This window comes from Oncorhynchus masou, chromosome 27 (genome assembly GCF_036934945.1).
Source record: "Oncorhynchus masou masou isolate Uvic2021 chromosome 27, UVic_Omas_1.1, whole genome shotgun sequence".
Classification (NCBI taxonomy): Eukaryota; Metazoa; Chordata; class Actinopteri; order Salmoniformes; family Salmonidae; genus Oncorhynchus; species Oncorhynchus masou.
The window spans coordinates 36,749,861-36,880,057 of record NC_088238.1 but is presented as its reverse complement, the minus strand read 5'-3'; the positions used below and the strand labels follow the sequence as shown (position 1 = coordinate 36,880,057).

The 130,197-nt window shown below is 43.4% G+C and overlaps 1 protein-coding gene across 3 annotated transcripts; it reads left to right on the top strand.

The window, feature by feature from the left end:
* The first annotated feature begins 15,209 nt into the window (after nucleotides 1–15,209).
* LOC135516080 (1-phosphatidylinositol 4,5-bisphosphate phosphodiesterase beta-3-like) lies at nucleotides 15,210–128,883 on the top strand. 3 transcript variants are annotated; one of them, XM_064940095.1, is made up of 33 exons: nucleotides 15,210–15,924; nucleotides 42,275–42,361; nucleotides 80,454–80,522; nucleotides 87,906–88,055; nucleotides 88,967–89,046; nucleotides 89,147–89,200; nucleotides 89,691–89,763; nucleotides 91,813–91,913; nucleotides 92,044–92,210; nucleotides 92,363–92,509; nucleotides 93,006–93,163; nucleotides 94,580–94,662; nucleotides 94,804–94,888; nucleotides 95,762–95,918; nucleotides 101,301–101,402; nucleotides 101,547–101,620; nucleotides 101,729–101,825; nucleotides 102,075–102,284; nucleotides 102,457–102,611; nucleotides 102,730–102,891; nucleotides 103,690–103,789; nucleotides 103,893–103,997; nucleotides 104,491–104,585; nucleotides 105,192–105,327; nucleotides 106,075–106,110; nucleotides 106,230–106,339; nucleotides 106,624–106,673; nucleotides 106,889–107,048; nucleotides 107,183–107,259; nucleotides 109,849–109,938; nucleotides 116,335–116,392; nucleotides 116,640–116,726; nucleotides 121,586–128,883. In XM_064940095.1, exons 1-33 carry the CDS (start codon nucleotides 15,826–15,828, stop codon nucleotides 121,877–121,879), a joined length of 3,708 nt encoding a protein of 1,235 aa, XP_064796167.1. In that variant the 5' UTR covers nucleotides 15,210–15,825; the 3' UTR covers nucleotides 121,880–128,883. The 3 variants fall into 3 exon arrangements, with proteins under 3 accessions (XP_064796167.1, XP_064796168.1, XP_064796166.1); XM_064940096.1 differs by having other exon boundaries at nucleotides 106,564–106,673; nucleotides 116,640–116,751; nucleotides 121,586–121,780; XM_064940094.1 differs by having other exon boundaries at nucleotides 15,211–15,924; nucleotides 106,564–106,673.
* Nucleotides 128,884–130,197: the final 1,314 nt, after the last annotated feature.

Here is a 130,197-nt window from a genome sequence, read left to right as displayed (position 1 = left end):
GCTCTGTCAGGTTAGATGGGGAGCTTTGCTGCACAGCTATTTTCAGTTCTCTCCAGAGATGTTCAATAGGTTTCAAGTCTGGGCTCTGGCTGGGCCACTCAAGAACATTCTGAGACTTGTCCCAAAGCCAGTCCTGCGTTGTCTTGGATGTGTGCTTAGGGTCGTTGTCCTCCTGGAAGGTGAACCTTCCAGTCTGAGGTCTGAGGCCAGTCTGAAGTCCTGAGCGCTCTGGAGCAGGTTTTCATCAAGGATCTCTCTGTACTTTGCTTAATCTTTGGCTTGAAACTGACAAGTCTCCCAGTCCCTGCCGCTGAAAAACATCCCCACAGTATAATGCTGCTACCACCATGCTTCTCCATAAGTTTCCTCCAGATGTGACGCTTGGCATTCAGGCCAAAGAGTTCAATCTTGGTTTCATCAGACCAGAGAACCTTGTTTCTCATGTTCTGAGAGTCTTTAGGTGCCTTTTGGCAAACTCCAAGCGGGCTGTCATGTACCTTTTTACTGAGGAGTGGCTTCCATTTGGCCACTCTACCATAAAAGCCTGATTGGTGGAGTGCCGCAGAGGAACTCTAGAGCTCTGTCAGAGTTGCCATCGGGTTCTTGGTCACCTCCCTGACCAAGGCCCTCCCCTGATTGCTCAGTTTGGTAGGGGGCCAGCTCTAGGAAGAGTCTTGGTGGTTCCAAATTTCTCCCATTTAAGAATGATGGAGACCAATGTGTTCTTGGGCACATTCAATGCTACAGACATTGTTTCGTACCCTTCCCCAGATCTGTGCCTCGAACAATCCTGTCTTGGAACTCTACGGACAATTCCTTTGACCTCATGGCTTGGTTTTTGCTCTGACCTACACTTGTCAACTGTGGGACCTTATAGACAGGTGTGTGCCTTTCCAAATCATGTCCAATCAATTGAATTTATCACAGGTGGACTCCAATCAAGTTGTAAATACATCTCAAGGATGATCAATGGAAACAGGATGCACTTGATCTCAAATTTGAGTCTCATAGCAAAGGGTCTGAATACTTATGTAAATAAGGTAGTTCTGTTTTTGTTTTTTTATACATTTGCAAACATCTAAAAACCTGTTTTCGCTTTGTCATTATGGGGTATTGTGTGCAGATTTCAGAGATTTTGAATTATTTAATCCATTTTAGAATAAGGCTGTAACATAACGAAATGTGGAAAGAGTCAAGGGGTCTGAATACTTTCTGAAAGCACGATATACATTTATATTTTAGTAATTTAGCAGACACTCTTATTCAGAGTGACTTGCTCAACTAAGGTAGATAAACAATAACATGTCACAGTCATTTTTGTAACCGTTACTGGGAATGTTGTTGCTGTTTGGGCTGGCTACTTGCAAATGTATTTTGTAATGTATTTAATTAAAGTACTGTATATGTATATTATGTTTTAAAATGCAAAAACACAATATTTTCAAGTTTATTTTGATACAAAATAACATAAATATCAATGTATCTGTATTTGGTAATTGTATTTTGTGATTTTTGCATAACCCTGCACCCATTGAAATCAGGCCAAGGGTCCACAACTGCAGTCGGAACAGCAGCATGACCATGTGCTCAGGTCCTCCAGGAGGGAGACAGACAGAGAAAGAGGGGAGGATTAGTGGGCGCATGCCTAAGATCACACAATACTCAAGGGCCCATATTCATAAGGCATCCAAGAGTAGGAGTGCTGATTTAAGGAGCTTACACAACCACTCAGTGACCTAAGATAGTGTTTGAAAATATATATATATATATATATATACACTATGAGTACATTCACACTAATAATTCAATATTAAACTGATTATGGCAGCAGGCAGATTATGCAATAGTCATGTAAACATCTTACTCTGCTTATCTTAATCGGCGTAAGGCCAAAATCGAAGTAAGCATATGCTGATTAAAACACCTGGGCAATCTTTACAATTATTAGGACATGTAGAGTACTAGGGGGTAACTAGCCCCACCCCTAAGAACAATGTCTAATTGTGTTTGTGAAACAATTGGTTTGTGGAGGAAGGTCATTCTTAGATGAATAAACTATAAAGGTAAATAAATGGCTACAGTGTCAGGATTTGGCCAGGGTTGTTCCGGGTTTTGGTCACTAGATGCCCCCATTGTGCTTTTTGACCTTATGTTTTTTCCCTTGTTCCCCATTATTATTTGCACCTGTACCTCGTTTCTCCTGATTGTATTTAAACCCTTAGTTTCCCTCAGTTCTGTGCTCTGTGTTTGTATGTTAGCACCCAGCCCTAGTGTTCTGTGTTTTCCTGTCGATTCCGGTGGATGCTCTTGTGGAATTCTGTTTTTGAGTGTCTCTTGAGGCTTTTTTGTGCTATTCCTACCACCTTTTGGATTTTCCATTTTTGTATTGAAGGACTTCTCCTTTTTACTTTATTAAATACACCGTCTTAAGTACTGCTGTGTCTGCCTCATCTTCTGGGTTCTGCTGACTATTCGTGGCTCAGTTGGTTAAGTGACTGTTTCTCACTCCGGAGACCCAGGTTCGTAACCGGGTCCTGACAGAAACACAGAGCCAAAAATGAACCCAGAGGCAGCCAGTTCCCAGGACCTTTTTGCCATGCTGTCCCACCACCAGGAGACTGTCCAACGCCACGAAGCCGCCCTGGTTCAGCAAGAGGCCTTAATGGCTAGACATTCTCATCTTCTGTCGGAGATGCTGACTTCCATTAAGCAAATATCTGATCGTCTTACCCCGGCAACAGTTCCCGTCCCAGTACCTCAGATTCACGTACCCATGGCAGTTAACCCCCTGGCTGAACCTCGTCTTCCACCTCCCCAACGGTTCTCAGGTGATCCAAGTGCTTGTAAAGGGTTTCTCACCCAATGTTCTCTCTCCTTTGAGCTACAACCCTCGTCGTTTCCCACCGACCGGTCTAAGATCGCTTATATCATCACCCTGCTGTCGGAAAAAGCCCTGGCCTGGGCTACTGCTGTGTGGGATGCCCATAGTTCCTGCTGTGCCAGCTACTCTGCCTTTGCTGAGGAATTCAAACGAGTGTTTCAAGGCCCAAGCAGTGGTTCTGACTCAGCCAAACAGCTCCTGACTCTCCACCAAGGTTGGCGCAGCGTGACGGACTATGCCATCCAGTTCCGCACGGTGGCAGCAGCAAGTGGCTGGAACAACGAGGCGCTCACGGTGTGCTTTCTGAAAGGCCTTTCCGACACTATCCAAGATGAACTGGCCACTCGGGAACCACCGGACAATCTCGAGTCCCTGATCAAGTTGGCCTCACGCATTGACCAGCGTCTGAGAGAGAGAGAACTCAACCGTAGACCTCTAGCCCCTATCAGTCCCAGCTCCGAGTCCCCACCTTTATCCTCGCTGGCTCCATCGGAACCCATGCAGATTGGACGCATCTCCCAGGCTGAGAGAGACCGCCGGATGAGGGAGCGACGCTGTCTATATTGCGGCAAACCGGGCCATTTCCATTCCACGTGTCCCGGGCTCCAGGGAAACGCTCTGTCCCTTACAGACCGGGGGGAACTGTAACGGGAAACACGTGGGAAACACCTCCTCCCATCCGTCCAACTCCCATCTGCTCATTCCAGTCACCCTCTCCTGGGACAACCACAAGCTTCACCTTCAAGCCTTGGTAGACTCTGGAGCCGCAGGTAACTTCATGGATGGTGTCTGGGCGAAGGAGAATGGCGTTCGCTCTGAACCTCTAAGTGAACCCATGAGGGTCACTACATTGGATGGAAGCCCTTTGGGATCTGGACTTGTCACTCATGTCACTACCTCCTTGCGACTTTCAGTTTCACAACACCAGGAATTGATGAACTTTCATTTGATCTCCTGTTCCGAGTTCCCTCTCGTCCTTGGATACCCCTGGCTTCACAGCCATAACCCTCACATCGACTGGTCTGTGGGCACTATCAAGCAGTGGGGTCCTACGTGCCAAGCTACTTGTATTTTCCAGAATTCCCGAGTTCTACTCCCGAGTCTTTAGAATCCATCGACCTGACCCGAGTTCCCGAGTGTTACCATGACCTCAAACGGGTGTTTAGCAAACAGAGGGCCACCATGCTACCACCCCATAGACCTTACGATTGCCCCATCGACCTGTTTCCGGGCACTTGCCCCCCAGGGGTCGGATCTTTTCCCTATCTCCACCCGAACGAGCTGCTATGGATACCTACATCAAGGACGCTCTGGAAGCAGGCCTCATGCGTCCATCCACCTCCCCGGCGGGAGCAGGGTTTTTCTTTGTGGCCAAGAAAGACGGTGGATTACGTCCTTGCATCGACTACCGGGGACTCAATGCCATAACCGTCCGTAACCGTTACCCGCTACCCCTTATGGCCACAGCCTTCGAGCTGCTCCAGGAAGCAGTTGTTTTCACTAAGCTTGACCTGCGGAACGCATACCATCTTGTGCGGATCAGACCTGGTGACGAGTGGAAGACCGCTTTCAACACGCCTACTGGTCACTATGAATACTTGGTGATGCCCTTCGGCCTGACCAACGCCCCAGCGGTGTTCCAAGCGCTCATAAACGATGTGCTTAGGGATATGCTTAACATATTTGTGTTTGTTTACTTGGATGACATCCTCATCTTTTCGAGCTCCCTTCAAGAACACACTAAGCATGTCAGACAAGTACTCAAATGCCTCCTGGACAGCCATCTGTACGTTAAGCCGGAAAAATGTGAATTCCATTCATCCCGAGTACAATTCCTGGGATTTGTAGTGGAACCCGGTCGAGTCCAAATGGACCCCAGGAAGGTAGGGGCGGTAGCGGATTGGCCCACCCCCAAATCCGTTAAGGAAGTTCAGCGTTTCCTGGGCTTCACAACCTTTACCGCAAGTTCATCAAGAACTTCAGCTTGGTGGCAGCCCCTCTCTCAGCTTTAACCAAGGGTGGCAATGCAAGGTTTTTGTGGGGAAGAGAAGCTGAGACGGCCTTCCAAGGACTCAAGCAGCGCGTTCTCTCTGCTCCCATCCTGATACTACCGACTACGGATGAACCATTTGTGGTGGAGGTAGACGCATCAGAGGTTGGTGTTGGAGCTGTCCTGTCTCAGAGGGGTAAAGACAAGAAGCTTCATCCGTGCGCTTTCTTCTCACACCGGCTTACCCCGACTGAGAGGAACTACGATGTGGGGGATCGTGAACTCCTAGCGGTTAAGATGGCATTGAAGGAATGGAGACACTGGCTCGAGGGGGCTTCTCACCCGTTTCAAGTGCTTACGGACCACAAAAATCTGGAGTATATCCAGCAGGCGAAGCGGTTGAACTCTAGACAAGCTAGATGGTCTCTTTTCTTCAATCGATTCCAGTTTATCCTCACCTATCGGCCCGGGTCGAAGAATCTCAAACCGGATGCCCTGTCCCGAGTCTAAGCTCCTGCCATTCGAGATGACACGGACATGCCTGTCCTTCCTGCTGCTAAGATTGGGGCTCCGATCTCGTGGCAAGTTGAGGATACCGTGAGACGTGCTCAAGCTAGCGAACCGGACCCGAAAGGAGGTCCTGCCAATCGGTTGTTTGTCCCCAAGGCAGTGAGGACTCAGGTCCTTCTGTGGGGGCACTCCTCTCGCCTCACCTGTCATCCGGGCGTAGGTCGCACCTTGGAGTTCATCCAGCGTAAGTTCTGGTGGCCTACCATAAGAGAAGACGTTGCCACTTTCGTCAATGCCTGTCCCGTGTGCTGCCAGGGCAAATCTTCTCACCTCCGCCCTCAAGGACTCCTTCACCCTTTACCTGTTCCCCACAGACCCTGGTCCCATATCTCATTGGACTTTATTACTGGACTTCCTCCATCCCATGGCAATACTACTATCCTAGTCATAATCGACAGGTTTTCAAAGGCGGCCAGGTTCGTCCCTCTGACTAAGTTACCTTCTGCCAAGGAAACGGCTGAGTTGGTAATTAATCATGTGTTCCGAGTCTTCGGCATTCCTCAAGATATGGTTTCTGACAGAGGTCCCCAGTTCGCCTCAAGGTTTTGGAAGGCCTTCTGCCAACTCATGGGGGCTTCTGCCAGTCTATCTTCAGGGTACCATCCGGAGTCCAACGGCCAAACAGAGAGGATGAATCAAGAGCTGGAAACCACCCTCCGATGTATGACTCGTGACAACCCGTCCACATGGTCATCCTTTATTGTTTGGGCCGAATACGCGCACAACACCTTGCGCTCCTCCTCCACTGGTATGTCCCCGCACGAGTGTCAGTTTGGCTATGCTCCTCCATTGTTCCCGGACCAGGAGGCAGAAGTCAGAGTGCCTTCAGCCTTGAAGTTCGTCAGACGCTGTCGGCTTATGTGGAGGAAGACCCGTCTTAATCTTATGCGTTCCTCACAGAGGTACCAACAACAAGCCAACAGACGTCGCCGTCCCGGGCCTACCCTGCGCCCCGGCCAGAGTCTGGCTCTCCACAAGAAACTTACCTCTACGGGTGGAGTCTCGCAAGCTGTCCCAAAAATACATCGGTCCCTTCAAGGTTGCCAGGAGAGTTAACCCAGTTTCTTATCGCCTACACTTACCCAGAGCCCTTAAGATTAATCCCACATTTCACATTTCATTGTTAAAACCTGTTGTTTTTTCTCCCCTTGTTCCGGCAGACAGACCTCCCCCTCCGCCTCGTGTCATTGGAGGCCAGCCGGCTTATACCGTCCATCGGATACTGGATTCCCGCCGGGTGCAGCGGTCCTGGCAGTATCTGGTGGACTGGGAAGGCTATGGTCCCGAGGAGCGCTCCTGGGTTCCTGCCAAAGACATCCTGGATCCTGACCTCATTCGTCAGTTCAGGGCCCTCCACCCTGAGAGAGCTGGTAGGAACGTCAGGAGCCGTTCCTAGGGGGGGGATTCTGTCAGGATTTGGCCAGGGTTGTTCCGGGTTTTGGTCACTAAATGCCCCCATTGTGCTTTTTGACCTTATGTTTTTTCCCTTGTTCCCCATTATTATTTGCACCTGTACCTCGTTTTCCCCTGATTGTATTTAAACCCTTAGTTTCCCTCAGTTCTGTGCTCTGTGTTTGTATGTTAGCACCCAGCCCTAGTGTTCTGTGGTTTCCTGTCGATTCCGGTGGATGCTCTTGTGGAATTCTGTTTTTGTTTTTGAGTGTCTCTTGAGGCTTTTTTGTGCTATTCCTACCACCTTTTGGATTTGCCATTTTTGTATTTAAGGACTTCTCCTTTTTACTTTATTAAATACACCGTCTTAAGTACTGCTGTGTCTGCCTCATCTTCTGGGTTCTGCTGACTATTCGTGGCTCAGTTGGTTAAGTGACTGTTTCTCACTCCGGAGACCCAGGTTTGTAACCGGGTCCTGACATACAGTTTAAACTTTTTTTAAATTATTTTATGAAATGCTGTTTTTAGAAAAGGGGCATTGTTTTTTTAAGTACTGGGGTAACTGCCAAAATAAATACAGCTATCCCCAGTAATATTGGAGCATAACTCATGAGCCCACCTCCTGCACTGCTCACACCTATTCCAGTCCCCACCTGTGACTGAAAATTGCCAATTGAAAAGCTCTCTCTTAACAATGTAGCTAGCTATCTGGTAATATAACATAAAATGCTGTGTAAAATAGCTAAAAGGCCATAAAGTAACATGAACTGTAACGCTATCAGTCACTAGCGGAAACATTTACAACTGCAATTATGCTACGTTATCTTTTTAATGTATTTTACCTCAGAATATCTGGTAGTAAGGTTGCTAGCTAGCATTCCTAGCAGCTTATGCTAACTAGCTAGCTGGCTAGCATTTACTGCTAGTTGCTAGCTAGCAAGTTAGCATAAACTAGCGCTAACTGGACTCGTCATTGTCTAAATGACAGAAAGAAACAGAATTGCCCCAACCCACTCCAACGTATTGCAGGAATGTGCACTAGAGCTGTTACCAGATAATTTTATGTTCATTCCTCTACCATAAACTGCCTCCAATGTCGTTTTAGAGAATTTGTCAGTATGTCCAACCAAACTCACGACCACAGATAACATGTAACCATGCCAGCCCAGGACCTCCACATCTGGCTTCCTCACCTGAAGGATCGTCTGAGACCAGCCACCTGGACAGCTGATGAAACTGTGGGTTTGCACAATTGAAGAATGTCTGCACAAACTGTCAGAGACCATCTCAGGGAATCTCATCTGCATGCTCTTCGTCCTCACTAAGGTCTTGACCTGACTGCAGTTCGGTGTCGTAACCGACTTCAGTGGGCAAATGCTCACCTTCGATGGCCACTGGCACACTGGAGAAGGGTGCTCTTCACAGATGAATCCCTGTTTCAACTGTACTGGGCAGATGGCACAGGATGTGTATGGCATTGTGTGGGAGAGCGGTTTGCTGATGTCAAACTTTGTGAACAGAGTGCCCCATGGTGGCGGTGAGGTTATGGTATGGGCAGGCATAAGCTACAAACATGAAAAAAATATAATTTTATCAATGGCAATTTGAATGCACAGAGATACCGTGACGAGAGACTGAGGCCCATTGACGTGCCATTCATCTGCCGCCATCACCTCATGTTTCTGCATGATAATGCATGGCCCCATGTTGCAAGGATCTGTATGCAATTCCTGGAAGCTGAAAATGTCCCAGTTCTTCCAAGGTCTGCATAGTCACCAGACATGCCACCCATTGAGCATGTTTGGGATGCTCTGGTTCGACGTGTACGACAGCGTGTTCCAGTTCCCGCCATTATCCAGCAATTTTGAACAGACATTGAATAGGAGTGGGGTAACATTCCACAGGCCACAATCAACAGCCTGATCAACTCTATAAAATGAGATGTGTCACGCTGCATGTGGCAAATGGTGGTCACACCAGATACTGAATGGTTTTCTGATCCACGCCCCTACATTTTTTAAGGTATCTGTGATCAACAGATGCAAATGTAGCTTTTTAAAGCAGAAATTTGCATCCTGTAGCACAAACTCAAAAAAGTTCTGGGACACAGTAAATTCCATGGAGAATAAGAGCACCTCCTCCCAGCTGCCCACTGCGCTAAGCGAGGAAACACTGTCACCACTGATAAATCCACAATAATTGAGAATTTCAATAAACATTTTTTCTACGGCTGGCCATGCTTTCCACCTGGCTAATCCTACCCCGATCAACAGCCCCCCCCCCCCCCACAGCAACTCGCCCATGCCTCCCCCATATCTCCTTCACCTAAATCCAGATAACTGACGTTCTGAAAGAGCTGCACAATTATCTGCCAAAATTGTTGCAACCCCTATTACTAGCCTGTTCAACCTCTCTTTTGTATCGTCTGAGATTCCCAAAGATTAGAAAGTTACCACAGTCATCCCCCTGTTCAAAGGGGGAGACACTCTAAACCCAAACTGCTACAGACCTATATCTATCCTACCCTGCCTTTCTATAATCCTCGAAAGCCAAGTTAACAAACAGAATATTGACCATTTCCAATTCCACCGTCCCTCCTCTGCTATGCAATCTGGTTTCGGAGCTGGTCATGGGTGCCCCACAGCCACGCTCAAGGTCCTAAACAATATCATAACCGCCATCTGTAAGAGACATTACTGTGCAGCCGTATTCATCGACCTGGCCAAGGCTTTCGACTCTGTCGATCACTACATTCTTATCGGCAGACTCAACAGCCTTGGTTTCTCAAATGATTCCCTTGCCTGGTTCATCAACTACTTCTCTGATGGAGTTCAGTGTGTCAAATCGGAGAGCCTGTTGTCCAGACCTCTGGCAGTCTCTATGGGGGTGTCACAGGGTTCAAATCTCGGGCCGACTCTCTTCTCTGTATACATCAATGATGCCACTCTTGCTGCTGGTGAGTCTCTGATCCACCTCTACGCAGACGACACCATTCTGTATACCTCTGGCCCTTCTTTGGACACTGTGTTAACTAACCTCCAGACGAGCTTCAATGCCATACAACTCTCCTTCCGTGGCCTCCAACTGCTCTTAAATGCAAGTAAAACTAAAAGCATGCTCCTCAACCGATCGCTGCCCACACCTGCCTGCCCGTCCAGCATCACTACTCTGAATAGTTCTGACTTAGAATATGTGGACAACTACAAATACCTAGGTGTCTGGTTAGACTGTAAACTCTCCTTCCAAACTCACATTAAGCATCTCCAATCCAAAATTAAATCAAGAATAATTTTCCTATTTCGCAACAAAGCATCCTTCACTCATGCTGCCAAAACATACCCTCGTAAAACTGGCCATCCTACCGATCCTGGACTTCGGCGATGTCATTTACAAAATAGCCTCCAACACTCTATTCAACAAATTGGATGCAGCCTATCACAGTGCCATCCGTTTTGTCGCCAAGGCCCCATATATTACCTCCACTGCGACCTGTATGCTCTTGTTGGCTGGCCCGTGCTTCATACTCGTCGCCAAACCCACTGGCTCCAGTTCATCTACAAGACTCTGCCAGGTAAAGCTCTGCCTTATCTCAGCTCACTGGTCACCATAGCAGCACCCACCCGTAGCATGGAAACGAGGCGGTCTTCTGGTCAGACTACGGAGAGGGGCACATCGTGCCCCACTTCCTAGCATTCTTCTCGCCAATGTCCAGTCTCTTGACAACAAGGTTGATGAAATCCGAGCAAGGGTAGCATTCCAGAGGGACATCAGAGACTGTAACGTTCTTTGCTTCACGGAAACATGGCTCACTGGAGAGACGCTTTCGGAGGCGGTGCAGCCAGCGGGTTTCTCCACGCATCGCGCCGACAGAAACAAACATCTTTCTGGTAAGAAGAGGGGCGGGGGCGTATGCCTTATGGCTAACGAGACGTGGTGTGATCACAGAAACATACAGGAACTCAAATCCTTCTGTTCACCTGATTTAGAATTCCTCACAACCAAATGTAGACCGCATTATCTACCAAGAGAATTCTCTTCGATTATAATCACAGCCGTATATATTCCCCCCCAAGCAGACACATCGATGGCTCTGAACGAACTTTATTTGACTCTTTGCAAACTGGAATCCATACATCCTGAGGCTGCATTCATTGTATCTGCGGATCTTAACAAGGCTAATCTGAAAACAAGACTCCCTAAAATGTATCAGCATATCGATTTTGACACCAGGGCTGGCAAAACCTTGGATCACTGTTATTATAACTTCCGTGACGCATATAAGGCCCTGCCCCGCCCCCCTTTCGGAAAAGCTGACCTCGACTCCATTTTGCTGATCCCTGCCTACAGACAGAAACTAAAACAAGAAGCTCCCACGCTCCCACGCTGAGTTCTGTCTAACGCTGGTCCGACCAAGCTGATTCCACACTCCAAGACTGCTTCCATCACGTGGACTGGGACATGTTTCGTATTGCGTCAGGCAACAACATTGACGAATACGCTGATTCGGTGTGCGAGTTCATTAGAACGTGCGTTGAAGATGTCGTTCCCATAGCAACGATTAAAACATTCCCTATCCAGAAACTGTGGATTGATGGCAGCATTCGCGTGAAACTGAAAGCGCGAACCACTGCTTTTAATCAGGGCAAGGTGACTGGTAATATGACCGAATACAAACAGTGCAGCTATTTCCTCGGTAAGGCTATCAAACAATCTAAGCGTCAGTATAGAGACAAAGTAGAATCTCAATTCAACGGCTCAGACACAAGAGGTATGTGGCAGGGTCTACAGTCAATCACAGACTACAAGAAGAAAACCAGCTCAGTCACGGACCAGGATGTCTTGCTCCCAGGCAGACTAAATAACTTTTTTGCCCGCTTTGAGGACAATACAGTGCCACTGACACGGCCTGCAACGGAAACATGCGGTCTCTCCTTCACTGCAGCCGAGTTGAGTAAAACATTTTAACGTGTTAACCCTCGCAAGGCTGCAGGCCCAGAGGGCATCCCCAGCCGCGCCCTCAGAGCATGCGCAGTCCAGCTGGCTGGTGTATTTACGGACATATTCAATCAATCCCTATAACAGTCTGCTGTTCCCACATGCTTCAAGAGGGCCACCATTGTTCCTGTTCCCAAGAAAGCTAAGGTAACTGAGCTAAAAGACTACCGCCCCGTAGCACTCACTTCCATCATCATGAAGTGCTTTGAGAGACTAGTCAAGGGCCATATCACCTCCACCCTACCTGACACCCTAGACCCACTCCAATTTGCTTACCCCCCTTTTAGGTCCACAGACGACGCAATCTCAACCACACTGCACACAGCCCTAACCCATCTGGACAAGAGGAATACCTATGTGAGAATGCTGTTCATCGACTACAGCTCGGCATTTAACACCATAGTACCCTCCAAGCTCGTCATCAAGCTCGAGACCCTGGGTCTCGACCCCGCCCTGTGCAACTGGGTACTGGACTTCCTGACGGGCCGCCCCCAGGTGGTGAGGGTAGGCAACAACATCTCCACCCCGCTGATCCTCAACACTGGGGCCCCACAAGGGTGCGTTCTGAGCCCTCTCCTGTACTCCCTGTTCACCCACGACTGCGCGGCAACGCACGCCTCCAACTCAATCATCAAGTTTGCGGACGACACAACAGTGGTAGGCTTGATTACCAACAACGACGAGACAGCCTACAGGGAGGAGGTGAGGGCCCTCGGAGTGTGGTGTCAGGAAAATAACCTCACACTCAACGTCAACAAAACTAAGGAGATGATTGTGGACTTCAGGAAACAGCAGAGGGAACACCCCCCTATCCACATCGATGGAACAGTAGTGGAGAGGGTAGTAAGTTTTATGTTCCTCGGCTTACACATCACAGACAAACTGAATTGGTCCACTCACACAGACAGCATCGTGAAGAAGGCGCAGCAGCGCCTCTTCAACCTCAGGAGGCTGAAGAAATTTGGCTTGTCACCAAAAGCACTCACAAACTTCTACAGATGCACAATCGAGAGCATCCTGGCGGGCTGTATCACCGCCTGGTACGGCAACTGCTCCGCCCACAACCGTAAGGCTCTCCAGAGGGTAGTGAGGTCTGCACAACGTATCACCGGGGGCAAACTACCTGCCCTCCAGGACACCTACACCACCCGATGTTGCAGGAAGGCCATAAAGATCATCAAGGACAACACCCACCCGAGCCACTGCCTGTTCACCCCGCTATCATCCAGAAGGCGAGGTCAGTACAGGTGCATCAAAGCTGGGACCGAGAGACTGAAAAACAGCTTCCATCTCAAGGCCATCAGACTGTTAAACAGCAACCACTAACATTGAGTGGCTGCTGCCAACACACTGACTCAACTCCAGCCACTTCAATAATGGGAATTGATGGGAAAGGATTTAAAATATATCACTAGCCACTTTAAACAATGCTACCTAATTTAATGTTTACATACCCTACATTATTCATCTAATATGTATACGTATATACTGTACTCTATCATCTACTGCATCCTTATGTAATACATGTATCACTAGCCACTTTAACTATGCCACTTTGTTTACATACTCATCTCATATGTATATACTGTACTCGATACCATCTACTGTATCTTGCCTATGCTGCTCTGCACCATCACTCATTCATATCTTTATGTACATACTCTTTATCCCCTTACACTGTGTATAAGAAATTAGTTTTGGAATTGTTAGTTAGATTACTTGTTGGTTATTACTGCATTGTCGGAACTGGAAGCACAAGCATTTTGCTACACTCGCATTAACATCTGCTAGCCATGTGTATGTGACAAATAAAAATTTGATTTGATTTCACTGGTCACCCCCAAAGCCAATTCCCCCTTTGGCCGCCTTTCCTTCCAGTTCTCTGCTGCCAATGACTGGAACGAACTGCGAAAATCACTGAAGCTGGGGACTCATATCTCCCTCACTAGCTTTAAGCACCAGCTGTCAGAGCAGCTCACAGATCACTGCAACTGTACATAGCCCATCCAACTGCCTCATCCCCTACTGTATTTATTTATGTTGCTCCTTTGCACCCCAGTATCTCTACTTGCACATCTACCATTCCAGTGTTTAATTGCTATATTGCAATTACTTCCCTTATCCTACCTCATTTGCACATATTGTATATATACTTTTTCTACTGTATTATTGACTGTATGTTTGTTTATTCCATGTGTAACTCTGTGTTGTTGTATGTGTCGAACTGCTCTGCTTTATCTTGGCCAGGTCGCAGTTGCAAATGAGAACTTGTTCTCAATTAGCCTACCGGGTTAAATAAAGGTTAAATAAAATAAAAATATTTAAAAAATCTGTATTCCCAGTCATGTGAAATCCATAGATTAGGGCTTAATTAATTTATTTCAATTGACTGATTTTCTTATATGAACTATCTCAGTAAAATATTTGAAATTGTTGCACGTTGCGTTTATATTTGTGATCAATGTAGTAATGACATTATGCTGTGGCAGAGCCAGGGTGATGTAAGGAGTGCGTGCTGGCGACAGGGAAGTCAGGCGCAGGAGAGCAAAACTGTTTTACAACGGCACAGTTTAATAAATAAAATCACCGTAAACAGAACAATCAATACAATGCATGCGAAACCCGTCGCACACCAGAAATACGTGCACACGCACAATAAACAGTTCCGGACAAGGACATTGGGGGAACAGAGTGTGAAATACACAAGATGTCATTATGGAGTTGAAACCAGGTGTGTGGGAAGACAAGACAAATGGAAAATGAAAAGTGGATCGATGATGGCTTGAAGACCGGCGACGCCGACCGCCGCCCGAACAAGGACAGGAACCAACTTCGGCGGAAGTCGTGACAGGTGAAATTTCCCTTTAAGGGGAAACTCATCAGCAAAACAAATCAACATGATGATGTGGCCAGTGACAATATCCAATAAGGTCCAATATCTGGAAGACCTGACTGCTGAAATGCAAAACATTTTTGGGACTGTATCAACAGCGGACTAATTAAAAAAATACCAGTTGTTGAGTGGATATTCCCTTTTATACCAGATCGTACAAATGCCAACACACACATTGCAAGTCAAGCTGTAACCCTTTAAAACTAAACCAAACAGGATAATTTAACAAAGGAAGTCATGCACGTCTTTTATTTCTATTAAATTGTTTTCTGATTTTCTTTTGCTGTTTGAAGTGTGTGAGGTTTCAGAAGCGCGCACACACAACCTTCTCTGTTCTGTATAGTCTGAACCTAGAACATGCTACAGCACATAGCTGACCTTCTTTAAAGGTGTTGTAGGAGGCTGCATGCATGAGAAAATAACTTTGCTCAACAACAAAAATGTGGGTTAGCTGGCAGTTTGAGAGCGTTACAAACTCCAACGTTCTTGTCACACTTCTGCATTAAGTCCCCAACGCATAGAACATGCCTCTAGAAATACCAAATGGAATGACCGCGTCGAATGTCTGACTGAAAAGGAGAGAAGATAGAAGAGAGAGAACACTCCCCGTCCGTTTTTCCCTATCTTCCGCCTCTCGCTCTGTCTGTCCTCTGCTCTCCCCTTTCTAGAAAACATGAAGGAAGAAAGAGAAGATAAGAATCCGGGGGGGGACGAGTGTGAACAAGAGAAAGTTCGAGGAAAGCAAGAGAGGGGGACATTAATAGGCGGATGGAAGGAAGGAAGAAATTAAGGAAGGGATCTATCCAGCCATACAACGCGATTAAACGAGACATGAACAAACTATATATTGACCTATATTAAACGTAGCTACTCGACTCTTCTCAACTTGTGACGTTTAAAACTATTTTAGGATTAGTTGAATACGCAAACTTAAGCTATTAGGAACCAAGTTATCGTATTTTCTAATTCATACAGCAACTTCCAGCGTTGCAAGTCACAGCTCACCCCGGAAAAGGATTTAGCCCCAAGGACCAAGGGGCACCGACGAGGGCAGGTCACCGCAGCCGGAGTTTAGGCGTTGCCACACGGCTTTGACCCGGAGCCATGGCCGGGGCGAAGCCAGGAGTCCACGCTCTGCAGCTCAAACCGGTGTCGGTTCACGACATACTAAAACGGGGGAGCAAGTTTATCAAATGGGATGAGGTTAGTAATATAGCCTAGTGGCTCTAAACGTGTTTTGTTTGTTTGTTTGTGAGTGAGAGAGAGTTACTGCCTACATTTAGTTTTCTCGTTTTCCCCCCACCACACGTGTTCAAGTTGCATTCATTATAAAATAATAGTAGCATAGTTGATTTTATTGATAAATCCTTACTTTGTGGACTTTAGAGTTTACTATTATAGACACTGCAGGCCAGAGGCTGTAAGTAGGTATGTCCCTACAGGACTGGTATAGGCTAGGCTACATGTCAACCCTATTCCCTGTACCAGGGATCAACTGCAGGACAATTCTTTTTTTTGTTGAGCGGGGGGGTCAGTAGACTGGAACATAATTACAAGCAATTTGTAGACCGCCCAAACATAATATTAATATTTGCCTAAAACAATCATTTCAAACCTTGCTTACATTTATATATGGTCACATATCTCTTGATGGGCCAAATAAAATCACCCGCCGACCGCAAGTTGGGGACCCCTGCCCTATACTTTTGACCTATCCCTTTGACCTATCCCTATTGGCTCTGGTCAAAAGTAGTGCACGATATAGGGAATGGGTTGCCATTTGGCATGTACGCATTGGACTGTCCTGCATTCCTATACCCATCCTGCAATAGATCAGCCTAGCTCTGCTCTCCTTTGAATTCTTGTTAAGCAAGTTTTTCCACCACTCAGTTTTTTAGACAACCCGACTATCCACCAAAGCCATTTTTCTTTCACACTTTTGGCCTACTCTCTCTTTCTGTTCTAGCACCATTTTGTCACTGCTTTCCCAAGGGATTTCGATAGACAGTGGGAGTCAATGGAATGACACATGGCAAATTATAATTTTTATCTCAACATAGGAGAGAAAGACTTTGTGAATTGAGTTTCTGAATGAACATTCCATAGGCCTACTCTTCCAAACCATGTCGACATGTAGCCTAGGCTGAAACACCCACATTTGTATGTCCCTAACTCTAAGACATTTTAGGACTATTTTAGTAATTCCTGTTTCAGGTAGACGGTTGTTAATCTTGAAAAAATATTTTTTGTATTTTAATAAAGCAAGACAACCCAAATATGTTTACGGGAAATTCAAAGATCTCCCCACTGGATTGGCCCTACTCTCTTCCATGTATTTTCACCCCTCCTTGCCTGGCAACTGTGGACTGTGTGTGTGAGAGAGAGAGCTATATTACGTTTCATTGTCAGTATTTGTGCCTGAAGCATTTTACTGCTTTAAGGGTGTCAATAGGAAAACATATTTTTGCAAGCAGACAGAAAGAATGAATAGACTACAAATAAAATAAAAATATATTTGTCACATGCGCCGAAGGTGTAGACCCTACCGTGAAATGCTTACAAGCCCTTAACCAACCAATGTTGAAGAAATAGAGTTAAGAAAATATTTACTAAATAAACTAAAGTAAAAAAATGAAACAAAAAGTAATACAATAAAATAATGAGGCTATATACAGGGGGTACCGGTACAGGTTAGTATAGTTAATTTGTACATGTATGTAGGGGTAAAATGATTATGCATAGATAATAAACAGTAACAACAGTGTAAAAACAAAGGGGGGAGGTCAATGTAAATAGTCCATGTGGCCATTTGATTGTATGTTCATCAGTCTTATGGTTTGGGGGTAGAAGCTGTTGAGAAGCCTTTTGGACCTAGACTTGGCGCACTGGTACCCCTTTCTGGAGAGAACATTCTATGACTAGGGTGGCTGGAGTCTTTGGCAATTCTTAGGGCCTTCCTCTGACACCGCTTGGTATAGAGGTCCTGGATGGCATTTACATTCCTTCTCTCACTCTCCCACTCTCTTTCTTCTCTCTCTGTTTCTTTCTTCCTCCTCAGTCTCACTACTTCGATCTTTCTTGCTTTCTCTCCTTTCTCTCTCTTTAATTTATCTATTTCACTCTTCCTCTCTCTCCCCTCCCTCCTCTTTCTCTCTTCCTCCTTTCTCTGAGGGAATTCCCAGGAAGTTATTAGGTCTGTGATTAACTTTGCGAACTGCAAGGGACAATGTTCACATCTCTCTTTCTCCACTCCCTCTTTTGCCTCCTATATCGCTTCCTCATTTGCTTTCCCTCTGCAGAGAGAAACATAACTGATATGAGGAGACTAACTTGTAGGAGAAGGAAAAAGAGAAAAAAAAGTGTCAGAGAAAGAGGAGGAGTGTGGGAGAGGAAAGAGAGGGAATGTGAGAGAGCAACATTTCACGTTGTTCAGACCCCAAATAAGGACATCTGATTTGAGAAAATGGGAAAGAGCCGAGAATCTAGTCTCAAGTTAATACCAGGCCCACACACACACACACACACACACACACACACACATTGTAGAAAGACATGCAGCACATTTCTCCACCTACAGTGAGTCAATGTGTGTGTGTGTGTGGTGTGTGTTTCACTCTGAATTACTTCCTGTCTCAGCTTGTTGTGCTCTCTGGAGCCAAAACTACTTTCCCAGCCCTCCCTACCTTCTCCCTCCATCCCGCTTCCTCCCTCCCTCCCACCCTTCCTATACCCCTTTCCCTCCTCTCTCTCCCTCCTTCCCTCCCACCCTTCTTCCATCTCTCGGTCCTTCCCCTCTTCTCAACCATATCCATTCTGCTCCTCAATTTAGATAAATCACAGTTGAATTCAGTAAAAATTATTCTGTGTAACAGAGAGAGAGAGAGAACCTCTACATACCGTTGCACCAAATACCTTTGTGAGTTCAACCCTGAACCCTTGTCTCTCGTCTCTCTCTGTCACTCACTCACACACACACACACACACATCCTGGACAGTACAGTTTAGTGTACTCCGGACTCAAGTACCTCACTAGAATGCGACTCTGGTGGTACCATATTCTAGTGTTACGATACCAGAATTTTTACTTCGAAACCAAACCTTACCGCCATGATACTCGATACCATCACAATACTCGATACCAAAACTATACCATAGCAAAAAAAATAAGGCATATTAGCCTAGTCACAAAATGGCACTTGATCCAGACAAATAAATTCAGGTACTGCTCTGTTCAATCGTTGGTCATCTTTTGAGTTCAATATCATTACATTTGAAATGTTTTATGTCTACATTTTTCAGAGACAGCTATGTGTGCATTCATAAATCAATTATGCAATCATACAATCAATTTGACTTTGGTAAAAACAATCTAACTACATTGAACAAAAAATATAAATGCAGCTACTTCAAAGATTTTACTGAATTACAGTTCTTATAAGGAAACCAGCCAATTAAAATAAATTTAATTAGTCCATAATCTATGGATTTCACATGACTGGGAATATAGATATGCATATTGGTCAAAGATACCTTAAAAAAATTGTGACATGAATCAGAAAACCAGGCAGTGTCGGGTGTGACCACCATTTGCCTCATGCAGCCCGACACATCGCCCTCGCATAGAGTTGATCAGGCCGTTGATTGTGGAATGTTGTCCCACTTCTCTTCAATGACTGTGTGAAGTTGCTGGATATTGGCAGGAACTGGAACGCGCTGTCGTACACGTCAATCCAGAGCATCCCAAACATGCTGAATGGGTGACATGTCTAGTGAGTATGCAGGCCATGTAAAAACTGGGACATTTTCAAATTCCTGGAATTGTATACAGATCATTGCAACATGGGGCCGTACATTATCATGCTGAAACATGAGGTGATGGTGTCAGATTAATGGCACAACAATGGGCCTCAGGATCTCCTCACGGTATCTCTGTGCATTCAAATTGACATTGAAAAAATGTAATTGTGTCTGCTTTCCGTAGCTTATGCCTGCCCATACCATAACCCCACTGCCACCAATGTTGTCATCAGCAAACCGCTCACCCACACAATGCCATACTCTGCGATCTGGCCGGTACAGTTGAAACCGGGATTCATCTGTGAAGAAGACACTTCCCCAGCATACCAGTGGCCATCGGAGGTGAGCATTAGCCCAATGAAGTTGCTCACGATGCCGAACCACAGTCAGGTCAAGATCCTGGTGAGGCTATACACAGCCAAAACAGAAAGATAAATGCGATCAAAGCAGCACCACCCCCCCAAGAGTCTGAGCCTGCCTGGCAGGGTTGGTCCAACAAAGTCAAAGCCCCCAAATGTTTGAGCATAATATACATAGAATTTCTCAATGCTGCTAATGTGAGAACCATGAAGACCTTGTATGTATAGATGGTTGGAATTCCAATTCCACCTAGGTAGTGGCAGTGCTGGCAACACTAGGCTGCAGTAACCCATGGGGAATCGGTCACACTCTGACAATCAGAGTGGGGGCAAATTATTGTGGCCCTGGTGGCACAAAATGATCAGATGGTCTGACTGCACAGAGATGCTTGGGAAATGGTCACAGCGGGAGACCAGCATGTGTGTGTTTCAGGGGAAGGGGTTGTATCTGAGCTCCATCAGCTAGGACTTGACATTGGTTAATCAAATCTCCCCATTCTTGCTCAATGTTGCATGCCTTCTCAAACAGCTACAACTGTATATGCATTTGCACATCAAGTCTTCTCTTGAGTTGGGCTCGGAACAACTGTTGAACATCTGAGCTTGTGGTTGTTTGTGGGGGAAGGGTGGGGAGTGTATGTATCCCACATCTGTTGCTATGGGTTAATGATGTTAGGGACAATATAGGATGAATCACAAGAATTGCTTGCCAAAATAATAATTGCTTTTATTTCACCTTTATTTAACCAGGTAGGCAAGTTGAGAACAAGTTCTCATTTACAATTGCGACCTGGCCAAGATAAAGCAAAGCAGTTCGACACATACAACGACACAGAGTTACACATGGAGTAAAACAAACATACAGTGTAAACAAGTCTATATACGATGTGAGCAAATGAGGTGAGATAAGGGAGGTAAAGGCAAAAAAAGGCCATGGTGTCAAAGTAAATACAATATAGCAAGTAAAACACTGGAATGGTAGATTTGCAGTGGAAGAATGTGCAAAGTAGAAATAAAAATAATGGGGTGCAAAGGAGCAAAATAAATAAAATAAATACAGTAGGGAAAGAGGTAGTTGTTTGGGCTAAAATATAGGTGGGCTATGTACAGGTGCAGTAATCTGTGAGCTGCTCTGACAGTTGGTGCTTAAAGCTAGTGAGGGAGATAAGTGTTTCCAGTTTCAGTGCGTTTTGTAGTTTGTTCCAGTCATTGGCAGCAGAGAACTGGAAGGAGAGGCGGCCAAAGAAAGAATTGGTTTTGGGGGTGACCAGAGAGATAGATATACCTGCTGGAGCGCGTGCTACAGGTGGGTGATGCTATGGTGACCAGCGAGCTAAGGGGGGACTTTACCTAGCAGGGTCTTGTAGATGACATGGAACCAGTGGGTTTGGAGACGAGTATGAAGCGAGGGCCAGCCAACGAGAGCGTACAAGTCGCAATGGTGGGTAGTATATGGGGCTTTGGTGACAAAACGGATTGCACTGTGATAGACTGCATCCAATTTGTTGAGTAGGATATTGGAGGCTATTTTGTAAATGACATCGCCGAAGTCGAGGATTGGTAGGATGGTCAGTTTAACAAGGGTATATTTGGCAGCATGAGTGAAGGATGCTTTGTTGCGAAATAGGAAGCCAAATCTAGATTTAACTTTGGATTGGAGATGTTAGATGTGGGTCTGGAAGGAGAGTTTACAGTCTAACCAGACACCTAGGTATTTGCAGTTGTCCACGTATTCTAAGTCAGAGCCGTCCAGAGTAGTGATGTTGGACAGGCGGGCAGGTGCAGGCAGCGATCGGTTGAAGAGCATGCATTTACTTTTACTTGTATTTAAGAGCAATTGGAGGCCACTGAAGGAGAGTTGTATGGCATTGAAGCTTTCCTGGAGGGTTGTTATTAACACAGTGTCCAAAGAAGGGCCAGAAGTTTACAGAATGGTGTCGTCTGCGTAGAGGTGGATCAGAGACTCACCAGCAGCAAGAGCGACATCATTGATGTATACAGAGAAGAGTCTGTCCAAGAATTAAACCCTGTGGCACCCCCATAGAGACTGCCAGAGGTCCGGACAGCAGACCCTCCAATTTGACACACTGAACTCTATCAGAGAAGTAGTTGGTGAACCAGGCAAGGCAATCATTTGAGAAACCAAGGCTGTCGAGTCTGCCGATGAGGATGAGGTGAATGACAGAGTCGAAAGCCTTGGCCAGATCAATGAATACGGCTGCACAGTAATGTTTCTTATCGATGGCGGTTAAGATATCGTTTAGGACCTTGAGCGTGGCTGAGGTGCACCCATGACCAGCTCTGAAACCAGATTGCATAGCATAGAAGGTATGGTGAGATTCGAAATGGTCGGTAATCTGTTTGTTGACTTGGCTTTCGAAGACCTTAGAAAGGCAGGGTAGAATAGATATAGGTCTGTAGCAGTTTGGGTCAAGAGTGTCCCCCCCTTTGAAGAGGGGGATGACCGCAGCTGCTTTCCAATCTTTGGGAATCTCAGACGACACAAAAGAGAGGTTGAACAGGCTAGTATTAGGGGTGGCAATAATTTTGGCAGATAACTGTGGAAAGAAAGGGTCCATATTGATTTGTAGGGGTCCAGATTTTGCAGCTCTTTCAGAACATCAGCTGACTGGATTTGGGAGAAGGAGAAATGGAGAAGGCTTGGGCGAGTTGCTGTGGGGGGTGCAGTGCTGTTGACCGGGGTAGGAGTAGCCAGGTGGAAAGTATGGCCAGCCGTAGAAAAATGCTTTTTGAAATTCTCAATTATAGTGGATTTATCAGTGGTGACAGTGCAGTGGGCAGCTGGGAGGAGGTGTTCTTATTCTCAATGGACTTTACAGTGTCCCATAACTTTTGAGTTAGTGTTGCAGGAAGCAAATTTCGGCTTGAAAAAGCTAGCCTTGGCTTTTCTAACTGCCTGTGTTTAATGGTTTCTAGCTTCCCTGAACAGCTGCATATCACGGGGGCTGTTCGACGCAAATGCAGACCGCCATAGGATGTTTTTGTGTTGGTTAAGGGCAGTCAGGTCTGGGGAGAACCAAGGGCTATATCTGTTCCTGGTTCTACATTTCTTGAATGGGGCATGTTTATTTAAAATGGTTAGGAAGGTATTTAAAAAAAAACAGGCATCCTCTACTGACGGGATGAGCTCAATATCCTTCCAGGATACCCTGGCCAGGTCGATTAGAAAGGCCTTCTCGCTGAAGTGTTTCAGGGAGCGTTTGACAGTGGTTAGGATGATATCTATGAGGGTGCCCGTGTTTAAGGCTTTGGGGAGGTACCTGGTAGGTTCATTGATAATTTGTGTGAGATTGAGGACATCAAGCTTAGATTGTAGAAGGCGGTCTATAGCAGGCGGCAATGGTGAGAGACTTGTTTTTAGAGTGGTGGATTTTTAAAAGTAGAAGTTCAAATTGTTTGGGTACAGACCTGGATAGTAGGACAGAACTCTGCAGGCTATCTTTGCAGTAGATTGCTAAACCGCCCCCTTTGGCAGTTCTATCTTGTCTGAAAATGTTGTAGTTTGGGATGAAAATTTCAGAATTTTTGGTGGTCTTCCTAAACCAGGATTCAGACACAGCTAGAACATCTGGGTTGGCAGAATGTGCTAAAGCAGTGAATAAAACAAACTTAGGGAGGAGGCTTCTAATGTTAACATGCATGAAACCAAGGCTATTACCGTTACAGAAGTCGTCAAAAGAGAGCGCCTGGGGAATAGGAGTGGAGCTAGGCACTGCAGGGCCTGGATTCACCACTACATCGCCAGATGAACAAAGGAGGAGTAGGATAAGGGTACAGCTAAAAGCAATGAGAATTGGTCGTCTAGAACGTCTGTAACAGAGAGTAAAAGGAGGTTTCTGGGGGCGATAAAATAGCTTCAAGGTATAATGTACAGACAAAGGTATGGTAGGATGTGAATACAGTAGAGGTAAACCTTGGTATTGAGTGATGATGAGAGAGATATTGTCTCCAGAAACATCATTGAAACCAGGAGATGTCATCGCATGTGTGGGTGGTGGAACTAATAGGTTGGATAAGGTATAATGAGCAGGGCTGGAGGCTCTACAGTGAAATAAGCCAATAAACACTAACCAGAACAGCAATGGACAAGGCATATTGACATTAAGGAGAGGCATGCTTAGTCGAGTGATCAAAAGGGTCCAGTGAGTAGTGAGGTTGGTTGGGGTCACGGCGATTTAGACAGCTAGCCGGGCCATCGGTAGCAAGCTAGCATAGGATGGAGGTCTGTTATTAGCCACGTCGTGCGTTTCCGTCGGTAGGATTAGTGGGGTTCCGTGTGGTAGAGGGGATGAATCCAATTCGCAAAAAAAACAAAAAACAAACAATAGATATAGTTATAGAGGCCCAAGAAAAATACAAAATAAAATAAATAAATAAATAAATTATCCGATAGATCTATTCAGATAGCAGCCGATAAGACAGCTAACGGTTTGCGGACCGCAAATGGGCGTTCAGGTAACGCCGTGACGGAGGAGCCAGCCAGACAACTCCCTCGGGCAGACAACGTCGGCAGTCCAGCTGTGAAGGCCCGGTGGGGCTCCGCGTTGGCAGTAAAACGGGTCCGGATAGGTGATTGTAGGCCAGGAGTGACTGATGGTACTCTTCAGCTGGCTAGCTCCGAAATAATTTGTTTGCTCCGGAATCAACGAAAGCCGATGGTCACACGGATAGCAGCTAGTTAGCTGCAAGATCCAGGTATAAATGTCCAGAGTTAGCAGTTGAAATCCGGGGACATGGAGAGAAAAATAGGTCCGGTATGTTCCGGTCCGAGCCGTGCCGTACAAAACTGGCTATAGATTTTTGAGCTGAAGGATAGCTGATGCCCACAAACCGTGGTGAGCTGAATACTAACGATTAGCCAGTAAAGAAGCTAACTAGCTTCTGATTAGCTTCAGGCTAAACATGTAATTGTTGTAATGCCAATCCTGGTTATAGGTAAAAATCCTTTGTATGAACTGCTGACATTGTTACACATATTAGTTAATTGTGGAAATAAATTAAGATATCCAAGATTTTTTAAGTTACATTACCAGTCAAAAGTTTGGACACCTTCTCATTCCCAGGATTTTTCTTTCTTTTGACTACTTTCTACATTGTAAAATATTAGTGAAGACATCAAAACTACGAAATACCACGTATGGAATCATGTAGTAACCAATTTTTTTAATACTTTTTTTATATTATTTATTTATAGATTCTTCAAAGTAGCCATCCTTTGCCTTGATGACGGCTTTGCACACTTTTGGCATTCTCTCAACCAGCTTCATGAGTTATGCATTTCAATTAACAGGTGTGCCTTGTTAATTTGTGGAATTTATTTCCTTAATGCGTTTGAGCCAATCAGGCCTATCTTGTCACAATACATCTATCTTCTGTATACAACCCCTATTTGGTAAAATACCATATTAGTCCATATTATGGGAAGAACGGCTCAAAATAAGCAAAGAGAAATGTCAGTCCATCATTACTTTAAGACATGGTCAGTCATCTGGAACATTTCAAGAACTTTGAAAGTGTCTTAAAGTGCAGTCGCAAAAATCATCAAGCGCTATGATGAAACTGGCTCTGATGAGGACCGCCACAGGAAAGGTCGACCAAGAGTTACCTTTGCTGCAGAGGGCAAGTTCATTAGAGTTAATTGCACCTCAGATTTCAGCCCAAATAAATGCTTCACAGAGTTCAAGTAACAGACACATCTCAACATCAACTGTTCAGAGGAGACTGTGAATCTGGTATTCATGATCAAATTGCTGCAAAGAAACCACTACTAAAGGACACCAAAAGAAATACACTTGCTTGGGCCAAGAAACACGAGCAATTGTTATGGTGGAAATCTGTCCTTTGCTTTGAGTCAAAATTTTAAGATTTTTGGTTCCAACCACTGTGTCTGTGAGACGCAGAGTAGGTGAACAGATGATCTGTGTGGTTCCCACCGTGATGCATGGAAGGAAGAGGTGTGATTGTGTGGGGGTGCTTTGCTCATGACACTGTCAGTGATTTATTTAGAATTCAAGGCACACTTAACCAGCATTGCTACCACAGCATTCTGCAGTGATACGCCATCCCATCTGGTTTGTGCTTAGTGGGACTATCATTTGTTTTTCAACAGAACAATGACCCAAAACACACCTCCAGGCTGTGTAAGTGCTTTTTGACCAACCAGGAGAGTGATGGACCTGGCCTCCACAATCACCCAACCTCAACCCAATTGAGAAGGATTGGGATGAGTTGGACTGCAGAGTGAAGGAAAAGCAGCCAACAAGTGCCCAGCATATGTGGGAACTCCTTCAAGACTGTTGGAAAAGCATTCCTCATGAAGCTGGTTTTGAGAATGCCAAGTGTGTGCAAAGCTGTCATCAAGGCCATGCATGGGTGGTGACTTTGAAGAATCTAAAATCTATTTTGATTTAACACTTTTTTTTGTTACTACATGATTCCATATGTGTTATTTCATAGTTTTGATATCTTCACTATTATTCTAAAATGTAGAAAATAGTACAAATAAAGAAAAACCTTGAGTAGGTGTGTCCAAACTTTTGACTGGTACTGTAGTTTTATCAAAAATGACAACTTTTTTTTAAATGTTTCACTATTTTTATAAAATTCCCTGAGGAGGATGGTCCTCCCCATCCTCCTCTGAGGAGCCTCCACTGCTCTAGAGACATTGCGCAATGTGGTCATTGAGTACGAACGAAGTGGAATTCAAATAATTTAATGGATGTCTGACATTTAAAACCCGCCGAAAAATAACCAACATTTTGGTTAATCTCTCAGCACTATTAACCAGTAATGACATTCACGAGACAATGGTGGTGGAGCCCTATTCTCACACACAATCAGTTCGCTGAGGTAATAAATTATCTTTAGGAGAGACTTGAGAGAGAGACCGAATAATAATAGTAATAATGTTTTGGTGGCAATCGGCTTTAAAATCAGCTTATTTTGCATTATGGTTTGCATATTATAACAAACAAAGTACTAGTGCAGTGAATTGATGTAAGATTCAGCTGTAAGCTGGCACGAAAAGTTAGCCTAAAGCTGAGAGAGGGGAGTAGAATAGCATAGGCCTGTCGGCCATCAGGGAAGCAGTCAGAACCGTGCACTAGGCCTATCTATCGGCAATCAAAAGCTGTACCTCGCAATGGAATGCTTACATTGTCTCGCAACTTCAGTAAATCAGTGCCTGTTATCAATGAATAGGCTAGGATATTGAGATGAGCGAGATGCAACACTTCACACTCACACAGTAACTGCACAGGTTCGCTTCCAGCGATCACATCTGGTAGCCAGGGCACCAAAACAGCAGAAAAGTTGAGCCTTACTCTTCGATGCTCTGAGATGTTGCGGAAATTAACCCACTATGCTGTTTAAAATAAATATATATATATATATATAAAAAAAATATATATATATATATATATATATATATATATATATCCCATTTAGCAGACGCTTTTGTCCAAAGCTTACAAGTGGCATACTTTACATATGGGTGGCCCCAGCGGGAATCATTGGCGTTGCATGCTCTTGAGCCACACAGGACACATCTGCGTCATCCATTTTTGGGCGGGACGTTAACAATCCCATTTTTGTTTAAACATGTAGACCCCTACCGTGCAATACTACCATATTACCTCAATGGGCCTTGTTCAAATGTAATCCACTGTAATGGGAATATTGTAGAATTTGGGCTGCAGCTCTAGTGGATTATCTGAAAGTGAAATGTCTATAATAGATAGATAGGCTTCTGAATCTTCTTTATGATTAAAGAGATGAAGGGAGAGACAGAGGGACTGACATGATGACTGAATAAGTTAGGAAGGAGGGAGGGAGAAAAGAGTTTGTTAAAGAGTTACACCACACAGTGAATCAAGCCATTAGTCTCACAGAGGGGTGAGAAATGTAGAGGAAGGGAGGGAGGAAATGGGAGAAACCTGCCACTGTTTGTCTAAGCGAGTCACACCACTTAGTGAAACACGGCGTTAACATGAGAGATGAATGGAGAAGGAAGAGTGGTTGAGCCAGAGGGGAAAAGAAAGAGAGAGAAAGGTCATAGGTCAAACTCAGATGTGAAGTGAAGCATTTTGGGATTGACATAAGTATTCTGCTTCTCACCACCCCTCTGTTCCTCCTCCTCATCCCTCTCTTTCTCACGCTCTTTCTTTAGTTCATTTAGTAAATGTTTTCTTAACTCTATTTTCTTAACTGCATTGTTGGTAATGGGATTGTAAAGTAAGCATTTCACGGTAAGAATACCTGTTGTACTCAGCACGTGAAAAATAACATTTGATTTCCTGTACCCACTCTCTTTGTCCTTATTTGTGCTCTATATCTGTCTCTCCCTCCCTGTCTATTTCTCTTTTCATTCTCTCTGTCTGTCATTTTCTCACCTTCTCTGTCATTTCTTTCCCTACCCTTGTTGTTATTCTCACAGTCTGTCTTCCTCTTCTCATTCCCTCCTGCTCTTTTTCTTTACCACTTTGACTTCTTTCCCTCTCCATCTCTCTTTCCCTCTCATTATCTTTCGCTTAATTATTTTCCTGTCGTCCCTTCCCCTCTAACCCCTTTCCTCTCCTCACCAGAGTCCAAAGGTTATTGACTGTCATCAACCTTTGTTGCCAAAGCAGCAGCCACACACACACACATTCTGGTTGTCCCTGTATAATGACTGGTTTATTAGAGGTGCTGAAAACCCATACTTCACCTTTTATAGTGAACATAATGAAAACATTCTGCCCCTCTCTCCCCCGTCCCCTCCCCTCTTTTCCTCTCTCTACCGCTCTTCTGTCACCCTCTTTTTCTTCCGGAGACACCTGAAACCCCACCTCTTCAAGGAATACCTAGGATAGGATAAAGTAATCCTTCTCACCCCCCCCCTTAAATGATTTAGATGCACTATTGTAAAGTGGCTGTTCCACTGGATGTCAGAAGGTGAATTCACCAATTTGTAAGTCGCTCTGGATAAGAGCGTCTGCTAAATGACTTAAATGTAAATGTAAATGTAGTATTCTCACTGAATAGAGTTATCTGGACAAAATGTCAATTTACATACAAATTTCAATCCCCATTAGCGACTAGAATATCATGAGCCGAGAGAGGGTTAGCTAGCTAGCTACTAGTTAAAGTTAAGTAAGCAACTCTTCATGCATCTACCATATTATACACTTAATTATTGAAACAATAATGAAAAGCTGAAATGTCTTGTGTCAATTAGTATTCAGCCCCTTTGCTATGGCATGCCTAAATAAGTTAATGTGTAAAAATGTGCTAAACTCATATAAATTGCATGCACTGTGTTTCAACATGGTGAATTTATCAATTACACTTTGGATGGTGTATCAATACACCAAGACATGACAAAGATACAGGCGTCCTTCCTAGAGGTCGACCGATTAATCGGAATGGCCTACTAACTAGGGCCGATTTTTTTTTTTTTTTTTTTTTTTTTTTTTTTTTTTCTTTCATAACAATCGGTAATCGGCTGACTACCTGTTAGCTAGCATTAAATGTATCTTATAAAAAACAATCCATCTTAACATAATCACAAGTTAACAACACATGGTTGATGATATTTACTAGTTTATCTAGCTTGTCCTGCGTTGCATATAATCGATGCGGTGCCTGTTAATTTATCATTGAATCATACCCTACTTCACCAACCGGGTGATTTAACAAGCGCATTTGCGAAAAAGCACTGTCGTTGCACCAATGTGTACCGAACCATAAACATCAACGCCTTTCTTAAAATCAATATGCAAGTATATGCAAGTATATATTTTTAAACCTGCATATTTAGTTAATTGGGGCGGCAGGGTAGCCTAGTGGTTCGAGCGTTGGACTAGTAACCGGAAGGTTGCGAGTTCAAACACCCGAGCTGACAAGGTACAAATCTGTCGTTCTGCCCCTGAACAGGCAGTTAACCCACTGTTCCTAGGCCGTCGTTGAAAATAAGAATGTGTTCTTAACTGACTTGCCTGGTTAAATAAAGGTAAAATTAAATTTAAAAAAATATTGCCAGCTAACATGAATTTCTTTTAACTAGGGAATTTGTGTCACTTGTCTTGCGTATTGTGCAACAGAGTCAGGGTATATGCAGCAGTTTGGGCCGCCTGGTTCGTTGCAAACTGTATGAAGACTATTTCTTCCTAACATAGACAGCCAACGACGCCAAACGGGGGATGATTTAACAAAAGCGCATATGCGAAAAAAGCACAATCGTTGCACGACTGTACCTAACCATAAACATCAATGCCTTCCTTAACATCAATACTCAGAAGTATATATATATTTTAAACCTGCATATTTAGCTAAAATAAATCCAGGTTAGCAGGCAATATTAAACTAGGGAAATTGTGTCACTTCTCTTGCGTTCATTGTACGCAGAGTCAGGGTATATTCAACAGTTTGGGCCGCCTGGCTCGCTGCGAACTAATTTGCCAGAATTTTAAGGTAATTATGACATAACATTGAAGGTTGTGCAATGTAACAGGAATATTTAGACTTATGGATACCACCCGTTAGATAAAATACGGAACGGTTCCGTATTTCACTGAAAGAATAAACGTTTGTTTTCAAAATTATAGTTTCCAGATTTGACCATATTATTGACATAAGGCTCGTATTTCTGTGTGTTATGTTATAATTAATCTATGATTTGATAGAGCTGTCTGACTGAGCGGGAGTAGGCAGCAGCAGCCTCGTAAGCATTCATTCAAACAGCACTTTTGTGCATTTGCCAGCAGCTCTTCACTGTGCTTTAAGCGTTGAGCTGTTTGACCTCAAGCCAGTGAACTCCCGAGATTAGGCTGGTGTAACCGATGTGAAATGGCTAGCTAGTTAGCGGGGTGCGCTAATAGCATTTCAGTCGGTGACGTCACTCGCTCTAAGACCTTGGAAGTAGTTGCCGCGGCTTTTGTGGAGCGATTGTTAACAATGCTTTGAGGGTGGCTATTGTCGATGTGTTCCTGGTTCGAGCCCAGGTTGGGGCAAGGAGAGGGACGGAAGCTATACTGTTACACTGGCAATACTAAAGTGCCTCTAAGAACATCCAATAGTCAAAGGTATATGAAATGGTATAGAGAGAAATAGTCCTATAATTCCTTTAATAACTACACCTTAAAACTTCTTACCCGGGAATATTGAAGACTCATGTTAAAAGGAACCACCAGCTTTCATATGTTCTCATGTTCTGAGCAAGGAACTTAAACTTTAGCTTTCTTACATGGCACATATTGCACTTTTACTTTCTTCTCCAAAACTTTGTTTTTGCATTATTTAAACCAAATTGAACATGTTTCATTATTTGAGGCTAAATTGATTATATTGATGTATTATATTAAGTTAAAATAAGTGTTCATTCAGTGTTGTTGTAATTGTCAATGTTACAAAAAAATAAATACATTGTCTGGTCGACTTTTTTTTGGTCCTCCAATAATGGTATCGGCGTTTGAAAAATCATAATCGGTCGATCTCTAGTCCTTCCTAACACAATTGGCAGAGAGGAAGGAAAACCACTCAGGGGTTTCATCATGAGGCCAATGGTGACTTTAAAACGTTGATAGGAGAAAACTGAGGATGGATCTACAGTATTGTAGTGATTATAAAGTACTAACCTAATTAACAGAGTGAAAAGAAGGAAGCCTGTACATAATAAAAATGTTCAAAAAATGCATCCTGTTTGCAGCAAGGCACTTTTTGTCCTCAATACAAAGCGTTATGTTGGGGCAAATCCCACACACATCACTGAGTACCACTTTTCATATTTCCAAGCATGGTGGTGGATGCATTATGTTATGAGTATGCTTGTCATCGGCAAGGACAAAGGAGTTTTTGGGGGAGATAAAAATTAATGGAATAGAGTTAAGCACAGTCAAAATCCTAGAGGAAAACCTGGTTCGGTCTGCTTTCCAACAGACACTTGGAGCCAAATTCACCTTTCAGCAGGACAATAACCTAAAACACATGGCCAAATATACATACACTGGAGTTGCTTACCAAGACAAAATTTGAAAGTTCTGGAGTGGCCGAGTTACAGTTTTTACTTGAATCAGCCAAAAAAAAATGATCACCACCCATTTGACAGAGCTTAAATAATTTCTTTAAAGAATAATGTGCAAATATTGTACAATCCAGGTGTGCAAATCTCTTAGAGACTTACCCAGAACGACTGACAGCTGTAATCGCTGCCAAAGGTGATTCTAACATTTATTGACTCAGGTGGTTGAATACTTATGTTATCAAGATATATTAGTATTTTATGTTTCATAATCTTTTTGACATGTTAGAATTTGTTTTCCATTTTGACATTAGAGAATTTCGTGTAGAACGTTGACAAAAAAATGACGATTAAATAATTTTTTTATCCCACACCAAAATGTGGAAGAAGTCAATGGGTGTGAATACTTTCTGAAGGCACTCAACGAGACAATTTTGTTCACAGTGCCCTGCTTGGAGGGGGCAATTGTGGTTAGACAGATGGATCACCAACAAAGCGTTTAGGCAAAATACAACAGGCTGTTCTACATGCAAATTGTATGTGTGTGTTTGTAAGATAGTGGAAAGTAAAACCTCCATTTACGGTAAATGGTTACGGATGAGACATAACAATAGAGAAAAAGAGATGGCTAGAGAGAGAAATGTGGAGGGGAGGAGAAAGCACATCAAAATCACTTCAAAAAAGGAAAGGAGAAATGAAAGCAAAGGATGGAAGAAAGAAGAGAAAGATTAGGGTGGAGATTACTGCTTTTTATTTTATGTTGTTTTTCCACGGTAGAGTATTCCTTAAATGTATAACAGAGTAGTTAGCTCTAGACCTAAGGTCAGTTTTATGTTTCCCCCAAATCGTTACAGTTTTGTTTATGATAAGGTCTAGCTGATCCTAGATCTGTGCCTATAGGTAACTCTGATTTTAAGAATGATAAATTACTGGGAGCTCATATTTGATTACTTATCAAAAGCTTTTGATCGAGTTATAGCCCCAGATCCACTGATCTCTTTTTATGGAAATAACCTGGATGGGAAGGCTGTCTCTCTCTGTACTCTGTTAGCCAAACGGCTCATTGCAAATTTGGTAATTGGAAACTGCACATACCTTTTGAGATGTGGTTACAATGTCATGCATATGGGAAAGGTTTTATACAATACCTTCAGTAGAAGTCCAAAATGTTACAAAATATGTCAGCCGATACTTGATAAGTGGTTCAGTAAGGACTAGTCCCCCTTCACGTTTGTGGCAATGATCTGTTGCTACGCTGTGCTGTACTTCACTCAATATTTATTTTTGTTGTAATCACATTGCTTGTAATGACTGTGCACAGTCTTCTTATAATATGTACCACATAGTAGACATTTTTCTTAGCTTTTTTGTATACAGTGGGGAGAACAAGTATTTCATACACTGCCGATTTTGCAGGTTTTCCTACTTACAAAGCATGTAAGAGGTCTGTAATTTTTATCATAGGTACACTTCAACTGTGAGAGACGGAATCTGAATTAAAAAAAAAACAGAATCACATTGTATGATTTTTAAGTAATTAAATTAGAATTTTATTGCATGACATATGTATTTGATCACCTACCAACCAGTAAGAATTCCGGCTCTCACAGACCTGTTTGTTTTACTTTAAGAAGCCTTCCTGTTCTCCACTCATCACCTGTATTAACTGCACCTGTTTGAACTTGTTACCTGTATAAAAGACACCTGTCCACACACTCAATCAAACAGACTCCAACCTCTCCACAATGGCCAAGATCAGAGAGCTGTGTAAGGACATCAGGGATAAAATTGTAGACCTGCACAAGGCTGGGATGGGCTACAGGACAATAGGCAAGCAGCTTGGTGAGAAGGCAACAAGTGTTGGAGCAATTATTAGAAAATGGAAGAAGTTCAAGATGATGGTCAATCACCCTCGGTCTGGGGATCCATGCAAGATCTCACCCAGTGGGGCATCAATGATCATGAGGAAGGTGAGGGATCAGCCCAGAACTACACGGCAGGACCTGGTCAATGACCTGAAGAGAGCTGGAGACCACAGTCTCAAAGAAAACCATTAGTAAGAAAACCACTACTCCGTCATGGATTAAAATCCTGCAGCTCAAACAATGTCCCCCTGCTCAAGCCAGCGCATGTCCAGGCCTGTCTGAAATTTGCCAATGGATCATACAGATGGTCAGAGGAGGAATGGGGGAAGTTCATGTGGTCTGATGAGACAAAAATAGAGCTTTTTGGTCTAAACTCCACTCGCCGTGTTTGGAGGAAGATGAAGGATGAGTACAACCCCAAGAACACCATCCCAACTGTAAAGCATGAAGGTGGAAACATCATTCTTTGGGGATGCTTTTCTGCAAAGGGGACAGGACTACTGCACCGTATTGAGGGGAGGATGGATGGGGCCATGTATCACGAGATCTTGGCCAACAACCTCCTTCCCTCAGTAAGAGCATTGAAGATGGGTTGTTTCTGGGTCTTCCAGCATGACAACGAACCAAAACACACAGCCAGGGCAACTAAGGAGTGGCCTCCGTAAGAAGCATCTCAAGGTCCTGGAGTGACCTAGCCAGTCTCCAGACCTGAACCCAATAGAAAATCTTTGTAGGGAGCTGAAAGTCCGTCTTGTTTAGCCCCGGTCCGCTAACTGCTACCTTGTTCAGCCCCGGCCTAATAACTGTTAGCTTGTTAGCACAGGCCTGCTAACCGTCTGAATTGCCGCGTCCCAACCACTCACCGGACCCATATCTACTTTCAATCTCTTTTCAATTTTTAATTTGATTATACCTTCCGGTAACCTGCCTCACCCAATGTGATACGGAATCGCTATTATTTTTAATTTTTAGAACACATTCAAGAACCTCCAGAAGCTAACCAGCTAACTAGCTACAAGCTATTTAGTCATTGTTAGCCACTGCTAACGGCCTTTACTTTCTGCACAGCCAGCCAGTTTTCTTAACCTGGATAATACTAGCCAGTCTAGCTTCCCTGCTCCACCCACCGCTGCCCCCTGGACACTGATCACTTGGCTAAATGCTGGACTGTCCATTTAATCACGGTACTCCACTCTGCTTGTTTATGTTTTATCAGTCGGCCCCAGCCGCACTCAGGCTCTGTGTGTAGTTAATCCGACCCTCCCTGCCTAGTCAACGCCATTTTACCTGCTGTTGTTGTGCTAGCTGATTAGCTGTTGTCTCACCTACTGGTTCAGCTAGCTCTCCCAATCAACACCTGTGATTACTGTATGCTTCGCTGTATGTCTCTCTCAAATGTCAATATGCCTTGTATACTGTTGTTCAGGTTAGTTATCTTTGTTTTAGTTTACAATGGATCCCCTAGTTCCACTCTTCATACCCCTGATACCTCCTTTGTCCCACCTCCCACACATGCGGTGACCTCACCCATTACAACCAGCATGTCCAGAGATACCTCTCTCATCATCACCCAGTGCCTGGGCTTACCTCCGCTGTACCCGCACCCCACCATACCCCTGTCTGCGCATTATGCCCTGAATATATTCCACCATGCCCAGAAATCTGCTCCTTTTTATTCTCTGTCCCCAACGCTCTAGGCGACCAGTGTTGATAGCCTTTAGCCGCACCCTCATACTACTACTCCTCTGTTCCGCGGGTGATGTGGTGGTAAACCCAGGCCATGCATGTCCCCAGGCACCCTCATTTGTTGACTTCTGTGATCGAAAAAGCCTTGGTTTCATGCATGTCAACATCAGAAGCCTCCTCCCTAAGTTTGTTTTACTCACTGCTTTAGCACACTCTGCTTACCCTGATGTCCTTGCCGTGTCTGAATCCTGGCTCAGAAAGGCCACCAAAAATTCGGAGATTTCCATACCCAACTATAACATTTTCCGTCAAGATAGAACTGCCAAAGGGGGAGGAGTTGCAGTCTACTGCAGAGATAGCCTGCAAAGTAATGTCATACTTTCCAGGTCCATACCCAAACAGTTTTTTTGAAAATTAGTCTCTCCAGAAATAAGTCTCTCACTGTTGCCGCCTGCTACCGACCCCCCTCAGCTCCCAACTGTGCCCTGGACACCATTTGTGAATTGATCGCCCCTCATCTAGCTTCAGAGTTTGTTCTGTTAGGTGACCTAAACTGGGATATGCTTAACACCCCGGCAGTCCTACAATCTAAGCTAGATGCCCTCAATCTCACACAAATCATCAAGGAACCCACCAGGTACAACCCTAAATCTGTAAACAAGGGCACCCTCATAGACGTCATCCTGACCAACTGGCCCTCCAAATACACCTCCGCTGTCTTCAACCAGGATCTCAGCAATCACTGCCTCATTGCCTGTATCCGCTACGGAGCCGCAGTCAAACGACCACCCCTCGTCACTGTCAAACGCTCCCTAAAACACTTCTGTGAGCAGGCCTTTCTAATCGACCTGGCCCGGGTATCCTGGAAGGACATTGACCTCATCCTGTCAGTTGAGGATGCCTGGTCATTCTTTAAAATTCTTTCACCATTTTAAATAAGCATGCTCCGTTCAAAAAATGCATCACTAAGAACAGATATAGCCCTTGGTTCACTCCAGACCTGACTGCCCTCGACCAGCACAAAAACATCCTGTGACGGACTGCAATAACATCGAATAGTCCCTGCGATATGCAACTGTTCAGGGAAGTCAGGAACCAATACACGCAGTCAGTCAGGAAAGCTAAGGCCAGCTTCTTCAGGCAGAAATTTGCATCCTGTAGCTCCAACTCCAAAAAGTTCTGGGACACTGTGAAGTCCATGGAGAACAAGAGCACCTCCTCGCAGCTGCCCACTGCATTGAGGCTAGATAACACGGTCACCACCGATAAATCCATGATTATCGAAAACTTCAACAAGCATTTCTCAACGGCTGGCCATGCCTTCTGCCTGGCTACTCCAACCTCGGCCAAAAGTCGTCCCCCCACCCAAATCCAGATAGCAGATGTTCTGAAAGAGCTGCAAAACCTGGACCCGTACAAATCTGCTGGGCTTGACAATCTGGCCCCTCTATTTCTGAAACTATCCGCCGCCATTGTCGCAACCCCTATTACCAGCCTGTTCAACCTCTCTTTCATATCGTCTGAGACCCCCAAGGATTGTAAAGCTGCCGCAGTCATCCCCCTCTTCAAAGGGGGAGACACCCTGGACCCAAACTGCTACAGACCTATATCCATCCTGCCCTGCCTATCTAAGGTCTTCGAAAGCCAAGTCAACAAACAGGTCACTGACCATCTCGAATCCCATCGTACCTTCTCCGCTGTGCAATCTGGTTTCCGAGCCGGTCACGGGTGCACCTCAGCCACGCTCAAGGTACTAAATGATATCATAACCGCCATCGATAAAAGACAGTACTGTGCAGCCGTCTTATCGACCTTGACAGAGTCGAAAGCCTTGGCAATCACCATATTCTTATCGGCAGACTCAGTAGCCTCGGTTTTTCTGATGACTGCCTTGCCTGGTTCACCAACTACTTCGCAGACAGAGTTCAGTGTGTCAAATCGGAGGGCATGCTGTCCGGTCCTCTGGCAGTCTCTATGGGGGTGCCACAGGGTTCAATTCCCGGGCAGACTCTTTTCTCTGTATATATCAATGATGTTGCTCTTGCTGCGGGCGATTCCCTGATCCACCTCTACGCAGACGACACCATTCTATATACTTCCGGCCCGTCCTTGGACACTGTGCTATCTAACCTCCAAACGAGCTTCAATGCCATACAACACTCCTTCCGTGGCCTCCAACTGGCCGTGGCCTCCAACTGCTCCAACCGTTCGCTGCCTGCATCCGCACGCCTGACTAGCATCACCACCCTGGATCGTTCCGACCTTGAATATGTGGACATCTATAAGTACCTAGGTGTCTGGCTAGACTGTATACTCTCCTTCCAGACTCATATCAAGCATCTCCAATCGAAAATCAAATCTAGAGTCGGCTTTCTATTCCGCAACAAAGCCTCCTTCACTCACGCCGCCAAACTTACCCTAGTAAAACTGACTATTCTACCGATCCTCGACTTTGGCGATGTCATCTACAAAATCGCTTCCAACACTCTACTCAGCAAACTGGATGCAGTTTATCACAGTGCCATCCGTTTTGTCACTAAAGCACCTTATACCACCCACCACTGCGACCTGTATGCTCTAGTCGGCTGGCCCTCGCTACATATTCGTCGCCAGACCCACTGGCTCCAGGTCATCTACAAGTCCATGCTAGGTAAAGCTCCGCCTTATCTCAGTTCACTGGTCACGATGGCAACACCCACCCGTAGCACGTGTTCCAGCAGGTGTATCTCACTGATCATCCCTAAAGCCAACACCTCATGTGGCCGCCTTTCGTTCCGGTACTCTGCTTCCTGTGACTGGAACGAATTGCAAAAATCCCTGAGGTTGGAGACTTATCTCCCTCACCAACTTCAAACATCTGCTATCTGAGCAGCTAACCGATCGCTGCAGCTGTACATAGTCTATCGGTAAATAGCCCACCCATTTTTACCTACCTCATCCCCATACTGTTTTTATTTATTTACTTTTATGCTCTTTTGCACACCAATATCTCTACCTGTACATGACTATCTGATCAATTATCACTCCAGTGTTAATCTTTAAAACTGTAATTATTCGCCTACCTCATTCCTTTTGCACACAATGTATATAGACTCCCTTTTTTTCTACTGTGTTATTGACTTGTTAATTGTTTACTCCATGTGTAACTCTGTTTTCTGTTTACACTGCTATGCTTTATCTTGGCCAGGTTGCAGTTGCAAATGAGAACTTGTTCTCAACTAGCCTACCTGGTTAAATAAATGTGAAAAATATATATAACAAAAAATAATACAATGCAAATTAATGACTTAAAAATCATACAATGTGATTTTTCTGGATTTTAAAAATGTAGATTCTGTCTCTCACAGTTGAAGTGTACCAATGATAAATATTACAGACCTCTACATGCTTTGTAAGTAGGAAACACTGACAATTTGACAGGTTATTAGATACTTCTTTTCCCAACTGTATGTGAGTAAAAGCTGGAATCCATAGCAGTGAAACTGCCATGTTCGTTTGCGATATTATAACCACAAAGATGTTACAAACAAGGAACACTGTTTTTTCCCTCTAACATCATCACACACACAATAGAATAACATATGTACTACGATTTTATTTTGCCACGATGCTAGATGCTCATTTCCCCAACTAAAATGATAACAAATGCCCCTGGGGCTTCAGTGTCTTGTTCTCTAATTCTGTGATTTCTTCAACGCTACAGTGAATGTTATTGTTTCTCTTTTTTCGTATTGGAAAATAATAAACAGTTTATATATATTTTTTAAAAGAAGGATACATTTTGCCGTAAGACAATAGTTGGGTTTGGATGTTTTGTAACAAAACCGACATATGCGCAACTATTGGGCAAAACAAACGGTGCTGGCTTAGATTTTTGACAACATGTAAACTGTATTTAGTCCTTAAAGTTTATTGAAAACATAAATGCATCTAAAAATACATCATGACAGTTGTTCAGCTAGCAAGCAAACTTTTTCCATATTAGCATAGATGTGATTTTAGCCATATTAGCATAGCCATAAAGAACATGATAAAATAGACATAAAGAACATGATAAAACTAGCTGAAACAAGTTTACCTACGATTCCCCACATGGCAGCTTCTTGTCATAGTTGCTAGATATCTGGCCATCCAGAATCACAACACACAGCCTTCTGCCCCATTGAAGCGTGTGCATAATTTCCTTGACGTTGTCAGCTAACCCGTCTATGTTGTGGCCACTCTCATTCCTCCTCTCCTTTCCTCTCCACTTCTCCTCTACTCTCCCCCCCTGTCCTCCCTCCTGTAGCTTACCACGGACCCTAAACTGGAGGTAGGGTGGTTCCATCATAGAAATAATGGAAATAGATCACATAGAACACACCTTGCATCGTCCAATGTGGTGCAGGCTTGGGCGGTATACAGTGTAAACCGGGGTATTTTGAAATACAGACAGTATGATTTTCAATACCCTGGGTTTGTGGCTCCCTAAAGCTCGGGAACACGTGACGTGAGAATATGCTTATCCTCCTGCAAACTTTAGACCATGCGTACGCACAGTTTCTAGTGGTTGAAGTATTGCATTGCAAGAAGGCAAAAGTAGCATAGTAGCAGTGGTGGAAAAAGTACCCAACTATCATACTTCAAGATACCTTAATAGAAAATGACTCAAGTAAAAGTAAAGGTCACTCAGTAAAATTCTACTTGAGAAAGTTTCAAATATACTTAAGTATCAAAAGTATAAATAATTTCAAATTCCTTATGTTAAGCAAACCAGATGGCACCATTTTCTTGTTTTTATTTTATTTTACAGGAAAGCCATCGGCACACTCCAACATTCAGACATAATTTACAAATAAAGCATGTATGTTTAGTGAGTCTGCCAGATCAGAGGCAGTAGGGATGACCAGGGATGTTCGGTTGATAAGTGAGTGATTTTGACTATTTTCCTGTTCTACCTAAGCATTCAAAAAGTAACAAGTATTTTTGGGTGTCAAGGAAAATGTATGGAGTAAAACGTACTATATTTTCTTAAGGAAAGGAATGAAGTAAAAGTAGTCAAAAATATAAATAGTAAAGTACATATACCCCCAAAAACTACTTAAGTAGTACTTTATTTTTTACTTACAGTGGGGCAAAAAAGTATTTAGTCAGCCACCTAAAAAGATGAGAGGCCTGTAATTTATCATAGGTACACTTCAACTATGACAGACAAAATGAGAGAAAAAAATCCAGAAAATCACATTGTAGGATTTTTAATGAATTGATTTGCAAATTATGGTGGAAAGTAAGTATTTGGTTAGGCAATTTGCAAATCAATTCATTAAAAATCCTACAATGTGATTTTCTGGATTTTTTTTATGCAGACAATTAGATTGTGGCTTCCATCAATGTATCTGCAATATTAACGCTGATCTACCCTATACAGCAAATAAGGGTGTTTTTTTGTCCCCAAAACAGTTGAGTGACGAGCATTATTCACGCAGAGTTATAACGCTCGTTCACGCGCACACAGTTTTACGACAGGACTGATTTATACTGAACAAAAATATAAATGCAAAATGCAACAATTTCAACTATTTTTCTGAGTTACAGTTCATATAAGGAAATCGGTCAATTGAAATCAATTCATTAGGCTCGAATCTATGGATTTCACATGACTTGGGCAGGCGGCGCAGCCATGGGTGGACCTGAGAGGGCACAGGCCCATCTACTTGGGAGCCAGGCCACCCATTGGGGAGCAAGGCCCAGCCAATCATAATTAGTTTTTCCCCCACCAAAGGGCTTTATTACAGACAGAAGTACTCCTCAGTGTCATCAGCTATCTGGGTGGCTGGTCTGAGACTATCCCGCAGGTGTAGACGCCGGATGTGGATGCCCTGGGCTGGCGTGGTTACACACGGTCTGCGCTTGTGAGGCCGGTTAGACGTACTGCCAAATTTGTGGGAAAATATATTTAAAAAAATATATATTCTGATGCTGTTTAGGCCAGCATAGAAGGCCTTGCTGGCCCTGACGGCCCACCACCGGTTGTATGACAAAACTGCAGAAAAGTGGCTGGATTTCGATGGATTTTCTTGCCAAAAGAGAGACTCACTAACAGGGATGTAAACAAATTTGTGCACACAATTTGAGAGAAATAAGCTTTATCGGCATATGGAACATTTCTGGGATCTCTTACTTCATGTAATGAAACATTGGATCAACACTTTACATGTTGCGTTTTATGTTTTTGTTCAGTATATAACGAGAAACCTGTGCGAAATTGACAAAGCACAGCATTTTTGTGCATGCAGTCTTTTCAGTAATAGTTTAAAATGTATGCAGCATTTATAAATATAACCGTATACTCTGGTATGGTACAGGAATGGTATGAATGTATGAAATCCTAGATACCGCCCAACCCTAATGTGGTTTAGGGCGAAGTTGCCCCTAGATGCTGGCTGATGTTGGGTCAGTCTTTCATTTCCCCACTAATGGTTAAGGTTAGGATTGGGGGAGGGAAACTGATCCTCGATCTGAACCTAGGGTAAACTTCACCCTGGAGTGTTCAATGCAACAAACAATAGAAAATGTCTGACAATACAGCATTTTGACATATTTTTCTCTCTCTTTACCCCTCTCATAGCCAGCATTGGACATAAGACTGAAGGTATGAGACGTGTCTGAGACCTGAAGACTTGCATTAGCTCCCCAGCTAATGCCTATGCTTTAGCTCAGCAGGCTAACAATGTCTTGTGGCATGCAGGAAACCCAGAGTCGAACCTCGATTGGTCACATGTTGGTCAAACGTGCATTGCACAGTGTTTATATCTCGGTGTATTAACCTGTGTGTGTGTGTGTGTGTGTAGGAGCCCAACAGCAGCCACCCCACCCTGATTACTCTGAAGGTAGACCCAGATGGATTCTTCCTTTACTGGACTGGTGGGGCCAACATGGTAAGTCTATTCTTTTCTCTCTTTCTTACACAGTAGTTACTCACTCATTTATAGCAGACACTCTTATCCAAAGCGACTTGCATATGTTTTTCATACTTTTTTGCCCTGGTCCCCATGGCTATGTAATTGAGATTTGGCACTTTGAAATGTTATATGTATAACCTTACAAGTAGAGGAGAAGTCCTTTCTCTTGTAATGACTGTCTTCATCTTTTCTTTATCATCCCCCTGTTCTACCTCTTCCACCTCCTCCCTCCTTTAACTTAAACAAAAAATCTCCCACCTTCCCTAACATGGTGGGTCCTAGGCTTAGGCGATATACTGTTTATACTGTATACCAGGGTATTTCAAAATGGAGACCGTTAGGGCAGTGGCAGTCTTAGAATTTGAGGTTATGGTAATTGGCCAGGTCAATTGGGAGGTGGCGGGGTGGGGGCACCTGGTACGCATAGAAGGCTAGGTAGGCCTACTTCTATGTGTGCCCAGGCCCCCGCCACCCCCCAATTGAAACAAGCCATTCCACTTCGTTATTATCATGGCATTTCATTATGATTGTTCAGGTTATTACTTAAATCAACAAATTAAGAAATGTCAGGTTGGAGAGGATCTGTTGCTTTTTCATATTGACAGAACATAAATAGAGTCAAAATAAAGATATAGGCCTATGCCTACCTTGTCCTTGTCTATTGGCTTTTCTGTTTATAATTGGTTTTAATACAGATCCTATTTCGATGCACAAAACCATTAAAATGAAGTCTGGTGAGTTGTCTCCCACTTTTCCGAAATATCCTCATAACGTCACATTCTGCTGCTTTTGTCATTTTATGGCAGTGGCATTCATAGCTGCAGGACGATGTTCTACAGACCAAAAAAATGTACCCGTGCTACAGATGGCTATTTAGGTCTGCTAATACAGGACTAGTAAAAACAGTGCACTACTTTAGTGGAAAACTTTTTTCCACATTTTTTAATGTATTTTTATCAATATGTATGTATTTTCCAAGGGCGCTGCAGCACTCCCAGCACCCATACTTCCTGCAGCTATGGTGGCATTGACATTTCTTCTTCAAAGAGAGGATGTCATAATGAGATAAATAATGTAGCCTAAACTACTGAAAACAGGCCTTTTACAAGATTAAATCATCATCATCAGTAGGCTATAAGATAATGAATAGACAAGGAATGTATAAAGGGGACAGCTATGCTATAGTATGACGATTAAGTTGACAATCATTCAAATAGAAACAAATACACGCAACATGTCCATAGCCTATTTATCAGCAACGCTGATTATAGAGGGGGAGAGTGTTGAATTTTCTTTTACAATACCTTAATGAACTATTATAATAAAAAAATTGACATCGTTGACTAACTGTTTGAGGTGAAGAAAAAATTACTGAGAAGCCCAGCTGGGCACTTTCCTCCATTTTACATTTGCGGGAAGTAGGCTAGGTAGGCCTACTTCTATGCGTGCCCAGGCCCCCGTGCTCCATCAACATTAACAGAACAGAGAAACCAGACACACTTATTGCTCACATGCAGTGAGAAAATTATGGTATGAAATAAACCAAAACTATGTTTCCACATGAGAACGGTAAATTTCTTTAATATATCTATTAACAGACATGTAATCAAGTGATAGGGATTAATGGTAAATGGCATGTTTTACAAACCGTAGGCTACCATATGGGCATTCATAAAAGTGCATTGTGGCCGACACTGTAGGCTACAGTGTAGGCTTCCATTATACTTTGCAGGGATAAGAGGTCAGCAATTTTTTTGGCTCACCTAGGGCAGCATATCGGCCAGGACTGGGCTTGATCAGCATGGTTAGTCTATAAATTAAGAAAAGATTCCATATCAAATAACACAATGCCAGGTTGGAGAGGATTGGTGCATTGTCCATTTGACACAACATGAGTGCATTATAGGCCTCAGAGCCAGAACATTGTATAAAAGAAAGTCCACACATCTTTTCAGTTCGCTACAGCTAGCGACTGGAACGAGCTGCAAAAAACACTCCAACTGGACAGTTATATCTCCATCTCTACATTCAGACTCAATCATGGACACTCTTACTGACACTTGTGGCTGCTTCGTGTGATGTATTGTAGACTCTTCCTATTTGCCTTTTGTGCTGTTGTCTGTACCAAACAATGTTTGTACCATGTTTGTGCTACTACCATGTTGTGTTGCTACCATGTTGCTGCCATGCTGTGTTGTCTTAGGTCTCTCTTTATGTAGTGTCTCTCTTGTAATGATGTGTTTTGTCCTACCTTTTTTTTAATCCCCATCTCTGCAAGAGGCCATTTTCTTCTTGGTTGGCCGTCATTGTAAATAAGAATTTGAAATAAGATAAGAATTTGTTCTTAACTGACTTGTCTAGTTAAATAACAACTCCCGCTGTTAGGTAAAGTTTATCTACATGAAAATAAAGTTAATGTTTTTACATTTTTAATCCTTAAATAAATGTAGGCGTTTTTAAAATGGCTTTGATGGTTGTTTTATTTTCAGGACGGTCTTCATCCATAACTGTTAGTTACATGATTACTCAGTTACCGTCACAGCCCTTCCGACCATCAGATTTGCAATACCATTTTTCCGGGGGTGGGGGTGCTAGGCCACTGCTTATAACTTAACTATAGGTTCATTATAACTATAAGAAATCTAAGATGCAAATTCAAAAATGTCAACTGGGTGGTTTGAGCCCTGAATGGTGATTGGCTGAAAGCCGTGGTATATCAGACCATGTACCATGGGTACACTTTTTTTTAAAGCTCCCCTTGTGTGCACATTTGCAAATACCATATACCCCGGTGTTGTACAGAAACGGTATGATGGTATGAAAATCTGTTTTACCGCCCAACCCTAGTGGGTCCTCTCTGTCTAACATGAGTCCTCTCGCTCGTTCTCTTTTACACACAGACAGTTGTGTACAACTAACCTTGCAGGGACACACAATTCAGTCCCATTCAAAATCCTATTTTCCCTAACACTAACATTAACCCTAAACCTAGCCCCTAACCCTAGTTCCTAACCCTAAAACTAACCATAGCTCCTAACCCTAACACTAATTTTAACCTTAACCCTAAACCCCCTAGAAATTGTATTTGACCTTGTGGGGACTAACAAAATGTTCCCAGTTGGTCAAATTTTTTGTTTGTTGCTATTCTTGTGAGGACTTCTGGGCCCCAAAAGTACAGTTAAACACGTCCACACACACACCCACTCTGTCAATTCCTGATGTTGTTGTCCTTCTCTCCTCACCTCATTAGTACAGACAGTTGGGTTGCATCCCAAATTGCACCATATTCCCTGTGTAGTGCACTACGTTTCACCAGAACCGTGCAGTAAAGTAGTGCACTATAAAGGGGACCATTTGGAACTAAGTCAGTTGGTCATGTGAATGAGGGCATGGATCGAATCAAATTTCAGGCCCCAAATTAAATAAACACTTCCCTCATCCCCCTCTCCCTCTATCAATATCTCTGTCTCTTTCTCCCCATTTATCTCTGTTTCCTTGCCACCCTTCTTTCTCTCTCTCTCCTTGTTCTCACTTTCTTTGCCTTTTTCACTCTTTTTCATCACACATTTTTGTTGCGCTCCATCTCACAATCTCTGCCTCTACCCATCCTCTGTCTGTCTGTCTGTCTGTCTGTCTGTCTGTCTGTCTGTCTGTCTGTCTGTCTGTCTGTCTGTCTGTCTCTCTCTCTCTCTCTCTCTCTCTCTCTCTCTCTGTCTGTCTCTTTTTCCGCTGTGTATTTACTCTAAATGCATTTATGGAATGGCGTGTTAATACTGTGCAGTTAGGGGTGCGTGTGTGTATTTGCGCGTGTGAGCCCTATCTGTGTTTACTGTGTCTGTGTGTGTGTTCTATAGTAGGACACTAGGCCAGCCCTAGCCCAAGGGCTGTCGTTGACACTGTTTAGTGACAGGGTTAGAATGCCCCAGGGAAGGAGAAATGGAGGCTGCATCCCAAATGGCACCTTATTCCATAGTTAGTGTACTACTTTTGACCAGGTCCCATAGGGAAATGAAGGCTCTGAGTACCAAATGGCACACTAATCCCTATATATTGCATTACTTTTGAAACTATTGCACTTTATAGGGAATAGAGTGCCGTTTGGGACGATGTCAGTCTTAAAGGACTTATGAGGATAGAACTGTGAAGCTATGAGTGGAATATGCTATTATTAAAATTCATTATTTTTTTTATTAATGAATTAATCTACTATTATATCTAGATGACATGGCTATAATTGCTACATCCAATAATAATCTGAGTTTTACATATGTCTCTACAATAACCATGACCAGAAGTACAGGAAGGTCAAATTACACTTCACTTCTCCCAACTATTGTTTAATCTCTCACCCTCTCTTCCCTCTCCCCTTTCTTCTTTTTACTCCTCCAGTCAATATCGTCCCAGTAAGTCACCTTTCCTCTGACTTCTCTCCATCTCTCCTCCCTCCCTTCCTCTTTTCTTGTTATTGAAAAACTCCTCCACCCTCTATTCTTCTTCTATCCCTCTATCAATCTCTTTCTTATTTTAGGGTCTATTCTCATTGACAAGAATTAAGGAGAATTTTGAGATATTCTCGTGAGGTATTGATTTGAGAGACATTACTGTAATGTAAACTTGCGTTTTTCGCACATCTCTAACACTACCTCTGGAGGTCTTCCATGACACTCACCTGACAGTTGCCCCACTCTTAGCAGGGCAGTGAAAAATGTTTTGTTTAGTTGAGCCCAACATTGATACAGTAAAAATACTAACAGCAGAGCAATTTTTTTGAAACAGCTGAAATGTATAGACATTTTCAATATATTTGAGACTTGTTTTATTGAGTTTTCACCTGAAATTGCAGGACCAGCCTGTTACATTCTGAAATTTTGCGCTTACCTCATAATGACTTTCAGGATTTTGATCAAATGAAGCTAGGTTTGTTCTAAGGTAACTTTAATATGCTAAAACTGTACTTTTATATTCCTATGAGAGGGGGAAAACGTTGATGTTTGAAATGCTAACGTGAGATGTGTTATTGTCTTGCAAGCTACATTTAGCTAGCTTATGCATCTACGAACGATTAAAATAAACAATTATTGCCAGTGTAACAGTATAGCTTCCGTCCCTCTCCTCGCTCCTCCCTGGGCTCGAACCAGCAACACAACGACAATTAGCGTGCGCTAACTAGCTAGCCATTTCACTTTGGTTACATGAGCCTCATCTCTGGAGTTGATAAGCTTGAAGTCATAAACAGCTCAATGCTTGACGCACAACGAAGAGATGCTGTCAAAACGCACTAAAGTGCTGTTTGAATGAATGTTTACGTGCCTGCTTCTGCCTACCACCGCTCAGTCAGATACTTAGATGCTTGTATGCTCAGTCAGATTATATGCAACGCAGGACACGCTAGATAATATCTAGTAATATCATCAACGATGTGTAGTTAACTAGTGATTATGATTGTTTTTTATAAGATAAGTTTAATGCTAGCTTGCAACTTACCTTGGCTTACTGCATTCGCGTAACAGGCAGTCTCCTTGTGGAGTGCAACGAGAGAGAGGCAGGTCGTTATTGCGTTGGACTAGTTAACTGTAAGGTTGCAAGATTGGATCCCCCGAGCTGACAAGGTGAACATCTGTCGTTCTGCCCCTGAACAAGGCAGTTAATCCACCGTTCCTTGGCCGTCATTGAAAATAAGAATGTGTTCTCAACTGACTTGCCTAGTTAAATAAAGGTATATAAAAAAATATATATTTAAAAAAAAATCGTCAAATCAGCGCCCAAAAATACTCAACTTGAAATCGTCCCTAATTAATCGGCCATTCCGATTAATCGGTCGACCTCTAATGTGAATTGTTGCATTATTCAAGAGTGTAATATGGTCTGGTTGCATTATTCAAGATTGTTGCAAGCTAATATGTTTTAGAGGGAAAGATGCTCACATTGCTGAATTTTTTGCAAGCTTACTGGCTAGTCAGGGGCTACTGTGATATGGTAAATTTGGAGCTGCAGAGCAAGAATGTCACATTGCCAGCCACAATTAAAGGTAAGGCAAGGATGTAATGTAAATTGAAAAGTTTATATACATATTCTGTAAATTGTCATCTCGTCACGCTGTCTCTCCTTAAATGTTCGTCAGTGAGAATAGCCTCTTTGAGGTATAGGTTGAGTTAGGTGTTTCTATAGAAGAGAAAATTAGGTCTCTTCTTTTGTTATTTTCTTCCTCCATTTTTCCTCCCCTCAATCTCCCTTTTTCCTCAGAGGTTGGCGTGGGGTGTTTGTCTCTTTATTCCCCCTCGGTCTCTCTTGTGCACACCTGTTCTCTTGCTCTCTCTCTTGCTCTCTGTTGCGCTCTCTCTCTCTCTCTCTCTCTCTCTCTCTCTCTCTCTCTCTCTCTCTCTCTCTCTCTCTCTCTCTCTCTCTCTCTCTCTCTCTCTCTCTCTCTCTCTCTCTCTCTCTCACCAATTTCAGACAGAAGATATGGTATATTACCTGTAAAAAATAATAATGCAATGTTTGAGTCCCTTTAAAACAGTCCCTTATTTACCACTTTCTTGCAGGCATGTCCCTTTTATATTCATGTGTAACTGGCACATTTGTGGGGGGTGTTAAACCATAGGAGCTGTTTGCATTACAAATTAAGATGTTAAATGATGAAAGTCTTCATGAATATACCTGCGAAAAAAGCAGAGACCAATGTAAAATATTTTCATTACAGGGTCTGAAAATGCAAGAATCATGACTAAGTCTTCAGGTGGCTTTAATTTTGGCATGTTCTTTACTCCGGGTAAATGGAAGTAGGCATGGCAAATTAGTGGGATCTTTGTCTGCGTATGAAAGGTTGGATGTTACCACGGTTTACACAGGCATTGTGGGTAGGACACATGTAACAGATGTGATCGTACTTCGTAACTCTCTTGCATTGTATTTTTAAAGAAAGGACTGTCCAGCCAGCGATCCCAGTTGATTGGTGTTTATTCTGATGATAGACACAAGGAAGCACATTAGATATGCAGGACAACAGTATGTTTATGGCTGTAGATTCGTGAAATTACGGTGAATTAGCAGGTAGCTAATGCAACAATTACAATTATGGGAGGTGCAACTCAATATTAGGAAGGTGTTCCTAATGTTTTGTGTGTGTATGCGTGTGTATACTGAACAAAAATATCAATGTAAAGTGTTAGTACCATGTTTCAAAAGTTGAAATAAAAGATCCCAGAAATGATTCATATGCACAAAAAGCTTATTTCTCTCAAATTTTGTGCACACATTTGTTTACATTCCTGTTAATGAGCATTTCTCCTTTGCCAATATAATCCATCCACCTGACGGGTGTGCCATATCAAGAAGCTGATTAATAACTCCTTAGGGCTAGGCCCCTTTTTTCTCAATTTTCCGCCTGACTGACGTGCCGAAAGTAAACTGAAGCCAGGATAAGCATATAATTGCTTCCATTGGAAAGAAAACACTTTGAAGTTTGTGGAAATATTAAAATAATGTAGTAGACTATAACACAATAGGAGAAAATCCAAAGAGAAAATAACCTGATTTTTCTTTGTTGAGATACCATGGTCTTACAATGGAAAGTATAGGGGCATGCTGAATACTAGCTCTCAGGATGCAATTCCTTTTTTTTCATCAAATCAAATGTTATTTGTCACATTCACATGGTTAGCAGATGTTAATGCGTGTGTAGCAAAATGCTTGTGCTTCTAGTTCCGACAATGCAGTAGTAACCAACGAGTAATCTAACCTAACAATTTCACAATGATTTTGCTCTATTAGCTACTGTAAATCAGAAAGTGCAGTTAGATTAACAAGAAGTTAAGCTTTCAACCGATATAAGACACTTGTATGTACCAAAATGTTTAATATCCATAATTTGTATGGTTATTTATTTGAATTGCGCGCCCTCCAGCTTCACTGGAAGTTGTCCCGCTAGCGTGACGCCTATCAATGTTAAACAGCATGATCATTACACATGTGCAGCTTGTGCTGTTGACAATAAAAGGCCACTCTAAATTTGCACACGACATAATGCCACATATGCCTCCAGTTTTGAGGGAGTGTGCTTAAATGCAAGAATGTCCAACAGAGCTGTTGCCTGATCATTTTGTTTTATTTTAACTACCATAAGCCGCCTCCAACTTAATTTTTATAGAATTTGACAGTACATCCAACCGGCCTCACACCCACAGATCATGTGTAACCATGCCAGCCCAGGACCTCCACATCTGGCTTCTTCACCTGCGGGATCATCTGAGGCTGAGGAGTATTTTCTGTCTGTACTGAAGCCCTTTTGTAGGGAAAAACGAATTCTGATTTTCTGGGCCTAATGAATTTATTTCAATTAACCGATTTCCTTCTATGAACTGTAACTCAGTAAAATATTTGAAATTGTTGGGTGTTGCATTAATATTTTTGTTCTGTGTATATATTTATGTATATATTTGTGTATATACTGTATATCACTACCAGTCAAGTTTTAGAACACCTACTCAAGGGTTTTTATTTTTTTAACTATTTTCTACATTGTAGAATAATAGTGAAGACATCAACACTATGAAATAACTGTCACATTCTGACCATAGTTCTGTTATTTTATTCATCATGAACACTTACCACGCTGCGCTTTGGTCCCATCCTCCTTCCACCTCTGAATGCCGTTACAGAAACACCCACCACAAAAGGACCAAGCAGCGTGGTAATGGGCAGCAGCAGCAGCGATGTCGGGACTCCTGGACATGGGAGGACGTTTTGGACGGCAAGGGTTGCTACACATAGGAGGAGATCCTGGCTGGAAGTGATCGCCTCCCATGGGAACAGGTGGAGGCAGCTAGGAGAGCAAGGCAGTCGGAGAGAGGAGCCAGCGATACGAGGGAACACGGCTGGCAAGGAAGCCCGATAGGCAGTCCCAAAAAAAGGCACACGGGGAGTGTGGCTGAGGCAGGTAGGAGACCTGTGCCAACTCCCCGTGCTTACCGGAGAGCGAGAGGGACCAGGCAGACACCGTGTTATCAGGTGGAGCGCACGGTGTCCCCGGTGCGTATGCATAGCCCGGTGCGGTACATTCCAGCTCCTCGTATCGGCCGGGCTAGAGTGGGCATCGAGCCAGGTGCTATGAAGCCGGCTCTACTCATCTGGTCTCCAGTGCGTCTCCTCGGGCCGGCGTTCATGGCACCAGCCTTACGCATGGTGTCTCCGGTTCGCCAGCACAGCCCAGTGCGGGTTATTACACCTCGCCGCACTGGCCTGGCTACGGGGAGCATTCAACCAGGTAAGGTTGGGCAGGCTCGGTGCTCAAGAGCTCCAGTGCACCTGCACTGTCTGGTCTATCCGGTGCTACTTCCACGCACCAGCCCTCCGGTGGCAGCCCCCCGCACCAGGCTGTCTCTCTGTCTTCTCCCTACAGGTGCTCCCGCCTGTCCAGCGCCGCCAGAACCTCCCGTCTGTCCTGAGCTGCCAGAGTCTCCCGCCTGTCCGGAGGTCGCCGCTCGTAAGAGTCCACGGGGGCGGTTGAGGAGGCGGACAAAAACTGTCGTGAAGTGTGAGGTCCACGTCCCGCTCCAGAGCCGCCACCGCGGACAGACGCCCACCCAGACCCTCCCCTATAGGTTCAGGTTTTGCGGCCAGAATCCCCACCTTTGCATTCTTTGTTTTAGTATGGTCAGGGCGTGAGTTGGGGTGGGCAGTCTGTTTGTTTTTCTATGTTGGTTTTTGTGTGCCTGGTATGGTTCTCAATCAGAGGCATGTGTCGTTAGTTGTCTCTGATTGAAAATCATACTTAGGTAGCCTGGGTTTCACTTTTGGTTTGTGGGTGTTTGTTTCCGTGTGAGTTTTTGATCCACATGGTACTGTTTCGGTTTTCATTTTGTTCACATCGTTTATTGTTTTGTATTTCAGTGTTCAGTTCGTTTCAATTAAATTTCATCACGAACACATACCACGCTGCGCTTTGGTCCGATCCTTCTTCCACCTCTAAATGCCATTAAAATAACACTTATGGAATCATGTAGTAACCAAAAAAGTGTTATAATTTTATAATAAAATATATTTCATTTGAGAGATTATTCAAATAGCCACCCTTTGCCTTGATGACAGCTTTGCACACTCTTGGCATTCTCTCAACCAGCTTCACCTGAAATGCTTTTCCAACAGTCTTGAAGGAGTTTCCACATATGCTGAGCACTTGTTGGTTGCTTTTTCCTTCACTCTGCGTTGCGACTCATTCCAAAATATCTCAATTGGGTTGAGGTCGGGTGATTGTGGAGGCCAGGTCATCTGATGCAGCATTCCATCACTCACCTTCTTGGTAAAATATCCCTTACTACACAGCCTGGAGGTGTGTTAGGTCATTGTCCTGTTGAAAAACAAATTATAGTCCCACTAAGCACAACCCAGATGGGATGGCGTCTCACTGCAGAATGCTGTGGTAGCCATGCTGGTTAAGTGTGCCTTGAATTCTAAATAAATCAGTGTCACCAGCAAAGCACCCCCACACCATAACACCACCACCTCCATGCTTTACGGTGGGAAATACACATGCAGAGATCATCCATTCACCCACACCACGTCTCTCAAAGACACAGCGTTTAGAACCAAAAATGTCCAATTTGGACTCCAGACCAAAGGACACATTTCCACCGGTCTAATGTCCATTGCTCATGTTTCTTAGTCCAAGCAAGTCTCTTATTCTTATTGGTGTCATTTTTAGTAGTGGTTTATTTGCCACGAAGGCCTGATTTACAGTCTCCTCTGAAAAGTTGATGTTGAGATGTGTTACTTGAACTCTGTGAACCTGCAATTTCTGAGGCTGGTTCTCTAATGACTTATCCTCTGCAGCAGAGCTAACTCTGGGTCTTCCATTTCTGTGGGGGTCCTCATGAGAACCAGTTTCATCATATCGCTTGATGTGTTTTGCGACTGCACACACAGTTCTTTTTTTTCGTATTGACTGACCTTCATGTCTTAAAGTAATGATGGACTGTCGTTTTCTGTTTGCTTAATTGAGCTGTTCTTTTCCATACTATAGATTTGGTCTTTTACCAAATAGGTCTATCTTCTGTATCTTCTGGATCAAATGCATTAAGAAGGAAAGAAATTGTCACACCCTGATCTGTTTCACCTGTCTTTGTGCTTGTCTCCACCCCCCTCCAGGTGTCACCAATCTTCCCCATTATCTCCAGTGTATTTTTACCTGTGTTCTCTTGTTTGTGTGATGCCAGTTTGTTTTGTTTCGTAAAACCTACCAGCGGTTTTCCCTTTGCTCCCGGCTGTTCTCGTTCCTGGTTTTTCCCGGTTTTGACCTTTCTGCCTGTTCTGACCCTGAGCCTGCCTGCCGTTCTGTACCCTTGCCACACAACACTGGATTATTGACCCCTGTCTGCTCTGATCCTGAAACTGCCTGCTGTTCTGTACCTTTTGAACCCTATCTGGATTACTGAGCTCTGCCTGATCTGTCGTTTTGCCTGCCCCTGTATTCTTAATACACTTTGGTTACTTTGACACTGTCTGCATCTGGGTCTTGCCTGAAATGTGATAATTTGTGGAATTTTTAACGCCCTGACCATAGTTTGCTTTGTATGTTTGGTTTGGTCAGGGTGTGATCGGAGTGGGCATTCTATGTTGGATGTCTAGTTTGTCGGTTTCTGTGTTTGGCCTGATATGGTTCTCAATCAGAGGCAGGTGTTAGTCATTGTCTCTGATTGGGAACCATATTTAGGTAGCCTGTCATTGTGGGTTGTGGGTGATTGTCTATGTTAGTTGCTTGTGTCAGCACAGTTACTATAGCTTCACGGTTGTTATTCGTTTATTGTTTTTGTATTCAGTGTTCAGTGCTTTCTTTTATTAAAATATCATCATGAACACATACCACGCTGCATTTTGGTCCCCTTCATACGACGATCGTGACACACACCTGTTAATTGAAATGCATTCCAGGTGACTACCTTATGCAGCTGGTTGAGAGATTGCCTTGATGACAGCTTTGCACAATCTTAGCAAAGTGGCTATTTGAAGAATCTCGAATCTAAAATATATTTAGTTTTGTTTGACACTTTTTTTGGTTACTACATGATTCCATATATGTTATTATCATAGCTCTGATGTCTTCACTATTATTCTACAATGTAGAAAATAGTAAAAATAAAAACCCTAGGTAGGTTTTCTAAAACTTTTGACCGTGTGTGTGTGTGTGTGGTGCATTCGGTAGGTATTCAGACCCCTTGACTTTTCCCACATTTTGTTACAGCCTTATTCTAAAATGTATTAAATTACAACAATTCCTCATGAATCTGCGCACAATACCCCATAATGACAAAGCGAAAACAGGTTTTTAGAAATGTTTGCAAATATATTAAAAATAAAAAACATCACTTATTTACCTACGTATTCAGATCCTTTGCTATGAGATTCGATATTGAGCACCGATGCAACCTGTTTCCATTGATCTTCATTGAGGTTTCTACAACGATTGGAGTCCACCGGTGGTAATTGCAATTGATTGGACATGATTTTGAAAGGCACACACACTGTCAACTGTGGGACCTTATATAGACAGGTATGTCAGAGCAAACACCAAGCCATGAGGTCAAAGGAATTGTCTGTAGAGCGCTGAGATAGGATTGTTTCGAGACACCGATCTGGGGAAAGGTACCAACAATTTCTGCAGCATAGAAGGTCCCAAGAACACACTGGTCTCCTTCATTCCGTGCTTCTACACCTGCATTGCTTGCTGTTTGGGGTTTTAGGCTGGGTTTCTGTACAGCACTTTGTGACTTCAGCTGATGTTAGAAGGGCTTTATAAATACATTTAATTGAAATTTGGTTCTTAAATTGAAGAAGTTTGGAACCACTAAGACTCTTCCTAGATCTGGCCACCCGGCCAAACTGAGCAATCAAGGGAACAGGGTCTTGGTCAGGGAGGTGACCAAGAACCCGATGGTGACTGTCAGAGCTCTAGAGTTCCTTTGTGTAAATGGGAGAACCTTCCAGAAAGACAACCATCTCTGCAGCACTCTACCAATCAGGCCTTTATGGTAGAGTGGCCAGACGGATGCCACTCCTTAGTAAAAAGCACATGACAGCCCAATTGGAGTTTGCCAAAAGGCACCCAAAGGACACTCACACCATGATGTCACGGTTCATGAATCCACTGCCTCCGTCTCTCTCTCTCTCTCTCTCTCTCTCCAGTGTTTGTGTGGGCGTGGTTTCCCAATCTCGGCCTGATTGTCTGCGCCAGCTGGAACCACTTATCTTCCCTTTATATGTTCTGTTACCAGTGTTTCTTGTTGTCAGATCGTTGTTTCTTCTCTGAGGTTGTGTCGTGTGTCCGTGCTCTTCTCTTGTGTGGATTCTCTGCTGTGCTCCTTCCTACTCATCCGGACACACTCCCTGGTTTTCTCAGCACGTTATGATCGGAAGATGCGCCCGAGTTCCTGGGTCGGATTCCTTCTGAGTACAGTCTGTTTGTCATGTTGCTGCTGTGAACTACATTCATTAAAACCATCGTTGCTTGCATCTTGCATCCGCCTCTGTGTTGTAACAGAACGATCTGACCAGACCATGGATGCAGCGAGTTCAACGAGTCTGACCGAATTCCTTTCCCGCAGTATCACGAGAATGGATCAACAAGAGGAGAACATCTCCAGCACAGGTCGGGCAGTACAAGCCCTTTCGACGCAGGTATCCCAGCTGACCCAACAATTGCAACATCTGAGGGGTTCCGCTGCGACACCTACACCGGCAGTTCAACCCGCCCCGCCAGAGCCGGATTCCCAGCTAGAGCCACGGCTACCGACACCAGAGGGTTATTCAGGTGATCCTGACTATTGCAGAGCCTTTCTTACGAGATGTTCCATGCATTTCTCGTTGCAGCCACGGACCTTCAACCGTGAACAGTCTAAGGTAGCATTCGTACTCACACTGCTATCAGGCAAAGCGTCTCTCTGGGGAACGGCGGTGTGGGCGAACCAGGACCCATGCTGCACCTCTTTCCAGACACTCTCCGAGGAGATGAGAAGGGTCTTCGATCGGGCCGTGGCGGGTAGGGAGACGGCCAGACTACTCGCTGACCTTCGCCAAGGAGACCATTCAGTATCGGAATACTCCATCCAATTCCGCACTCTGGCTGCTGAGTGTCAGTGGAACGAGGAGGCGCAGTGGGACATGTTCCTGCATGGGCTGGAGGACCGGATCCAGAAGGAGATTTATGTTCTGGACCTTCCCAGGAGTTTAAATGGACTAGTGGAACTAGCCCTGAGGGTCGACGCTCGTCTGAGTCGTATTGGCCGCCGAGCATGCCCTAACAGACCGTATAACGACACGGAGGGCTGGCATGCCAGCGTCGGGAACACGGCCAGTTCAGCTTCCGCTCACGAACCCATGCAGCTGGGGAGAGCTCGCCTCTCCGGGAAGAGAGGGAGAGGCGGAGATCCCAAGGACTCTGTCTCTACTGTGGTAGAGCGGGCCACTTTATCCACTCCTGCCCGGTAAAAGATCAGGCCCGGTAGTAAACATGAGGCTACTATCGGGTGGTGTCACCACAGAGAAGACCTCATCATCTACTCTCCTCCCGGTAAGACTAAGATGGACCACCCACACGCACGACACCCAAGCCTTACTGGACTCAGGAGCAGAGGGTAACTTCATGGACTTCAAGCTCGCTCACAAACTCCAGATCCCTATCACCTCACTCACGCACAAGATATCCGTCAACGCTCTCAATGGTCAAGAACTCCCCAACATTTCTCACACCACTGAACCTATCACACTCATCACTTCTGGCAATCACACTGAGACACTATCATTCCTACTCATGGACTCACCCCTTGCACCATTAGTTCTCGGCCACCCTTGGCTCACCCAACACAACCCCAGAGTTGACTGGGGTCATAACTCTATATCTATGTGGAGTAACAAGTGTCTTGAGTCCTGTTTAGTGTCTGCTTGTTCGTCTGTGTCTGATTCTGTGTTTCTAGAGGAGGCAGTGGATTTGTCTAACGTGCCCGTTGAATACCTCGACCTGAAGGAGGTGTTCAGTAAGTCCCGTGCTGCTTCCCTTCCTCCGCATCGTCCCTATGACTGTGCAATAGAATTATTGCCAGGTGAGTCTCCGCCTAAAGGCAAGTTATATTCACTTTCTGTTCCTGAGAGGGAGGCTATGGAGAGATACATCTCTGGTTCTCTGGCATCTAAATTCATTCGTCCTTCCTCTTCTCCAGCGGGGGCGGGGTTCTTCTTTGTGGGGAAGAAGGACGGATCTCTGCGTCCTTGCATTGATTACCGTGGGTTGAATAACATCACAGTGAAGAATACCTATCCCTTACCGTTGATGTCCTCCGCCTTTGAAAGGTTACAGGGAGCATCCGTGTTCACTAAGTTGGATTTACGTAATGCATATCATTTGGTTCGCATAAGGGAGGGGGACGAATGGAAGACCGCGTTTAACACCCCCAGAGGGCACTTCGAATATTTGGTCATGCCTTTTGGGCTATCCAACTCCCCAGCGGTTTTCCAGGCACTCGTCAATGACGTGCTGAGAGATATGATTGATCAGTTCATATATGTTTACCTGGATGACATACTGATTTTTTCTTCTTCTCTCCAGGAACACGCTCAACACGTCAGACGAGTGCTTCAGAGGTTGTTGGAGAATGGACTTTTTGTCAAGGCGGAGAAATGCATTTTTCATGCACAATCCGTTCCATTCCTAGGTTACATCGTCTCGACTGAAGGTATTCGCATGGATCCCGACAAGGTTAAGGCTGTGGTGGATTGGCCAAGCCCAGATTCCCGTAAGGCCCTACAGAGGTTTCTGGGATTCGCCAATTTCTACCGGCGTTTCGTTCGCAACTTTAGCCAGATAGTCGCTCCTCTTACCGCCTTAACCTCTCCCAGAGTGACGTTCAGGTGGTCCGATACAGCCGAGGCTGCATTCGCCAAACTCAAGAGCCGCTTTGTTTCGGCTCCTATCCTCATAGCTCCCGATCCCTCGCGTCAGTTCGTGGTGGAGGTGGACGCTTCAGAGGTGGGGGTAGGTGCGGTACTTTCCCAACGTTCCTCTTCTGACAACAAGATGCACCCTTGCGCGTTCCTTTCCCATCGGTTATCACCTGCGGAACGCAACTACGACATTGGCAACAGAGAGTTGTTGGCAGTGAAGTTAGCACTGGAGGAGTGGCGCCATTGGTTAGAGGGTTCGGGGGTACCTTTTATAGTTTGGACCGATCACAAGAATTTGGAGTATATCAGAACCGCCAAGCGACTCAACTCCAGGCAGGCGCGGTGGGCACTCTTTTTCGGACGTTTTGACTTCTCTCTCTCGTATCGCCCGGGTTCCAAGAATGTCAAACCCGATTCCCTTTCTCGCATTTTTGACCATTCCGAACGCCCATCCACTCCCGAGTGCATCCTACCCGGGACCCTAGTGGTCTCCACACTCACATGGGAGGTTGAATCGAGGGTCAAAACGGCCTTAGAGGGGGTCACGCCTCCGCCCGGTTGCCCGCCTAATCGGTTGTTTGTGCCGGAGGGGTGTCGGTCCGATGTTATTCGGTGGGGGCACTGCTCCAACGTAGCGTGTCATCCAGGAGTCAGCCGCACTAGCTTTTTGGTTAAGCAACGCTTTTGGTGGCCACTGATGGCTCGTGACATTCACAGTTTTGTCTTGGCCTGCTCGGTTTGTGCCACTGGGAAGACTTCTAATCGACCCCCAGATGGGTTACTCCAACCGCTGTCGGTCCCTTCGAGACCCTGGTCCCACATCGCGCTAGATTTTGTTACCGGCCTCCCGCCCTCCCAGGGCAAGACGGTTGTTTTGACCGTGGTGGACCGGTTCTCGAAGGCGGCTCATTTTATTCCCTTGCCTAAATTACCATCTGCCAAGGAGACAGCGGTAACTGTCGTGGATCACGTCTTTCGCTTACATGGCCTGCCGATGGACGTAGTTTCTGACCGGGGCCCCAATTTGTGTCCAAGTTTTGGCAAGAGTTTTGTAGGTTACTGGGAGCGAGTGTCAGCCTGTCTTCAGGGTTTCATCCCCAGAGCAACGGTCAAACGGAAAGGGCCAACCAAGATTTGGAGAGAGTGTTGCGATGTTTGGTTTCTAAGAATCCCTCTTCCTGGAGTCAACAACTCTCTATGGTTGAGTACGCTCACAATTCGTTGCCAGTGGCAGCCACGGGTCTCTCTCCGTTTGAGTGTAGTTTAGGTTACCAGCCACCTATCTTTCCCAGTACGGAGTCCGAGGTCACTGTTCCCTCCGCTCACGCTTTCATCCAGAGGTGCCGTCACGCATGGAGCAGAGCCCGTGAGACTCTTCTCCGGGTGGGGCGCGCACCAAGGCTAAGGCCGATCGCCACCGGTCGAAGCCTCCGGTATACGTCGTTGGCCAAAGAGTGTGGCTTTCTACTAAGAACATTCCACTCCGATCCGTTTCGAACAAGCTTGCCCCAAAATTTATCGGCCCGTTCAGAGTCACCAGGATCATTAGTCCGGTGGCGGTCCGGCTCAAGCTTCCTCCGGCGTATAGGAGAATTCATCCTACCTTTCATGTGTCTAAAATAAAACCTGTGTTTCAGGCACGCATTAACCCGCCGGTCCCGGTTCCCCCGCCGCCACGACTTGTTGATGGGGAAACCACCTTTTCTGTCAATCGTATTTTGGACTCTAGAAGGAGGGGACGCGGATTCCAGTACCTGGTGGACTGGGAGGGTTACGGCCCGGAGGAGAGAAGTTGGGTACCTGCTAGGGACATTCTGGATCACTCCCTTATCGATGATTTCAATCGACAGGTAAATTCGCCTGGGAACGCCAAGAGGCGTTCCTAGGGGGGGGGTATTGTCACGGTTCATGAATCCACTGCCTCCGTCTCTCTCTCTCTCCAGTGTTTGTGTGGGCGTGGTTTCCCAATCTCGGCCTGATTGTCTGCGCCAGCTGGAACCACTTATCTTCCCTTTATATGTTCTGTTACCAGTGTTTCTTGTTGTCAGATCGTTGTTTCTTCTCTGAGGTTGTGTCGTGTGTCCGTGCTCTTCTCTTGTGTGGATTCTCTGCTGTGCTCCTTCCTACTCATCCGGACACACTCCCCTGGTTTTCTCAGCACGTTATGATCGGAAGATGCGCCCGAGTTCCTGGGTCGGATTCCTTCTGAGTACAGTCTGTTTGTCATGTTGCTGCTGTGAACTACATTCATTAAAACCATCGTTGCTTGCATCTTGCATCCGCCTCTGTGTTGTAACACATGAGAAACAAGATTCTCTGGTCTGATAAAACCAAGATTGAACTCTTTGGCCTAAATGCCAAGTGTCTGGAGGAAACCTGGCACCATCCCTACGGTGAATCATGGTGGTGGCAGCATCATGGTGGTGGCAGCATCATGCTGTGGGGATGTTTTTCAGCTGCAGGGACTGGTACACTAGTCAGGATGAGGGGAAAGATGAATGGAGCAAAGTACAGAGAGATCCTTGATAAAAACCTGCTTCATAGCGCTCAGGACCTCAGACTGGGACAAAGGTTCACTTATCATCAGGACAACGACCCTAAGCCCACAGCCAAGACAACACATGAGTGGCTTCGGGATAAGTCTCTGAATGTCCTTGAGTGTCCTAGCCAGAACCCGGAATTGAACCCAATCGAACATGTCTGGAGATACTTCAAAATAGCTTTGAAGCAAAGCTCCCCATCCAACCTGACATAGCTTGAAAGGATCTGCAGAGAAAAATGGGAGAAAGTCCCCAAATACAGGTATGCCAAGCTTGTAGCGTTATACCCAAGAAGACTTGAGGCTGTAATCGCTTGTTTTGCTTTGTCATTATAGGGTATTGTGTGTCGATGTTTTTTCCTTCCCACCTCATTTTTTATTTATTTATTTATTTCACCTTTATTTAACCAGTTAGGCAAGTTGAGAACAAGTTCTCATTTACAATTGCGACCTGGCCAAGATAAAGCAAAGCAGTTCGATACATACAACAACACAGAGTTACACATGGAGTAAAACAAACATGCAGTCAATAATACAGTAGAGACAAGTCTATATACGATGTGAGCAAATGAGGTGAGATAAGGGAGGTAAAGGCAAAAAAAGGCCATGGTGGCAAAGTAAATACAATATAGCAAGTAAAACACTGGAATGGTAGATTTGCAGTGGAAGAATGTGCAAAGTAGAAATAAAAATAATGGGGTGCAAATGAGCAAAATAAATAAATAAAATAAATACAGTAGGGAAAGAGGTAGTTGTTTGGGCAAAATTATAGATGTGCCATGTGCAGTAATCTGTGAGCTGCTCTGACAGCTGGTGCTTAAAGCTAGTGAGGAAGATAAGTGTTTCCAGTTTTAGAGATTTTTGTAGTCCGTTCCAGTCATTGGCAGCAGAGAACTGGAAGGAGAGGCAGCCAAAGAAAGAATTGGTTTTGGGGGTGACCAGAGAGAAATACCTGCTGGAGCGCGTGCTACAGGTGGGTGACGCTATGGTGACCAGCGAGCTGAGATAAGGGGGGACTTTACCTAGCAGGGTCTTGTAGATGACCTGGAGCCAGTGGGTTTGGCGACGAGTATGAAGCGAGGGCCAGCCAACGAGAGCGTACAGGTCGCAATGGTATGTAGTATATGGGGCTTTGGTGACAAAACGGATGGCACTGTGATAGACTGCATCCAATTTGTTGAGTAGGGCATTGGAGGCTATTTTGTAAATGACATCGCCGAAGTCGAGGATTGGTAGGATGGTCAGTTTTACAAGGGTATGTTTGACAGCATGAGTGAAGGATGCTTTGTTGCGAAATAGGAAGCCATTTCTAGATTTAACTTTGGATTGGAGATGTTTGATGTGGGTCTGGAAGGAGAGTTTACAGTCTAATCAGACATCTAGGTATTTGTTGTTTTCCATGTATTCTAAGCCGGAACCGTCCAGAGTAGTGATGTTGGGCAGGTGCAGGCAGCGACCGGTTTAAGAGCATGCATTTAGTTTTACTCGTATTTAAGAGCAATTGGAGGCCACTGAAGGAGAGTTGTATGGCATTGAAGCTTGCCTGGAGGGTTGTTAACAGTGTCCAAAGAATGGCCAGAGGTATACAGAATGGTGTCGTCTGCGTAGAGGTGGATCAGAGACTCACCAGCAGCAAGAGCGACATCATTGATGTATACAGAGAAGACAGTCGGTCCAACAATTTAACCCTGTGGCACCCCATAGAGACTGCCAGAGGTCCGGACAACAGACCCTCCGATTTGACACACTGAACTCTATCAGAGAAGTAGTTGGTGAACCAGGCAAGGCAATCATTTGAGAAACCAAGGCTGTCGAGTCTGCCGATGAGGTTGTGGTGATTTGACAGAGTCGAAAGCCTTGGCCAGATCAATGAATACGGCTGCACAGTAATGTTTCTTATCGTTGGCGGTTAAGATATCGTTTAGGACCTTGAGCGTGGCTGAGATGCACCCATGACCAGCTCTGAAACCAGATTGCATAGCATAGAGGGTATGGTGAGATTCGAAAATGGTCAGTAATCTGTTTATTGACTTGGCTTTCGAAGACCTTAGAAAGGCAGGGTAGGATAGAAAATAGGGGTGGCAACAATTTTGGCAGATCATTTTAGAAAGAAAGGGTCCAGATTGTCTAGCCCGGCTGATTTCTAGGGGTCCAGATTTTGCAGCTCTTTCAGAACATCGGCTGACTGGATTTGAGAGAAGGAGAAATGGAGAAGGATTGGGCAAGTTGCTGTGGGGGGTGCAGTGCTGTTGACCAGGGTAGGGGTAGCCAGGTGGAAAGCATGGCCAGCTGTAGAAAAATGCTTATTGAAATTCTCAATTATAGTGGATTTATCAGTGGTGACAGTGTTTCCTATCTTCAGTGCAGTGGGCAGCTCGGAGGAGGTGTTCTTATTCTCAATGGACTTTACAGTGTCCCAGAACTTTTTTGAGTTAGTGTTGCAGGAAGCAAATTTCTGCTTGAAAAATCTAGCCTTGGCTTTTCTAACTGCCTGTGTATCATGGTTTCTAGCTTCCCTGAAGAGCTGCATATCACGTTGGCTGTTCGATGCTAATGCAGAACGCCATAGGATGTTTTTGTGTTGGTTAAGGGCAGTCAGGTCTGGGGAGAACCAAGGGCTATATCTGTTCCTGGTTCTAAATTTCTTGATTTGGGCATGCTTATTTAAGATGGTTAGGAAGGCATTCAAAAAAAATAACCAGGCATCCTCTACTGACGGGATGTGATCAATATTCATCCAGGATACCTCGGCCAGGTCGATTAGAAAGGCCTGCTCGCTGAAGTGTTTCAGGGCGCGTTTGACAGTGATGAGTGGAGGTCGTTTGACCACTGACCCATTACGGATGCAGGCAATGAGGCAGTGATCGTTGAGATCTTGGTTGAAGACAGCAGAGGTGTATTTAGAGGGCAAGTTGGTTTGGATGATATCAATGAGGGTGCCGTTTTTATGGCTTTGGGGAGGTTGCTGGTAGGTTCATTGATAATTTGTGTGAGATTGAGGGCATCAAGCTTAGATTGTAGGATGGCTGGGGTGTTAACCATGTTCCAGTTTAGGTCGCCTCGCAGCACGAGCTCTGAAGATAGATGGGGGGCAATCAGTTCACATATGGTGTCCAGAGCACAGCTGGGGGCAGAGGGTGGTCTATAGCAGGCGGCAACGGTGAGAGACTTGTTTTTGGAGAGGTGGATTTTTAAAAGTAGAAATTCAAATTGTTTGGGTACAGACCTGGATAGTAACCTGCAGAGTTCTGTCCTATCTTTGCAGTAGATTGCAAGAGGTTGCTAAAGCAGTGAATAAAACAAACTTAGGGAGGAGGCTTCTAATGTTAACATGCATGAAACCAAGGCTATTACGGTTACAGAAGTCATCAAAAGAGAGTGCCTGGAGAATAAGAGTGGAGCTAGGCACTGCAGGGCCTGGATTCACCTCTACATCACCAGAGGAAAAGAGGAGGAGTAGGATAAGGGTACAGCTAAAAGCAATGAGAATTGGTTGTCTAGAACGTCTGTAACAGAGAGTAAAAGGAGGTTTCTGGGGGCAATGAAAGAGCTTCAAGGTATAATGTACAGACAAAGGTATGGTAGGATGTGAATACAGTGTAGGTAGACCTAGGTATTGAGTGATGATGAGAGAGATTTTGTCTCTAGAAACATTATTGAAACCAGGAGATGTCATCGCATGTGTGGGTGGTGGAACTAATAGGTTGGATATCAATTTAAGTGATTTTAGAATAAGGGTGTAATTAACAAAATGTAGAAAAAGTCAAGGGGTCTGAATACTTTCCGAATGCACTGTATTTCCAAAACATTTCTGCCATCAACAGCACGCTTCACCATAGGGATGGTGTCAGATTTCCTCACACCCCTTGACTTTTTCCACATTTTCACACCGCCTTGACTTTTTCCAATGTGGAATTAAAATGGATTGAATTCTCATTTGTTGTCTACACAACATACTATAATTTCAAAGTGGAACAAAAATTTTAACGTTTGTAAATAATTATTTAAAAATAAAACACATAGCTTGATAAGTATTCAACGCCTTGAGTCAATACATGTTAGAATCACCTTTGGCAGCTCTTAGAGCTGTCAGTCTCTAAGAGCTTTGCACACCTGGATTGTACAATATTTGCACTATTTTAATTTTTTATTAGTCAAGCTCTGTCAAGTTGGTTGTTGATCAGTGTTAGACAGCCATTTTCAAGTCTTGCCATCGATTTAAAAAAATAAAGACATATATATATATCCAATTTTATCTATCTCAGCTACTGAGTTAGCTTTTTAATACAAATTCACAGTTTTCTTGGTAAGCTTCTCCAGTGTAGATTTGGGCTTAAGTTTTAGGTGATTGTCCTGCGGAAAGATGAATTTGTCTCAGTGTCCGTTGGAAAGCAGACTCAACCAAGTTTTCCTGTAGGATCTTTCCTGTGCGTAGCTTTATTCCATTTATTTTTATGTTGTAAAAAAAGAACTCCCTTGTCCTTGCCGATAACAAGCATACCCATAACATGATGCATCCACCACAATGCTTGAAAATATGAAGAGTGGTTGGATTTGTCCAAAACATATTGGACATAAAGCTATTTTCTTTGCTACATTTTTTGCAGTATTACTTTTGTGCCTTGTTGCAAACAGGATGCATGTTTTGAAATATTTTTATTCTGTACAGGCTTCCTTCTTTTCACTGTCATTTAGGTTAGTATTGTGGAGTAACTGCAACATTGTTGATCCATCCTCAGTTTTCTATCACAGCCATTAAACTCTGTAACCGTTTTAAAGTCACCTTTGGCCTCATGATGAAATCGCTGAGCGGTTTCCTTCCTCTCCGGCAACTGATTCAGCAAAACCGACTATCTTTTGTAGTGACTGGGTGTAAATAATCCACCATCCAAAGTGTAATCAATAACTTCACCATGCTCAAATGGATCATCAATGTCTGCATTTGTTTTTTTACCCATCTACCAATAGGTGCTCTTCTTTGTGAGGCATTGGAAAACCTTCCTGGTCTTTGTGATTGAATCTGATTGAGTTTGAAATTCACTGCTCGACTGAGGGACCTTATATATGTGTGGTGTACAGAGATGAGGTAGTCATTCAAAAATCATGTTATTGCACACAGAATGATTCCATGCAACTTATTGTGTGATTTATTAAGCACATTTTTACTGCTGAGCTTATTTGGGCTTGCCATAACAAAGGGATTGAATACTTATTGACTGATGACATTTCAGCTTTTCAGTTATAATTAATTTGTACAAATGTCTTAACATAATTCCACTTTGACATTATGGGATATTGTGTGTAGGCCAGTGTAACAACATTTCAATTTAATCATTTTTTAATTCAGGCTGTACTGAAGAACAAAAGTTTTGCTGTTACCGCCTGAACTTAAAATGGATTAAATGAAATTCCATAATGTCAAAGTGGAATAATGCTTTTCAAAATGTGTGCATATTAATTTGAAATTAAAAGCTGATATGTCTTGAGTCAGTAACCAATAAATGTACTTGAATAATAAGTGTTATGTTTGGGTCAAATCCAACTCAACATCACTGAGTACCTAACCACTCATATTTTCAAGCATGGTGGTGGCTGCATCATGTTAGCAAATCAAATGTTATTGGTCACATGCAGATGTTATTGTGGGTTTAGCTAAATTCTTGTGTTCCTAGCTCCAAACAGTGCAGTGGTATCTATCTAAAAATGATTCACAACAATACACACATCTAAAAGTAAAATAATTAATTAAGAAATATAAAATATTAGATTGAGCAATGTCAGTGGCATTGACTAAAATACAGTATAATAGAATACAGTATAAACATATAAGATGAGTAAAGCAGTATGTAAACATTATCAAAGTGACTCATGTTCCATTATTAAAGTGGCCAGTGCAGGGTTGCGTAAACGGGTGGAATCTGGAAAGGACTAAGGAATTTTTTTAAAGGATAAAAATAAAATCACAGGCAAAATTCTAGAGGAAAACTTGGTTCAGTCTGCTTTCCAATGGACACTGGGAGATAAATGCACCTTTTTAAGCAGGACAATAACCTAAAACGGCAAATACTCTTGAGTAACATTGAATGTTCCTGACTGGCCGAGTTAGATTTTCAAGCCGATTGAAGTCAAAACTTTATGACAAGACTTAAAAATGGCTGTCTAGCAATGACGAACAACCAACTTGACAGGGCTTGAATGAATGTGAATGTTCTGGGTTGACTGTTGAAGAAGATTTTCCTAATTAGTTTATTCCAAAGTGGACTATCCCTCTTGACTGTAGGGAGCTTCATGCGGCCTAAGCTTAGTGGCTGCATGGCTTCATCCAGGTGGATGCTACATGTTTTTCGGAGGTCTTTACCAAGGAGTCTACGACTGGGGATGGCAAGAGTTGACCTGACTTATGACTTGTTTTCCCCCTGAATCATCTGACCATCGTTTCCCCCCTGCTCAACCCTTCATCTGGGCCTCAGTCGAAAGAGGTGTGGAAGGTGCAGGTGAGAAAGGTGCACATGGAGTGTGGATCGGACACAGGATGTGATCTGTTGTACATGCTCCTGTCTCTGTGGATGACGTTGGAAGATCTTCCACCCAGAACTGTTAAAAGGCTAACTGAAATGTAATTGTTGTTCTATTATGAGAGCGTCTTTGAGGTTCTTTCTGTAAATACATTTTTTGGGGGGCGGCAGGGAGCCTAGTGGTTAGAGCGTTAGACTAGTAACCGAAAGGTTGCAAGATCAAATCCCCGAGCTGACAAGGTAAAAATCTGTCGTTCTGCCCCTGAACAAGGCAGTTAACCCACTGTTCCTAGGCCGTCATTGAAAATAAGAATGTGTTCTTAACTAACGTGCCTAGTTAAATAAAGGTGGTAAAGTGCTATACAAATTAAATCTATTATATATTATTACTTGTTTAATAATATTCCACGTCCAAATTATTAGTGCTGAGTGATTTTAACCAATTTTTTGTTTGTATTTTCTTGGCTATTAAACAACTAATTGACCGATGTCTGTTCAATTACTTGAATTCCATTTCTTTCATTGTGAGCCCAACAAGCCATTTCTCCAGAGAGAAATCAAATCATTTAAGAGTGAAATGATGTCAAGAACTATATGGGACGATGGGCTGAAGAGAGTTAAATATTCAACCTAGTTCAGTGCAGAAACATGGTAATTAACTACAATGACCATAATTCATTGAGACAGTTTTTTTCCGGCTCGGACACAGATGGATACACTTTTACTCCTGCAACAGTATATGCTGCTGAATGAGAGCGGAATGTAGACAACAGTGGCGGTTGGGGAGGACAATAAAAAAAATTATAAGCATGGCCTAATTTCTATTAAAGCATATTGGATGACTGTCATTCATATTCCAGCTCAATGTAACATTGATAGGTTTAGGCTACTAAATGATATCTGAATTTTTGCTATACCCACCATGAGGTTGCTACAACCTAGCCTATGAATAAAAGATTACAACGTAGGTGCACAGGTCGAGAAACATTTTTGAGTAATCAAGGTGACAGACAGTGACCCATTCGATAGCGCCTTGCACGCTCTTGCCTGCATATAACTTATCTGGTGTGTAATCATCCGTCCAGCAGTTGCAAACAAGAGTTTATATTGGACAAATAAAGGTATGTTTTTCCCATTTAGTATTGTTTGCTTCCATTTAAGATTTTTGTTCCAACAGAATTGGAGGAATGAATACACCCCTGCAATAAAAGTTCACTTTCATAGCCACTACATACACCAGCATGATCATTTTGCTCATTGTATAATTCCTTCTTGCATCTACGTGCTCTACTCCTCTCACCTTTTCCCTTGCATGTGGACTTCAGTGCACAACACATCAGCTGGCTGTGACCAGGCTAAAAAATATTTCCAAGCCAAACATTCATATCATAACCGCTAACCGCTACATACAGCCTACATTGTTGTGACCATATTAGCTAACGGCATCGTCAACATAGCTACTATAACTAACGCGTTAGTAAACCTGCTACAATCATGCAGTACAGTATACAGCCAGCAAGCAGTTTAGCAGGTACACCAATGGTCCCCGATGGCAATAAATTAGTAAAACCAAAAGCTTACCTCCTTAAGGCAAGGTTAAAAAAAATCTGTCATTCTAACCCTGAACAAGGCAGTTAACCCACTATTCCTAGACTATCATTGAAAATAAGAATTTGTTCTTAACTGACTTGCCTAGTGAAATAAAGGTAAAATAATAAAAACATTTACTTGGAAGAATTCCAGTGTTGTGTTGGATAGTCATAGCCAGCTAGCTAACATAGCATCCCTCTGTTTGAGCAGGTTGTTTTAGTAGGCTAAACTAGCTAGCTACATTTGCCTTCGAGGCAGAGTTGTAAAGAAAAAGCCATATCTCTTACTGGCCAATAAAAAGAAAAGATTAAGATGGGCAAAAGAGCAGAGACACTGGACAGAGGAACTCTGCCTAAAAGGCCAGCATCTTGGAGTCGCCTCTTCACTGTTAACATTGAGACTGGTGTTTTGCGGGTACTATTTAATGAAGCTACCAGTTGAGGACTTGTGAGCCGTCTGTTTCTAAACCTCGAAACTCGACACTCTCTTGTCCTCTTGCTCAGTTGTGCATCGGCACCTCCCACTCCTCTTTCTTTTGTGGTTAGAGACAGTTTGTGCTGTGCTGTGAAGGGAGTAGTACAAAGCGTTGTAGGAGGTTTTCAGTTTCTTGGCAGTTTCTCACATGGAATAGCCTTCATTTCTCAGTACAAGAATAGACTGACGATTTTCAGAAGAAAGGTGTTTGTTTCTGGCCATTTTGAGCCTGTAATCGAAGCCACAAAATCAAATCAAATAAAATGTATTTGTCATATACACATGGTTAGCAGATGTTAATGCGAGTGTAGCGAAATGCTTGTGCTTCTAGTTCCGACAATGCAGTAATAACCCACAAGTAATTTAACCTAACAATTCTAAAACTACTACCTTATACACACAAGTGTAAAGGGATAAAGATAATGTACATAAAGATATATGAATGAGTGATGGTACAGAACGGTATAGGCAAGATGCAGTAGATGGTATCGAGTACAGTATATACATATGAGATGGGTAATGTAGGGTATGTAAACAAAGTGGCATAGTTTAAAGAGGCTAGTGATACATGTATTACATAAAGATGCAGTAGATGATAGAGTACAGTATAGACATAGACATGAGATGAGTAATGTAGAGTATGTAAATATTATATTAGGTAGCATTGTGTGAAGTGGCTAGTGATATATTTTCCATCAATTTCCATCAATTCTCATTATTAAAGTGGTTGGAGTTGAGTCAGTGTTTTGGCAGCAGCCACTCAATGTTAGTGGTGGCTGTTTAACAGTCTGATGGCCTTGAGATAGAAGCTGTTTTTCAGTCTCTCGGTCCCTGCTTTGATGCACCTGTACTGACCTCGCCTTCTGGATGATAGCGGGGTGAACAGGCAGTGGCCCGGGTGGTTGTTGTCCTTGATGATCTTTATGGCCTTCCTGTGACATCGGGTGGTGTAGGTGTCCTGGAGGGCAGGTAGTTTGCCCCCGGTGATGCGTTGTGCAGACCTCTACCCTCTGGAGACCCTTACGGTTGTGGGCGGAGCAGTTGCCGTGCCAGGCAGTGATATAGCCCGACAGGATGCTCTCGATTGTGTATCCGCAGAAGTTTGAGTGCTTTTGGTGACAAGCCGAATTTCTTCAGCCTCCTGAGGTTGAAGAGGCGCTGCTGCGCCTTCTTCACGATGCTGTCTGTGTGGGTGGACCACTTCAGTTTGTCCGTGATGTGTACGCCGAGGAACTTAAAACTTACTACCCTCTCCACTACTGTCCCATCGATGTGGATAGGGGGTGCTCCCTCTGCTGTTTCTTGAAGTCCACAATCATCTCCTTTTGTTTTGTTGACGTCGAGTGTGAGGTTATTTTCCTGACACCACACTCTGAGGGCCCTCACCTCCTCCCTGTAGGCCGTCTCGTTGTTGTTGGTAATCAAGCCTACCACTGTAGTGTCGTCCGCAAACTTGATGATTGAGCTGGAGGCGTGCATGGCCACGCAGTCGTGGGTGAACAGGGAGTACAGGAGAGGGCTCAGAACTCACCCTTGTGGGGCCCCAGTGTTGAGGATCAGCGGGGTGGAGATGTTGTTACCTACCCTCACCACCTGGGGGAGGCCCGTCAGGAAGTCCAGTACCCAGTTGCACAGGGCGGGGTCGAGACCTAGGGTCTCGAGCTTGATGACGAGTTTGGAGGGTACTATGGTGTTAAATGCTGAGCTGTAGTCGATGAACAGCATTCTCACATAGGTATTCCTCTTGTCCAGATGGGTTAGGGCAGTGTGCAGTGTGGTTGAGATTGCATCTTCTGTGGACCTATTTGGGCGGTAAGCAAATCAAATCAAATTGGAGTGGGTCTAGGGTGTCGGGTAGGGTGGAGGTGATATGGTCCTTGACTAGTCTCTCAAACCACTTCATGATGACGGAAGTGAGTGCTACGGTAGTCGTTTAGCTCAGTTACCTTAGCTTTCTTGGGAACAGGGACAATGTTGGCCCTCTTGAAGCATGTGGGAACAGCAGACTGGGATAAGGATTGATTGAATATGTCCGTAAACACACCAGCCAGCTGGTCTGCGCATGCTCTGAGGACGCGGCTGGGAATGCCGTCTGGGCCTGCAGCCTTGCGAGGGTTAACACGTTTAAATGTTTTACTCACGTCGGCTGCAGTGAAGGAGAGTACGCAGGTTTTGGTTGCGGGCCGTGTCAGTGGCACTATATTGTCCTCAAAGCGGGCAAAAATGTTACTTTGTCTGCCTGGGAGCAAGACATCCTGGTTCGAGACGGGGCTGGTTTTCTTTTTGTAATCCGTGATTGACTGTAGACCCTGCCACATACCTCTTGTGTCTGAGCCGTTGAATTGTGACTCAGGGGGAATAGCTACACTGTTTGTATTCGGTCATGTTTCCGGTCACCTTTCCCTGGTTAAAAGCAGTGGTTCGCGCTTTCAGTTTCACGCGAATGCTGCCATCAATCCACGGTTTCTGGTTTGGGAATGTTTTAATCATTGCTATGGGAATGACATCTTCAATGCACTTTCTAATGAACTCGCTCACCGAATCTGCGTATTCATCAATGTTGTTGTTGAAAGCAATGCGGAACATATCCCAATCCACGTGATCGAAGCAGTCTTGAAGCGTGGAATCAGATTGGTCGGACCAGCGTTCAACAGACCTGAGCGCGGGAGCCTCTTGTTTTAGGTTCTGTCTGTAGGCAGGGAGCAACAAAATTGAGTCGTGGTCAGCTTTTCCGAAAGGAGGGAGGGGGAGGGCCTTATATGAGTCGCAGAAGTTAGAATAGCAATGATCCAAGGTTTTACCAGCACTGGTTGCGCAATCGATATGCTGATATAATTTAGGGAGTCTTGTTTTCAGATTTGCCTTGTTAAAATCCCCAGCTACAATGAATGCAGCCTCAGGATATGTGGTTTCCAGTTTGCAAAGAGTCAAATAAAGTTTGTTCAGGGCCATCGATGTGTCTGCTTGGGGGGGAATATATACGGCTTTTGGGGGAATATACATAGCAGACCAATCCAAACTCATTTCCCGACATGTCTAGCCCATCCATTATCTCAGCCAATCATGGCTAGTGGGAAGGTTCCTGTGGTTTTCTGTGGATAAACCATCTAGGCTCGTAATTTAAATGTTTTCTTCGTATTTACAGATGGCATACACATTTGTTTTTAAGGCACATAAAAGTTCACCTTCCAGGAGGCTTTCAGCAAAAAAATGCATTTTGATAGAAAATAAAATACACTAAAATACCTCTCCTGTGAAGTAGTAATGTGTGACATACGCCTTGCTTCCTGAAATGTGTCACACATACACAACTGAAATATTTTATAATTTACTAGTAATTTCCTATTTTTCTATGTACATCTTTTCAATGGAATATCTTCAATATTTTAGGCTTCGGTGTTTCCATTCAAAATATCTAATCATTTGAATGTCATTATTTCATAATGCATTTAATGTTAATTTAAAAAAAATCAAAACCATGAAATGTTTTTATTAATCGAACCAAAACCAAACCAACCTCAAAAATTACTAATCGCTTAGCACTAACAATTCTCTCTCTCTCCCTTTCTGTCTGCCTCTCTCCCTTCTTTACTTCCCATTCCTCTCTCCCTCCCTCTCCCTCAGGGCCATCTGGTTGTCATTAGTAGAGGGGAGCAGGCAACAAACTTCTTCCTTTTCTATAAACTGACGGATGACTCTTCCCTCCCTCCCTCCCTCCCTCCCTCCCTCCCTCCCTCCCTCCCTCCCTCCCTCCCTCCCTCCCTCCCTCCCTCCCTCCCTCCCTCCCTCCCTCCCTCCCTCCCTCCCTCCCTCCCTCTAGTTTCAGGGCTCATATACAGAAGAGACCGTGGTCTCAGCATTACTCCCTGGCTAAATAAAGGTTAAACTAACTTTCCCCACTTTCTCTTTCCCTCATTCTGTTCCATCAACTGCTGCATTTCAGCCTCTGCATTTCTCTCTCTTCCTCTATATCTCTCTGTATCTCTCTTCTTTCTCTCCCGTCTCTCTCCTCTTTCTCTCTCTCTTTCTAGCGTGGGAAACAGGGCAGGATGTTGTTCAGACAGAGAAGAGAGGAGGTTTGGGGATCTGGTGTGCCCAAATTCCTCCAACTCCCCTTTTCACTCTCAGCATATCCCCTTTTCATCTCTCTCTCTCTCTCTGCCTCCTTTCCCTGCTCCCCCTCTTTCCTCCCTGTCTCTCCTCTCATGTCCTCCTCCGGTGTTCTATCTCTGGCTGTCATGTTATCTCCAGGGTATTACAAGTGTTAGTAGTAATAGTTATGCAGAGGCTGTTATTTGTGTGTCACTATAACCCAGAGGTGGGACCAAGTCATTGTTTTACAAGTCACAAGTAAGTCTCAAGTCTCAGCACTCAAGTCCCAAGTCAAGACAGGCAAGTCCGAGTCAAGTCTCAAGTTCTAAACTTTTGAGTTCCGAGTCGTAAACATGTCGTAATGTGCTCTTCACCAAATTGAATACCATTTCATATTTTAACAAGAGTAATAGTTAGTATATTACATTTATGCAAATCATGAATGCTTTTACCATGAGAAGCCATGAGAAAGACCCCCCCGCCAACCCCCAATAGTGATCGACTATCGAGGATGGCTATGGGGCGCAATCGGGTGATGTAAGCTTGTACACAATCGCCCAACCTTAACACACACACACAGTCTTTCTGCGTGGTTACAGTAGGCTAACGTACGGCAATGGTTTTAGGAACAGTAGTAACATTCATTAGACAGGATTTAGGCTACCAACTCTCGAGGCAGTTGTAGCTCAATCTTGGGTGCAATGATCACGTTCCCCGACTGAATGACTGTGTGGAGGTAGTATCATCTTTCCAAGGGCTCCAATCTGAATTCACCCGCCGACGTTCCTCTGCAACTTTTTCTCAGCTGGCACAATTTGATTGGTTACTGTCCAATTCAAACTGTAGTCCGTTAAATGAAGAGTTGATGCGCTGCACACTTTTTTTAATAGCATCATTTTTAATATTTGGGCTTGGGGAGGGTATCAAGTCAGGTTGAGTCATAAGGCTCAAGTCCAAGTCATGTCACAAGTCATTGGTGTTAAAGTCAAAGTCGAGTTGCAAGTCATCATATTTGTGACTCGAGTTTGACTCGAGTCCAAGTCATGTGACTCTAGTCCACACCTCTGCTATAACCAAATTGGCAGTGTCAGCAGTAATTAAGCCAGTTGAAGACTGAGGCTGCATCCCAAATGGCAACATTTTCACATGTTCCTTTGATGAGCCTTTGTGTCTGAAATTATAAGCCATTGAGGATTTTATAATCCATTGAGGATTCACACACACACACACACACACACACACACAAACATACACAGATCTTTGCATGGTCACTCTGTGGGATACACACCCAGGAAGGAAGTGAGTGTGTTGGATGATAATGCGACAGTTTCCCCTTATTTTCTCTCTCTCTCTCTCTCTCTCTCTCTCTCTCTCTCTCTCTCTCTCTCTCTCTCTCTCTCTCTCTCTCTCATTCCTTTCCTCATATGCTCTGTGTTCTCACACACACACTCTCTCTCTCTCTCTCTCACACACACACACATATATATATATATCTGTCATTGCCAACAAAGGGTATATTACAAAGTATTGAGATAAACTATTGTTATTGACCAAATACTTATTTTCCACCATAATTTGCAAATAAATTCATAAAAAATCCTACAATGTGATTTTCTGGATTTTTTTCTCATTTTGTCTGTCATAGTTGAAGTGTACCTATGATGAAAATTACAGGCCTCTCTCATCTTTTTAAGTGGGAGAACATGCACAATTGGTGGCTGACTCAATACTTTTTTGCCCCACTGTGTATATATATTTTTTAAAGACTCAAACATTTCAAAAGGCATGTATATCTGGACACTTTTGGATACAGAAAGCACCTTCTTCTCCACACAGCAAGGCTGCCCATGAGCGCTGACATGGAGCAGTACCTCACTAGCTGATTTTCCTTTGTCTTATGCAGGCCTGCAATCTGAAGGTCACGTACTGTCAGTACCATAAGCTTGGACTGATAAGTGAGGCTGTTCAGGCATGACACGAGGGGCTGGTATTTCAGTAACTTGTCAGCAAAAGTCTGGACCATGTAAGAGTCGAAACCCACTTCCAAAATGAGCACCCCCCTCTTGCCTCCCCCACAACAACAATATGTGTCTTATTTGGCATAGAAGAAAACACATCATCAACATCAAACCAGACTCCTCTGATGAGAATGTTTGTGAATGTGTACTGTTGGTGAGACAAGGCGATCATGTCTAGGTGCTCATGTCTAGCTATGTACAGTCGTGCCAAAGGTTTTGAGAATGACACGCATATTCATTTCCAGAAAATGTGTTGCTTCAATGTCTTTAGATATTTTATTCAGATGTTACTATGAGATACTGAAGTATAACTACAAGTGTCAAAGGCTTTTATTGACAATTACATGAATTACATTGACCCTTCTTTTTCAAGACCTCTGCAATCCGCCCTGGCGTGCTGTCAATTAACTTCTGGGCCACATCCTGACTGATGGCAGCCCATTCTTGCATAATCAATGCTTGGAGTTTGTCAGAATTTGTGGGTTTTTGTTTGTCCACCAGCCTCTTGAGGATTGACCACAAGTTCTCAATGGAATTAATGTCTGGGGATTTTCCTGGCCATGGACCCAAAATATCAATGTTTTATTCCTCTTAGTTATCACTTTTTCTTTATGGCAAGGTGCTCCATCATGCTGGAAAAGGCATTGTTCGTCACCAAACTGTTCCTGAGTGGTTGGGAGAAGTTGCCTCTCGGAGCATGTGTTGGTACCATTCTTTTTTCATTGCTGTGTTCTTAGGCACAATTGTGAGTGAGCCCAGTCCCTTGGCTGAGAAGCAACCCCTCACATGAATGGTCTCAGGATGCTTTACTGTTGGCATGACACAGGACTGATGGTAGCGCTCACCTTGTCTTCCCCTGGACAAGCTTTTTTCCGGATGCTTCAAACAATCGGAAAGGGGATTCATCAGAGAAAATGACCTAGTCCTCAGCAGTCCAATCCCTGTACCTTTTGAGGAATACCAGTCTGTCCCTGATGTTTTTCCTGGAGAGACGTGGCTTCTTTGCTCTTCTTCTTGACACCAGGCCATCCTCCAAAAGTCTTCGTCTGACTGTGCGTGCAGGTGCACTCACACCTGCCTGCTGCCATTCCTGAGTAAGCTCTGTACTAGTGGTGCCCCAATCCCACAGCTGAATCAACTTTAGGAGACGGTCCTGGCGCCTTCTTCACAACAATTGAACCGCTCTGCTTGAAGTTCTTGATGATCCGATAAATGGTTGATTTAGGTGCAATCTTACTGGCAGCAATATCCTTGCCTGTGAAGCCCTTTTTGTGCAAAGCAATGATGACAGCACGTGTTTCCTTGCAGATAACCATGGATGACAGAGGAAAAACAATGATTCTAAGCACTACCCTCCTTTTGAAGCTTCCAGTCTGTTATTCGAACTCAATCAGCATGACAGCGTGATCTCCAGCCTTGTCCTCGTCAACACTCACACCTGTGTTAATGAGATAATCACTGACATGATGTCAGTTGGTCCTTTTGTAGCAGGCTGAAATGCAGTGGAAATGTTTTTTTGGGTATTCAGTTCATTTGCATGGCAAAGAGGGACTTTGCAATTAATTGATTCATCTTCATAACATTCTGGAGTATATGCAAATTTCCATCATACAAACTGAGGCAGCAGACTTTGTGAAAATTCATATTTGTGTCATTCTCAACTTTTGGCCACGATTGTACAGGTCCTTGTATGAGTGGCTGAGTGGCAACCATTAACATGTGTAACAGACTCCATTACATTTGACTCGTGCGAGATACATAACGGATCATGTTTTGCAGGGTACCAAAGTGCTGTCGTCACAGACAGACACATGCGCACACAGGCACGCACACACATACAGCTTTCTCTTCCTCGGTTTAGTGTAACTATTGCGTCATGCAGATCAGGGAAAGTGCACAGTATCAAATCCATTGTTTGAACGCTTCCCCCAAAGTGTGTGTGGTATCCCACTGTAAAAATCTATGGTAAGACTTGAAAATTGCTGTCTAGCCATGACCCCCAACACATTGACAGAGCTTGAAGAATTATGAAAAGAATAATGGGCAAATATTGCACAATCCAGGTGTGCAAAGCTCTTAGAGAAGTACCCAAGAAGACTCACAGCTATAAATCTGTTACTACTAACCTTATCCATTAGTTACTTTAGTGGGAAAAGCATCAAAACAGCTTTGTTTAAGTACAAATTGACCCACCCCTTCCTCCCCCCACCCCCTCTTTTCTTACAAGGAGGAAGTGATAGTTGCCACCGATTATTAGAGGAAGTTCTGTGTGTGTATGGTTATAGGTGAATAGTTTTTGTCTAGGGGAGGAGAAATAACTAGCTCCTACTTACCCTATCACTTTTCCTAGTGACGCCATGTGACATTTAGTAGCTGCACTGATTGGGCTATATTTGTCTTAGACAGAGATACCTCAAATCCCAAGACACACACACACACACACACACACACACACACACACACACACACACACACACACACACACACACACACACACACACACACACACACACACACACACACACACACACACACACACACACACACAGTGGTGTGAGAGGAAAGGTGTGGTCCCTCCATCATTGTTTTATTAGAAGGAGAAAGAACAAGGGAGGTATGGTTGGAGGAGAAAGAGATCAAGGGAGGAGGAAGAAGAAGAGGGCTGAACTTTCTGGACTTTTCTGTTTCGAATCTGTGCTTGGGATGTCCTCAAGACATTAAAACAATTTTCAATACATGTCCCACATGTTGGCCACTCTGATTCTTCTTAAAGATATAAGGATATATGAATATCTCAGAAAATTAGACAGACACATGAGAGCAGGTCCTGTTTCAATGGTTCCACAGGAACCTCACAAATAGCAGATCTGAACACATGGAACTCCCACATGAGAAGCCACATTATAAAATTGATGGTTCGAACCCTGAATGCTGATTGGCTGATATTAAACCGTACCACGGGTATGACAAAATATGTATTTTTACTGCTCTAATTACGTTGGCAACCAATAGTAATAAGGCACCTCAGGAGTTTGTGGTATATAGCCAATATACCATGGCTACGGGCTGTATTCAGAGACTCCGCATTGCGTCGTGCATAAGAACAGCCCTTAGCCATGGTATATTGGCCATATACCTCACCCCCTCGTGCCTTATTGCTTAATTAGAATACGTCGATAACAATCGATTCAATTTGGAAAAGTTCTCCCATCTGAAATATGTCTGTATCTTACAGGCCTACACATAGGCCCATTGTTCCAGTGTGTGAACTGTAGTAGAATGCTGTCACAAAGTAAAAATGCATTGAATAATAGTCTAGCTGCAAGGACTTTCTCTCTGTACCCCTCTATCTCGTTTTCTCCTTCTCTTTCCCTAAAATATAGTAGTAGTAATGATGGAAAGGCTTACTATTACACACTGAGCCAACAACATGTACAGGCCAATATATACCTGGAATGTGTGCCTGGAACAAACAAACAGAGAGAGAGACCCTCTGTTACTCAACAATTCAGGACATTTGGAGGATATGTCAGCTTGCTTCATCACCGTGGAGTGTTTGTGGGCGGATGTGTGTGTGTGACCTTGTGTGTGTGTGTGACCCAAGGGCCCTGGTATTTACATGGCCATTTAGATCTGTGATTAGTGGTCTCTCTAACACACATACTCCACATGTGGGATGGACTCTTGGCGGTTGGTTAGCTAGCGAGTCAGTTACCGTGGTCTCCAGGGAGTCGTCATGCCGATGTTGTAATGAAACCAAGGCCTCTGGGAGAGGTGTGTGTGTGTGTTTGCCTCAGGGAGAGAATATAAATGTCCTAACGACCCAGAAGCATTGTCCCCAGGAAGTAACATTTACACACAGGCCAATCAGGAACGACCGGCTGCACCAGAAACAAATCCCATTGGTCTGCTGGTCCTGACCTCCAACCTTTCATGACCGCTTTCCATCCAGAAAGATGTCTGGATGGAAAGAGAGTGGGAGGAAGAGAGGGAGAGTGAGGGAGTCAGAGAAATACAGTCAGGACGACCTTCAGCTTAACAGCACAAATATTTAGTGTGGCCTCAACTCTGTTTATGGTGCCCTTTACGAAGATGTTGCCCCCCCCTCTCTTTCTCTTCCTCCTTCCTCCTCTCCCTCCCCTTTTCTTCTTTCTTTCTCTCCTTTCTTCTGTCCATCCTCTCCTTCTCCTTTCTCTCTCCCTCTCTTTCACTTCTTCCTTCCCTATTTCCTTCTCTGTCTCCTTCTATCCCTCTTTCTGCCTGGTGTACAGTCTTTCTCAGACCTACAACCTAGCCCTCAGTTTTGTACACTGTTAGGTTCAGTGTCTGTCAGTGTGACTTTGAACAGCCATAGAAGGTGCCCGGAAACCTCAAAGCTTATAGCTGCTCCACTTCACATACTGTTTATGTCTGAGAGAGGGATGAAAGAAAGATGAGAGGTGGGAGGTGGATGAGAGGATAGAAAGAAAGGATCTGGGGTTGGAAGAAAGGGGGGGAAGGTATACAAAAAGGTTGAGGGGATAGAGGAGGGATTGCATGAGGGACAGGAGGAGAGGGGTTAGAAGTAATGGATGTAAAAAGTATAAAAATCTTAATTTCTATTTCACTCCTCTTCCTTTTCTTGTTCTATTGCTCTATTATTCTCTGTCCTGCTTCTTCTTACTTGTCTCACTGTCTGTCTCTCTCACTATCTCTCTCTGTATCTGTCTCTGTCTTGTCTGAAAAACTTTTTTCAAGCAATATATGTGGGACTGACCACAATGACAAGTAATAACATGCTTTATCTGTATCCCTTTCTGTCTTTCTGTCTTTATTTCTCTCTCTCTCTCTCTCTCTCTCTCTCTCTCTCTCTCTCTCTCTCTCTCTCTCTCTCTCTCTCTCATTCTATAACTCCATATATCTCTCTTTTTCAGGAAGTGGAAATTCTTGACATTAGCCAGATAAGAGACACCAGAACGGGGAAGTTAGCCAAACTACCAAAGGTGGGTAACGTGTATGTGTGTTTTCATTTTCCGTTGCAAAATGTTTTGCTACATTTTGATATGGTTCTACGGTGTGCACTTTATGAATACGGCCACAACGATGATCCTATCACAGCTGTGGATAGAGAATACGTCATGGGATACATTTGATTTACATTACATTTGACATTTTGGAGAGTTCGATGTGACTAATGATTATACATACACTTGATGACTGATAGGTGGCGCTGTGTTGAAACCACCGTGCCTCCATCTTGGCACTCCCCCACCATTGTAAACTATATTTTGGAAGCTATAGAAATGCATTTATTAATGTCTGCATATATTTTTGCCACATTTATTCTATTACAGACACCTTAATATATAGTACCAGTCAAAAGTTTGGACACACCTACTCATTCCAGGGTTTTTCTTTATTTTTTACTATTTCCTAAATTATAGAATAATAGTGAAGACATTAAAACTATGAAATAACACATAGGAAATCATGTAGCAACCAAAAAAGTATTAAACAGAAAATATATTTGATATTCTTCAAAATAGCCACCCTTTGCCTTGATGACAGCTTTACACACTCTTGGCATTCTCTCAACCAGCTTCATGACGTAGTCACCTGAAATTAATTTCAATTAACAGGTGTGCCTTGTTAAAAGTTAATTTGTGGAATTTCTTTCCTTCTAAATGTGTTTGAGCCAATCAGTTCTGTTGTCACAAGGTAGGGATGATAAGTGTGATAAGTGTGACCTTAATTGCCTACCGAGTAAAATTTCTATTAAACCTGGCGGTCAGACAGGGAAATGGTTTTATACCATTCATGATGGCATGATGTTTTGATAACCGTGTAAATCTCTCAAGGACAAGGTGACTTTAATCAATATATTTGGCTGTATTTACCCTCCAAAAATTAAGCACTACTTAGCTGCTAATTTGGCAATCATAAAGATCTACAAAATGCCATGATGATCTGAACTAGACTGCCGAATCGAGGCAATGGTACGAATATTAACTATCTAATGTCAGCTAAGAAATAAAAATAAAATTGTAGTAATGTATAAATTGGCTACATTGTGCAAGTTTTTATTTGACATAATACCTATTAGCAAAGGTGTCAGCTAAAGATGATGTGCAGGAGCTTGCAGGGTTTTGTAGTTTTGTATGTCTTCTTTTGATGATAATTCGCATTTTCTAATCTGAGTGTAATTAGAGCCAAATGTATTGATAAAAGTCACCTGTCTGATAGAGATTTACATTGTTATCAAAATGTCATGCCAGGGTAAGCCTACACAAAACACAGCCATTAAGTGTTTCTAAAATCCCCAACGTGGAAAATTAATGGTGGAAAAACAATTGGAACCATTTCCCTGTTTGACTGCTAGGTTTTATGGGTATTATGACACCTCCACTGTGGGGCTCTAAGGAGGAGAGCCAATATGGCCGACCGGTTGCTTAAAAGCCTCTCAATGGCCAATACATAGCATCAGCCATCCAGGGTTTATATACATCATTGGATATGAAACATCCTTGCTTCATACTGGTCCTCAGTGCAAGGAGTTGTGTAGAAAAGTGTTCCCTGTTTCCAGTTGCCACTCTCTGCTTGTCTGGTTACGCACGCACGCAGGCACACACACACACACACGCACACACACACACACACACACACACACACACACACACAACACACACACAAATTATGTAAGCAGAGACAGTGGAGCAGGAAGTAGTTGATTAAGCTGTGGGCATAGTTCGCACTCAACATTGCCCTTAACCACAGATCTAGGATCAGCTTCTCCTACGCCCAAGCCTAATCTTAATCACTACACGCTATAATTGAAAACTGACCAGAGATGCTGTTTGCTTTGTTCTAAATACATACAGTATATATACACAGTGGTGCAACTTTCACTGGGGACAGGGCCACATTCTGAAATTGATTTGTTGTCCCCCCCAGTTTTATCATTGGAATGTGGTACAAGATGAGGACGCCTCCGAGCGGTCGAGTAGGCTGTTTACATAATGTTGCTGCTACCGTCTCTTATGAACGAAAAGAGCTTCTGGACATCAGAACTGGGATTATTCACCTCAAATTGGACGAGGAGTTCTTCTTCATTGAGTCGGACGCAAGAGATATACTGCAGACACCCGACCAGGCCCCAATCCCCGTAATTCGCTGGAGAAGGAAACTGAGATTTCGGGGGCAAAAGATCAGCGTGACGTGCGAGGATCAGGCGACGAGTAGCTAATCTGCCCTTGCCCTCTGTTCTGCTAGCTAATGTTCAATCGCTGGAAAATAAATGGGACGAACTGTAAGCACATATATCCTACCAACGGGACATTAATAACTGTAATATCTTATGTTTCACCGAATCGTGGCTGAACGACGACATTAAGAACATACAGCTGGCGGGTTATACACTCTATCAGCAAGACATCGTTGTGTTTGGAGGAAAAAGGGGGATGCTTGCAAGCTGAGGAACACCATCCCAACCGTGTAGCACATGGGTGGCAACATCATGTTGTGGGGGTGCTTTGCTGCAGGAGGGACTGGTGCACTTCACAAAATGGATGGCATCAAGAGGAGGAAAATGATGTGGATATATTGAAGCAACATCTCAAGACATCAGTCAGGAAGTTAAAGCTTGGTCGCAAATGGGTCTTCCAAATGGACAATGACCCCAAGCATACTTCCAAAGTTGTGGCAAAATGGCTTATGGACAACAAGTCAATGTAATGGAGTGCCCATCACAAAGCCCTGACCTCAATCCCATAGAGAATTTTTGGGCAGAACTGAAAAAGCGCGTGCTAGCAGGGAGGCCTACAATCCTGAGTCAGTTACATCAGCTCTTTCAGGAGGAATGGGCCAAAATTCACCCAACTTATTGTGGGAAGCTTTTGGAAGGCTACCTGAAATGCTTGACCCAAGTTAAACAATTTAGAGTCAATGCTACCAAATACTAATTTAGTTTATGTAAACTTCTGACCCACTGGGAATGTGTTGAAAGAAATAAAAGCGGAAATAAATCATTCTCTGTACTATTATTCTGACATTGCACATTCTTAAAATAAAGTGGGGATCCTAACTGACCTGAGACAGGGAATTTTTACTAGGATTATCTTTCATTAATTGTGAAAAACTGAGTTTAAATGTATTTGGCTAAGGTGTGTGTAAACTTCGATTGTATATTATCTCCCCCCACTTCTATAACCAAAGTTGCATCCCTGCATATGCATACAGTATAACGTTTATATTATAAACAGAAGTACAGAATGACAGTATCTTATAGAGCAGGACTACCCAACTGGTGGTCCGCGGGCCAAGTTTTCTGGAAATGAGATACACGTGATCTCTGACAAATGTAAGCAAGGTTTGAAATGACTATGTTTTAGTCAAATATTATACACTGCTCAAAAAAATAAAGGGAACACTAAAATAACACATCCTAGATCTGAATGAATGAAATATTCTTATTAAATACATTTTTCTTTACATAGTTGAATGTGCTAACGACAAAATCACACAAAAATGATCAATGGAAATCAAATTTATCAACCCATGGAGGTCTGGATTTGGAGTCACACTCAAAATGAAAGTGGAAAACCACACTACAGGCTGATCCAACTTTGATGTAATGTCCTTAAAACAAGTCAAAATGGGGATCAGTAGTGTGTGTGGCCTCCACGTGCCTGTATGACCTCCCTACAACGCCTGGGCATGCTCCTGATGAGGTGGCGGATGGTCTCCTGAGGGATCTCCTCCCAGACCTGGACTAAAGCATCTGCCAACTCCTGGACAGTCTGTGGTGCAACGTGGCGTTGGTGGATGGAGCGAGACATGATGTCCCAGATGTGCTCAATTGGATTCAGGTCTGGGGAACGGGCGGGCCAGTCCATAGCATCAATGCCTTCCTCTTGCCTTCCTTTATTTTTTTGAGCAGTGTATATGTTTGGGCTTCTTGCTGTCAGTTTGCAATCTACAAATTATTTGTTATTATTTTCTGCCCCCCTGACCATCCGCTCAATAAAGACTTGACTGAGTTAGAGTTCATCTCAGGAAATCAGTCAATTGAAATACATTCATTAGACCATAATCTATGGATTTCACATGACTAGGCAGGGGTGCCTCCATGGGTGGGCCTTGGAGGGCATAGGCTCACCAACTTGGCATTCAGGCCCAGCCAATCAGAATGTGTTTTTCCTGACTAAAGGGCTTTATTACAGTCAGAAATACACCTCAGCACTTCCTCCCCCTCAGATATGGAGGTCCTGGGCTGGCGTGGTTACTGTCAAATTCTCTATAATTTAAGTTGGAGGCAGCTTATGGTAGAGAAATGAACATGCAATTCTCTGGCAGCAGCTCTGGTGGACATTCCTCAGTCAGCATGCAATTGCACGCTCCCTCAAAACATGAGACATCTCTGGCATTGTGTTGTGTGACAAAACTGCACATTTGGTTATTCTTTAAAAGTGCCTTCCTCACCATCTTAAATAAGCATGCTCCAGTCAAAAAAATGTGAACCAGGAACAGATATTGCCCTTGGTTCACTCCAGACCTGTCTGCCCTTGACCAGCACAAAAACATCATGTGGTGTGTGTACTGCATTAGCATCGAATAGCCACCACGATATGAAACTTTTCGGGGAAGTTAGGAACCAATCAATATACACAGACAGTTAGGAAAGCTAAGGCTATCTTTTTCAAACAGAAATTTGGATCCTGTAGCACAAACTCCAAAAAGTTCTGGGATACTGTAAAGTCCATGGAGAATAAGAGCACCTCCTCCCAGCTGCCCAATGCACTGAGGCTAGGAAACACTGTCACCACCGATAAATCCACTTTAATTGAGAATTTCAATAAGCATTTTTCTACGGCTGGCCATGCTTTCCACCTGGCTACCCCTACCCCGGTCAACTGACCGGCACCCTCCACAGCAACTCGCCCAAGCCTCCACCATTTCTCCTACACCCAAATCCAGATAGCTAATTTTCTGAAAGAGCTGCAAAATCTGGACCCCTATAAATCAGCCGGGCTAGACAATCTGAACCCTCTCTTTCTAAAAATATCTGAAATTGTTGCAACCCCTATTACTAGCCTGTTCAACCTCTCTTTCGTATTGTTTGAGATTCCCAAAGATTGGAGAGCTGCTGCGATCATCTCCCTTTTCAAAGGGGGAGACACTCTGGACCCAAACTGCTACAGACCGATATCTATCCTACCCTGCCTTTATAAGGTCTTCGAAAGCCAAGTTAATAAACAGATCACCGACCATTTTGAATCCCACTGGACCTTCTCAGCTATGCAATCTGGTTTCAGAGCTGGTCATGGGTGCACCTCAGCCACGCTCAAGGTCCTAAACGATATCATAACCACCATTGATAAGAGACATTACTGTGCAGCTGTATTCATCAACCTGACCAAGGCTTTCGACTCTGTCATTCACCACATTCTTATCGGCAGACTCTTCAGCCTTGGTTTCTCAAATGACTGCCCTGCCTGCTTCTCTGATAGAGTTCAGTGTGTCAAATCGGAGGGCCTGTTGTCCGGACCTCTGGCAGTCTCTATGGGGTTGTCACAGGGTTCAATTCTCGGGCTGACTCTCTTCTCTACATCAATGATGTCGCTCTTGCTGCTGGTGGTTCTCTGATCCACCTCTATGCAGACGACACCATTCTGTATATTTCTGACCCTTCTTTGGACACTGTGTTAACTAACCTCCACATGAGCTTCAATGCCATACAACTCTCCTTCCGTGGCCTCCAACTGCTCTTAAATGCAAGTAAAACTAAATGCATGCTCTTAAACCGGTCGCTGCCCGTACCTGCCCGCCCATCCAGCATCACTACTCTGTACGGTTCTGACTTAGGTATTTGTAGTTGTCCACATATTCTAAGTGTCTGGTTAGACTGTAAACTCTCCTTCCAAGACTCACATTAAGCATCTCCAATCAAAATTAAATCTAGAATCATCTTCCTATTTCGCAACAAAGCATCCTTCACTCATGCGACCAAACATACCCTCGTAAAACTGACCATCCTACCTATCCTTGACTTCAGCGATGTCATTTACAAAATAGCCTCCAACACTCTACTCAACAAATTGGATGCAGTCTATCACAGTGCCATCTGTTTTGTCAACAAAGCCCCATATACTACTCACCACTGCGAGCTGTACGCTCTTGTTGGCTGGCCCTCGCTTCATACTCGTCGCCAAACCCACTTGCTCCAGGTCATCTACAAGTCTCTGCTAGGTAAAGCCTCGCCTTAACTCAGCTTGCTGGTCACCATAGCAGCACCCACCCGTAGCACGCGCTCCAGCAGGTATATCTCACTAGTCACCCCCAAAGCCAATTCCTCCTTTGGCCACCTTTCCTTACAGTTCTCTGCTGCCAATGACTGGAACGAACCTGAAGCTGGAGACTCGTATCTCCCTCATTATCTTTAAGCACCAGCTCACAGATCACTGCACTTTTACATAGCCATCTGCAAATAGCTCGTCCAACTCCCTCATCCCCATCTTGTATTGTTTTTGTATCTTGCTCCTTTGCACCCCAGTATCTCTACTTGCACATTTGTCTTCTGCACATCAATCACTCCAGTGTCTAATTGGTATATTGTAATTACTTCGCCACCATTGCCTATTTATTGCCTTACATCCCTTATCTTACCTCATTTGCTCACACTGTATATAGATTTTCTTCTGGTTTGCTTTATTCTTGGCCAGGATGCAGTTGTAAATTAGAACTTGTTCTCACCTAGCCTACCTGGTTAAATAAAGGTGATTTTTTTTTTTTTTAAAGTGGCCTTTTATTGTCCTCAGCACATGAGGCACCTGTTATGATCATGCTGTTTAGTCAGCCTCTGGATATGCCACACCTGTCAGGTCTTGGCAAAGTGCTCACTAACAGGGATGTAAACAGATTTGTTAACACAATTTGAGAGAAATATGCTTTTTGTGCATATGGAACATTTCTGGGATATTTTATTTCAGCTCATTAAACATGGGACCAACACATTTTTGTTCAGTGTAGTTGCTGATCCCTCTTATAGAGAATGAACAGTAAAGTATAGAAAAATGATCAAAGCTGGGAAGGACGATGGTAGTTGGTATGTTGTTAGTTTTTGTATATACTGTATGTTGATGGACCATGTGTTAGTGATGCGTTACTGATGTGTATTGTAGTTATGATGTAGTTAGTAATGTTCTTAGCGTGTATTTAGCATATTATTAGCATATTGTATTTTACTAACGTGTTGTACGTTCTCTCCCATAGGACCCGGTGTTAAGAGGTGCACTGGGTTCAGTAACAAAAGTGCTGCGGTTAACATGTTTATAATGTGTTGTAACATGTTTTTAGTGTGTAGTTATAGTGTTGTGTATTGTCTCTGGTAGGACCCACGTGTCAGAGAGGTTTTGGGGTTCGGTAAACCAGGCGAGGGGGGTGTTGCCATGGAAGGGAAGCTGGTAACGGTTGTCCACGGCAATGACCTGGTCAACGTATCCTTCCTCAACTTCCAGGCCATGCAGGAAGACACTGCCAAGGTTACCATGGAAATAGCTTTCTCTCTCCTCCCCTCTCATCCATCACTACTCTCATCCCTCTATCACTATCTTCTCTCATCCCTCTCTCTCCTATCATCCCTCTATCACTCCTTCTTCGTTCCCTCTGCCCCTTTCCTCCCTCTTCCCTCCTTCCTTGTATTACCATGGAAAGACCTCTCGTCTCATCCCTCTCACTCTGTTCTCTCCTCTCCTCTCATCTCCTCTTACCCCTTTATCACTTTAATTTATCCTCTCCTCTCACCTATCGCTACCTCTGTCCCCTTCACTCTCTCTCCCTTCCTTCCTTGACTTACAATGAAAACACCTCTACTCAACTCTCAAATCCCTCTCACTTGCCTCTCTTTATTGTTACCTTTGTCTCTTCATTCCATCTTTCCTCCTTCCTTGACTTGTAAATAAACAAATATAATCTCCATCTAACACTCTCTTCTTTCTGCTTACGTTTTTTTCTGTTTCTCTCTCTCTCTCCTCTCCACCTCTAACACTGAGCTGCTCACCTGTTCCTGTTGTTTGTTCCCTCCTCCTTTCTCTCTTTTATGTTTGCATTCATCTCTCTCTTCCCTCCCTCCTTCCTTCCCCCTCCACTCTCTCTGTTATCCCCTTCTGTGTGTCCCCCAAATGACACCCTATTCCCTACAAAGTGCACTACTTTTCACCAGAGCCCTATTGGCCTTAGTCAAAAGCAGTGCACTATATAGTGAATAGGGTGCCATTTGGGACATGACCTGTGTCTCTCAGTCCCTGCACTGATTGTGTTCTTTGTGATATTGAGTCTGTGGTTTGTGTTTATGTAACTGTGGGTAGTATTACAGTTATGATTTTAAGTGCTGATCGTGTGTGTGTATCACTGTTCTTGATAATAATAGTTCGCTGTGTGTGTGTATATTCAGGTGTGGACAGAGGAGCTGTTTAAACTGGCCACAAACATTCTGTCTCAGAATGCATCTCGCAACACTTTCCTCCTCAAAGCGTAAGTTGTGTGTGTGTGTGGTGTGCATCAAACTCATACTGCAATAGCATGTTTTTTGATGCTCTCTCTCTCTCTCTCTCTCTCTCTCTGTCTCTCTCAGGTACACCAAGTTAAAGTTGCAGGTGAATCAGGATGGAAAGATTCCAGTGAAGAAGTGAGACACACACATACACACTTCTGCCATTCCTGGCGTAGTTCTCAGACATGACTTTCCACTTCTCTTTTCTCAGTTTCACTTTCTCCCTCTGTTGTTCACTACCTACTCTCTCTCTTTCTCTCCTTCTCGCTCGCTATCCCTCTCAACTAATTTTAATGAAACTGAAATCCAGCCATGTAACATTTTGTTTACAAACTAAATGCAAAGTGCTTATGTGAACTTAATTATTACATCCAATTTAGTAAGATGGATTCTAACAATAACACATGCTCTCCCCCTCCATCTCTCTCCATTTCAATTCAGTTTAAATGCTTTATTGGCGTGACATTTTTTTTTGTGTTGCCAAATCAGCAATGCTGAACAATTCTCTCGCTCTCTCTCCCCTCCCCTCCTCGTCTTCCTCCCTCTGTCTCCCTGCCTCATTCTGTCTCCCTCTCTCCCTCCCTACCCCTCTCCATCTTTCCCTTCCTCCCTCTTTCTCGCTCAGTATTCTTAAGATGTTTTCTGATAAGAAGCGAGTGGAGACAGCGCTGGAGCAGTGTGGTTTGGTCACCAACAGGGTAATCTATCAATCACTCAATCAATTAATTAACTATCAATCACCTCTCTGTCATAGTTATGAGTAAAATTATTATTGATCCACAATCCTTCATTTATTCATGTGGTTGGAATAGTGCGGTCTGATCAGGGCAATCATTATCTTGATCTATAACCAATAACCTCATCTCTAACCTGTCTGGCACAGTTATCAGTTATCAGATTCATCCACAATCCTCCATTTTACAGTAAATACGGTGTAGGATGAAGTTGCCCCTAGAGCTGATCAGCATATGTGAACTGCTGAAAGCATTGCAAAGTCAGGTTCAAAGGTTAAAGTTCAAACCCATTTCCTCCGTAATATTGTGGTGTCTCTTAAGGCGTCCGCATGCTTCCCATCTGAAATAGTTCAGAACAGTTTGTGCATATACTGTATTATTACAACATTTTGTGATGATTTGGTTTTCGGCAAGGGTTTTATCGGCTATTCGTGTACACAAATTCAAGTCTTTGCACCTTTGTCTGTCATTGGTCAACAGTAGGGATTCTTCAATGAAGAGTTTGTTGTCATTCAACGACAGATGACTCGTTTTCATGCACATTTTTTCACTTGATAAATACTGCGTAGTTGGGTGTAAAATTGCATGCGGGAGGCTTTAGTCGAAGACCATTTCTCCCTATGAATACACACACACACACACACACACACACACACACACACACACACACACACACACACACACACACACACACACACACACACACACACACACACACACACACACACACACACAACAGTGCCTTGGCAACATACTGTGCTGCCCTGGTAACTGTTGTATGTAGCTGGTCATACCAGGCCTGTGTGTGTTATTATTGTCCCATTCTGCCCCCTGCTGATTCAATAACAGAAGGGCTGGTAAACTGACTGTCAAAGCTTTTACACATCTATTAAACTAAAGCCAACCCAACCATCTACGGACAGTTGTTGAGAGAATCTTGATTAAGTGTAGCCGTAGCTACACCAGTTGTAGCCGTAGCTACACCAGTTGGTGTTGCGGGGAAAAGTACCCAACAGATCAATAGTTATCAAAAAGAAAGCGGGACCAAGGCACTCTTCACATAATTAATTAAAAATGCCTTTATTAGTATGGCATGTTCAATAGAAGGCAATGCAGCGTTTCAGGCTACATGGCTTTCGTCAGGGAGTACGGGAAAAAAATAATACAATATCCCCTCTTGAACAGCTTTTCCAATTAGCCCCAATTGGAAGAGGGAGTTGTGACAAAATTGATTAGACAAACCTAGTAAACAATACTATACACATTAAAATGTGAAATACTGTAGCTAGGTTATCATAAAAATACAACTCCAAGCTAGAAGTATCAGAACACTTAGAACGGTAGTTCTAACCATGGCAATCCTGCCCCCCTACAAGCTAGGGGTATTGATCATATTCTGGCCTCTATTAGAAAAGGGGACCGTCTTAAACAGTTAAACCAAAGGGAAAGTTTTTGGATTTACAAACTACAGGCCACAAAATACCCTGGTTGAAATGAAGATATGGATTTCTCACCCTTCCTGTAGGGTTGTGATAGGTCCATTTGCTGTCATCTAGTGGACATTTTGCTCAATTGCCCTCAGCTATGTTTAGACTGTTGTTGTTCATGTTTTGCTGTGTTCTAGTGTACTATGGAATATATTGATTTCTTATTCTTGTCATTTTTAAGATTAGAACTACCTTTCTAAGTGTTCTGATACTTCTAGCTTGGAGTTGTATTTTTTTGATAATCTAGCTCCTTTCTTTTTGATGACCAATTTTACCAGCACCTTCTATCTACCAACATGTACTATTGTGTACCTTAGTTGCGCATCCCTTCCTCCTAGATCAATTGTTAGATTGATAAATGTGTAGAAGCCTTTCAACGGACACTTTTTTTTACCTTTATTTAACTAGGCAAGTCAGTTAAGAACAAATTCTTATTTTCAATGATGGCCTAGGAACAGTGGGTTAACTGCCTCTTTCTCCCTGCCTCCCTCTCTCCACCTCCCTTCATCCCTCGCAACCTCTGTAGGTGGAGGGTATTAAGCCAGATGATTTTACATGGGAAATGTTCCAGAGCTTTCTACACAGTCTCTGTCTACGACCAGAGATAGAACGCATCTTTGTCGAGCTGTGAGTCACTCACACACGAATGCATGAACATGCGCACATACACACACAAACAAACAAGCGCACACATACATCAAAATAGCATGTTATGATGCCAGATTCAAATCTCAACACTATTTTCTCTTGACCCCAGTGGTTCTAGGGGAAAGCCGTTCCTCTCATTGGATCAGCTGACAGACTTTATAAACCGTCGTCAGAGAGACTCTCGTCTCAACGAGGTCCTCTATCCTCCTCTGAAGAGAGAGCAGATCAGACAACTGATGGAGAAATATGAGAGCAACGCTAGCCAGCTGGAGAGAGGTAATGGGGCCAGAGAGAGACTGTGTTTGTGGTTGTTGTGTGTGTGTATATGTGTTTGCACAGACACCTGTATGTGTTTATTTTTGATCACTCACTCACTTCCCTTCCCACTTTCACTCTCTCCTTCCCTTTCTCTCTCTCCCTCTCTCCAGACCAGATCAGTCTGATGGGGTTCAGTAAATATCTTGGAGGAGAGGAGAATACCATCGTCCCACCAGAGAGACTAGACATCATAGATGATATGAACCAGCCCCTGTCCCACTACTTTATCAACTCTTCACACAACACATACCTCACAGGTAGGTACACACACAGACACACACCCGGACACACACACAAATGCACACGCTCAAATGCATGCAAACACGTCACAAGTTCACACACACTGAGATATGCACACAGACAAGCCTCACAGCTAAACACACACGGGTAGCCTAGCGGTTAAGTAACTGAAAGGTCGCTGGTTTGAATCCCTGAGCCGGCAAGATGGAAAAATCAACCGTTCTGCCCTTGAGGAAGGCAGTTAATCCACAAGCACAACTGCTCCCCAGGCGCCAATGACATGGACGTTGATTCAGATAGCCCTCCGCAACTCTCTGATTCAGAGGGGTTAAATGTGGAAGACACATTTCAGTTGAACGCATTCAGTGCAACTGACTAGGTATCCTCTCACCCACCCACACACGCATACACACCGCACATGGATACACATGCCACACACACACACAATGATACACTTGCTACTCGCACACTCATCTCACTCATTCTTACCTTAACCCCCCTCCCACCACACAGTTGGTCAGTTGACAGGTCTGTCATCGGTAGAGATGTATCGCCAGGTGTTGCTGACCGGCTGTCGCTGTATAGAGCTGGACTGTTGGAAAGGACGGCCCCAGGATGAAGAACCTTACATCACGCACGGCTTTACCATGACCACTGAGATACCCTTCAAGGTGTGTGTGTGTGTGGTGGGGGGGTTCAGTATGTGTGTTTACTTCTTCACTGAACAAAAATATAAACGCAACATGTGAAGTGCGTTTATAAGCTGTAAAGTGTTTGTAAAGTGTTTCGTAAGCTGAAATTAAAGATCCCTGAAATTTTCCATATGCACAAAAAAGGTTATTTCTCTCAAATTTTGTGCACAAATTTGTTTACATCCCTCTTAGTGAGCATTTCTGCTTTGCCAAGATAATCCACCAATCTGGCAGGTGTGGCATATCAATAATCTGATTTAACAGCATGATCATTACACAAATGCATCTTCTGCTGGGGACAATAAAAGGCCACTCTAAAATGTGCAGTTTTTGTCACACAACACAATGCCACAGATGTCTCAAGTTTTGAAGAAGCTTGCAATTGACATGCTGACTGCAGGAATGTCCAACGGAGCTGTTGCCAGAGAATTGGATGTTCATTTCTCTACCATAAGCTGCCTCTAGAGAATTTGGCAGTTCGTCCAACCGGCCTCACAACTGCAGACCACGTGTATGGTGTTGTGTGGGCAAGTGGTTTGCTGATGTCAATTTTGTGAACAGAGTGTCAGATGATGGCGGTGGGGTTATGGTATAGGCAGGCATAAGCTACAGACAACGTACACAATTGCATTTTATCAATGAATATTTGAATGCACAGAGATACCGTATGCGAGATCCTGAGGCCCAATCTTCTGCCGCCATCACCTCATGTTTCAGGATGATATGGCACGGCCCCACGTTGCAAGGATTTATACACAAGTCCTGGAAGCTGAAAATGTCTCAGTTCTTCCATGGCCTGGAAACTCAACAGACATGTCACCTATTGAGCATGTTTGCGATCCTCTGGACCGACCTGTACGACAGTGTGTTTCAGTTCCCTCCGGGGTAGGCCGTCATTGTAAATAAGAATTTGTTCTTAACTGACTTGCCTAGTTAAATAAAGTTTACATATCCAGCAACTTCACACAGCCATTGAAGAGGAGTGGGACAGCATTCCACAGGCCACAATCATCAGCCTGATCAACTCTATGCGAAGGAAATGTGTAGCGCATCACGAAGCAAATGGTTACACGCCCCTACCTTTTTTTTTTTTTTAAGGTATCTGTGACCAACAGATGCAGAACTGTGTTCCCAGTCATGTGAAATCCATAGATTAGGGCCTAATTAATTTATTTCAATTGACTGGTTTCCTTATATGAACTGTAATTCAGTAAAATCTTTGAAAGTGTTTTATATTTCTGTTCAGTATGCATCACACAAGGCTTCACCATGTCCACGGAGATACCCTTTAAGGTTCTTAACCACATATTATTGGATGTGTCTGAAATGGAATTCTATTTTTGACCTCTCCCTCTCTCACACTCTCTCTGTCTCTTCTCTGTCTCTCTCCTATAGGAGGTGATTGAAGCAATAGCAGAAAGTGCGTTTAAGACCTCTCCCTATCCCGTAATCCTCTCCTTTGAAAACCATGTTGACTCGTGAGTGATCATTCTGGATAGTGATAAGGAGAATGGCTCATTGAAAGAAAAACTAAAAATCTAAAAAGTATCTCTCTCTTATTCCATTCATTTTTTTCTCTTTCTATTTCTCTCGTCCCCCTCGTACCATCCCTCTCTCAGGGCGAAGCAGCAGGCCAAGATGGCGGAATATTGTAGGACTATTTTTGGCGACGCCCTCCTCATCGACCCTCTAGAGAAATACCCGGTAGGCCTGGCTAAGGGTTAGAGGTCAAGGGTTAGGGTTAGGGGTTAGATGTCAGGGTTGGGGTGATTCTTAAGGGCGGGACACACCATAACAGACCTTGTGCAGTAGAGCACCTGCTGGGTGGAATGAAACAGAAAATGACAGCAGATGTTCTATCATCAGAGGTGATAGGACTGCCACCTGCTGCACATGACCAACATTCATTATGGTGTAAATAAAAGAGTACCCAAATGCGCTTCAGCCCAGCTTAAACACAAAAGGGGAATCAGGTGCTCGACTGAGGTACTTGAAAAAAAAAAATTCCTTACCCCAGAATACTTAAAAGAATAAAGAAAGAAGAAGAAAAAATAGCACTCTGCACTCATGGAACTGCTACGTTTATTCACGGGACTTACAAAAAGGCTTATGTTTCGGCATAATGGGACAATAAGAGCCTCTACGTAATAAACATAATTATGTGAGGCTCTGATGAAGTTTCCTGGGGTAAGGAATGTTTTTTTCTTCATTATGCTGTGTCTAATCCTTTAGGACAGTTTCAAATGATACTAATGATAAAAATATTCCCACCCAAAGTAGAAAGACGTGATTGTATACAAATATAAGCAAGGTTTGAAATTATATCTTTTTTTGTCAAATATTATATATTATTTTTGTGGGTAATTTGCAGTCAACTAATTATTTGGAATTATTCTTCAAAAAATAAGAAAAGAAAAAAAGAAAAACATTCTTATGTTCTGGGCCCCACGACCAGCCACTCAAGATAAAATTGGCCCGCGGCTGAATCTAGTTGATGATCCCTGCTTTAGGAGCTGGTTCTAGATAAGCCGTTAAACTTTTTTACTAATGTATTATATTATCTCTCCATTTCTATAGCTGATCCCTGTTCAGCCCTTACCCTCGCCCCAGGAGCTGCTGGGTAAGATTCTGATAAAGAACAAGAAGAAGCACCACCACAGAGCGTCCAGCGGGGGCAACATGAGGAGGAGGACCGGAGAAATAGACGCTCTGGAGCAGGCTTCACCTGTTAACGGTATATACATTATAGTATTCAGACCCTTTGACTTTTTCAAAATTTTGTTACGTTACAGCCTTATTCTAAAATGTATTACATAATTTTTCTTTCTCATCAAAATACCCCATAATGACAAGGCAAAAACAGGTTTTTAGACATATTTGCAAATGTATATAAAAAAATAATGGAAATACCACATTTACACAAGTATTCAGACCCTTTACATTGTTGAAGCACGTTCGACAGCGATTACAGCCTCAAGTCTTCTTGAGTATGAAGCTACACGTTTGGCACACCTGTATTTGGGGAGTTTCTCCCATTTTTCTCTGCAGATCCACTCAAGCTCTTTCAGGTTGGATGGGGAGCGTCGCTGCACAGCTATTATCAGGTATCTCCAGAGATGTTCGACCGGGTTCAAGTCCGGCTGGGTCACTCTGGCTGGGCCACTCAAGGACATTCGGAGACTTGTCCAGAAGCCACTCTTGCGTTATCTTGGCTGTGTGCTTAGGGTTGTTGTCCCGTTGAAAGGGGAAACTTCAGGTTTTCATCAAGGATCTCTCTGTACTTTGCTCTGTTCATCTTTCCCTCGATCCTGACTAGTCTCCCAGTCCCTGCTTCTGACAAACATCCCCACAGCATGATGCTGCCACCGCCATGCTTACCCGTAGGGATGGTGCCAGGTTTCCTCCAGAAGTGACGCTTGGCAATCAGTCCAAAGAGTTCAATCTTGTTTCTCATGTTCTGAGAGACTTTAGGTGCCTTTTGGTAGACTCCAAGCGAGCTGTCATGTACCTTTTACTGAGGAGTGGCTTCCGTCTGGCCACTCTACCATAAAGGCCTGATTGGTGGTGTTGAGATGGTTGTCATTCTGGAAAGTTCTCCACATAGGAACTCTAGAGCTCTGTCAGAGTGACCATCAGGTTCTTGATCACCTCCCTTACCAAGGCCCTTCTCCCCCGATTGCTCAGTTTGGCCAGGCGGCCAGCTCTAGGACAAGTCTTGGTGGTTCCAAACTTCTTCCATTTAAGAATGATGGAGGACACTGTGTTCTTGTGGACCTTCAATACTGCAGAAATGTTTTGGTACCCTTCCCCAGATCTGTGTCTCGACACAATCCAGTCTATGAGCTTTACAGACATGTCCTTTGGCCTCATGGCTTGGTTTATGCTCTGACATGCACTGTCAACCTTATATAGACAGGTGTGTGCCTTTCCAAATCATGTCCAATCAATTGAATTTACCACAGGTGGACTACAATCAAGTTGTTGAAACATGTCAAGCATGATCAATGGAAACAGAATGCACCTGACCTCAATTTTGAGTCTCAAAGCAAAGGCTCTGCATAAATAAGGTATTAATGTTGTTGTTTTTTCTCACACAATACCCACACACATTCACATACACATAACACAAATGCATACCGACACCACACACACGCACGCACGCACGCACACACACACACACACACACACACACACACACACACACACACACACACACACACACACACACACACACACACACACTACATTGTAGAATAATAGTGATGACATCAAAACTATGGAATAACACATATGGAATCATGTAGTAACCAAAAAAGTGTTAAACAAATCAAAATATATTTTAGATTTAGATTCCTCAAAGTAGCCACCCATTGCTTTGATGACAGCTTTGGACACTCTTGACATTCTCTCAGCCAGCTTCACCTGGAATGCTTTTCCAACATATGCTGAGCACTTGTTGGCTGCTTTTCCTTCACTCTGCACTTCAGCTCATTCCAATCCTTCTCAATTGGCTTGAGATTGGGTGGTTGTGGAGGTCAGGTCATCTGATGCTGCACTCCATCACTCTCCATATTGGTCAAATACAGTGGGGAGAACAAGTATTAGATACACTGCCGATTTTGCAGGTTTTCCTACTTACAAAGCATGTAGAGGTCTGTAATTTTTAGCATAGGTACACTTCAACTGTGAGAGACGGAAATTTTAAAAAAATCCAGAAAATCACATTGTATGATTTTTAAGTAATTCATTTGCATTTTGTTGCATGACATAAGTATTTGATCACCTACCAACCAGTAAGAATTCCGGCTCTCACAGACCTGTTAGTTTTTCTTTAAGAAGCCCGCCTGTCCTCCACTCATCACCTGTATTAACTGCACCTGTTTGAACTCGTTACCTGTATAAAAGACACCTGTCCACACACACAATCAAACAGACTCCAACCTCTCCACAATGGCCAAGATCAGAGAGCTGTGTAAGGACATCAGGGATAAAATTGTAGACCTGCACAAGGCTGGGATGGGCTACAGGACAATAGGCAAGCAGCTTGGTGAGAAGGCAACAACTGTTGGCGCAATTATTAGAAAATGGAAGAAGTTCAAGATGACGGTCAATCACCCTCGGTCTGGGGCTCCATGCAAGATCTCACCTTGTGGGGCATCAATGATCATAAGGAAGGTGAGGGATCAGCCCAGAACTACACGGCAGGACCTGGTCAATGACCTGAAGAGAGCTGGAGACCACAGTCTCAAAGAAAACCATTAGTAACACACTACGCCGTCATGGATTAAAATCCTGCAGCGCACGCAAGGTCCCCCTGCTCAAGCCAGCGCATGTCCAGGCCCGTCTGAAGTTGGCCAATGAGCATATGGATGATCCAGAGGAGGAATGGGAGAAGGTCATGTGGTCTGATGAGACAAAAATAGAGCTTTTTGGTCTAAACTCCACTCGCCGTGTTTGGAGGAAGAAGAAGGATGAGTACAACCCCAAGAACACCATCCCAACTGTGAAGCATGGAGGTGGAAACATCATTCTTTGGGGATGCTTTTCTGCAAAGGGAACAGGACGACTGCACCATATTGAGGGGGGGATGGATGGGGCCATGTATCGCGAGATCTTGGCCAACAGCCTCCTTCCCTCAGTAAGAGCATTGAGGATGGGTTGTGGCAATGACCCGAAACACACAGTCAGGGCAACTAAGGAGTGGCTCTGTAAGAAGCATAGTGGTTAGAGCGTTGGAGTAGTAACTGGAAGGTTGCAAGTTCAAATCCCCAAGCTGACAAGGTACAAATCTGTCGTTCTGCCCCTGAACAGGCAGTTAACCCACTTCCTAGGCCGTCATTGAAAATAAGAATTTGTTCTTAACTGACTTGCCTAGTTAAATAAAGTTAAAAAAAAAAAAATGCATCTCAAGGTCCTGGAGTGGCCTAGCCAGTCTTCAGACCTGAACCCAATAGAAAATCATTGGAGAGAGCTGAAAGTCCGTCTTGCCCAGCGACAGCCCCGAAACCTTAAGGATCTGTATGGAGGAGTCGGCCAAAATCCCTGCTGCAGTGTGTGCAAACCTGGTCAAGAACTACATGAAATGTATGATCTCTGTAATTGCAAACAAAGGTTTTTGTACCAAATATTAAGATCTGCTTTTCTGATGTATCAAATACTTACAGTGGGGCAAAAAAGTATTTAGTCAGCCACCAATTGTGCAAGTTCTCCCACTTACAAGATGAGAGGCCTGTAATTTTCATCATAGGTACACTTCAACTATGACAGACAAAATGAGACAAAAAAATCCTGCGGACAACTTTTTCAACCACTGAAAAAAAAGGTTGAAGACATCCACTACTCATTCACTCAGCCTATTGAGTCCACTAGTGTCACTCACACAGAACTACCTTATGCCTTGACCTCTTTCTCCCCACTATCTCCAGATGAAATCCTGTGACTAGTGAGGTATGGCCGCCCGACAACCTGCCTGCTCGGCCCCATCCCTGCCTGCCTCCTCCAGACCATCTCTGGAGACCTTCTCCCATTCCACCTCCTTCATCAACTCAGTGGTCAGGGATGAGTCTGACTTCAAAATGGCCCGAGTCGCTCCCCTTCTCAAGAAACCAACACTCATCTGACGTCAAAAACTATAGACCTATATCCCTTCTCTGATTAACTTTTTCGTTATCTCTCTCAGAATGATCTTCTTGACCCTAACCAGAGACTGCTCATCTCATGAAGGCTCTCCGCACTGCCAAAGCTGACTCTCTCTCTTCTGTTCTTATCTTCCTAGATCTATCCGCTCCCTTCAACACCATGAATCATCAGATCCTCTCCTCCATCCTCTTAGGGCTGTTCGTGTCAGGCTCTGCACACTTTTGGATTGCATCCCACCTGGCAGGCCACTCCTACCAGGTGACGTGGAGAGGATCTGTGTCTGCACCACGTACTCTCACTACTGGTGTCCCCCAGGGCTTAGTTCTAGGCCCCTCTCCTCTTCTCTCTATACACCAAGTCACTCAGCTCCGTCATATCCTCACATGGTCTCTCCTATCATTGCTATGCGGATGGCACTCAACTAATTTTCTACTTCCCCGCTTCTGACACCCAGGTGGTGACATGGATCTCTGCGTGCCTGGCAGATATCTCAACTTGGATGTCAGCCCACCACCTCAAGCTCAACCTCGACAAGCGTTGCTCTTTCTCCCAGGAAAGGCCAGTTGACAACTTCACAGTGTCGCTCTCCTGGAGTGCAAAGAACCTTGGCGTGTCCCTGGACACCACCCTGTCATTCTCTGTAAACATCAAAGCAGTGACTTGCTCCTGCAGGTTCATACTCTACAACATCCGTGAAGTACAATTCTACCTCACACAGGAAGCGGTGCGGGTCCTAATCCAGGCGCATGTCCTCTCCCATCTAGAGTACTGCTACTCGGTCCTGTGTGGCTCAGTCGGTAGAGCATGGCGCTTGCAACGCCAAGCGTCGTGGGTTCGATTCCCGCTGGGGCCACCCATATGTAAAAGTAGTGGCCCCAGCCGACTTGTAAGTCGCTTTGGACAAAAGCGTCTGCTAAATGGGATATATTATATTATATTATATTATTATTATACTCGCGGTTGGCTGGACACCCCTCTTGTGTGATCAAACCCCTGCAACCTATTCAGAACGCTGCAGCACCGCCTGGTTTTCAACCTTCCCAAGTTCCCCGTTCCTCTACACGGGAGGGCAGTGCACCCGCTCAGCCCAGTCCAAGCTCTTCCCTGTCCTGGAACCAGCTTCCCCCTGAAGCTAGGACAGAGTCCCTGTCCTTTTGCTGAAAACAGTATCTTAAATAATCCGCCTCACCGCACTTGTACTTGATTCCCCCCCCCTCTAGCTCAGACTATAATGATAGCTACTTTATTGAGGAAAAAATGTACTTTCTTTGCCTGTGATATGTGGTTGTCCCACGTAGCTATCTTAAGATGAATGCACTAAATGTCTGCTAAAGTGTGTGTGTGTGTGTGTGTGTGTGTGTGTGTGTGTGTGTGTGTGTGTGTGTGTGTGTGTGTGTGTGTGTGTGTGTGTGTGTGTGTGTGTGTGTGTGTGTGTGTGTGTGTGTGTGTGTGTGTGTGTGTGTGTGTGTATATATAGACTTCCCATTCAGTGACAGCGAGGGGGGCCAGCTGCTGTCCAATGGGGAAGAGAAGCTGGCAGAGAGTCTGGTCAAGGACGGAGATCCTCGGAAGTCAATTGGTCAGTTCACATCTTGAATGAAGAACATGCTGGGGAGGGGGGATGGAGAGAGGAAGGGGAGAGAAGGATGGATGGATGGATTGATAAATGGGTGGCTGGATAGATGGAGGATATTGGTAACAGTTGTTTGTGTATGTTTTCTAGGAGGGGAGGGAGAGAGTGATGAGGAGGAGGAAGATGAACCTGTGGCTGAACTGAAGAAACCAAACTCTGATGAGGTGAAACCTCTATTTATTGATTGACTTTCATTGATCCCTGAAGACTTCTATTGATATGGGTCAGCCCAGTGATAAAATGAACACATAACAATTCTCTCTCTGTCTCAGGGTACTGCCAGTAGTGAGGTAAATGCGACAGAGGAGATGTCTACTCTTGTCAACTACATAGAACCTGTCAAGTTCAAGAGCTTTGAGGTTGCAAACAGTGAGTGTGTGCGTCTGATGATAGCAAGCAAGGTGTGTGTGTGTGTATGTATGTGTGTGTCAATGATGTGCATCATTGGTGTGCGTGTGTATGTGTGAGCGGATAGGTGTCATTACGCCTCATCACTCCACTCATGTAGTGCATAAGGCTAGCTAAATTACTAATTCATAGTTCATTATTAGCCAAGAGACACACACTGACATATTGATTGATTTGAACTGATTTGTATATATTTTCTCTCTCTCACAGAGAGGAATAAGTATTTTGAGATGTCATCATTTGTGGAGACCAAGGGTATGGACACACTGAAGAGTGCACCCATCGAGTTTGTTGAGTACAATAAGAAGCAGCTGAGTCGTATCTATCCTAAAGGGACGAGAGTTGATAGTTCAAACTACATGCCCCAACTCTTCTGGAACGTAGGCTGTCAGATGGTGGCGCTAAACTTCCAGACACTCGGTATGTCGATCTTTCATCCTTATACCTGAACTCTTCTTATCTTCGCATACCTTTCTTTATTATTTTCTCATCTCGCTCTCATCCCTCTCTCTTTCCCTCTGTTATGTCTTCTGTCCCCCTGCTTCACTTATTTCCATGACTGACAATCTCCCTCTCTCCCCCTCTCTCTCAGACCTGCCCATGCAGTTGAACATGGGTGTGTTTGAGTATAATGGACACAGTGGTTACCTGCTCAAACCAGAATTCATGAGAAGGACAGACAAACACTTTGACCCCTTCACTGAAAACATAGTGGACGGCATCGTAGCCAACACTGTCAAGATCAGGGTAAGTGGGTATGTGTGCCTCGGGGCGGGTGAGGGTGGGGCGGTGGGGTTACGTGTGTGTGTGTGTATGTACGTATATGTCTGTAACTATCTCCTTCTCTCCATCCCTCCGTCTCCAGGTGATCTCGGGCCAGTTCCTGACCGATAAGAAAGTGGGTGTGTACGTGGAAGTGGACATATTTGGACTTCCTGCTGACACAAAGAGGAAGTACCGTACCAGAACTTCCAATGGTAACAGCCTGGACCCAGTCTGGGACGATGAGACTTTTGTCTTCAACAAGGTAACGTTATTACAGGCTGAAGAGACACACACACCATATCGATACACACACTCACACAGTGTGAAAAACATTAGGAACACCTGCTCTTTCCATGACACAGACTGAGCAGGTGAATCCAACCTATGTACTGTATATATTACCTCTGTCAGTCACTCCAACTACCTCATACCCCAGTACACTGACTCAGTACCAGTACTCCTTGTAAATAGGCCTCGTTATTTTATTGTGATACTATTTTCTTTTTAACCTTTTGTTAATTTTCTTACTTTTTAACTGTATTGTTGGAAAAGGGCTTGAAAGTAAGCATTTCACGGTAAAGTCTACACCTGTTTTTGGCGCATGTGAAAAATAACATTTGATTTAAATTGAGATATGGATTGGGTATGTGTGCCATTCAGGGGGTGAATGGGTAAGACAAAGGTTTAAGTTGCTTTGAACGGGGTATGGTAGTAGGTGCCAGGCACACCGGCTTGAGTGTGTCAAGAACTGCAACGCCGCTGGGTTTTTCACGCTCAAAAGTTTCCCAGTTGTATCAAGAATGGTCCACCACCCTAAGGACATCCAGCTAACTTGACACAACTGTGGGAAGCATTGGATTCAACATTGGCCAGCATCCCTGTGGAATGCTTTCAACACCTTGTAGAGTCCATGCCCTGACGAATTGAGTCTGTCCTGAGGGCAAAAGGGGGTGCAACTCAATATTAGGAATGTGTTCCTAATGTTTCATACACTCAATGTATAACAATATACACACATAACGATGCAAACATACACAAGGTAACAGCATTCTGTGTGTAGGTGGTCCTGCCCACTCTGGCCTCTCTGAGGATAGCTGTGTTTGAGGAGAACGGGAAGTTCCTCGGACATCGGATCTGCCCTGTGTCAACCATCCGACCGGGTCAGTACTGTGTTTGTCTGCCTGGCTGCGTGCGTGCGGATCTTTTTGATCTTGTATCGTACAGTCTGTTCTTTCAATGCTGTCATCTTGTGTGTGTGTGTAGGTTACCACTACATCAGTCTGAAGAATGAGATGAACCAGCCTCTGTTGCTTCCCTCTCTATTGGTCTACACCGAGGCTCAAGACTACATTCCTAATGAACACCAGGGTAAGAAACTACACTATCCATAACCTCCTAGGACTACACTACCCTTAACCCCCTAGGACTATATTACCCATAACCCCCAATGACTACACTGCACATGACCCCTTAGGACTATATTACCCATAACCTCTAGGGATGTCAGAAGGTGAATTCACCAATTTGTAAGTCGCTCTGGATAAGAGCGTCTGCTAAATGACTTAAATGTAATGTAAATGACTACAGAACTGAGTTATCTGAAATTGCGACCAAGAAAACCTGTTCATTTCCACTTCGTTATCTTCCATGTCGTAATAACAAATCAGAAACTGGGGTATCATCCGTCTATCCTGAATTTACAGACATGCTGAACTCTGACATCGCCTACTAAGAAAATTACTTTGATGATAGCATTTTCTGTAGTTAAATTCCAAGAGCAACAAACATTACTAAGTGTGTGTATGTGTACTAGGTCTAGGCACATTGCTCACTTTTGTGTTGTGTTGTGTGTTTATGTTAGAGTATGCTGAGGCCTTGACCAACCCCATCAAACATGTGAGTCTTTTGGACCAGAGAGAGAGACAGCTAGCTGCTCTGATGGAGGACAACGGCGAGGTGAGGAGACCACACATACACACACGCATGTTATATTCTTCTATCCTCATGGTGACCTAAAAGGATTTTACCTAACCCCTAACCGTAAACCTTACCATAACCCTAAACCTAACTCCTAAATCTATCCACCAACCCCTTACCCTAATTTTAACCCTAACCTTAATTGTAACCCTAAACCTAACCCCTTACCTTTAAATAACCTCCCACGAGGGACAATTTTCCTTGTGTTACTATCCTTGTAGGGACTTTGGAGGGTTTTACATCCTCACAAGGATGGAAGAACCCACCTACACACACACACACACACACACACACACACACACACACACACACACACACACATCACATGATATACTGAGGCGTGGTGAAAACCAATAGGGTTTTATCTGCATCGAATTCTTAAAAATAGAACCAAAGTTTAATTTCCTTGCGGAGCCATGCTGCTTACTACGCCCAGGGTTCATTGAAATGAGTGGGATGCCTCGCAATCTGCTAAAGTTACACATCCAATGTAGCAGGCCTTTAAGACTGATGTCAAAATTGTGAATGAAAGATTTACACAAGTTACAAGTTAAGAATCATCAACCTTCTCTCTACTGTGTGTAGTGTGTATTGGAGCAGCCGAAGGAGGGAGAGAGGGATTGGAAGGGCGACGCCCCCCTGGGGAAGATCCCCTCCCCCCTCCACCCCGTCCCCGCCCCCATTGATGACATCAGCGACCTCATCAGCTCACCTGGACCAGGTAGACCACACTGTAACACACACACACACCTATCATTGTTTGGTGTATTATAGAGGAGGCTGGTGAGTGGAGCTATTGGAGGATGGAAAGGTATCAAACACATGACTTGCAAAAGCGGAGGACACCAATCCATTTATTCCATTCCAGACATTATACTAAGCCCATCCTCCGATATCTCCGCCCACCAGCCACCCCTGGTGTGTTTTGTATTATATATTAGGCCTTATGGAGTTATAGGGATTGGTGATGGTGTGAGTATTGTGAGTGTTGTATTGTTAGTATTGTATATATTTTTTTAACTAGGCAAGTCAGTTAAGAATAAATTATTCTTTACAATTACGGCCCACCCCAGCCAAACCCTAACCCGAACGACGCTGGGCCAATTGTGGGCCGCCCTATGGGATTCCCAATCACGGCCGGTTGTCATACAGCCCAAGATTGAACCAGTTTTCTGTAGTGGCGCCTCTAGCACTGAGATGCAGTGCCTTAGATGGCTGCGCCACTCGGGAGCACGTATTTGTTGTTAGTTATTGTGTGTAGGCTTAACCAGATGCTCTATTCAAAAACCTGGGAGAGCTATTGGTCGCGTTCCAGGCTGACTACATTGCAGATGCAGATCTCAGCATGTCTGCAATGTAGTCAGCCTGGAGCACAACCATTATGTGAGTATCATTGCTGAGTTCTGAAGTGAAAACATCACATCTACATTTCAACCTGTCCTGTCCTGTTCCTGTCTCCATGTGTCAGGCCAGAAAGAGGATCTTATTGCTACAGTCCTGGCAAGTAAGTCATCTCCTATCCACCCATCCACATTACATTACACCACAGAACTCATTATCACCCTCATGTGGTGGGAGGCCAAACCAGTTAGATAATTTCTCCCTTTCTCTCTCGCTCTCAAGATCTCCAGGCTCAGTCTACAGAAGAGTTGAAACAGCAGAAGTCGTATCTGAAGCTGTTGAAGAAACAATGTAAAGAACTCAAGGAGCTCCGCAAGAAACACCTCAAGAAGGTTAGACTGACACACACACACAGCTTGTCTGTCTTTCTGCAAAATTTGAAATACTAACTTGTAAAGATGTTGTCAATAAACCACAGTGATATTTTTTATAGACAGCTTAAATCCATTACGAATACTGCTGTTTGTGTTTGCATCAGCACACTGTCTATTTGACATGTGTTGTGTGTGTGTCTGTGCACGGTTGTGCGTGTATACGTGCGTGTGTGTATTAAAAGGTGTGGGCCTTGAGTAAAGAGCAGAGGAGTCGCTGTAACCAGCTCCGCTCTGACACACAGAGACGACGCAGTCAGATGGAGAAACATCTCAAAAGCAGCATGAAGAAAAAGTAAGAGAGCGAGGGAGGGATGGATGGGGGGGGGGGTGATGAAGAGTTGGTAGGGGTTGATGAAAAGGAGAGAGATTCCAAATCAACCACTTGCCCCTTACACAGGAAAGGGGGGAGACACAGTGGGGAATATTTGTGCATATTAATGTGTTTGTATGTATATAATAATATATTTGTAAAAAATATATATATATATTTGTTTGTGTGTGTGTCAGTGAGCCAGCAGAGCCGGTGCAGAGGCAGTTGACAGCATTGGAGATGGAGTTACAGAAACAGACGGTGCAGCTGAGAGAGTGGCAGATGCAAGAGCTCCTAAAACTACGGCAACAACAACACACACTGGAGAGAGAGAAGAAACACACACACCTACGAGAGGTATGCACGCACGCACCCAAGCACATGCACATGCACACACCTACGAGAGGTACACGCACACACACACCTACGAGAAGTACACACACACACACGAATCACATACAGATTCTCACCCCTCCTGCTGTGTGTTCCAGGCATTTCAGAAAATAAAGGAGACATCCCAGGAATGTCAGACGGCTCAACTCAAAAAACTTAAGGAGATCTGTGAGAGGTAAGATACTGTTTCATGCTTTATAACGACAGTTTTACACCTTACACCTGTCACCTAATTAAGTACCATAAATTATTATGTGAGAAGTAAGATACTGTTTAACGCTTTATAACTATTGTATGACTCCCAATATATACTGAACAAAAATATGAACGCAACATATTTTGTTGGTCCTATGTTTCATGAGCTGAAATAAAAGATCCCAGAAATGTTCCATATGCACAAAAAGCTTATTTCGCTCAATTTTTGTGTACAAATTTGTTTACATCTCTGTTAGTGAGCATTTCTCATTTGCCAAGATAATCCATCCACCTGACCGGTGTGGCATATCAAGAAGCTGATTAAACAACACGGTCATTACACAGGTGCACCTTGTGCTGGGGACAATTGAAGGCCACTCTAAAATGTGCAGTTTTGTCACACAACACAATTCCACAGATGTCTCAAAAATACTAACAACAGGAATGTCCACCAGAGCTGTTGCCAGAGAATTTAATGTTAATTTCTCTACCATAAGCCCCCTCCAACATTGTTTTAGAGAATTAGGCAGTATGTCCAGCCTGCCTCACAACCGCAGACTACGTGTAACCACACCAGCCCAGGACCTCCATATCTGGCTTCGTCACCTGGGGGACAGCTGATAAAACTCTGGATTTCCACACCCGAAGAATTTCTGCACAAACTGTTAGAAACCGTCTCAGGGAAGGTCATCTGCGTGCTCATCATCCTCACCAGGGTCTTGACCTGACTGCAGTTCGGCGTCATAACCGACTTCAGTGGGAAAATGCTCACCTTCAATGGCCACTGGCATGCTGGAGAAGTGTGCTCTTTATGGATTAATCCCGGTTTCAACTGTACCGGGCAGATGGCACAATTGCATTTTATCAATGGCAATTTGAATGCACAGAGATGCCGTGACGAGATCCTGAAGCCCATTGTCATGCATTTCATCCGCCACCATCACCTCATGTTTCAACATGATAATGCATTGCCCAATGTCACAAGGATCTGTACACAATTCCTGGAAGCTGAAAATGTCTCAGTTCTTCCATGGCCTGCTTACTCACTAGACATATGTCACCCATTGAGCATGTTTGGGATGCTCTAGATCGACGTGTACAAGAGTGTGCTCCAGTTCCCACCAATATCCAACAATTTCACACTGCCATTGAAGAGGAGTGGGACAACATTCCACAGGCCACAATCAATAGCCTGATCAAAACTATGTGAATATGATGTGTCGCGCTGCATGAGGCAAACGGTGGTCACACCAGATAATGATTGGTTTTCTGATCCACGCCCCTACCTTTTTTTAGGTTATCTGTGACCAACAGATGCATATCTGCATTCCCAGTCACGTGAAATCCATACTTTAGGGCCTAATGAATTTATTTCAATTGACTGATTTCCTTATATGAACTGTAACTCAGTAAAATCTTTGAAATTGTTGCATGTTGCATTTATATTTTTGTTCAGTGTAGATGGATTTATATAAAAACACCTTTATAAGTAGAGTTAAGTTCTTATGTGAGCGGCAGTGTTGGGGGTAAAGTGTAACAAAAGTAAAACGTTACGTAATCAGCTTACTTTTATGAGTAGCGGACTAAAGTAACACGTCACTTTTTCAAATTGGGTAATATTTTTACAGTTACTTTCAGAACCATATCTCTACTGGGTGTGTGTTTCCATGATCCAATCTCAACTTTCCTCATTTAGTTCTCAAGCCAGCGGAGAAAGGCTGTTTGGAGAAATGTCATTAAAGATGCTGTCCATAGAGATGTAGAGGGCTCTAATCTTTGACATTGATCACTTCTGTGATATGAAAGCCCATAGAGGGCTTTCCTGTCTAGCTGCAAGTGTGCCCTATATACATCTCTATGGGTCCATCGTATGTGCGGTCTATTACCAGAACTTGCAGCTCGAGAGAAAGATTTTGAACAAAAAGCTCTGTACAGATGTTTGGCTTGCAGTATATATGGCTAATTAAGCAGCCCATATGATAGTGAAGTATTTGTAGACTAGCACAGGAAAGAACGCCACTGATGAAAAGAGAAAATCCAAACCAGAGTTAGTAAGTAGCCTATATTTAGTCGAGCGCGTGGCTTGCTGTGCTCCATCCGAAACTGTCGGATGGAGATTTTTTTTCATGAAAATAAGTCTAAGTAATATAACTAGTAACACAAGTCATTCCTTTCCACACAAAGTACTTTTGTAAAGTAACGCATTACTTTTGTTCTTTGTATTGATTTAAATGCAATGTATTACTTTTTCAAGTAACTAATCCCAACACTGGTAAGAGGTAAGATCATGTTTTATGATCATTTATAATAATAATTGATTGGATTCATATAGCGCTTTCCCAGATGTTCAAAGCACTGTAAATACTAAGGGGAACTCACTTCGTCCACCACCATCGTGAAACTCATCACTTAGGTGGTGCACTGTAACCATTTGTGCCAGAACGCTCACCATGCATCAGCTATTATAGCAACTGTATTACTCCGAATGCAGATGGATTCATATCAAAACACCATTACCAGAAAGCTAAGTTACAAGTTATTGTTTATTTGTTTTTGTTATTGTTTACAGAGAGAAGAAGGAGCTTCAAAAGATTCTAGACAGGAAGAGACAGCACAGCATTATCGAGGCCAAGAGCAGAGACAGAGACAAGGCTGAGTCGTATGTCACTCTGTGTGTGTGCGTGCGTGCGTGCGTGTGCATGTTACTGTTGCACGCTATACCGGAACTTCTGAACTTTTTCGATACTAGAACATGAAAAATGTCTCGGTAGAAGAATTGTTTTTACTTTTGGTACTTCTGTCAAATGTGTCTCACGTCATATACGGATTGAGAGGATTGAATCTGTCTAGTCACCCCTTAGCACTCACATCTATAGCCATGAAATTATTTGAAAGGCTGTTCATGGCTCACATCCATGCCATCATCTCAGAAACACTGGCCCCACTCCAATTCGCATTCCGCTCCCACAGATCCAACACCATCATCAAGTTTGCTAAAGACACAAAGGTGGACTGATCAACGACGATGATAAGGCAGTCTAAAGGGAGGAGGTCAGAGACATCGCAGTGTGGTGCCAGGACAACAATCTCCCCCTCAATGTTAGCAAGACAAAGGAGCTGATTGTGGACTACAGGACACGGAAGGGCGAGCACGCCATCCACATCAATGGGGCTGTAGTGGAGCGGGCCGAGATCTTCAAGTTCCTCGGTGAGCACATCACTCACTAAGGACTTAACATGGTCCACACACACCCGCACAGTTGCGAAGGGGGCACGACAGCACCTCTTCCTCCTTACTAGTCTGAAAAGATTTCATGGGCCTCTCAGATCCTCAAAAAGTTATACAGCTGCAACATTGAGAGCATCTTGACTGGTTGCATCACTGCTTGGTACGGCAGCTGCAAGGCACCCGACCATAAGGCGCTGCAGAGGGTGGTGAGAATGGCCCGGTACATCACTGGGGCCGAGCTCCCTGCCTTCCAGGACCTCTATACAAGGCAGTGTCAGAAGAAGGGCCAAAAAATTGTCAGACTCCAGCCACCCAAGCCATAGACTGTTCTCTCTACTACCGCATGGCAAGCGGTACCAGTGAATCAAGTGTGGAACCAACAGGACCCTGAACAGCTTCTACCCCCAAGCCATAAGACTGCTAAACAAGATTGCTAAATAGCTAATTTAATGTCTAACCAGACTACCTACATGGACCATTTTTTGCACTAACTTTCCTGCACTGAGTCTATGCACACACGTTGGACTCACACATACGCACATACATCACACATACGCTGGACTCACACTCACACATACTTACACTGACACCCCAACATACACACACACAAACCCACATACACACACTACATATGCCCCCCCACACACATAACATGCGCACACATGCAAACTGACGCCACACACACATACATACTGACGCCACATACAGTGGGGCAAAAAAGTATTTAGTCAGCCACCAATTGTGCAAGTTCTCCCACTTAAAAAGATGAGAGGCCTGTAATTTTCATCATAGGTACACTTCAACTAGGACAGACAAAATGAGATAAAGAAATCCAGAAAATTACATTGTAGGATTTTTTATGAATTTTCTAACATAAACATCATGGGAATACTTTGCTTACAGAGCAGTTATGACAGCCATCCCACCGAAACAACTAAGCAAAAGGTGTTACAAAGCGGTACAGTGCAAGGGAGGTTTAGTTCCGAAACAACATAAAAAACTATTTTACACATGACATTTGCATTGTAACATTGTGCTAGCATCTTAATTTGATTTTTTTGGGGGGGGGACAATGACATGAACATATATTCAGCATGACATTCATGTGAGAATTATAACATGATTACAACCCAAAAGTAATGTGAAATGCACTCATAACTTAGCTATGAAAGCAATATATTTAGACTAACTTCGTTACTTCGTGTTTGTCTGGGCTTGCTAGCAGTAGCCACCCTGGGAGTTGCAATGCACTCTGGGAATCGTAGCATGCTATGTAAAATCCATAGGATTTCTATAGTGTGTAGACTATTGCAATACAGAAACTTCAGAAATGAAATGATTTCTATGGTGTGTAGACTATTGCAATATAGAAGCTTCAGAAATGAGCTTCAAAGTGTTTTTTTAATGTCGTTTGGAACTCAACTATTGATTTAATATATTAAATGATTTAGGTACAATGAATAATGAATCATAGGTCTAATGAATGTAATGTGACCTGATATTATGGCCATAGATGAGCAAATTAACCCAGATATGTATCAAATTACATTTTAAAACAGTTAATGTAATGTAATTGTAAATTTATCTCAGCTATGGTTTTTCATTAGGAAAATGTAATAAATTATCATGGTATTTAATATGGTGGTATATTTTGGAAAGAAATTGAATATAGAATAAAAGATATTATATTTGTTATTTTACCAGTTATCAACATATTGTTCAATGTAAAAACAATACACTACATGACCAAAAGTATGTGGACACCTGCTCATTGAACATCTCATTCCAAAACCATGGGCATTAATACAGAGCTGGTCCCCCCTTTGCTGCTATGACAGCCTCCACTCTACTGGGAAGGTTCTCCACAAGATGTTGGAACATTGCTGCGGGGACTTGCTTCCATTCAGCCACAAGAGTATTAGTGAGGTTGGGTACTGATGTTGGGAGATTAGGCCTGGCTCGCAGTTGACATTCCAATTCATCCCAAAGGTGTTCGATGGGGTTGAGGTCAGTTCTTCCACACCGATCTCAGCAAACCATTTCTGTATGGACCTCGCTGTGTGCACGGGGGTATTGTCATGCTGAAACAGGAAAGGGCCTTACCCAAACTTTTGCCACAAAGTTGGAAGCACAGAATAGTCTAAAATGCCGTTGTATGCCATAGCGTTAAGATTTCCCTTCACTGGAACGAAGGGGCCTAGCCCGAACCATGAAAAACAACCCCAGACCATTATTCATCCTCCACCAAACTTTACATTTGGCAATATGCATTGGGGCATGAAGCTTTCTCCTGGCGTTTGCCAAACCCAGAATCATCCGTCGTACTGCCAGATGGTGAAGCATGATTCATCCAGAGAATGTGTTTCCACTGCTCCAGAGTCCAATGGCGGCGAGCTTTACACCACTCCTGCCGACGCTTGGCATTACACATGGTGATCTTAGGCTTGTGTGCGGCTGCTCGGCCATAGAAACCCATTTCATGAAGCTCCCGATAAACAGTTATTGTGCTGATGTTGCTTCCAGAGGCTGATTGGAACTCCGTAGTGAGTGACGAAACCGAGAACAGATGATGTTTACACGCTATGTGCTTCAGCACTCGGTGGTCCTGTTCTGTGAGCTTCGTGGCTGAGCCTCGATGGAGATTGCATGGCTGTGTGCTCGGTTTTATACACCTGTCAATAACGGGTGTGGCTAAAATAGCCGAATCCACTAATTTGAAGGGGTGTCCACATACTTTTCTATATACAGTGCACTCGGAAAGTATTCAGACCCTTTGACTCTTTCCTCATTTTGTGACGTTACAACCTTATTCTGAAATGGATTAAATTGTTTTTTTTTCACCCTCATCAATCTACACTCAATACCCCATAATGACAAAGCAAAAACAAGTTTTTAGAAATGTTTGCAATGTATTACAAATAAAAACCTGAAATATCACATTTACAGTATTCAGACCCTTTACAGCCTCGAGTCTTCTTGGGTATGACACTACAAGCTTGGCACACCTGTATTTGTTGTTTTTCTCCCATTCTTCTATGCTGATCCTCTCAAGCTCAGGTTGGATGGGGAGCGTCGCTGCACAGCTATTTTCAGGTCTCTCCAGAGATGTTCAATCGGGTTCAAGTCCGGGCTCTGGCTGGGTCACTCAAGAACATTGAGAGACTTCTCCCGAAGCCACACCTGCATTGTCTTGGCTGTGTGCTTAGTGTCATTGTCCTGTTGGAAGGTGAATCTTTAGCCCCAGTCTGAGGTCCTGAGCGCTCTGGAGCAGGTTTTTATCAAGGATCTCACTGTACTCTGCTCCGTTCATCTTTCCCTTGATCCTGACTAGTCTCCCAGTCCCTGCCGCTGAATAACATCCTGACAGCATGCTAAGCTATAAGAAGTTTGTTGATCAATATCTATACTTTGGATTTGTATTTATAATTTCAGTTTTCCTTGATGTTATCACTGTTACAAACAATACACTGTTTAACACAATATGGATGGTGCTAGGTTTCCTCCAGATGTGACGCTTGTCATTCAGGCCAAAGAGTTAAATCTTGGTTTCATCAGACCAAAGTCTTTAGGTGCCTTTTGGCAAACTCCAAGCGGGCTGTCATGTGCCGTTTACTGAGGAGTGGCTTCCGTCTGGCCACTCTACCATAACGGTCTGATTGGTAGAGTTTTACAGAGATGGTTACCTTTCTGGAAGGTTTCCCAACTCCACAGAGGAACTCTGGATCACTGTCAGAGTGACCATCTGATTCTTGGTTGCATCCCTGACCAAGGCCCTTCTCTTCTTCCATTTAGGAATGATGGAGGCCACTGTGGTCTTGGGGACCTTCAATGCTACAGACATTTTTTAGTACCCTTCCCCAGATCTGTGCCAGAACACAATCCTATCTCGGAGCTCTACGGAGAATTCCTTCGGCCTCATGGCTTGGTTTTTCTCTGACATGCACTGACAATGGCCTTATAAAGACAAGTGTGCCTTTCCAAATCATGTCCAATCAATTGAATTATACCACAGTTGGACTTCAATCAAGACAATGAAGACATCAAAACTATGAAATAACACATATGGAATCATGCAGGAACCAAAAAAAAGCGTTAAACAAATCCAAATAGATTTTAGATTCTTCAAAGTGATGACGTCTTTGCACGCTCTTGGCATTCTCTCAACCAGCTTCACCTAGAATGCTTTTCAGGCAGTCTTGAAGGAGTTCCCACATACGCTTAGCACTTGTTGGATGCTTTTCCTTCACTCCGCGGTCCTGCTCATGCCAAACCATTTCAAATGGATTGAGATCGGGTCATCTGATGCAGCACTCCATCACTCTCCTTCTTGGTCAAAAAGCCCTTACACAGCCTGGAGGTGTGTTGGGTCATTGTTCTGTTTGTAAAAAAAAAAGATAGTCCCACTAAGCGCAAACCAGATGGGATGGCCTATAGCTGCAGAATGCTATGGTAGCCATACTGGTTAAGTGTGCCTTGAATTCTAAATAAATCACTGACAGTGTCACCAGCAAATCATCATCACACCACCACCTCTTTGCTTCACGGTGGGAACCACACATGCAGAGATCATCTGTTCACCTACTCAGCATCTCACAGAGTCACGGTGGTTGGAACCAAAAATCTCATATTTGGAGTCATCAGACCAAAGGACAGATTTCCACTGGTCTAATGTCCATTGCTCATGTTTCTTGGCCCAAGCATGTCTCTTCTTCTTATTGGTATCCTTTAGTAGCATTTTATTTTGACCATGAAGACCTGATTCACACAGTCTCCTCTGAACAGTTGATGTTGAGATGTGTCTGTTACTTGAACTCTGTGAAGCATGTATTTGGGCTGCAATTTCTGAGGCTGGTAACTCTAATTAACTTATCTGGATCTTCCTTTCCTGTGGCGGTCCTCATGAGAGCCAGTTTCATTATAGCGCTTGATGGTATTTTTGCGACTGCACTTGAAGAAACTTTCAAAGTTCTTGACATTTTCGATATTGACTGACCTTCATGTCTTATTAATGATGGAATGTCGTTTCTCATGGCTTATTTGAGCTGTTCTTGCCATAATATGGACTTGGTCTTTTACCAAATAGGCCTATCTTCTGTATACCACCCCTCACAACACAACTGATTGTCTCAAATGAATTAAGAAGGAAAGAAATTCCACAAATTAACTTTTAACAAGGCACACCTGTTAATTGAAATGAATTCCAGGTGACTACCTCATATTGAGAAAATGCCAAGAGTGTGCAAAGCTGTTCTCAAGGAAAAGGGTTGCTACTTTGAAGAATCTCAAATGTAAAATATATTTTGATTTGTTTAACATGATTACTTACATGATTCCATATGTGTTATTTCATAGTTTCGATGTTGTCACTATTATTCTACAAAGAAAAACCCTGAAATGAGTAGGTGTATCCAAACTTTGACTGGTACTGAATGTAAATAAGGTATTTCTGTTTTTATTTGTAGTACATTTGCAACAATTTGTTCGTCTGTTTTCGCTTTGTCATAATGGGGTTATGTGTGTAGATTGATGAGGGGGAAAAAATATATAGAATTATAGAATAAGGCTGTAACGTAACAAAATGTGGAAAAAGTCAAGGGTTCTGAATACTTTCCGAATGCACTGAATAAATTCAGCCCAGCTTTTATTCTTTGACTTTACTAATATGCTTTATCTTTTTTGCAGTGGTATCATTTCGGTATCGAATACCGTGATACTAAACCTGGTATTCAAATTCAAAATTCTTGTATCAAGACAACACTAGTCTGTGTGTGTGTTTCTGTTTCTCATGGTCTCTCTTCACCTCTCTCTTTCTATCTCTCTCTGTAGGGAACTGAATGAGATCAACAGGAAGCATATCTCAGACTCTGTCACGTTAATCCGCCGGGTAAGTGTGTGCAGGCCTCACACACATATACTTATCGCCTCACTCTTGAGTACATCTCTTTCATGCTTATGGCGGAATACATCTCTGTCAGCCATTGTGATGTCAATAACTCCCTTTTGCTCTTTGTTTTCTCCCTCCTCTGTTTCCCTCTTCTCTCTTTTCTTTCTCTCTCTCTCTCCCTCTTCCTCTCTCCCTTCCCCTTCCTCCTGCTTTCTTTCCATTCTCTCTGTCTCCTCACCTTGCCTAGTTGGATGAGGCCCAGTCAAGGCGTCAGGAGAAGTTGGTAATTGGTCAGAGAGAAGCCCAACGACACATAGAGGAGGAGCAACCATTGGTGAGACGCACACACACAGACACTGGTGAGACAGACACACATACTGTACCTTCAAATATGCTTTATTGGCATGGCTGTTAAAGTTGAATTAATCCTTCATCTAATCAATTAAAGTATATTTTTTCACTCTCTCTTTCTCTCTTCCTATCTCTCCTATCTCTTCTCTCTTCCTCTCTCGCAATTCAACTTCAATTTAAGGAGCTTTATTGGCATGGCAAACATATGTTTACATTGCCAAAGCAAGTGAAATAGATAATAAACAAAAGTTAAATAAACAAATTTAAAATGCACATTAAACATTACACTCACAAAAAATCCAAAATAATTACATTTCAAAAGTCATAATATGGATGTGTTGTAATTATGTGCAAATAAAGTACAAAAGGTCAAATAAATAAATATACAGTTGAAGTTGGAAGTTTACATACACTTAGGTTGGAGCCAATAAAACTCGTTTTTCAACCACTCCACAAATTTCTTGTTTAACAAACTATAGTTTTGACCAAGTCGGTTAGGACATCTACTTTGTGCATGACACGAGTAATTTTTCCAACAATTGTTTACAGACAGATTATTTCACTTATATTTCACTGTGTCACAATTCCAGTGGGTCAGAAGTTTGCATACACTAAGTTGACTGTGCCTTTAAACAGCTTGGAAAATTCCAGAAAACGATGTCATGGCTTTAGAAGCTTCTGATTGGCGAATTGACATAATTTGAGTTAATTGGAGGTGTACCTGTGTATGTATTTCAAGGCCTACCTTCAAACTCAGTGCCTCTTTGCTTGACATCATCCAAAGAAATCAGCCAAAATTTGTAGACCTCCAAAAGTCTGGTTCATCCTTGGGAGCTATTTCCAAATGCCTGAAGGTACCACATTCATATGTATAAACACTAGTACGCAAGTATAAACACCATGGGATCACGCAGCCGTCATACCACTCAGGAAGGAGACGCGTTCTGTCTCCTAGAGATGAACATACTTTGGTGCGAAAAGTGCAAATCAATCCCAGAACAACGGCAAAGGACCTTGTGAAGATGCTGGAGGAAACAGGTACAAAAGTATCTATAACCACTGTAAAATGAGTCCTATATCCACATAACCTAAATGGCCACTCAGCAAGGAAGAAGCCACTGCTCCAAAACCTCCATTAAAAAAAGTCAGACTACGGTTTGCAACTGCACATGCGGACAAAGATCGTACTTTTTGGAGAAATGTCCTCTGGTCTGATGGAACAGAAATAGAACTGTTTGGCCATAATGACCATCGTTATGTTTGGATAAAAAAAGAGGGAGGCTTACAAGCCGAAGAACACCATTCCAATTGTGAAGCACGGGGGTGGCAGCATCATGTTGTGGGGGTGCTTTGCTGCAGGAGGGACTGGTGCACTTCACAAATGGATGGCATCATGAGGAGTAAAATGATATGGATATATTGAAGCAACATCTCAAGACATCAGTCAGGAAGTTGAAGCTTGGTCCCAAATGGGTCTTCCAAATGGACAATGACCCCAATCATACTTCCAAATTTGTGGCAAAATGGCTTAAGGACAACAAAGTCAATGTATTGGAGTGGCCATCACAAAGCCCTGACCTCAATCCCATAGAAAATGTGTGGGCAGAACTGAAAAAGCGTGTGCGAGCAAGGAGGCCTAGAAACCTGACTCAGTTACACCAGCTCTGTCAGGAGGAATAGGCCAAACTTCACGCAACTTATTGTGGGAAGCTTGTGGAAGGCTTCCTGAAACGTTTGACCCAAGTTAAACAATGTAAAGGCAATGCTACGAAATACTAATTGAGTGTATGTAAACTTCTGACCCACTGGGGGGGATGTAAGAAATAAAAGCTGAAATATATCATACTATTATTCTGACATTGACATTCTTCAAATAAAGTGGTGATCCTAACTGACCTAAAACAGGATTTTTACTAGGATTAAATGTCAGGAAATGTGAAAACATTAGTTTAAATGTATTTGGCAAAGGTGTGTGTAAAGCTCTGACTTCAACTGTATGTTGTTTTTACAATGGTGTTTGTTCGACACTGGTTGGCCTTTTCTTGTGGCAGCAGGTCACAAATCTTGTTGCTGTGAGTGAACACAGTGGTATTTCACCCAGTAAGATGGCGCCGACAGAGATGGTCGCCTCGCTTCGTGTTCTTAGGAAACTATGCAGTATTTTTTTTTTTTTTTATGTATTATTTCTTACGTTGTTATACCAGGAAATCATAAGTCTTATTACATACAGCCAAAGAATACGGCTTTCCCGAAGCGGATCCTCTGTTCGGACCACCAACCAGGACAATGGATCTGATCCCAGTAGGCGACTCAAAACAGTGGCGCCGCAGACGGAGCGGTCCTCTGGTCAGGCTCCGTAGATGGGAACATTGCTCACCGCTCCCGAGTATACTACTCGCCAATGTCCACTCTCTTGACAACAAGGTAGACGAAATTCGAGCAAGGGTTGCCTTCCAGAGAGACATTAGAGATTGTAACATTCTTTGTTTCACGGAAACATGGCTCACTCAGGATATGTTATCAGAGTCGGCATAGCCACCTGGTTTCTTCACGCATCGCGGCGACAGAAACAAACATCTGTCTGGTAAGAAGGGCTTGGGTGTATGCCTTATGACCAACGACTTGTGGTGTAATCATAACAACATACAGGAGCTTAAATCCTTTTGTTCACCTGACCTAGAATTCCTTACAATCAAATGCCGACAGCATTATCTACCAAAATAGTTATCTTCGCATTATAGTCACAGCCGTGTATTTCCCCCCCAAGCAGACACCCCGACGGCCCTGAAAGAACTTCACTGGACTCTATGTAAACTTGAAATCATATATCCTGAGGCTGCATTCGTTGTAGCTAGGGATTTTAACAAAACTCATCTGAAAACAAGGCTCCCTAAATGTATGTTCAACGCTGGTCCGACCAATCAGATTCCACGCTTCAAGATTGCTTCGATCTCATGGACTGGGATATGTTCCGGATAGCCTCAGATAACAACATTGATGTATACGTTGACATGGTGAGCGAGTTTATCAGGAAGTGCATCGGTGATGTTGTACCCACAGTGACTATTAAAACCTTCCCTAACCAGAAACCATGGATTGATGGCAGCATTCACACAAAACTGAAAGCCCGAACCACTGCTTTTAATCATGGAAAGGCGACCGGAAACATGACCGAATACAAACAGTGTAGCTATTCCCAAGGTAATCAAACAAGCTCAGCGTCAGTATGGAGACAAAGTAGGGTCGCAATTCAACGGCTCAAACCCGAGACATATATGACAGGGTCTACAGTCAATCACGGATTACACTAAAAAAAACAGCCCCGTTGCGGACAGCGGCGTCTTTCTCCCAGACAAGTTAAACAACCTTTTTTGCTCGCTTTGTGGACAATACAGTGCCACTGACATGGCCCGCTACCAAAACCTGTGGGCTCTCCTTCACCGTGGCCAATGTAAGTAAAACATTTAAATGTGTTAACCCTCGCAAGGCTGCCAGCCCAGACAGAATCCCGAGCCGCGTCCTCCGAGCATGCGCAGACTAGCTGGCTGGTGTGTTTAGAGACATATTCAATCAATCCCTATCCCGTTCTGCGGTGCGCACATGCTTCAATAGGGGCACCATTGCTCCTGTTCCCATGAAAGCTAAGGTAACTGAGCTAAATGACCATCGCCCCGTAGCACTCACTTCTATCATCATGAAATGCTTTGAGAGACTAGTCAAGGGTCATATCACCTCCAACCTACCTGATACCCTAGACCTACTTCAATTTGCTTACCGCCCCAAAAGGTCTACAGACGTCACAATCGCAATCATACTGCACACTGCCCTAACCCATCTGGACAAGAGGAATACCTACAGTGGGGAGAACAAGTATTTGATACACTGCCGATTTTGCAGGTTTTCCTACTTACAAAGCATGTAATGATCTGTAATTTTTTATCATAGCTACACTTCAACTGTGAGAGATGGAATCTAAAACAAAAATCCAGAAAATCACATTGTATTATTTTCAAAGCTGGGACCGAGAGGCTGAAAAATTACTTGTTAGATATTACTGCACTGTCAGAACTAGAAGCACAAGCATTTCGCTACACTCGCATTAACATCTGCTAACCATGTGTATGTGACCAATAAAATTTGATTTGATTTGAATAGATGTGGTGGTTTATCAAAGTTGGATTTGTTTTCAAACTCTTTGTGGGTCTGTGTAATCTGAGGGAAATGTGTGTCTCTACTAATATGGTCATACATTTGGCAGGAGTTTAGGAAGTGCAGCTCAGTTTCCACCTCATTTTGTGGCCAGGGTGCACATAGCCTGTCTTCTCTTGAGAGCCAGGTCTTCCTTTGGCAGCCTTTCTCAATAGCAATGCTGTGCTCACTGAGCCTGTACATAGTCAAATATTTATTTAGTTTTGGGTCAGTCACAGTGGTCAGGTATTCTGCCACTGTGTACTCTCTGTTTAGGGCCAAATAGCACTGTAAATTATTTTATCTTTTTGTTTTCTCATGATTTGGTTGGTTCTAATTGTGTTGCTGTCTTAGGGCACTGTGGGATCTGTTTGTGTTTGTGAACAGCGCCCCAGGACCAGCTTGCTTAGGGGGCTCTTCTCCAGGTTAATGTCTCTGTAGGTGATGGCTTTTTTATGGAAGATTTGGGAATCACTTCCTTTTAGGTGGTTGTAGAATTTAACAGCTTTTTTCTGGATTTTGATAATTAGTAGGTATCAGCCTAATTCTGCTCTACATGCATTATTTGGTATTTTACGTTATACACGGGGGATATTTTTTTAGTATTCTGAATGCAGTCTCAATTTGGTGTATGTTCCATTTTGTGATTTCCAGCTGCAGGCCCGATTGGAGCGAGACTTGGAGGTGGAGTTACAACGTCTACCAGAGGAGATCTGCCAATACCTGCAGGCGCAACTCGAGTCCAAAGGTCTCCGTAGTGACGCTCTCTTCTCCTTATCCAATCACAGCCCTAGCTCCAGCTCGGGTCCGCCCTCCAACTGCTCCACACCCACTTTTCCCTTAACACCCAATAGGAGCACCTGGAACAGGAGTCTGGACAATAGCATTGCCTCATTGGTGGACTCATCCTCTTCCTCTACCCCTGTCCTATCAGAAGCAGATATGTAAGTTATATGTACATTTATGTACACCTAATGGTCCTGAGCTTCAGTTAGTTTTTTTGTTAATGTTTTCATTAAAAATATATATTTTTTTTCTTCTCACCAGGTTTTTAGATAAGAGAGATAGATGAGGTTACCAAAAGTTTTTGGTTGATTTTGAACTTCCCAGGAAAATGCCCTATGCGTGTTTTCACATGTTGGCTTGCGTCCCAAATGGCATCCTTTCCCCTATTTAGTACATTAGTTTTGACCAGAGCCCTATTGAGAATAGGGTACATTGGGATGCAGACATATTCTGTATGTGGACAGTGGACAAGAATATTCTGTGGATATATTATTATTATTAATCTGTGTAATGTAGTATTGTTGTTTTACATGACCTGTACTACTGACTAAAGGTGTCTTTGGGGAGAAAGGAGGGATGAATGGAGAAGAGGAGGAGGAGTGACCGTGGTAGTGAACAATTTAGATTTTTGGGGGGGAGCGATGCTGATTTGCTCTTGAATAGAGAGACCTTTCTCTCTGGAATAGAAAAACCTTCCTCTCCTCACCAATCCTCCCCCACTGGTACTTGCTGCCTGTCTGTCTTGGTATATAATATTATAATATTCCTCTGTGTATATTCATCAACATTATTTTACCACTTTTTTAATCTTTATTTTTTTGTGATGGATGATCTATTTAATTTAGTCAGCTGAGCAAATGCAGAGATTCTTTTTTGGGTGGGGGGGGTTAATGGTCGGGTTGCTATGGTAACCAGGGGAGACGACTTTGCGGTGTTATTTTAGCAATCATCGTACCCCTTCCCCCTCCCTTTTGGTTGTGAGGGTCTATTTAAAAGTTTGAACGTTTTCATACACATTGTTGATTGAATGGTTCACACCTTTGCTAGCAGGGAGAAGACCTCACACACGTCAAAAAATTGTAAGTTCCAAGTACCGTGGTGTCAGGGTACCTCTAGTGGTTAAGACCATTGGGCCAGTAACTGAAAGGTTACTGGTTCAAATCCCTGAGCTAATTAGGTGAAAAATGTGTTGATGTGCCCTTGAGCAAGGCACTTAACCCTAATTGCTCCAGTAAGTCGCTCTAGATAAGAGCTTCTGATAAATTACTAAAATGTATATGTACATTTAGGACCCCAAAAGTTGTTTTATTTTTACACTGTGTCTCGCTTTTCCTTATGAGAATATGTTTTTAAAAGCTGAATTTAAAGTTTTTAAACATTTTTTGTTATTGCTCTTTTATCACACGGTTTTATTTGTTTTAAAACCTTTTATTCAAAGAAGTCATGAAAACTATTTCTTAAATAGTTTATAGTGTCACTTTAGCTATTAGGTAGCCAGAGGCAGAGCCATATACAGTTGAAGTTGGAAGTTTACATACACCTTAGCCAAATACATTTAAATTCAATTTTTCACAATTCCTGACATTTAATCCAAGTAAACATTCCCTGTTTTAGGTCAGTGATAATCACCACTTATTAAGAATGTGAAATGTCAGAATAATAGTAGAGAGAATTATTTATTTCAGCTTTTATTTCTTACATCACATTCCCAGTGGGTTAGAAGTTTACATACACTCAATTCATATTTGGTAGCATTGAATTAAATTGTTTAACTTGGGTTAAACATTTCAGGTAGCCTTCCACAAGCTTCCCACAATAAGTTGGGTGAATTTTGGCCAATTCCCCCTAACAGAGTTGGTGTAACTGAGTCAGGGTTTTTGGCCTCCTTGCTCGCACATGCTTTTTCAGTTCTGCCCACAAATTTTCTATAGGATTGAGGCTTTGTGATGGCCACTCCAATACCTTGACTTTGGTGTCCTTAAGCCATTTTGCCACAACTTTGAAAGAATGTTTTGGGTCATTGTCCATTTGGAAGACCCATTTGCGACCAAGCTTTAACTTCCTGACTGATGTCTTGAGATGTTGCTTCAATATATCCACCTAATTTTCCTCCTCATGATGACATCTATTTTGTGAAGTGCACCAGTCCCTCCTGCAGCAAAGCACCCCCAGATCATGATGCTGCCACCCCTGTGCTTCACTGTTGGGATGGTGTTCTTTGGCTTGCAAGCCTCCCCCTTTTCCTTCCAAACACAACGATGGTCATTATGGCCAAACAGTTTTTTATTTTTGTTTCATCAGACCAGTGGACATTTCTCCAAAAAGTACGATCTTTGTCCCCCTTTTTTTATGGCGGTTTTGGAGCAGTTGCTTCTCCTTGCGGAGCGGCCTATCAGGTTATGTCGATATGACTCGTTTTTCTATTGACATAGATACTTCTGTACCTGTTTCCTCCAACATCTTCACAAGGTCCATTGCTGTTGTTCTGGATTTGATTTTCACTTGTCGCACCAAAGTATGTTAATCTCTGGGAGACAGAATGTGTCTCCTTCCTGAGTGGTATGACGGCTGCTTGGTGCCATTGTGTTTATACTTGCGTACTATTGTTTGTACAGATGAACGTAGTATCTTCAAGTGTTGGGAAATTGCTCCCAAGGATGAACCAGACTTGTGGAGGTCTACAATTTCTTTTCTGAGGTCTTGGCTGATTTCTTTGGATGATGTCAAGCAAAGAGGCACTGCGTTTGAAGGTAGGCCTTGAAATACATCCATAGGTACACCTCCAATTGACTCATATAATGTCAATTCACCTATCAGAATCTTCTAAAGGCATGACATAATTTTCTGGAATTTTCCAAGCTGTTTAAAGGCACAGTCAACTTAGTGTATGTAAACTTTTGACCCACTGAAATTGTGATACAGTGAATTATAAGTGAAATAATCTGTCTGTAAACAATTGTTGGAAAATGACTTGTGTCATGAACAAAGTCATGCACAAAGTAGATTGCCAAAACTATAATTTGTGAACAAGAAATTTGTGGAGTGAAAAACAGGTTTTAAGGACTCCAACCTAAGTGTATGTAAACTTCCAACTTCAACTGTATATATAGAGAGAGTTCGGCCAATTTTTAGAATGGACACCATGTTGCTGCCATTGAGCATTCCATTTATCCATTCATGACAAGTATTTGGATTTTAAATAAATTCAAGATGTTCAGTTACTTAGCATGTTTAAATTAAGAAAATTCTATAAACTGCTATTTGTCAATATTGCACATGGCTACCATATGGAATTATTTGATTGTCTGTGTCATGTAAATGCATCATAATGCAGAAAACTCAATGTCTTAACTCTCTAAATAGTATAGTCTTCTATGTTCTAGAATATGGCCAGAGAATTTTACTGCAGAACACTAAGTTCTAGAATGCAGTGGTTCTATGTTACAAAGTTAGAGGCTCTTCATAGGCCTTCGCGTTCACATGCTGAAGAGAGTTCCATTGAAGGTGTGTGTAATGCATGCATGTGTGCATGCGGGTATCAAATAAGATCTAGATGAAACAGAAAGACCCAGAAGATTGTGCTCCGTTCACTATTGTGGTTAGCCAGTTTCCTACCCTAGAGACTCAGCCTGGGGATTAATTCAGTTTAGCCTTGTGGGCTAGTTTCAACTCTATCTCCACACATATACACACACACACACACACACACTCTCTTCAGCCCCACACTGTAAACCAGGGTCCATCAACTAGATTCAGCCGTGGGCCGGAGCATAATTACAAATCATTTGTAGACCGCAAATTGAACCGCAAAAAGCCCAAACAGATATATTTGACAAAAACCTAATAATTTCAAACTATGCTTACATTTGTTTATGATTATGTGTCACTCGATTCTGTGTGGGAATACTTTGGAACAGATTTTCTGAAGTAAAATAACTTGGAGCTGATTTCCTGGTGTTTTTACAGATTATTATGTCCAACAATGAAAATTTTAAAAAATACAGTACCAGTCAAAAGTTACACACCTGCTCATTACTGTTTTAATTTGTTTGTTTAAAAAAAACTATTTTCTACATTGTAGAATAATAGTGAAGGCATCAAAACTATGAAATAACAGCTATGGAACCATGTAGTAAACCAAAAAGTGTAAAGCAAATCTAAATATTTTTATAGCCACCCTTTGCCTTGATGACAGCTTTACACTCTCTCAACCAGCTTCATGAATTAGTCACCTGGAATGCATTTCAATTAACAGGTGTGCCCTGTTAAAAGTTCATTTGAGGAATTTATTTCCTTCTTAATGCGTTTGAGCCAATTCGTTTTGTTGTGACAAGGTAGGGGTGGTATACAGATGAAGCCCTATTTGGTACAAGACCAAGTCCATATGTGAAGAACAGCTCAAATAAGCAAAGAGAAATGACAATCCACCATTACTTTAAGACATGAAGGTCAGTCAATCTGTAAAATTTCAAGAACTTGAAAGTTTCTTCAAGTGCAGTCGCAAAAACCATCAAGCGCTATGATGAAACTGTCTCTCATGAAGACCATCACAGGAAAGGTAAACCCACAGTTACTTGCAGAGGATAATTTCATTAGAGTTACCAGCCTCAAACCTGTATAAATAAAGGTTTAAAAAAATAAAAGGTATGTGGGTGACTCCCCAAAAATATGGAAGAAGGTACTCTGGTCAGATGAGACTAAAATTGAGCTTTTTGGCCATCAATGATAATGCTATCTCTGGTGCAAACCCAACACCTCTCATCACCCAGAGAACAACATCCCCACCGTGAAGCATGGTGGTGGCAGCATCTGGAGATTGAGAATCTGTGGTATGACTTAAGGATTGCTGTACTCCAGCAGAACCCATCAAACTTGAAGGAGCTGGAGCAGTTTTGCCTTGAAGAATGGGCAAAAATCCCAGTGGCTAGATGTGCGAAGCTTATAGAGACATACCCCAAAAGACTTGCAGCTGTAATTGCTGCAAAAGGTGGCTCTTCAATGTATTGACTTTGGAATAGTTATGCACGCTCAAGTTTAGTTTTTTGTCTTATGTCTTGTTTGTTTCACAATGAAAAATATTTAATAAGTGGTAGGCATGTTGTGTAAATCAAATGATACAAAAATATATTTTAATTCCAAGTTGTAAGACAACAAAATAGGAAAAATGCCAAGGGGGGTGAATACTTTCGTACGCCATTGTAAATCCTTCACAGAGTTCAAGTAACAGACACATCTCAATATCAAATTTTCAGAGGAGACTGCGTGAATCAGGCCTTCGTGGTTGAATTGCTGCAAAGAAACTACTACTAAAGAATACCAATAAGAATAAGAGACTTGCTTGGGCCAAGAAACATGAGCAATGGACATTAAACCGGTGAACATCTGTCCTTTGGTCTAATGAGTCCAAATTTTAGATTTTTGGTTTCAACTGCCGTGTCCTTGTGACATGCAGAGTAGGTGAACGGATGGTCTCCACGTGTGTGGTTCCTACTGTGAAGCATAGAGGAGAAGGTGTGATGGTGTGGGAGTCATTTGCTGGTGACACTGTTGGTGATTTATTTAGAATTCAATGTACACTTAACCAGCATGTCGACCACGGCATTTGGCAGTAATACACTATCCCATCTGGTTTGCGTTTAGTGGGACTATCATTTGTTTTTCAACAGGACAATGACCCAACACCTCCAGGCCTTTTAAGGGCTATTTGACGAAGGAGAGAAGGAGAGTGATGTAGTACTGCATCAGATGACCTGGCCTCCACAATCACCCGACCTCAACCCAATTGAGATGGTTTGGGATGAGTTGGACCGCAGTGTAAAGGAAAAGTAGCCAACAAGTACTCAGCATATGTGGGAACTCCTTCAAGGCTTTTGGAAGCATTCCAGGTGAAGCTGGTTGAGAGAATGCCAAGAGTGTGCCAAGCTGTCCTCGATGCAAAGGGTGGATACTTCGAAGAATCTAAAATATAAAAAATATTTTGATTTGTTTAACACTTTTTTGGGGTACAACATGATTCCATATGTGTTATTTCATTGGTTTTGATGTCTTCACTATTATTTTACAATATAGAAAATAGTCAAAATAAAGAAAACCCCTTTAATGTGTAGGTGTGTCCAAACTTTTGACTGGTTCTGTATATAAAAAATAAAATAGTTTTTTTTTGCTCAGAAAACTTGGTGGGGCAAATACAAATTCCCCAGTTGGGGAACCCTGCTGTAGACCATGTGTAAGGGCGTCAACTGCCATCCCTTCTTACATTCATCCTTCCCCTTACAAGACTTTCTCTTCCATCCCCAGGTCACTTAAAGGTCCCGAAATGTCATTAAAATGATAGAGTTATGGAGATGTCACCCTATCCCCCTAATAATCCTGCCACCTGTATCCAAGTGTTTAACACTGGGGAGAGGACCAGGTACTTTATTTTCAAACTTTATCAATGTAGATGCAACAGTTATTTTTCGTACTTTGGACATCATACTGGGATCTGGTTTCATCCAAATATCATCCAATTTCATGAAAGACATCATTTTGACTGTTCATGATCTTTAGAACAGACTGAGAGATGGAGGAGAGGTATAGTTGGTTGACACTGTATGACTGCAATGCCTTCTTACATTCACCCTGTCTACCCCTCCATCCATCGTTCTCTCCCTCCTTCCCCTTACAAGAGTTTCTCTCCGAGCCCCAGGTCACTTGATAGAGAGGTATAGGTTTTGTCCCAAATTACACCCTATTCCCCATATAGTGCACTATGGGCCCTGGTCTATATCGGGAATAGGGTACCATTTGGGGCGCAGACAGAGTTTGTTGACGCTGTATGTAGAAATGATGAGTTTCTCTCTCTGCCCCAAGCCACATAATATATATAGAGAGAGACACATTTTTAAAAAGCAGGATGAAGAAGGAGAGTGAGATAGTTTGAAGACACTGTATATAGAAAGGACTGGTCCGCCATGTCAAAGGGAATAATACTATGATGCATCAAGATGTAATATGTTTTATTGTTTATCTGGAGATATAATATAAACTGTATAACTGTAAATTCAATAAATACTGAATTTTTGTCTAAAATCTCTGCTTTGTCTTGGTTGGTTGGTTGCACTGCTCCAGTCAGAGAGAACAGTACATAAGAATAAAACACAATAAAGACTGAAGGTTTGTTTTCATTGTGATCCTTGTCTCGTTTTTTTTGTTCTATTTATTTTCCTGAAAACTATATTTTCAAGAAGCAGTGCCAGCAGATTGCAATACTGTGTAATATTTCCTACAAACAGTTTGTGAAAGAAGTTTAGCTATTATTGTGTTATATCGGCCAGGACTCAATCCAAAACATGCTTAACATTTAAAATGAATTTTCAATTGAGCAAACATCTACAGCGCTTACCTTGAATGCAATCTCTGCAAACACAGTAACATTGCCTTTTAAATGGCGTGTTGAATCCTGGCCATTGGGTAAGTAAGCAAACCATTTTATTATCTGTACTATTGTGTGTGTGGGTGTATGTCTGTGTGTGTGTAATATTGTCTGGTGCAGCAAAAAATTATTCCCGCACTTAAAACTTCTATATTGGTCCGCTAATACAGGACTAATAAAGGTCCAGTGCACTACTTTGGTGAAAAAATGTAATGTATTTGAGCATTTCTTGAGTCTGATAATTATCTGTACAAAACAGTTAATCTGATAATACTTATGGAATGTAAAAATGCTTGATATGCTTCCAGTTTCTTGAAAACTTTGCAAATGCAACTTATTTATATGTGAAAACTGAAACAATCTATTAATTAATTTTCCATTTTAGTAGACACTCTTATCCAGAGCAACTTACAGTAGTGAGTGATTACATTTTAATTATTGTTCATACTGGTCCCCCATGGGAATCGATCCCACAAGCCTTGCATTGCAAACTACCAACAGTGCCATATCATATCATCACAAACCTCTTGATGTCTCAATGTACTCAATTACTGTATTGTGTATAGTTTCTTTCATGGTGATGGACATTCTATGGGTACAAACCAGGATGACCAGCCTACAGAATGTACAATACAGTAATGCAGATTTATATTTAAGTGGTTTGTAAGGATGGTAAATTAATACTTAATACTCCACAGATAGTGGTTGTTTTCCATGTTATTTGATCAATACAAATATTTAATTTGATGTGGATGTTTTTGCCCATAACTTTGCACCTTTTGATGGAAATGTTTGAGGAGAGGTCTTTCTGGATACCATTAGAATGACAATCGCAGAGAAAGGGAAAGGGCAACAACTTTTACAATTTTACAATTGCAAGATACTGGTCTTAATTATACTACCTTTTTTTTGCCAAAGTGGAGATGCTGAAAAAGTTTTTTGCTCAGGCTACAGATGTCTATGTCGGTCTGCTAATAATAGTAAAGGCCCAGTGCACTACTTCTGTGAAAACCATATTGACATTCGCCCAACTTGTACATCTTAGTCAGTGGAGGGGAGAAGAAGA

What these genes read in the sequence shown, in the direction of transcription:
- LOC135516080 (XM_064940094.1), top strand. Translation starts at nt 15,826, where the DNA reads ATGGCCGGGGCGAAGCCAGGAGTCCACGCTCTGCAGCTCAAACCGGTG. An exon ending in CATCAGCTCACCTGGACCAG is followed by an intron (nt 105,328 to 106,074) that starts GTAGACCACACT and finishes TCCATGTGTCAG; the next exon opens with GCCAGAAAGAGGATCTTATT. An exon ending in CTTAAGGAGATCTGTGAGAG is followed by an intron (nt 107,260 to 109,848) that starts GTAAGATACTGT and finishes TATTGTTTACAG; the next exon opens with AGAGAAGAAGGAGCTTCAAA.